Raw genomic sequence first — 144,179 nt, 5'->3', positions numbered from 1 at the left:
ACAACTGTGAAACCTAGGAGGTAGTTAATTTTTTGTCATATTCTACGGAAACAGAGACAGTCAAAATATATTTCTAGTATTGAATTACTTCTCCATTTATCACAAATTAAAAATGCTAATTACTCTCTGTATTTTTACAGCCTCCTCTGATTACATTAACCTAACAAAAGGGCAGCCAAAATTCATGATTAAATTTCAAGATAATGCTATTAAGCTGCAAAGACTAACTCTATCTCTTTTCCCATCTTTTCTGCCTTTTGGCTGATTTTCATTAATTCCTTTATAAGGTTCCTGTTAGCCCATAAATTATTCCAATGCAGTATCTAACTTGTATATGGAAATTTTAGCTTGAAATCATCTTCTTGTTTTAAAAATCTGACTTCAGAGCTGCATATTGCAGAAGAATGCAAATAGTGAACCAAAATTCAAGAAAAGAAATAAAGAAGTAGAATTCTGCTGTGAGAATGTCTTCCGGAAAGGAGAAGTAGAAGGATAGTTTCAAGGAATCACAATTTTTGGGGTTGTAGAGAAGAAATATTTTGGCAGATAGAACCAGTCAGCAACATGCTCAACAAATTTTCCAAAGGACACCTCAGAACAGTGGCCTGTGATACTCTCTGTGCCTGTGGGATACACGGGTTAATATAAAAAGGTAGAAAGTGACTGTAGCATTGTCACTGTTTTCAAAATTCTTATCAGTTTGAGGATTAAGGACTCAGCCTGGAGCTGAATGATATGATCAGGTCAGAAACTCAGCTTACATTAAGACTAGACCAAGTTCCTAGCCTTCTTCGTTCTAGAAGAAAAAAGAAAGTATTTATGTCAAGGCTAGGAGAAGAAGAAAATGATATTTCTAAAAGTCTCATGGAGCTTCAGCCACCATGTTATGTTTTGGGATCCTGGAGTCATGATTTTTAAATACGTAGGACTGGTACTTGGGATTTTACTTTTTCTTTTTTTAATGAAGTTTTGCTTAACTGTAACTATGGAAGGATGCAGCATCACTTGCCAAATGCATTTCAGTCCTTCTCTCCTGGCCATTTGTGTATAGTTAGCCTGGTTCAACATCCTGCAAGATGACTGATGTAAAAAGTGACCCATAGTGCTTCTATTTGAGTGTGAGGTAATTTATGTTGCTACGGGTCAAAGTTTTAGATTGATCTGAGGGTGTACAGTGTGTGTAGTGTCAGGACAGTTATAAGACCTGGGAAAAGTGTAGGGCTCAGCTGTGCCTCCGAGGGCCAGCTTTCCCTGTAGTATAGTGAGAAGCCCCTCATGCTTGGAAAGGGTAGCAAGCAGCCTGCAGCCGGAGCATGCAGCTGCTGCGCTTCTCCTGGGATACTCCCAAGAGGGGGCCTGCCTCTTGCTACAAGGCAGGGGCTGCTAAGCCCCTTTTTGTGACATGGTGACCCCAGTACTTCAGCAGCTCTCTCTTCTGCAGGACAGGTGATATTTCAGCCAGAAGCATGGACAGACAAGTTTTTTGTGCCATCCCCTCCACTCTGTATCCAAAACAAGGGACAGACACAAGTTATTCCCCAGAGGGGAATATGATGCAGGGTTAGTTTGTGTCTTTCATACAAAAGGGAGTTTGAAATTGATGAAATAGGTCTACCTGGAAGGGGTTGAGCTGGAGTATCTTCTCCCAGGTATTTATTTGCTTTGCCACTTAGAACACTCTAGTCCACTCCGAAAGTCAAGGAACAAATAAAAAACCTGAAGGTATTGATGAATCCAAAGGATCATAATTAAACAGGAGTTGGCCCTTCAAAAACAGAAATTATACTTTCCTTGGAGGTGGTGATACCTATTTTGACATGGAGGTTTGAGGCCCGTGGTCAACTCTCTCCATTGTATCACTAGCTCAGTAGAAGACAGAGAATTCAAATTAGGCCCTAAGGGAAGCTTTGAATCAATTTATATCACCTGATGATTGGGTTTTCAACTGACCAGGATTTGCTCCTGCAAGTGGCTTCAAATCCCCAGTGTTCAGAAGCAGACTATGATGCATGCATGTACTTCTTTAATGGAAATGGGTAGGAATTCCTGCAGGGCAAAAGATTCATGGTATTGCCTCAGTGGAGAAACAGCTAAGGGAGAAAATAATAAGGATCTGAGGGCTCCCACCCTCAGTTCTGGGTAAGAGAAATTTGCAGGAAAGGGAGTAGACCCTCCTTAGATTTGTCAGCTCTGTAGTACTTTGCACAGCCGTGTTATTGACTAGTAGGGACTTTGTACCTCTCCAGAAGCACCAATGAGACAAGCAACACCTGTGCGTGCAGAGAGGGCAAGGCACTGTTACATATATTGCCATGTACAAATAATCCCTCTTCAAGAGAGACCGAGTTCTGGCTATTGCACACACTCGAGCAGATGTTTACAAGAAAGATGAAAACATTATTCTTTTGCTACTCAGACACAATGGGAACACCGAATTATATATTATGTCTAATACATATTATATCTCAAGTACTGTATCTCAGCTGCTGTAAACGGAAAAGTGGCTGAGAAAATTAATGTTTCCTATAGAAGAGCTACAACAACTTAAGTACTTGGAAAATCTAAATCCCTTCTAGCGAAGGCTCATTTATTTGGCTTACTGTCCTTAATGAAAAATATGACAAATCCATTCTCACAGGAAAACTCCTAAGCATGGGGTTGTACACAGTTCCCACCTCCTGGTATTCTTCCACCCTTGCCATGGCAGAAAAAGGAGGTTCCTCTGGTCAACAATAGATGAGTGCACTGCAAGTAATAGGTATCATGGGGGTGAGATTCATTTCTCCTAAAATAAGTCAGATGAATTGCACAACACAAGTGCTTATTTCTCCCCATGGATGAGGAGAGTTTGGGGAATGAGCTCAGACATAGATGACGTTTTTTGGAGATGACTGAAGTGGGCTGGATGCAGCCTGCTGACCCCTTGAGACAAAAGGGTGCTCCTCACTATGGTCATACTGTCGACCAAAAGCTTGGCTGCTCTGCTGTTAGGGCTGCCCTCCTACCCTCTTCCTGAGATTCACTGCCTGAACTGCTTGTGTGACTGCCCCCAAACCATTTCAGTCAAACTGAATTAACCCAAAAGTGCAAAAAGTTGCTAGTCCAACTTTTGTTGTCTGAAGTGCGTTTTAAGGACGTGCATGAGCAGGTGTGCACATGCCATGTGGGAGCAAGCTGTGCCCTAGAGAGGTGTTTGGTGACAGCAAGCTAAGGGTGGTCTGGGCTCGCAATGTCCTTGGCCAGCATGGCTGCTGCAGGGAGAGAGCCTGTGCCCGGGGCCAGGGTTACCCCCAGGGCTGCAGCTGCTGCTTGTGGCCTCTCCTTGTACCACTGTCTACCAAAGACATGGGGGAAGAACCCAGGATGATCCATGCTAAGTGTTTTAAATGATTTCTTTATTCAAATGAAAACGAGGTCAGATAGAGGTTTTTGGTGTGGGTTTCACTGGTCTGGCTAGTCAAAAGGATAAATAATTGTTATGGATCTTGAAACAGGAGTAGAGGAATTGGAGGAGGCAGAATCCCCTGAATGAGTGACTACGTGCGCTCGTTTGCTTCCCTGGCAAAAACTGGAAACAATCTGTCCCTCTTTAGACGATCCAAAAACCTACTTAAAAAATCAAACACTGAAGCTCATTTTAGTTCAAAGTATTTGAAGTAGATCCAGTCTATATTTTCAAAAGGATTTGATGCCTATATACATATATATGGCTTTGTATTAAATATTATATAAAATAATAAAAACCCAATGAAAACCCTGCTGAACAGATTACACAGTTCAGTGGTGTACCGACAGTCCTTTTTTTGTTATACTAAAAAGATGAACAATTAGAAATTGGCAACAATCTTTTTATTTAAATAGTTTCTAAAAATATTGATAAGGAAACAGAGAATGAAAAATGTCTATAACATTGTGTATGATTGCTTTCACAAAATAATAATGAAGTATTTTTCACCTGAGCTGCCCACCTGAAAATTAAAGGAGAGGATAAGGTGTGCTTTTGGGTCTCTGACTTTTACAAGGTTCCTTCCCTGATTAGCTAGTTTCATTTTTGTTGTTCTCACCACAGTAGCTGCTGACCTGCATGCTGCTACAAACATCCACAAATCTTGGCGCTGAAATGTCAAGTTATTGTAAATCAAGATCCTCCTTTCGCAGATATATATTCTAGCTGAGCCATATATAAGATTTTTAGCGCTATCATTTTTGGGTTGCATGTGCCCAAATGTTTAGGCATCCTTGACATATGGGCAAGGGGAAATTATATATTTGTGTATGTATTAAGCCAACTGGGGACACATCTGGGATTTGTGCTGAGCACCTACACTTGCAAAACTATGTCTTAAAAGAAAGGAGAACCTGGTACCTCTAGATCATGGTTCCGTTGAACTTGTATGCAATGCTTCTACCGTTCCAGGCAGAAAAACACATTTTTGCTTGCTTTTTAAATAATAAATTGACATAGCAAAACATAGAGTGGGGCATCTCTGACAGACTGCTGCTCATACAACCTTCAAAATGTTCTGGCTGCAGCACCACATGCCATTGGCCTGCCAAGATTTCGTCTAGCATTCGTGTTAGGAGCCAAATCTTTGACTTCACAAGGCACTAGAGGGCAGGCTAACCTAGATTTTCCTCCCCTGCAAAATGGGGAATAAAATAAATCAAGTTCCCAATCCTATTCAGAAGTATAGCTTAAAAGAAAACCTCACACTGCACCCCATGTCTTTAACAGGAATTAGGCCACTTCACAGGAAATACTTCTTGTTTTTGTTGGAGAGCTTTATTTCCAAGCACAAGTGATAAGTGGTTGTGTAGCAAAGCAGACATAAATCATACATAGCTAGGTACAGCCCCGCATTGCTGAGGGGACAGTCTGTACCTGCCGGCCCTTGGGGATCCCACAGAGGCATGCTTTTCCCAGCCCAGCGGCACTCTTCCCAGGCCTACATCTCAGGGTTATGTTCCTGGCTCCTTCCGAGGATGCAGAAAATGCCTGCGTGTCTACCTGCCCATATCTGGCACCGCTCTACAGCCAGCTGAATGGTGGCCTTGCCTCTGTTGTCCAGACGTCCTTTCTGGAGGGTCATGTATATAACTAAAATTCATCCTGGCGGTTAAAAAATGCTTTTTGCGCCACTCCCCCTCTGTACACTTGGATAAATGACAAGCTGCTCATGATTCCCACATTAGTTAGCAACAACTGCAGATGCTTTGTGTTTCAAAGTGGCTGGTAGAACAAGGTGTTGGCTTTAGTGCTATTCATGGCCTGATTCTGCAAGTTTTTCTAATACAGAGTAGTATTTACTCTTAGGTTGTCCATCCATTACACCAGAGCGAGATCAGGGACGGTTCAGCAAGATGGGCTGCAGAGCTAAGCCCTCAGTTACTCTAAAAGAAAGTGCTGCTAGTATTTTATTTCTGCAGAACCCAGAGGCACTAACAGATCTTGATGTCCTCCTTCATGTCTTGATTTGATTACTTTTCATAGCCATTTAATGATTAAGTTTTTCACAGGCTCTGAGCTGATCAGGGTGAAACAGGCTGGCTCAGTGGCACAGAGCCACTGACTGAGATAAAATATTGCTGTGAATAAATTAGCTCTGTAGCAGGTCACATACAAGGCACAGAGTTTTAATGCATACATGTATTTTTTTTTTTTTGGCTCTCTTACATTTCTTCTTCATCCCATATCATTTACCATCTAGATTAACCTACCACCCCAAATTATATGGAACTTTAAGCCTGTTAATGAAATGTTTCAAGTAAACTGTAAAAAGCAACATGCATCAGCTGTCTAGGAGATAGGTCGTTTTGTCTATTCCTTGGTCAAGGCAGATTATTTTCTGTAGTGTGTTTCTCACCACTTTGTCCAGTTTGAAAATGCCTTTCATTTAAGAATCTCTTTCAGGATATTTGACGCCAAGTTTATCCCTGGTATAACTCCAGTGATTTCAATCAGTCTGATCTCTGGTCAGTGTAAATCCCTATAGAAACACTCTGTAATTTGATTATTATTGGTTTCAAGGTATTTTCCCTGATTCTTTAGGATTTTCTTCACAAAATTTGCTAGTGCTACTCAGCATAACTAGGCTGTCAAGTGCTCTTTCACTCTTCCAGTACCAAACTGGGACAGTTTACCTGGAGGGCAAACAAAATTAACAAACAAGTATAAAGCTATTAAGGGCAAATGTTCTAGGAAGTATACTGGCCTATATTGTTTTTTCTGACACAGTAGTCATGGATTGAATGAGATGAAAGGAATTATTAGTCTCTGCTTGTATGGCAGTCTCTAAGATTTTTCTTTCTGAGTAGAACAAATCCTGAGTTCCTACGGTAAACAGAAATTTGGCTGACCATCAGCCAAATAAAACCTCCCTAAACACCTCAGGATTGTGTCCTGTATGAGCAAACAAGCTGGAGGGAGTTTTGTGAAGCAGTCTGCCTTTGGCTGACCTTGTGTCACTGCAACTGATGGTGGTTTGCTATTGATTTCAGGGAAGCTGGATTACACCAGTGCTGACTCCCCTGAATATTGTAACATGGGTTTATAATATAACGCCATGAGCTGGTGGCTGCGCTAATGAGAACCTGAGCTGAGCTGAGTCTCACCTTCATTTACTCCAAACCCAAGTGGTCAAGGTATGATGGGAAATTTCTGTGCTCTCAGGAGTCTCAGAGCTGCTTCAGGGCTGCCCACGGCTGCTTGTTACTCTGATACCATGTTGTTTTATTTGTCAATGAATGCCTGCTGAGAGATAGCTAGGGCATGGGGAAGCTGCTTTCCTTGGTTAATGAGAGATCTAGAGAGGTGAAAGTGTCAGCTAGTTCCCTTTTTCCACCTAAGACATATCAGAGCTGACTCTCATTTCTTTGTACTCCACAAGACATTGATTATAGAAATGAGGAGGTAAAAGAACGTAAAGAATAGGCAGCACATACTCAAGTCCACTAGAGGAGTTGGAAATATTCCCACTGCTTTTGAATCCAGCTTGAAACACATGAAAGCAGTATCACTGGCTCACTCATGAGTTACGTCTGCCCAGACTTACTGTGCTGCACAGCTACAGTTTGGATTAAAGAGTTGAACATGATCAGAATACATTTATTTTCTGTATTGCATACCTCCAGGGAATATTAGAAAGAGGAGTCTTTTGTCAGCCAGCTGCCTTGTGGCTTTTATGGTATACTCGTGGTAGAGTCCTGAAATTTTGTACGAACACAGCTCATCTGTATGATGTCCTTTGTGTACGGAGTGGTATGCACTTTGTTTTTTCTTCAGTCAACAGGGATGCGACTCTTACTGTCATTGTACGTGATTGCAGGGGAACAGGTTGGATCTACAGGCAGAGCACTGTGGTTTACACTTAGAGGGTTTCTGTTGCACTGAATGGGACTGAGAAGTACTTAGTTTAGCCATTTGAGGGCCATAATAATGTGTAGACCTACAGCTGTGTGAATTTTATCCTCAGCTGAGTTTTATCCTCACACCCTGCATTTTAGCTCATCTCAAAACCAACAGATATTCCAGCATGGTTTTCAGTTTCTTCTCCAAGTAGAAAAGCTAGGGCTGGCAGGACTGCTGGAGGCTGGCTACAACTGGTGTACTTGGTTAATATATGGTGATGCTTTATTAAGTTATTTTTAAGTCGTTCTGAAACTTATCTACAGAAGCCCACATGCAAATTTAAAGGGAGCGTGCCTGTTAAAGGCCTAATTTCAACAGAACATTTAGGCATGTGCTTAACTTGACATCTTTAATGAGGTTTAACCACATATTTGTGTTGCTGAATTGAGACCTAAATTGCATTCATTACAACACTGATTTCATGAAGCATTAGAGAGTTTGTGACCCCTATGTTATATTGAACGAGTACAGAATTTTGTGATGTTTTATTGCATCCAGTGTTATACCTATCAGTGGTCGAAGCTGCTGGCATAACCCAAAGCTACAAAAATGTAGGGCTTTGTTTTCGGACACAATTTTTCTTTTTCTTGTAAAGTGTAATGTTATGTTTTTAAAAGATTACAAGCACAAAATAGAACTTGGTTTATACATTTGATAACTTGTGGATTTACAGAGAAGGATGGCGGGCCATTAGCTTCTGTTGCTCGATCCTCTGCCCCGGGGCAAGGAACCTGCGTGCTCCCAGGGCAGCACTGCACTTTGCAGAACCTGGGGAGTAACAGGAGTTCCCTTCTGCCCCTGGCATTTTGAAGCAAAAGTTGAATTCAAACAATGTTTCTGTCCTTTGAAAGCACCAGCAGCAATGTAGTTATAAGAATGTAGCATAAAAGTTGCATGTTTTTATCTGCTGCATTTGACACAGCGATCAGTGTGTCTTCAAATTCATTTTCTGAATTGTGCCCTGTACAGTTAATCAATGTCTTGATTTTTTTTCTTGATCTGAATACAGTCATTCTGGGTGCAGAAACATCTCTCATCCAAGCAATTTAAAATAATGTTCACAAATTATATGTTTTATATACATTTTGATATCTAGACTTTGATTTCACTATTTTTGAAGTCAAAATTTTATTTTTGAAGTCAAAACTATATTCTTGAAGTCAAAACTAGAGGCCTTTAAATTCTATTACTTTTAATTAAGATACTTATTTACATAATATTTATATAAATAGTTTATTTCCATTATATGTGTTCTGTTTCATGAACCTTTCCACATAGGGAAACCAGATAATGTTTTTGGTATTGAATTGTAAGTCCAATCGTTGTTCATAGAAACAATATGAACTATATAAGTGAATGATTTGAAGCATGTTGGGTACATGGAATATAATCTTGAATAAATATTAAAAATGTCATCTATATCTATAAGGACAATTTCCTTCAGGAAACACAGTCTCTCAGGATAGGAGTTAATTCAAAGCTAAAACAGAGCAGGTGACTTCATGTTCGTCCACATTGCTGGAATGTTGATTGATTCAGGAGCAAGTCTGGAAAGTGATGGCCTTGACATTAGAAAAAAAAAATTACTCACACTCAGTAAAATACACAGAAGGAGAAACCCTGCAGTAAGGTCTAGTCCCAACAGAGACTCCATACAGAAGACGAGTGATTGGTGATAAGAAAAGCGTGTTTATTGTTTTACGACAGACTTTTCTCTGTTTGTTCATGCTCTGAAGACATGGAAGCTGGTTAGCCAGTGAGTAAATCCATCGTGGTCTGCTATAAAGGACCAAGCCTGTGGGAAATGAGTTAAAGCCATTCCTGAGGAGGCAGCCACAGGGGCTGCCTGGGGACAGTGCTGCACTTGGGGAGGAACACACTGTAAGGGACCACCTCAAACAGCTAAAGGCCTCAGATCAGCAATTTGATTAACAAGAGCTGCAACTAAATGGCACTTCGCCATTTATAATTTGGGCACTCTAAAGTTTCAAGCATATACTGAGCAAAGCAGTTTGCACGCTTTTTGTTTAATGCTACGGCAGTGCCCCAAACCTCTCTGAGATTACCTTGGAGAGTGTCAAAAATACAATTATCTTGAGGACAATTTAATTTTAATCTCCATGTGCCTCAGCTTCATTGTTAGTTAGAGGTTAATGATAAGATGTTGCTGGAGTGCTGTAAATAGATCTGCTTGCAACATTTGGTCAAAAATGATCTTTAATGAAAAATACTGCTTTCATAGTAAACAAAGGTTTAAAAAAAATTTTTCAGTAAAACTGCATTTACCGTTGTCTCCTGAAAGGAAGAGTTGACATTATGTTATAATAGTTTTTAAGCAAAAATATTTGTAAAACTTTAAAAGAATCAGAATTATGTTTCATTTTTATGTTTCAGTTATGTTTTAAGTCAATTTTTTCAATTTTAATTATTTTGTAAAAGAAAGAATGGAAATATCAAAATTTCCTGAGAAAACAGCAAATACAAGCCTTCTTTCCATACTCTTTCTCTCCCCAGCTCCTGCTGGGGAGTAACATGTTCCTAAGGTTCTGCTCCCTAATGATTTGATATCCTTGGATGGAAAAGTGCACAATTATCATCATTATCATAAGTAAATTGTACCATATTTTAATTCATTTAGCTATTTTACAGTGTTCTAAGAATGGGCTTGAAAGTACCTCTGTTTCTCAAAAGAATATATAAAGAAAGTATTTACCAGAGAGTTTCTTAGAAGAAATCCTGTGTTAATTTTTTTCATGCTTTACTGTTTTCAAAGTGTTTCAAATTTTTATTTCAAGCACTTAAGTTTTGAACATGGGACTCTAGACACTTCTGGTAAAATGTGCTAGTTCAGATTAAATTACTGTCTGAAGGACTTACCTGAGACAGGAACACCACTGTGCTGGGAACTGCAAAAACACTTTGAGCTAAATCCTGGCCCATTAAAGCCAGTGGCAGAAATCCCATTCACTTCAATGGAGCCAAGAGTCAGATTTCGCCCACAGTAAGAGACAGTCCTTGTCTAGAAACTCTAGACCTCGCTACTCTTGTGCTTTGGCAACTGAGTCAGGAAACCTCTCCAGCCGCTCTTGTGCAGAATAACTGCTCCAAGAAGTTCCTATCAATAGGACTTAAAAACAGACAAACAAACACAAAACCAGGATGCAGCTCATGGAACCAAGTTCCTTTGTCTCCTTTTCTGGAACTCTTCACAGGCCCTGCAATCTCTAATTGAATTCTGTAAAATGCCAAATTCATTATCGTCTCTCCATTGTGTTTCTAGGCAGAGGCGAAGACTGTTATATGTCAGTACTCAGTATCAGCAGCTCACAGTTAGGCAGATAGTCGCAGACTCCATTTAGTGTTGGAGAACAATTCTTCCTGGAGTTTATTTTATTTTATTTTATTTTTAATTTTTTGTAGAATCAAACTAGTGCTTCCTGCATCTTTTAGCTCCTATTTTGGAAATACCTTCACTGTAGCAGCCTTCCAAGATCATAACCTCTGTAGTATTCTTGGATTGTAAGGTTTTCAGCATGTCTTATTTTTTAAGCTTGGATAATTCTGCTGAGTGAGAAAAATCAGGGGTGGGCATTTTTTGCTTCACCTTCACATCTTTCTTGCATGGAGGATATAGTGCTTCTAGAAGAGGAGGAAAAAGTTCAAGGCTTGGTCAAAGTAACACAATGTCTGCTTATTTTCTTTCGAAACTGCGTTTTGCTTCTCCTGAACCAATTCATTTCGGGGGAAGCAGACCGACTCTCGTACTTATATGGATATGGAATGACAGTTTTTGTCAGAATAAAATTGTCTGGATAGGAGATACAAGCAAATCACATTACTAATGCAGCTTGGGTCTCTGTTCTTGGGGCAAACGTTTATTTATGGAGGTGAACTTAAATCTGCAACAGGTTTGCAGAGAGGGGTAATATTAAAAGTTGCCGTCAGGAAAATCAGCCAAGGTTTTGGGCTTACAAGTTAACTGGCTATGTTAGTAATCTTAAGAAATGATATTGCTCTTCCCAGCAAAGATTGTCTCATTTATAACCTTAGAGCATCACACCTACTACTTAAAATACCTGTACTGTATTCTGTCTGTCCATGTATACTCTTCCTCATGAATTTCTGTGATGGGCACTGGAGAACTGGTAAGCTTAATGTATGATATGCAAAATGGTTTGATGCATGTTTTAGAGCAGAATGTAAACAAGTAAGGCTGTAATGTATCTAATGTATCTAATCTACTTCCCTTTGCAGGGGACCAAAAGCAATCCACAGGCTTTTTTAGGCTGATACATTTTGCCTGGTCTATGCTGTATCATATTTCAAATTAGGGGTTTGTAAAGTTTTAAAAGAATGGATTATTGAAAGTTTTAAAATTGTTTTTTATCACATCTTGTTCTGTCACCAGATTTCATATTTCATTAGGCTTCTCCCCATTGCAGTTCTGTCATTGTTTCCAGAGTTCAAGGGAAAAAAGCCAGAGAAGACTGAGAAACATAAAAGGAAAATATGAACAAAATAACCATCTTAAGCCAAGTGTTGGTGGGAGGTGCTATGCATAATAGGGTAATCCCATGCTCCTGCAATAAAAGAATCACATGATAGAGGATAAAGAAGCGTCTCAAATAATGGTGGGAAAGTCTTCTATAAAGAGCTTCAAGAACAAATAGAATTACCAAAAGCATTATTAATTGGAGAAAACATTTTGACCAGCCTTTGATATGATTCAGAATGTTTACCAATAGTACATACACAATTCACCAAGCCAGTAAAAAGCAAAGGCTATAAAATGTGAGGAGAGGGAGGGAGGAAACTGTGTGTTGGGCTCAAAGGGCATTCTGGTAGTGCTGAGCAATTTTTATAATTCACCCAAGCATGATTTGCCCTTGTGCCTGGAGTATCATTTGATGTAACTTTGCCAGGCCGCGCTGCCTGCAGTGGCCGTAGCAGACTTTGCCTGTGTCTCAGTGCTACCTGGGATGTCTACAGTGCCATGGCCTAGCCAGAGTGTCCTTCCCGCTCCCAGCATCGCATCCTGTGGGAGGTCCTCACAAGATAAACGTGCATGCTTGCTTTCACGATTTCTGCACAAGATCTCTCATACAAAGAGAGATATCTTGGCTGTGTGCTGGAGCCATGTGTTCCTCAGCTCTCTTGGCATAAGGAGCCAAGGCGAGGTTGGAGCTATCGCCCTGTGCAGAGACCCTTACTTGGAGAACAGAGAGCAGCCGAAGTGGCCAAACTAAACTCCACACATTTGCATGGTGACTGTGCTTTGGCATGTCATTAAAATCTATGAAGAGAGGAAAAAGTGAAAGAGTTTTCTATTGACTGAAGACTAAACTGTCATAACTGACATATATGAAAATTATCTTTCTGTTACTGTTGAGGGAGTCTCTTAAAGATACAGAAGAATAACTGTGTTCAGACTAGTCTTCAGACTACACTGCCTTCAGACTGCTAAAAGGCCAGAGCCAAAACTCTACAGTAGGGATTTTGCCTGTAAAAGCTACAGGACTAATTATGTAGGACCAAGGGGTGGTTTGCAGATCCCTGAAGTGTTCCATCATGTTAAGACCTGTGTTGATATGACAAGGGCTGTGTTAGTTTTTACTAGCGGAATCTGTGTTTTTATTTGTGTCATAGTTGTCACAATGATATATGAAAAACTTTGGAAGTCTAAAAATACATATATAGGAAGATTTCTTTTTTTTTTGAGTGTGACAGTCTAAAATTTTTCCTGTCATAACTAGACAAGTTAGCAAAAAATGAAATGAAGTTACAGGAGAGTTATAAGCAAAATAAAATCGAATCTGAGATAGAAAGAAGATCTAATTGAAGAAATATATAGTAATTGAGCAGCAAAACATTGCCCCTAGTCTAGTGACTAGAAATCTGGCAGCTTTGTCATGTACAGTTCTCCAGCTTCTTTCAAAGCTGATACCCCTTCTTGATTTAAATATGTAAATCCTATTTAATATTAGTATGGATAAGATGAGTACATTTGGGGGGAATTTTCCCAAATAGCCCAGGACCTATTTCTCTGTTAAACTTCATATCCTTTTCCAGTCCTATTAGAGGATTCAATATACAAAAAGTTCATTGTTTGCAAACTACGAAGAGAAGGAAGCCTGCTAGTTCCTAAAACTAAATCATTATTAATTCTGTTGCACACCCTTCAGCAGAAATGTGCTCTCAAAATAGTAATTTATCATTGCAAAATGATAACTGGACCTGGGCACTGACCATAGTGTCTTCAAGAACCCTTATCTGCAAGAGTGGCTGCTTACTGTTTGCTAGAGTAACAACTTATGTGTAAAAAGCCCCTTGTGGTTTCCTTGGAAAAGTCTGTAGAGACTCTGCCCACTAGACTGAAAATCCAGACAGTTGCCAGTATTTATCTCTCTGAGTCTATTATTTTATCTTAGTGTGCAATCAGACAAAGTGAGCGAAACATGCACACACACAACTTTGTTAGCACTGAGCCCACAAGAGGCACATTGGATATTTTGGCAGTAAACTTCCAATTTTCCAGCTGTGCCCAGTCAAGAAACAGGCTAGGAAAAGAAACTTGTGCATAATTAAGTTGTCTTTTTTTTTTTTTTTTTTTTTTGAGATTTCTCGATTGCCTTTAATTATTCTCTATCTCTCTCCCTGCTTGGGAAGTTGTTTTTAATTTTTTTTAAGTTAGCTTTCTCACCAAACAGATTTGTTTAAGTTCTCACAGTTGTTCTGATTATTAGCAAAACAGTTCAGCTTTCAAATACTAAGCCAGAAGAAGAGTTATTTAGTTGGAAAAGGGAAACAGGGATGCAGCACTACTATTTATTTTATTACTATAGATGTGGCATTGTCAGTGCTCTTAAATGTCTCCTGCCGTTTCAGTCCTGGGTCCTCCCACTTTGCCTCCTGCTCCTAGTTATGATTGCTTTTCTTTCCTCTGTCCCTTATGCAAAATTATCCTCCTATCATCTTCTCATGCATCTTCTTTATAACTCTTAATGTTTATGGCTCCTTGCACAGGTGAGTGGAATTGCTGTAGGGAAAGGACAGAGAAGACAGTAATAGCAAGAATTCTTGGTCTGTAAAATGTCTTAATCACTGGAGACATCCTTTCCTGAGAGCACAGCACATCCTTTCTTAAGAGCAGGAGGCAAGGAGGCTTAATCCAGATCAAGGCATTCTGGAATATAATAGTAAAGAAACTTCTAATGCAAGATGACAAAACCCACAGTAACTGGTTCAATATAATTGTAATCTCTAAGATCCTACACAGTCACAGCAGTATATTTATAATATTTTTCTTTCCTATCTGTTGTACTAGGGAATTTTTATCTTTCTATTTATTTCTTAAGGAAAATGCCAGTTTGCGTTACCTGATAGTTGGGACTTCTGGATCTTATATGTATGCCCTTATTTAAAATAGCTATGCAGGTGAGAGCCAGGGAATAGTCCTGGGAACTCACTGTAGCTTGTTGTGGGAATAAAGTTAGTCACAGGTTCCTACCATATTTGTAGAGCTCAAAGGCTGTAATTTCTTTCTGAAGCAAGAAATATGGCTTTCTGCCCTGGAGAGTAGCAGACACTGTGGCTACATCCATATTAGTAAATAAAATGAACCAGAGGCTGTTCTCTATCCCTGAGGCCAAGAGGCAAGACACATCTGGGTCCATACAGCTGCAATCTCCTCCATGCCCTGGCAGAAGACTGCCTCATCCATCCTGGCTCCTGGGAGTTGTCCCAAACTTGCATTACCTGCAAGCCCTGCACGGGCATTGCCTGGGAGAGTACTGATGGCCACAGGCTGGCAGAGCTGCCACGTGTGCTGAGAGCTGAACCACATGGATAATGCTGGGTCCATGCTCAGGCCTGTGCCCCACCTTGTTTTATAGAGTACTGCAGACGTGGGTTCAGAGTGCAAAGGCTGGATTCAGCAGTAGCTTCAGGCCCCATTGAATAGGTATAGGTAGGCTCTGTGGCTGTGGAGTGTGGCTGTGTCCTATGAGAAGATGTCTTATGCTGTGTTTCATGTGTCAATTGGTGCGAATGGCAAACTGAAGCTGTCATAGCCCCCAGGAAAACTACACCTGTGATTTGTTCAAAACCACTGATGTCAGATAGAAAAACTTCCATAGATTTTGTATCTGACGTTTAACAGAGACCAAGGCACAACTAAGCTGTCTACTGCACAGGAATGTTGCAGTCCAGCAGCCGATCTTTCTGCAAAGAAAAGAAATATCCCCCCTTCCGTTGGTCCTGCGCAGAGCAACTCCTCTGTCCCATGTCACTCCACTCTGGCAGGGCTGGTTGCAGGTGGGCCTCCCTCCCTTGGGTCATTATGCACCTTCAGAAAAGGGAGGGAGAAGGCATCGCACTGTCTGAAGAGGAGGCATTCAGCCTGGTTACAGGTGGCCATTTTAAAAGAATGGGAAAGACTTAATGTGTTTCTTTTCTTTGCACTCCTCTTATATCCTCTCTCACAAAAGCACCAGGAAGGCTCTAGATCTAATATATTAATTAATATCACCAGATGTTGCGTTAGTTTAAGGATATATTAGACAGGGAATCTATCGTCCTTCTATTTAGGGGAAAAAATCGTGTAATCACATGTGTGCCAAAATAGATTTTCAGGGAATGAATTTGTAGGCAAATCTAGTGAAGAGTTGTAGCCAAATGAAGTGATTAATTCTGAAATTTCAAAAAATGTCAAAAGACGTTTTTTGAACTGCTGAAACATTTTTTTACCTTTTAAAAGGTACGGGTTTGGTATTTTTGTCTTAAAAATTGATTAGTTTCAGAAAAAAGAGGCAATGACTGGTAACTAACAGCAGTATCTCAATGTAAATTAAATGAAAGATGTGGCTTGCCTCAAAATGGAGTGTTTTGGAACTCTAAAAAATCAACAAAACTTAAAGGATTGTCTCTTCCATCTGAGCATATTTTCTTCCTATTTTTTTTAAATTTGTTCTTTGAGAGAAAAAACCCCCTTTTTTTGGCACAGATCTAATTATGGCCACCTATTTTGTCATTCAGACTGAAAACTCTCTCTCTCCCATGTCTTCCAGAATGCAAAAGATTAAAAAGAATCTGTGCAAGACAAATAATGTCTTTCTTGTACTAACCTATCTAATAACTGGAAAAAAGTAAGAGATATGATACTTAATACAATATTCTGAAAATTGTCAAAGATAACATTGACGTTTCCCTGCTCTACTCAATTTGGTTGTAAATGTTCAACTAGGTGCTCTGTCAGTGCCTTCTGACTCCTGTTCCCATATTCAGATAAGATTTTTCTTGCCATCCAAAGAAGGAAGAATTGCCAAGTGCTCAGATATGATTTTTAAGATTACATTTAAATAAGGGTTGAGATTTGCTGAGATGTTCAAGAGATCTAGACACTTATTTTCCAGAACAATGAGCATTAACTTGAAACCCTTAGCCAAAGTGTTTTCAAGTCCATTTTTTTACATACACAAAGTATTAGGCAAGAGACTGGTGTTGGTAATTATTTTTTTTTCATTTGTTTTATATGTTTTCTACAGGGAACAGAATTCTGAAGCTTGCAACACAAACTGGAAAGACAGCTCAAGTCCTTTCAGACAATGAACAACAGTGGAGAGGACTGTCTCCACAAAATGAGTCAGGAGGGGCAGTTTTGCCACCAGAGAAGAATTCCTCTTCACCAGCTGTGGTATCATTTAACAATGACAGCTCTCCGGTCTGTAAGTGCAGCATGTGTTTTCAGTGCCTTATTTGCAACTGTTTTTTGAGATAATGATTTAGGGTCACATCCTGCTTGCTTGATCTGCTTTTAGTTTCTGTGCCTTTGACAAGACAACTACCAAGAGTAAGGTGAGTAGACTTTTGGCCTCCAAGGGAAAATTCCTAGTGCTTCAGACCTTGGATCCATCCTGAACTCATATGAATTAGGGATAAACTTTCTCTGTGGGTGGCCTGGGTCAGCCACATCTTTCTTTGAAGTGCACCATACTGGCCACAGTTGGTGACAAGGCATTAGATGACACAGCAGTTTCTGTGTTCATAAGCCGTCCCTAATGTTTTGCTCTGAAGGCATCACAAATACCTTGTTTAACAACATTTTACAGGAAGTGCTTTGGGAAGGGAAGGGATTGGAGATATTCCCATGAACTCTGTTACCCCTTCTCCTCCCCATGAAATCTAAGTCTTAAAGCAGCTAGCATATGTCTGATGAAAAACCACTAATGTATATGCTCATCTTGCACTAAGTGAGACGAAGCTGGATATTTACATGGCTTAAGGAATGCTTGGTCTTTCTCAGGGCCAGGAAAAATAAAGTCACCAACCACCCCCCATAATGAAAAATGATGTGCTGCTCCCAGCCATATGTAGCAAGCCTTGCAGCATTGCTTGGTTGTTTGTTTGTTTTATTTTTTTTTATAATGTTCTAAAACTTGGTCCAGATTATTTTGTTTCCAGAGCCTTTGCCTCTAAAGAGGCAAAGAACTTTTTATAAAAAACATATATGGGGACATCTGTGCATAATTTTTTAAAGACCATGGTGCAGGAGAAAGCAGGTTAGTTTGGGACAGGCTGGAACTACATGCTGACAGCAGGAGATGCAAAGAGGGCTATTGTCTTTGTTAAAAATAAATAAATGAAAGCTGGAAGAAATTATTTCATTAAATTGGAAACAGCATTATCCACGGAGTTTGCAGTATTAATTAAATCACATAGCACTAAAATATAGCTTTCGCCATGGTGGCATTTCATTAAGGGCTCAGGCTAGAGATAGCAGCAAATGTATAATCTGATCCTTACTCCGAGCACAGGAAGATGCCGGTGCGTTTGAACAAAGGATTAGCATTTTGTGAAAGTCTTGAACAGGGGGGAGGGGGAGGGAGCTTACTTTGCCAGTGAAAGGGGAAATAGTTATCACTGCAAAACATTGCTTTGCCCTGGGCTCAGCCTATGGAGGAGGGAGACTCCCTGCAGAACATACAGGGATCTGCAAGGGTGAACCCGTTCTAGGAGTAATGATTAGCTGTGTTTCTAGGAAGGTAGATATTTCTGTATGAGATAAGACAGTTGTTCTTTCAGTCTAGTAACTCCTTTCTAATTTTGATAGTACCAGTTGGTTCATGAGTAGGTGCGAAAATCCCCAATGCAGACAGTTAAGAATAACCATAGAATTGAGAGATTCTGATTTTTGTATAGTGCATATTACCTTGTGGTAGAAAAAACTGCTGAAGCAAGTAGCTTCCTTGACCCAAAAGAGGTCATAGTAAACAAAGGTTCTGAAGAAAATAAAAGCTTAAAAAATGTTTACATTTGGAAATGTTAAAGCATTTCACTGCAAGTTTAATCTACCTCTGCCCATGTAGTCATGGTGGCTCAGAGGTGTTTTGGTCCAGATGTGTCTTGCTTTCATGGATTGGACACCAAAGCCTACTGCACATCATATAATTCAAATCTCTGAATCTGCCCTACTATACAATGGGAAGGTAATCTGTTGTTTTGTAGGAAATATAGACCTGCAAGGGAGCCCAGCACATGAGAAAGACCTTCAGATCCTGTGAGGACTCCATGGTTGTTCACACTGACTTTGAAAAAAGCAAAAATGTTGTTGAGAGAACAATCATGCATCTGTAGAAAATTCCTAGCCAGCTCCAGCAATTGGCTGATGCTCTGAAGGGAAGTTTTATTTAATTTCTCAAAAAGTCAGTTTTTTATGCAACTATAGATTTTTTGCTAGGTAAAATTCTAAGGCATAGTTAGAATCCTCCTAAAACATGGCCTGGATAATTTTTGGGTTGTCAAAAGGGAAAAAAGGACACTGAATGCATAACTGACCACTGGTTTAGTTTCCCAAAGGATATGGGGGGTTTGCTATCACATCAAGTATTTCAAGCAAAATTGACTGTTTCCCTAGCAGGGACACTCCTGTCCAGCTACTACTTATTGAGGTTGGTGCAGGAATCACTGCAAGTTAAAAGAAACACATTAAAGGTATTATAATGCTCCATTCTGTCTCAGTGAAAATGTACCTACTAATCTCCTTAGCTTTTCCTATCTGTTGTGTGTTCCTCTCTATAAGCATCCTTCTGAGAAAAGACATTAATTAGAACTAAATTGTTCATTGTAAGTCTTAGGACTGCAATAGGCAGAATGTCATACTGTTAAACTTTTTTCCACAGGCCCCCCACCCCCTATTTTTCTACTGTATTTTGAAGGTTGCACAATGAAAATACATGAGCCAAGAGTTGTGCCTAACAGCTGTATGAGGTGGCTACCCACAGAAGTCCTAGCTCCATATCACAGTTGCATTCACAGCACGTGAGGCAGTTTTAGTGCTTTACCCAACAGTATCTCTTTGGAACATCTCCTATTTGCTCATGATCTTCTCAGAGGTTGCTTTTAGTTGAGTTCGGGATTCTCTGATTTGGGGTCCATCAGATTTTTTTTATTGCTGTTCTTTGGCTGTATGCCTACATCAGCAGGTTTCCACCATCTTATCTGGTTAGACTGTGGCCATGAGTCTGCACTGACAGAGCCTACCCCTTGTCCCATGGGAAAGCTATTATAACATATAATTCCTCATCTAGTTGGATGTTACAGATTTCTCCATATGGATATAGTTTCAAGAGATGCACTCTCAACATCTTGACTTGATATTTAACAAATGTGTGCATCGCATGTATCTAGATTCAAATGCATTCTTGCAAAAGCCTAACAAATGCAGACTTAATTCCTCAGTTCCTCCTCAGTAAAATCTACTAAAGGATATTATCCTTTGGCACAAGGATAATATTCTTTAGTAGATTTTAGAAGGATTTTAATTGTAACATTTCACTTAAAATCTTCCATAATTTACTATAAAACAGTGTTTCTCCCTAATTATTAAATCACATGCAGGTCAGAGATCATATAATTATGCTGTTCTGTCTGCCAAATTAAGTCAGCTATCGATGCACTTGGTTCTAGTATAAGGTAAAATTTGTGGTACAGTGTGAGCATATCAATGGCATAATTAGCAAGTATATTTCACGAATATATTAAATAGACTGCACCATTGTAAAAATGAGGCATGGAAGGTGAAGGTAACAGGGGATCAAACGTAGAGCAGGCGAGCCCTCTCCGTTCTGCTTTGCGCTAGTGTTTCTGTGTGTGGAGCAGAGGAATAAAGGCAGTAGGGAGAACCTGACATTTGCCAATGGCATTAAAATCGTCATGCTGTTTCCTCTCTCAGAAATCTGTTCAATAGTAGTTAACTACTTTTCTGCGTACCAAAGTTGCCATGAAAATGAAAATTATGAAAGCAGAGGAAAATCATAGATACCATGCTTCTGAATTTCCTATTTGCTAAAAGGTGAATTTAAGGGCAATAACGACTCCTGCTGTGAGAAGTAAGCACACAATTTCTGACAGACTGCTTGTTTCAAAAGTTGCTAGCGTAGTTAGGAAGCGGCAAGTCCTCCTTTTCCCTGTGCTGAATTATTCACGTTAGCCTGATGATCTGCTCACTGGACACCTATACACAGCGTGGGAGTGCTTACTCTGATGTTTGGAGGGGTTGGTGTGAAACACAGGAGGTGTGCGCGGGCAGCAGAGCGCTGCGGCCCCATCGCGCGGGCTGGCTGCTAATGCATCTGTCTGCAATACCCAACGTGGTCGTAGCAGCGGCAGCTCAGGGAGGAGCCAGCCACGTTTCGTTAGAGGGTTTAGTCGGAGCATTTTTGTTTGATGATCGCACCTGCGAATCGGCGCGCTTGGACGCGAACGCGTGGGGCAAGGCGAGGGGGCTGTGATGGCTGCCAGCAGCTGAACCGCGGGCCCAGGCATTTCAGGGACTGTGCTCCAGCCAGCAAGGCCTGGGGTTGCCCGCAGGCCCCGGCACAGCGGCACCCATGCGCGGCACCCCGGGCGCGCTAGCTGGTCTGAGCCACAGCAGCAGCCCCACGCCGGCCCCGGCCGCTGCCAGCTCCGCGGAGGAGCCCCTGCTCCCCGCTGCTCCTCGGCCAGCCCGCTCTGCCGTGCCCCGTGTGCCGCCCCGCGATGGGCCCGCTTGCGAGCCGAGGTAAAACGCCGCGTTTCTTTTTCCTTATAGGCTTCTTATAACTTCTTCACCCAGAAATTGGCCACCTCTGCCTGCTCGCCAAATGTAAGTCTTTCGTAATAGCATCTGGTTGAATGAAAAGAGATAAATCACCGGTTGTGTGAAACAAGAACAATAAACGGATGTCACGTTTGCTGTAATAGTTAAGGCTTTAATTGCATTCCCTCTCTGAAAAGTGAGGGGATGTAGTTATGATAACAGCGTGTTTGTCTTTCATTTGTCAGCAATTAGCCTGAGAAGGTGCTTGTCTTGACAATTTTCTGATCGTGAGCCAGGGTGCGAGGGAAAGTCTTTTGTCACCGCGCATTTTCTTACCGCTGTTAATCCGCCCTCTTTGATTGATTATTGCCCATATGGATTGTTACCAAAATGGGATTATGTACAGTACTGATGGGGAAAGGCAGAGGAGATCTGGTTTATTTCTTGCTTGATATAAAGAAGAGAGTAGTGTGAGTTAGGAGAGAGGGAGGAGCGTATGGATGTGTTTCTTCGTGAGTGTCCAGCCTCGAGGAGAGCTGTTCGCTCTGTGATTAATACATCGGAGCTGAGTGCATCCAGCGTTATTCTTCTTGTTTAAACCATATACAACCACAAGAGAAAGGGCCACCACAAAAAGGATGACATCAGTTTTTCTTAAGTGATGCTGTTAACATGATTGAGCAGGGAGCTGACAGATTAGAGAGGGTTTTCAAAAGCAGGGAAAGCTGTAGGGAGGCAGGTGATGTTTTGAAGGTGAAGTATTTTGAGCTCTCTCATGCTATTAAACTATAAGGGCATGGTATTAGGTTTTTATTTCTTCCCTTCCTAAATTTTAGACTGAAAGGACCTTACTGATGCATATTGCACCGCATGTTTTCCACTTGTTCTAATGGTTGCCTGTCTGACATAGTTGAAAATATTTACAAGTGTTGGAACACTGGCTCTTACATCCCCCGGTGACGCGTTCCAGGTGACATCAGCGTAAATACCGCCTGGCCGGGGGGGAAACCCCACCTTTGCGTCGCGTTGTGTGCAACCTTTCATGAAAGCAGGTGAGGCAGCCAAAAGTTTGAAGTGTTTTCATTCTTTCCAAAAGCGACTCTCTGGAAAGAAGTTCATTGGTTCTTAAGATTCAGGTTAACTATTTTCAAGAAAATCAAGAAAAATCTTGATTAATGTTAAGGGAAACATTTATGATAAGCAAATGCATTAAAGAAATGTAGAATCTATTGCTGTGATTCTATGTGATTACATGACAGCCCTTAGTGAATTTGTTTAATATTATTTATTTAAGGTGGGAATAAATGTATGATGTTTTTTCAGGAATTTATGCTATGCATGTGCCAGATGTTTTCTAAAACAACTAGTTTTAAAAGGACGGTGATGGATTAAAGGGTTCAGTTTTAGAAATTAGAATTGGAAAATACTGCGAATCATCCTGTTGACAATGTGTATAGAGATCATAAACATTTAGGCTTAGTATTTCATTTTTAAAATTACTCAGAGGGTGTTTTATGTTAACACATGTTAGACTCCTAAATTATAATTGTTGCTCTGAGAACTTTTAGTGATAATAATAGTCACAGGTCACAGGTGAATGAGTAGCTGAGACACGTACAAAAAGTGGTCATGGGTATGGCTGAGCTTGCTTTTGAATGTTGTGTGGACTGACCAGCTAATGAAAACTCCTAGTTTAGATAGAACTAGTTTAGATAGACTCCTAGTTGCAGCAAGAAATGTAGCAGAGGTGAGTAAACCTATTCTTCCACTCAGATAGCTACATTTATACCAAGAATTTGGTAGGATAGAAATGTTGCAAGCCTCAGAAAATGCTGCTGCCTTAAATAATTCAGTAGCTGGGTTGCAGGGTTGCAAATAATTTCCGAGTGAATTAGAGGGGGCTTTTATGTGATTGCAGACTCCTGAAGTTCTTTTTTTTCAGCTCGATACCACGTGCTCCAGATCCTTACTGCTCCAGATCCTTAGCTCGGTCAGAGTTTCTGCTTTAAGACGTTTTTGTGTTCCCCAATCCCAGTAATCGTACTAGAAGCAATTTGAAAGGTTTCTCCAGAAGGAAAAAAAGTGAGTTGAATATGTGCTATTATGCACGAAGCTGGTAACTGTGCACATGGATTTGAGATGCACGATTAGTGAATAAAAAGTTGCTTAGATAAGGGGATAGGTAGACATAATTGAATGGAATTAAGAAAGAGAGGTTTTAGGATGTGTATCAAGAAGAAAAGCTTCCTAATGGGTAGGATAGACTGTAAATAATCATTCACAAGAGGCATTGCTGAAAGCATTTAACTTAATGCAACAAAGAAGCCAATGAATGAATGAGTGAATCCAACTGAGCTTTTCTGTCTCCTTACATGCATCATAGAAGAGTGCAAAAAGGAAAATGAGTGGCAAACATTTTTGGATAAAGATACTGGAAATTCCCAGGCAGTATGCTACTCATGCTCCCTGGAAGATAAAGATCTAGCTTCAAAAAAGGATTTATATGCAGGCCTAAGGACTGGCCTCCAATGTAGGTGCGAAATGGGAAGTTTGAGATTCTGACCCAGGAACTGTGCATTTTAGATCCCATCATTATCATGTAGACCTTCGCTAGTTGTGGGGGCTAGCACACAGTCTCCTTGGTGAATGTCCTGACCAAAAAGTGGCTTCGTTTTTGCATTCCATCTGGCCCCAGGAATGCTGAATTCCTCGCTGTGCTGCAGCCCGTTTTTGGGGGTGGGGATGGGTGGATGGGGATGCTCTCACCCCAGGACAGAACACTGACTGGGACAGGCTCCTGGCAGGACTGATATGGGAGTTTCTTCATGAACACTGAATCGAGGCCCTTCGCCTCCAGGTCGATGAACACTCTATGTTTTAAATTTGTGCCATCCAATAAGTGACTCAGGCATCATACGTGTTTTAAAAATAAAGAGAATCTGTTCCTGGCTGCATTAGACACCCTTGCTTTATGTAAGAGAAAACCGTAAGAGCTATGGCCAGGTCAGACCGTAAAGTGGATGAGTGGAGGTAGTGTGAAGTTTCAGCTCAGTGTATGCACGGAAATAGGACTGCCAGTGCAGGTGACACCTCAGGCTAAGGCTGGAAAAACAGTTCAGCTGCTGCCAGGGCTAAATGGCAGCTGAGCGGGAGAGTCTTTTTTTTTTTGGTAGTTTTAGATTAACCACCTAAATTTTGCTGGGGAACCCGGGAGTGTTATCATGTCTCCCTAAAGGGGGCACAGGAAATGAGGAAGACATGTCTCACTGAATAAGTCTTCAGAGTTGCCCACATTGAAAAAAAAAAAAAACCCAAAGTTTTGAGTTTCAGATGAAGTTTATCCTAAAGTTTGATTGACTGTGTGAAATGACCCATGTAATGTCTGCTCAGTGTTATTTCTCAGACCAGTAGGGAAGTAAAGCATCTGTGGTCTTACATGTATTACTGTGCAAGTATCTGTCTTTCCTGACTGACACATCTGTAAGAACGTGGCCATTTGATCTGCCTCAGCAGAGAAGTCCCCACGGACCTTAGATAGTGAATCCAACAGGATTCAGCCTTGGGAGCAGCCATGCTAGTACTTCCTTCCTTCATGGGCTTAAAAGAATTTATAAAAGCAAACTGAAAAAATCCTATTATAAACAAATGCCTGAATCATCTCTTCCCTAATATCTTAGATTAAGCTTTTTATTGATTGGCATTGCTGTTCCTTACAAAGACTGCTAAGATTTTTTTTCTCATGTTTGAAACAAATGGGAGTCATGTAGCTGCAACCGCACACAATGTGTTGGAAAGCTGCATGCCTAAATCTTTTGAGCTGAATTACAATGGGTTTATTAGAACAAAGAATTAAAGACACAACTAATGCCTGAACACTGGAGACTTCTGTAGCTGCACCATATCCAATTTTTCTCTTAATCTGTATATAGCATTCTCAGGGCTAAGGATGAAGCACACATACCAATACAACGGATGAACAGTGTGCAGTAGTCTAGGTCTCACCTTTCTGCTCTGTGGGGTGTTTTCAGTCGCTGAAAAGGTGAGAATAGCAATGTGGAACTGTCTTTAAATAGAAAAACAAACAAACCCAAACCCAGCAAGAGAGTTGAAGAAGATCTCTAAGACTATAGCTCAGATGCTTTTTCTACTTCTCCTATAGATTCCTCTAGAAAGAACTCAGTTCTTCTCATTAATTAGCAGTCATAAAAAAAATCAAGGAATCTGGGAGAAAATGTTCTTCTACAAAGTTTTAGGAGAAGCTTAACATTTTATTACAGTGACTGTTAGGAACAAATTACAGTGTCACTAATTAAAAAGGGAAACCTTTATTTCAACCTGTTGTTTTTTTCAGTGCATATATGTATTTCAAGTTTTGGCTGTTTTGTCTCTTTATCTGAACTGGAAAAAAATCTAATGAAAACAGTTTTCAAAATTCTTGTCCCTTCCATTTAGATTACTCAAAACCAAATTATATTCTGTCTTTTTATTATAATCATTCATTTTGTATGGGCCATCCACCTGAGGTCTTTGTTGCATAAGAATGTGTAAGATATGTTTCTCTCTAGCCTGCACGAAAGAAAAGAAAAGAAAGTTCCTTTCTCCATCCTAAACAATCTTCAGAGGCAGCTGTGGGGGAGGTGCTGGGAGAGGAGAAGGTGGCAATGCATATTCTCCTTTGTGTTTGCACAAAGAAGAAAAGATATGAGTGGAAGTCAACCCCTGTTCTAAAAAAGCTCTGCTGGTCAAAGAGGTTACTTGCCCCTTGGTCTTGGCTCATCATCACCTCTCCATCAGAGGTCAGCAGTGAAACCGCTCGTCAGATGTCAGGTCCTTGGAAGAACCTGGGCATCCATCCCTGGGTTATTGTTTTTGATAGGAGATGTCAAAGGTTTAATCAAAACCCTCCTTGGGTAGAACATGCCAGTTTATGGATTTCATTAGAGACACAGAGCATGAGCCAGGCTTTTGAAATTTACAGTCTTCTGACAAATCTGGACTAAACAGAGAGCAGAGACTGATAGAATTTAAAGGTCAGAAAGAACTTTTATGACCTTCCTGAGCTGGGTGAAGAGTTTACAATGAAAAAAATTCAATGGCATTAAATAAGTTAAAATGATAATCTAGAAACAAAGAGAGAAGAAATATGAAAGTCATAATAAAAGAAAAACTACCAACACCATGTTTGACTCTCCTATGAGAGAATCATGTTTTTATTGAACGTGCATGGTTTACCATCTCTTTTTATGTATGAGAAGAGGATATGTTCGAATGGCTGATACCTTTTGTTTCCACAAGCTGTTTCAAACACATTTTCTGATCTGTGCCATGGCAATCTGCAGTATATTGTATTTACTGTCTCAGACCATCCTGAAGAAGGATGAAAAAGTTTGAATGTATCACAAACCAGAAGACAGAGTAACAACTGACTGCATCAATGTCACAACTCATTCAGAAATAAGGCAAAAAATATCTGTCTTAAATATGGATACCGAGTTTCTAAAACTTGCCTTTTTTGCATCTCTAACTTTAGTAAAGATCACACAACAGTCAATCTGTTATCTAAGTTAGAAGAAAGAATCAGTGTGAACCCATCACAGCTCTGTGGTTTTTGGCTAGAAATATCCAGTATGAGATCTGTGCAGCTCCTGTGATGACTGGAGGAGTCCCATCCACAGTGTTTTCGGAATTGGGCTGGAACAGGAAATAAGATAAGCCTTTGGGATACAAAACTAATTCTCTCACTTAGTAGGGGGAAGAACAAACTGCAGGACTATTGTGCCAGCCCAAGAATAATAGTGTTCTTATACCCCTTCCAGAAGAATCTCAGTAAGTTTCCAAATACTTTAGTCACTCTGTAAGAGCTTATAAAATTTTGGAAGAAATAGAGAAAAACACAGGAAGTGCCAGCTTGATGAAACTCTGTTTTGTGCATACTGGTAGGTGGGTACAACCAAAAATAAATGATCTATTTACAAAGCCCATGGCACAACACGTTGCTTTTAGCTACAGTCGTTATTTAGAGCCAGGCTGGAATATAAAGGGAGAATGTTGAGAAGATGATGGCATATTGTTCTAGGAAGGACATCAGGACATACTGGCCCTCTGGTACTCTTCTGAGGCATGATTCCTGTCCAGGTTCCCTGATGGAGGAGAGGAAAATTTATGCTATTCTTTTCAAAGGTGAAATATACTGGAATTTAGGAAGTGTGCTGCTGGTCCTGCAGCTTTCTCTCTGGGGAGCAGCTTCACTGACGCAGAAGGGGTCTTTGTGTGCCCAGGTGCCATGAGTCATGGCGAGGAAGCTTGCCTGCAGCAAAACCAAGACTCCCTGCCCAGTCATGTCCCCACAGTCTAGCGCTTTGAAAAATAATTGTTTTGTTATGTATTTTTCAAAAGTAAAGCTTAGTCAAGTTCTGTCTTTTCCCTTACTGATTTAAACAAGCAAACAAAAACATCACAGATATGGCCTTGGTATATTTTTCTGGGGGGAAAATTGCATGTGGGAATCTATTCCAAATTCATATGTCAGAAAAGCTACACTAGACAGTTTCACTCAGCAAGGCTTTGTATAAGACATTATGCTTGGGTTTAGTTCTAAGGATGGCTTTGAATTTGGATGTAAGCAAATGCAAAGCGAAGCTCATTTGAAATCACTCAGTTTTGTATGTTTTTTTTGCTGACGCCATTTCAAAATGTAAATAATGTGTGAGCTTTTTGCAAGGCTGCAGCTGACCTCAGGTACTCTAACCATTTGTCTCAAGTGCACTCCAAAGCTTTCTGACCTATAACAAACCTTTTAGTGTGCTTGCTCTGAGCTTCAGGTTTGTGACAGAAGTCAAACTGTGGCAGATTCCATTCGGTAACGTTAGAGAATTGCTATAGCCACAGCCAAACAAATGAATCTTGTCTTTGAAGGACAACTATTAATCTAGATCGTATGAATTAAGCATCTATTGGAGAAATAACTGAAGAATTCCCTGTGAGCTACATCTTGAGCTTAGAAGAGCACCTCTTCATCTACTGTATTTGCTATGCTTATGGAGAAGCTAAGATACTGGGTATCTGTTTTCAATTACCAAATTAAAATACAATTAACCAATCTAAGTGAACAAACAGTGATTTCTTTAAAATCTGATTTTAAAAATGTATAAATGTTTGTGGGAATCAAATTTCCATGGTTAGGATGTTTTCACCTAAGGAACCATCGTATGAATTACCACTGAGAACAGGCACTTTTTTCTTTTTTTTTCTTTTTTCTTTCTTTTTACAAAGTTAGCACATTTCCAGCTCTGCAGTGTAAAGAATCATTTGTGTTAAAGAGAAGTAATCTTTGCTTTTACTGAAGTAATTTTTATGGGGCAGATCCTCAGACAATGTAAATGGCCATAGTTCCGCCACAAAATGGAGAAGAATATAATGGCAGCAGTTTCATAAAACAGAAACTGGCCAGCTTATGTGTAAGTCTGAAATGGAAACTATATTTAACACAGTGATAAACTTGCACAATTAAATGCTTAGTGTTTGAGAAGTCTGAATGTAAAGGTTATTTACAGATTAAAAAAAAATGCCTCTAGTTATGGAACAGTCTGCAATAAACTATCTTTAAATAGTAAGAGTTTTCTGCATTGCTACCTATGTTTAGGGTTGGCTCTTATTTGCATTGCACTAGCTTTCCATTGCAATGACTTTTTAAAAGGCCATTAAAATAGGCATAAATTAGTCCTGCATGCTTTTATAGACTTTTCTGTCTTGCCAAAATGGTGTAGTATTGTAGAGAATCAGTCCTGAATGTGTCTGAGATAACATATAATTATGCTGTTACTGGCTTTATCCTAATGCATTTGTGCAGGGAAGCATATATTAACTTATTTGAGTAAATTTCTGTACTCAATGCTTATTTGCACATTTCCCAAACTTTAGACTTTGGAAGAAGGCATATTCTTAAAATATTGGAAAGATTTATTTTTATATGAATCATTGTGGAACATTAGTATTTTTTCATTTGATTGCTAGTTTCTGATCAGATTCCCATCAGTGTTTTTACTAGAAATAGATCTGTTAGCATGTGGCACTTTGTAGAGTTGCCTGAGCTAGTGTGAACACTAGTAACAGGAGAAGGTAAAATGTTGTCCTTAAATGTGCTGCTAAGAAGCAGGGCTGATTAGCCTTGAGAAGAGCATCATGCTGTCTTTTAGATGCATAGGTGTCTATTTTGCCTCTGTTACTGGAGTTATTGTGCTCAGAGGTGATTTTTGTATTTGTACATATGACACTGCACTGCGCTCTGCACATACCAAAACACTTGCTTAGGATTCCTTTGAGGAAAATGTGGCCCTTATGTACAGCGAAAAGCATAGAAAGTTCAATCCTTCCCTTGTATTAGAGAGAGGTGGGGAGTTGTGTCTTAGTTAAGATCTGGTCAAATCAGCACACACACAAGATTTTGGTAGAGCTGGACTGTTTAATGCAGCCAAGCAAGTACACCAAGATTCACTTGCTGAGAGCTGAAACTAAACACATGCTTCCGAGAATGAAAGCAAACATTTCTGTCCAGGAAAGGGATGCATTTCCCTCACACTAATATTTAAACTCAAACTGGATGACTAATATACATGCTCTGAGCTTAGCTCAACTAGAAATTATGGCTTTAGCAGAGGAATTCTTGGGTACTCTTCTGTAGCTGGTGTTACACAGGCAGTCCAACTAAGTTAAAACAAGAAGATAGCAAAAGGGGAGGGAGTAGGGTGTTAGAGACCCCCTTGACTTCCTATGTGTAGTTTCTGCAGCTGAGCTGAGACTCTGATGTGTTTTCCAGTTCCTCCACCTCTCCCTTGCACTGTGTTGTTTTCTATCCCTTCTCCTTCAGCGTTATGTAACTGGGATCCCCTCCTCTGCTCCCTGCCTTGTGATCAGCCTGGGATTTTTCCCTTTCAGATGCCCTTCCCTTTTAAAAAGATCTTGCCTGTGCTGTTCCAATATAAGTCCATGCTCACTTTAACTATATTGTTCCAGTAGGTACAGACACTGCCCTTTATCACCAAAACAATGCCAGTGGTTTACTAATGGCTCATGCCACTACAGGTTGAGCAAACATTTCCATACTGTGTGTGTCCAGCACAGATATTTCCATGCATATTAGTTTGATAGATGTACAAATTAAAAGAAAACCCAATAGTAACATCACTGCCTCTTCCTCCTTCACCATCCCCTTCGCTATACCCTCAAATATGATTTTTTAAAACCATATGCATTTCCAGCTACTTTAAGTTCTTAGAACTGCATGAGCATCTTTAGTTGATCTAAAGCATAGGATGAGCTTTCATAGCTGGGATCATTTTAAGTTGCTCACACATATCTTCCTACTCTTAAGCAGTCAGCCCTTCAGAGTACAACTCAATCAGCACTGAAAATATTCTTGACCTGTCTCATATTCTGGATATTACAGGGTATCAAGAAAAACTAGAAAGCTGTCAAATAGTTGGACTTCAATTTCTGGCTAAATTTCAAGGTAAATAAATAAATAAAAAATTTGCAAATGTAAATGGGATTGGATTACTCAAATTGAGGTTACTGACAGTCATCTCAGTTGTGCTGATTCTGTTGCAAAGGGACAGATTTTGTCACTCTCTGGAAAACATCCAGGACTGCTGCTGATACAGAGAAGGAAGTGAGAATATTATTCTGTCTTTGCTCGTATTTGCTGTGGTCCCCTGGAGTGATACAAACTCATGCTGCACTCAGTGTGAGTGATACCTATACTGACCAACCACAGGAATTTGGCCTATATGAAGGAACTTGGCAGAAGAGCATCTCGTGGCATTTCTTATACACTTTGCTATATTGACACAAAAGCCAGGACAATTTGGTTCTTGAAGAACATGCTTGGGGATGTAGTGTGAATCTCCATGCATTCCCATGCACTCTCACTTGCAATGCTGAAGAAGTGCTGCAGAGTTAGCTGAAGAGGGGCACCCTCATAAAATTGGTTCAGTCAATTTTATTTGAAAAGACAATGATGCTTTACAGACACCCAGGGACACATTTTTAAGCACTTCATGGGGTTTTAGCTGCATGAGTCCCATCAACATCAATGGGAGTCAAGCAGCCAAATACACAGGCACTGTACTGAAAATGTACCCCTGCGGGCCCAGTTCACAGCAGCAGAAACAACACAAGCCAATTCACCCTCAGGACTTTTACTTCCATGATCCATGAAGAGAGCAAAATACACTTTGTGGCTCATTAAACCTTTTCACAGTACACAAGTGAACACACACGGCTGGGTAATGGTTGGTGCTCTCCAATTCCTGTATGAGGAGCCAAGGAAGTAGTGGCACTGCATTCATTGTGCATTTAAATATTGAACTGAGATTTTCCTCAAAAATAAAGACACATTAATTATCTTGAAACCCTGGTGCTTGTAAAATATTTGCACCTTTCTCTAAAGAAATGTGTTTAACGAGCCTTTAAACTTCATGTCTGACTGTTCAATGGATCAGCAAATCCATCGTTTTCTTACCATCTTCTTCAATTTGATCATTATTTGGCGGGCTGTGTAAAAGTCTCAATTCCAATTTCTACTGTCATAGAAAAGCCTCAGTTAAGCATGAAGCTGCCTTGTGAAACATGAGTCTGCTCCTCTTCTCTGATATTTATTGACTTGAATATATTTGTTATCCTGTAGGGAACAGGAATCCTAAACTAGTATATGTGACTGACAAAGAAGTAGGTGAGGTCTCCAAAACCGGTACTGAAAAGTAAAGACCTTTCTCCTCACTTCCAGTTCCTGCTAGCATTTTCCCTGTTTGCTACAGCTCAGAAAAGAGCTTCAACATTCAAATAAGGTGTTAACATTTATTCTTGCTTCATATAGGACCTTTCATACAAAAGAATATCTGTTTCTTTGCCCTCCTATGACAATTTTTATTGTGGTAACTCTGTATCAGGTAATGCTGTAATGTAATAGCTGTGTTTATCTTAAAAAAGAAAGTAGGGCATCAGGCTTAGAAGGTCATTTGTAAGCTACACTGTGTATTCCTGGGTGTCTCTGTCCATTGTGTCTTGACACTGTAGGGGGAAAAATGTTGTCTGGGAAGTTATTCGTAGATTTGGGGGTAGGGTGAATTATCTGAATTTTCTAAACAGCTGGGTTTTATAAAAGAGTTGTAAGCTGTTCTTCTTCTTTGGGAACCTGCTGGTAAGAGGGATATATATTGGGACCTAGAGCTCTGGTTTGGAAAAAGTCCATGATGAAAAAAGGCATTTCCATCTGTATCTGTTTGGTCCTAGTCCAGCTCCTAATGAATAGTGATCCATATAATAAAACACATTGCTGGAATCAGCAGTCCCAGTGGAGCGTCGAAGGACTGAACTGTTTCACAGTGCCTTTGCTTCTGGAAGACAGCACTGAGTCAGCGCCGGGGGGTGCCTTGCTCCTCAAAATTGCATCTGTTCAGAATCGATGCACAGGGTGTCAGTCTTCAGAGTTGTGCCCTGGGACGGTTCACAAGCAGTAGCTTAACTTTGAGCTGCAAAGCGCCTTCTCTGTCCTTTACAGAATTTGAATATGGAGGTTGCTTAGTAATTAATAATGGGAACTCTTGCAGGTTGGAGGCTTGAATTAATGGTTGAGATATTTATTCTTTCTTCTTTACATGTTCATGTGGATGTAGCTTTTGTGAAAGGTTCACTGAGGGAATCTAGCTTTTTGCCTTATTCACAGAGTAGCTACCACACTCTGTACAGCAGTCAGAGTACGCAATTCTCTATGCAGCCAGGCTGGCATGCCACAGTCTTGACCTACAACACAACCTTGAGGGCAAAGGCAGCCAAGGCTTCCTTTGGTATTCAATTCTGGGAGCGGTTCATGCCAGTTCTCATTCCCTGAGGCATAGGTAACAGGTAAGAAGAGGCAAATTCATTACCAGCTGCTACATCACCAGCTCTGAGTGTTACATAGTACTTACTGATTTTACTTCCTGATATACTTTGAGCTCTGCTGGTCATGCCTGCTATGTCTGAGTAATACAATATCTTGTCCCAGCATGTCCTGTACTAGTGAAACAACCTAGAATGAATTATTCGAGAGTGGTCTCCTCTGGATTCTGTAGAGCCTACATCCAGGATGGTAGGCTAGCCACGTGGCAGCAGGATAGAAGCCAGTGGCAGAGGCAAAGGGCTCGGAAACCATCCTGCACTCATCACTTCTCTGTTTTTTCAGTGGCTGTGACACAATTAATACTGCATTTCCCAGCTTTTTGTTGCTTCATTTCAATTGCATGTCTCAGAGGGAAAGCCCCTCGTTTTGCCAAAGCGATTAAAATCACAATAGTGACACTCACTTTGAACTGGGGATTCAGCAAAATGATTTACTGCTGTTGCTGAAGTGGGAGCACTCATGTGTGACTCTGACTGCACTGCATGTGCCATTCTCATCAGTGCATAACGTGTGGTCTGGGTCTGATGGCAGAGCTCCAAGTCTGCCTCCCACATGCAATGCAGTCGAACAATGCCAAGCAGAAAGGCCAAGCTAATCACTCAGAGAAAGAAGAACAGCAACGATAGCTCACTATTGAGCTGATCTTCAGAACTGATCCACTCCAATCTGAAGAATTCCTGGAAAAATCTACTACGCAATAGAAAGAAGTGTGTTAGTGCAAAGCAGAGGGAATCAGCTGAGTCTCACCAGTTCATGTCATTGCACTACTAAGCTCCAAGTTTCCAGTTTGCTCTGCAGCCCAACTGGTGGCTCTTTGGAATGATCATTTGGGAATGTGTGTGTGCTGCTTCGTGTACACCTGGGCTTCATAAGAAAACCAGATTATGCAATGTCTATAGGTGTGTTTTGATTACAGCCTTGATATATATTTTATCCTCTAAAAAGGAGATATTTCTGCAGTCAAAATACTCTAGGATCTCAAAAAAGCCACAGTAAACAGGAGGAAAACATCAGTATTTCATTAGTAGATACTATTGTTTTTTTCCACTGGAAAAAAAACCCTATTCATTTATGTTTATCTCGTTGTTCACTTTGTTTAGTGTTCTGCCTTAGGATTCAAGATTAATGTTTTGATTTGTCTTGGACTTCGTCTTTGTAAGTTGTCTACTCCACCTAATAAGAATGAAAGTCCCACTTTAATTGATTCAAAGAATTGCTACTCTCTCTGGGAAAACTGAAAAATGTTGCTTAGAAATACATTGCTCTGCATGCTAGTTTTTACATTCACCACCTCTTTTTCCTTTAGATGCTCATTATCTGCTGTATGCATGAAAACAGGTATCTCCTTAGGTATGCACTGAAGGCTCTCTGGGGCAGTAAGTTGAAGCAACTGTCCAAAGAGTGTTAAGAGAATTCCTCCTATCAGGCAGAAGTAGAAGAGAAGGTAATCAGACTGTAGAGTTAGAGGAGAGGTATGGCATCTTTCCCTTTTGCTGAGAGACAGAAGAGAAGACTTCTCAGAAAGCTGCTAGCATTTATCATTGGACTTTTTTTCTTGTGTTCATTATTACCTTGTGTTCTTTAAATCTGTAAGTGATGCCTAAAGGCAAGCACCTTCAAAAGACTAGTGCTGAAATTTCCCTATGTAGTCAACATTTTGTGACACTAGTAGTTATAATTTTGCTTCATTTTTGTTGAATTTCTTATTTACTTCTCTGTTTCCTGCAGATAGACTAGGGTGCAGTTTTGATCTGCTCAAATTCTGTGATGCTGTTGTCACCTCTCAGCCATGGGATGCTGCTAATTATGACCACAAGTCTGTGAGTTCTTTCCTAGCAGTACTGATATAACTCTGTTGTGCTTTTGATTCCAAAAGGCATCCTCATTCACCTTGGTCTGCCTATTGATAGCCAAAGTATCTTGATATGCTTGCCTTATGCAGTTTTACCTTTGGTATAAGATACTGAGAATGTTTTTACATTTTCCTAGACAGATAATATTTCCTCAGCTCTAGGCATTGGCATTGTGAGCCCTGTTAGTGATATAGTTAGAGGGTATAGCTCTATGTAAATATTCAACTTAAGTGAGTTATCGATGTCTACCAGGCTGTTTAGCAGTCTAACAGATGCTGTGACTGACAGTGATGACTTGTTTTTCACTTGCTTTCTTGCTCTTTATTATGCATCCTTCTAAGAAAACAAGTGCTTGGTGAAGCTAGATTTGTGTGCCAGTGTATGTGTGGCACATGTGCAAGGCACAGCTGGTTGGGAAAAACGTTAATTGCTGCCTGTGCTCCTGAAGACATGCAACAAATACATGAGTAGTAGGTGCTATAGTAGAGGTTGAGGGGGTGAGTCTCATGCTACACATATGTTTTTATATGACTGTGTCATGTTTTTTCCACACTGTCCGCAACTCTTCCTTTGTATTTGGTTTATGTTTTCTTAGCTAGCAGTGTGGGTGCTGTGCATAGTCACAACCAAGTAACTCTTTTCAGAATTGATCATTGCATGCAACATGCACATGCTGATCTGTTGTTTCCTGAGATTCAACTTCTGCTGACAAGAAACTTTCAAATACGACTTTTCAGGGCTCAGAAATACTTTTTGATTGTTTCTGGCTGTTTGCTTTGAGCTTCCAAGTCATTTGCTGACATTATCAGGTAGAGCATGGAGCTACTTTTGCTCTGTTACAACTCACACTATCTACTCTTTTATTTTTTCATACTTGTATTCAGCCCTGAGCAAAACTGTTCTCTCTCTTGGTATCTAATCAGCTCCCATGTCCACTTTCATAATTATCAGCCTAGGGACTAGAATTTGGTTTGTGTTATACTCTCATTATTATTGTTTTCTTAATCCATACCTTGGGGAAGAATGACTTGAGCTGAAATCCCATATTTGTAGGAGCCAACTTACTTGCAATATCATGTGCTGTGCAATTACCATGTGTTGTGCAAAGGCAGCCAAGACAGTGCAACATTTAAACTTTTTTTCCTCATCCAGATAGACTGGATGAGGAAACCTCTTTCAGTAGGTACCTCTTGAAAGTAAAATAATGCGAATGTCTGAATATTGACTCTGTATCTGTATCAATAGTTTCCAGCATGTAGCTCATGAATGACAACAAACATGAATCCTTCCTGGAAGAACTTAGTGTATTTTTCAATCCTGGGACACAGACTGGAGAACACAAAGACAAGGATTTTAGAAATGTGAACGTGCAGCATGGGGCCAGAGCAGTCTGGTCATATTGGGTGACAGTATAGTGTACCAGTCGAGATTTGTTGGAAGAATAAGAGGGAGGGAGGATATGCAGATTAGAGGTTAGGGCCCTCACCTGTGATAGTTAAATCCCTGTCTCATTTTAGGTTCACCAGAGAACTAAAAACAGTCCCTGAATCTAAGACTCCCTCATGATTTCGCTCAGAGTTGTGCTGTCTCCCCTGCCCTGTGAATTCAGAACTGTTATCTTGGTATCATGAGGAAGGGCAGAGCTTCCACCTAGCCAGACTGGCCTCTGGTCTTGTGCTTAAAGCACTGGGAAATGGGAATTCTGTGTTTAAACACCTTGGAGATGAAGCAAGAATTGAACCCCATTTTCCTTTTTCTCAAATAAGTGCTGTAATTCCCCAACAGTGGTTCTCCCAAGCCTGTTTTTACTGCTCTGTTATTTTCGCCAATAAATAGCAGCTGCAAATACACATTGGGGAGCCCAGTCTCATTCGTGCAACATGGGCATGTTCTGAGATGTTGTACAAGGCAGGAAAATGACTTGTTGCTGGATCCCCAGCTGCTCAGACAGGGTCTTGTCTGGGCAAATACTGAGGTAGAATTCTGATGTGCGGGTGATGGCTGAGTAGGGTCTTCTCTAAATTTCAGTTTTGGGTTCACTGACTTCCCTGTACTTTGCGCTATTTCCTTTAAAAGCAATATAAACAATGTCTTTAGTTTAGGTATTGTCATATTTTACAAAATGAAAGGTAGATTTTCAACTTCATAGGGAATAACATTCGCTGTGGGACAGCTTCTGATGAAAAGAGTGGTAATGTGTGTATTGATTGCCCTGTCAACCATTTCTACATTATGTTCAGCTAATTCTAACAACACCTGTGAAAATCCAAGTGGAAAAGACTTGGACCTGTCTGTACCCTGCCAGCATGACTGATGTGTGTGGCACATGGGAAGCAGAAGCCTGGAATTGATATAGCTTTCCTGTTAAAGAGCTCAAGAGTTTCTTCTTTTTCCAAAACTCAGGCCTGCAGGGAGAGTAGCAGTGACCATTGCAAAGCTGCCTCTTTAGGGTAATGGCAGGCTCTGGAATAAACATTTTCCAGATAGGTGTATCTTTTGTAAGTGTATGAAGAGCTGACAACTCATTTTTCTTTCTTTTTGACAGGGCTGCCTTCCCCACCCCATCCCCGAAATATCCATTCTTTCTCAGAATTCTTGGATGTAAATCCGTAGTGTTTGAAGGGAGTGTTCAGAGATGCGAATGTGCTGCCTAGGGAAGATTGGGCTGATCTGACAAGTGGTGTAAAGCTTGTCCCAAGAATCGGTTTATGTATGTCCCAGAATACATCCATGTATATATGGCCTGGAGCTGGAGGAGCCCACGCAGCCCTGGTGGATTGCGCATTGCAGGCCTCCTAGGGACAGTAACGGTTAAGTATTCTTCTTGCAGTGGAAAGAATTGTTTCATTGACTGTTGAGTTTGATAAGGGAGTACTCATTGCTGCAGCACAGCTCCAGCCTAGGACTATTGACATGGAGCTTTATGTATGGAGCGAGAGGGAGAAGAGGACTGGGAGGCAATTTTCATTTGAAAGCACTCAAATGTAGTATGTTTTAGATTTGTTCCCTAGCAGAGGTAAACTCTCCAAATCAGAAAAGACCTAAAGAGTTTTCAGTTTAAACTGGATTTTCAGAAACCAGAGACAGTTGAAAGCTATTGCTATTAGCACAGCAAAGCAATGTCAGAAGAGGGAAATGATAGAAGAATGGCTCGATCAATAGGAGACTGTGAAAGGAGATGGCTCAATTTTTATTGTTTTTTTTTCTTGGTATTCTAGCTACTGTGTTCATATTGTGAAATTAAGATACATGCAGCTCCTATTTATAATGACTTAGGGACGGTTTTATGCTTTGGATTTACTTGAATCACAGATTTAACCAGGTTAAATAAAAAGAAAAAGGGGAAAATTGCTTTAGCTGATTTTAATCCACTTTGAATTGGTTATGAGACTCTGTGCTTCTTGCACTGTGTCATACAATGATCGCATCTGTGGCTTGAGATGGATCTGCTTACACCTTTCCCTTGTAGTAAGTGCCCTAAAAGGCTTTTAAATACAGAAAGCCAGGATTTATTTGAATTGTGAAAAAACCCAAAATGCATCTTTTAAAACAGGGTAAGCTCAACAGCTAGGGAAGACAGAGGAGAAGCAAAGAGGTTTGTGAACAACTCTGCCATTGCCTTCTCCATTTTTAGTGAGTCCTGGCTTCTAGCCAGCTCAGTGACTTTCTGAGTGGCAGTAAATCCTGCAGCTTTCCCTCTGGTCCATGGGAAGTCCCTTCTCTCCCCCTGAGGCCTGTTTGTCTGCTCCCTCTCCTCTCTGCAGCCTTGTCTTCCTGAGCTGCAGGCCTTCAGCTCCGTGCTGTGCTGCTCTTGCTTGATGCAGCCTCGGGAACCTTTTTTCCACTGGGCTTGCTCAGAAGACCCTCAGGAGACGAGCTGTCTCTCCTCTCACACACACATTTAAGAATGAACCACAAACTCCGAACAAATGAGTAATGTAGATGGCATTCACTGCAGACATTGTTGCTGAAAAGAGACTCGTGAGCATAATGTGAACACTTTTTCATTTGTGTAAGGTTTCAGGCTATCCTGTTCAGTTTTGCCACGGGTTTTCAAAGTTGATGTTTTTTTTCCCTTTGTTGTTCTCCAGCAATACTTACAAAAGGATACTGGAAACTACGCCATACGTGAAGAGAGTTGAAAATTATTACTGTCTGACAAAAATGAGAGCTTGGTGTTTTTCCAGCACAGCTCTTCAGCCCTTCCCAAGTTAGAAGTTATTCAGCCCCATTAGAAATGCAACCTTTCCTGATGTATAATAAAGGAGAGGTTTTATATCAGGGCTCAAACAAAACCTGCCTGACTTACCACAGTTTAATGAGGTTCCATGCCTCAGCTAAGCTGCAGTTAACCAACCGTGAACTGCATGTGCACTCTTTGAATGTTTCAAGCATGAAGAAACATCTTAAATCCCAGTGAAAAAGGTGCAAGCCCAGGTATGTCACATCCGTGATGGACTAAGCGCAGGTAAGTGGTGGGTTACTGTGACTCAGCCGACAGCACATCTTGCTGTGCTGCCATAACTCCAGATGTGTGCTGGGACCCTTGGTAATAATTGCCCAAATGCTCTTTAATAGAGGAAGCTGAAAAGTTGAACATAAAGGATTTTTTTTCCCAGGCGGAAGAGGTCCAGGACAGTTTAATATCCCAACTCCTGTGCGAAGTTACACAAGTTATTTGATAACCATATGTGGTTAAGACCTCAGATTTGTGTACCATGTGAAAGATGAAACTTCCAGTAATATACTTTCCCCCCTACCACTAGGTCTGAGCATTAAAAACAACAATCAGAGCAAAAAATGTACTGCTGCCACCACTCCTCACAGCACCAACATTTTTCTTGGCTATCCTTCTCCTGAATAATGCTCATCTCCAATCCCGTTTATTTTGAGTACTTTAAAGCCACAAGGCGACATAAGCAAATGCCAAATGTACGAATATTAAGTCCCATACAAACTACTTTTACCAAATAGGGTCATTCTTTTTCCTCAGAAAGCTTCCCTCTCTTCTGTCTTCAGATTCATAGTAGATAATCAAACAGTCCAACAGCCAAAAAGTCTTGAAGAGTGAGGTGGACAGTAAGAAAGCAATTAGAGGTAGTACTATGTTTTATAAAACTCCACAGAGCTATTTTTACTAGCTATATTGCCTTTGGTCTTATAAAGTGCCAGGGTTGAGTGCTAGTGAAACCTACCGTGCATCTGTAACTGTGTGAATAATTTATCTGCAGTTTTCACAACAACGTTCACTATCAGCTTCATCTTCATGGATATTATGCCCCCATGGGGAATAAAAAACAACAACAAATCTTTAGATTCTACACTAGTTTTAGTATGTTCAGTGATTTATTTGCAGGCAAGGATATTGGAAGTGATGCTCTAAGATGCTCTTCAAGGTCTCAATTTTTCTGTAGTTCTAAATCTTCCATGTTTTTCCAGCAGCATAGCTTAAAAAAATCATATAATGAACATATATGTATAGATATATATATGTATTTTTTTTGCCATGATGCTATCTTAGGAAGGAGGCTTTCCGAAAACCCAGGGAAAAAAGGCAAATGTCAATAAAACTGTAAGGCTGAAAGAAAGTAGTAAATAAATCTGTCATGATAAAGCAGGCTTCTTTTTCTCACCCCTCTCTGGTACCAAGTATTACAATACCTATAGTTGTAGTCACCTTTTTTTAACTGTCTTAAGAAAATTCTGTAGTATGTGCACACTAATCATAAAACTAGATGCATATTTTCTACAGGATCTAAGTTAATTTTTTATGTTTTTCTTCTTTCCCCTTTTAAGCAGTATGAAACAATTTTATCGTCTGAAAAGAATCCTGGATTCCTTCTGTTACCTGTTGAGCAGATCCAGCAAAGCAGCAGCAAACTATCATAGCATCCTTCTGCTGGAGAGTTCACCAGGGCATCACACACCAGAGACTAGGTGAGTACGAAGTTCTGTGTGTCTCCGCTTCTGGGGAGTTCAGTTCTGTTCTTAGGTCTATAGACCTTCCAGAGTTACCAACAAAACCTCTCCAAAAACAAAGAAAGAATTGATTCAGCTTCAAACCTTCCCAGAATAGGAGAGGGAAACCAGGCAGCCATTACTTGGAAAACTCCGTATTTCTCATGAGCTGACTGAAAACAGCTCCAGCTGTTGTGTTTGAAGCTTTTCCCCCCAATCTGTGGTCTCTCATAGACGTGGTAGAACAGGACATAACAGAGGACGTAACAGAGCATAACAGCTCATTAACTTCATGATGAATACTGGGGATTCTGACTACTGTATCCTTCCTTACCCATTCCTGTGTCTCATTCCTAAAAATACCATTTCTGAAGTGGAGGTGTTTGCAGTGCATTTGTCAGAATATGATCTCAATGAAGCAGGGACTAATTATTGAGTGACCTCAAAGTGTTGACACTTTCCTTCCATTCCCTCATGAGAGGCGCTAGATCTTAAGCGTGCAAAGTGCTGAATGTTTAGATCAGTACAAGATGTAAGAACATGTTAACTTTAAGCGCACAGGTGGTCTAGCTGACTTTGTCTGATGAATGCCAGAAAATGTCAGCCCTTATGGATGTGAGTGAGTAATTCAGAAGCCAGGCACATTTTTGAGTGTTCTCAGTAAAAATATTGCAAAAATACCATTTTGACAAAATTGGCTATTTTTTAATTAGAAAGAAATCTTTCAACCCACAGTCTTTTGGGAGACAAAAGCATGAAAATTGTCCTCTAAAAACTGGAATCTGATTGTCTTGGCAAGAGGGAAAAGACACCTTCTCAGAACTCTTGAGCAAGTCATTCTTGTACTTCTTTTTTGGTCCATAACTGTATGTTATTGTGGATACTAGAGCAGTAGCTAAGGTTTCAGAGACTAGGCAGCGCGGGAAAAAAGCTCTTGAACCAGATGCTTAGTGGGTGCAAAATCAAATGAACTGTTTGAAATCAATTAGAGGTCTGACTTGTCATTTAAAACCTAGACATGCCATGCCAGCTGTGTTCCTGCATTTCCTCTTTTCTCTAATCCAGCAATTGGAAAAGTCTGAAAAAATGTTTTCCTTCAGGAATTCTAACAGGCAGTGGGAAGATCCAGTACAATAGAAAGTTTTATCTAGGATTATCTAGTATCTAGGATTGAGTCCATAATTATAAAACATTGTAGAATTTAAAGTGCAAATTTTTGAGGCACAAACTATATACTTACACAGGTTTGTGCACAACTGATTCAGGGCTAGCAATATGGCAATGTATGTATGTATTTTTTCATTTTTGACAGGACAATATTTAATTTTTGTGTTTCCTGAAGACTAACTTAATCTCTCTGGGTGTTTGGAAAATAAGTTTGGAAATGGAAAAGAAAAATCAGTCTTTTTCTCTGGCTAAGTGGTGAAGTCTGGTGCCTTCTGTGTGATTCATTGCTGTGAACATTATTATTAAAACAAGCTTACTTAGGGATGTTGAAGAATAACAATGTTTTGCTTTAATTAGAGATTATCTCAAATATTGGGCCCAATTCCCTTCTCTTTCCACAGCAGCTACTTTAGGAGATTTATGATCAGAGAAGCCTTGTAAGGATTAACCTTCCAGTATCTTCTCTCCTGCCTGAATCACAGCTGCTTTTACCTTAAAACATCCCTTTTGTTCCTTGGCTATGTCTGTTCCTTTCTCTGCTTTTACTTTTTCTCGCTTGTTATGATGTCTGATACCAGAAGATACTTCTTGCAACAAAGCACAGCTGTCAGTTGTTAGCCTTCTCCAAGGTCACTAGTACCTGCATCTAATACAGTTGAAATAAACCAAGCAGTCTACCTCTGGAGTTATTTTCCCTGTATGACTGAATTTTTTAAAAATCACTTCATTGGGTAGATCTAGACGTCCTTCCCAAGAATGATCAGGTCGGCCATCAGAAGAGGGAGGAGAAGGATGTTGAGGGTATGTGAAAGATAAAGCTACTGCTACGAATTGGTGGCAGATTTCTGAAAGCGCGGCTAGTGTCTCTGCTCAGCAGTGTTCGAGGCCATGTAGAATGAGTTCATTCAGCAATAGCTTGGGAGGTACAGGAATAGCCTTAAGCGTGTGGGACACGTGGTGTTAGGTTAGCAGAGATATTTATGTTCCTGGAGGTTCGGTTAGGCGCTTACAGGGATTCACAAAAATGCCCAAACTGGGGCATTTGTGAATGTCGCGCCATTATGATAACTTGCATAAATCAAATGCTCTGCTTTTAGTGAAATTATGCCTGCTAGTAGCTAATGAGCTAATATTTAATGCTCAAAACCTATTCTGGATTACAGAGTCTTTAAGTGCCTTATAGAAAAGAAGTTTGTGTAGTACAATGTTACAGTATTGAATTATTTAAATAAAATGATTAGTACCATAGCTATGTTTACATCTTGCGCAGAAGAGATTTTGGTTGCAATTGTTATTTTGAAGAATAAAGATTTGCTTCAGACATGCTGTGCTTCAGCCTGTAACATGGATTATGTCTTTGGATGGTGAGATTATTTCTTGACCTAATCTTTAATGTTTACTATAGTTCATTTGGATAAGCCGAGCTTGGGTTTGTATGTAGTTCTTCATGTTGAAATCATTCCTTTCTTTCGCCAGGTATGTTTTTGATTAAAACCCAATTTTATTCTCGGTGTGTATTTCCTGTTTTCCACCTATCTTAATTCCCACATGTCACATAAGGACTCCCCTAATATGATGGATTTACAGAGAGACCTGTTAACATAGCAATAACCGCAGCTTCCCTCTCAGCTACTGCCTGTCAGCGCACACACTGAAGTGGTACAAGATGATTCAGGTCCTGCTACTTCTCTTTCTCCTTGTTACATCACACAGCAAGGCTTTTGCACAGGCACAGTTAAGATTCTGCAGTCTGCTGTGCATAAGCTGAGCTGGGAGCTGATGTCTGCTGTTTGCAGCTGGAAGTTAGTTATATGTGACCAGACAGAAGCAGAGAGACAGATATTTGAGAAGGCTATCGGCAGGAGAATGCAGTTTGAGTGAAGCTTTCTTCTTTCAGCAAGAATTCCTAATAAGGGAATTTACAGCCCTGCAAAAATCACAACAAATAAAGAGTAGTCATCAACAATAATAGTAAGGATAATAAAAATCAATTGTTGGATGGCAGAGGTCTCTGATTACTGTGCTATAGTTAGCATGAAGGAAGCTTTATTTATTATTTAATTCTCTTTCTTACCTTTTTTAATCCACTTGAATCATGTGGATTCAAATGCATGCCTTGTATGCCAATGTCTTTGGGTTCCAAATCCACTTTAGGAGAGAGTGAAAGAGAATTTGAGACAGTAAAAATCAGAATAATTCAGTGTAAAATACAGATAAGAGTGATATGGAAAGAAATACAAAGAGACAACAAGAAATCAATGAAATTCTGTGGTGGAGATCCATTAATTTAAACAAACCCATGCCAGTCTTAGTTTATAGGAATTTTGTCCCATCTCTCCCCTTCTACCACGTATTGAACACAGAGCTGTGATATCAGACTTTGGCATACCTTTCTTGTCATAAAATACCCAAATTCCTGTGTATGTGTTAGGCTACTCTGAGCGAGATTCTTGGGTGGTAGCTGGGATAGGTATCTGGACTTCTCTGCAATACTCTCAGCTGCCATCAGTCGACTCTAGATGACCTGGCTGCATGCTTCTAATATCCAACTGTTACAATAGGAAAAAAGACTTGCAGAAAAAAATGGGTCAGATTTGGAAATGATATGTATGAGCTCCCACAGTCCACCTTCTTTTGCACATTCAGCCCCAGAAAGTGTCATGCCTCTTGAGAGCAAATGTGACTGTGCTCTGAGGTGGAACCCAGCAGAAGCTGGGTCCTTAGTAATTCCATGGCAAAAGTATTGTTAGAAAAGATATGATGCCTATGTCACTTTGTTATTTTTTCCATTGGTTTTGACTTGGATAAATAGTTGAGTAGTCCATCTGAGTGGTGTCTGATTTTACCTAACACATAGCAAGCAGCATTTATTCATGTCTTGGAGAATGTATAATCGTGGACTACACCAAAGGAGAGGTGTTACTTGAAAATCTGTCATCCTCATCACTGCCATTCCCTCCTTTATACTTCTATCATTAATTATTAGATCATTGCTGGAGGAAAGCTGTTACAGATGCAGGTATCCTTAGCTAAGAGGATAAATCAGTCTTGTCACGAGGTAGAAGCAGTGAGTTGTTTCAGAATTCTTTTCTGCTCTGAGCCCGCGATGGCTGTGGGTTTCAGAAATGGCTGCTGTGAAAATAGCCTCTGTGCTATGGCTGAATGGAGCAATTTAGGCTGACCTAAGAAAACCGGATGTGGGGCAGTGTAACTTGTGTTTGAGCAGCTAAGCGGCAGGAACCAGATGGAAGAAGATTTCATCACCGCATTACTCTAGAGATAGCCTGAACGCATTCATCTGCAAAGGAAACAAAGTGAACAAACAACTTGATAATACCTCGTAGTTTAAAGATTGATTCTAGATGAATGACTTACTTGTTTGCAAGTATAAGTATGAGGCTGCTTCTCTTGCCTATGGTAAAAGTACAGAACGTATTTCTGCAAAGGGACTCTTCACTTGGTGTTATCCAGTATGTGCTTAGAGTTTAGAAAAATATTCTCCTCTGCAGCTTTGTTTCACTGTTATTAATTAGAACTAAATCCAAAGACATAATTTACAGTCAGCACATTGAATTTGGTTCTTTATCTTATTTCACAAGCAAACTTTGATTTTTCTGTTTGAATATATTTATTATTATATTTAAAGTAATTCAGTGAATGATTAATGCGAGCATGTACTAGCCCGTGGCCCCTCAGCTTGTTTGTTAGGGTGATTCATTTGCTGTTCATAATTTGCTGATGGTGCTCTGTAATTACCGCTAGCTCACCTGTTGTTCTTTTATATTCCATGTCTATATACTCCCCAGACACTCCCCAGACCGTAGCTGGTAAGTACAAGCTGGCCACGCAAACCTTTCTTTGATGGCTCTCTAACCCTATGACTAAACATGTACTCATACAGACATTCATGCAAGTCAGTTGAAGGGAGCTGCTCTGCTCAGAAAGTTCTGCATCACAAAGTTTTCTGTGAAAATGTTAATTGTTGTCAAGAGTTTGCTGGTTGACAGGCCAGGAAAGAGCTTTCAACTAAAGGTCATTTGCTGAACTCTCTGTCTTGGCTTGCTTGTAGGAAAGTAAAGCTGTCAGATACAGGAGGAATCCATTTGCTTTCTTTCAGAGGCGTAGTTTACACCCAATAGTGCTCATAATACCTTATTATCAGGTTTACCTTCTACCACGCTGATTGTGCTGGCTGGCGGCTCCTTTGCTTGAGAGTTTGCCTTTCTGCTAGCAGGGGTCAGTGCCCCAGCTGAGGCTACTGAGCCCATGCAAGACCTTGAGTTAAGAGCCCCTGCAAGAGAAATAATGGCCTCTGCTCTCTGAAAGTGGTCTGCCGCCTCAGTTCTCCAGAGGCTGGATTTTCTGCGATGGAGGACTTATAGCAAAGTCACTGTTTCCTCAGGTCTGCCTTTGGCAGTACGGGGGGGGGGGTCAGCTGATGAGGAGGTTTAAGCAAGGTCCTGCTTTTTGTTTGTCTCGCAGTTCTGTTGATGATGCTTTTTTGTATGTATTTTTTCTGTTTTATTTTGTAGAATAATATTTAAAATAAGCACATATGAAAGCTCCCTAAATCAATTGCGCACCCACTGATAAAATTTTTATCATATTAACACAAATATCTCTGCTGTTAGCGAAGCTGGTGGTGGTTTAAAAATATTAGGCACACTGACCAACCTGCCCTCAGACCAACCGCCTCGGTAGCTCTGCTTGCATTGGTGAGCTTTCCTGTAAACCTTAACAGCTAATTAGAATGCATTAAAAATGACAGTGCCTGTTGATTGTAGGGCCGAGAACCAGAGATTATAGTGTCATACAACACCAAGCAATATGTGAGTCAGTCGGCCCCTTTGAACGTTCTTCACATCTGGCTGGCAGTGAATGGAGCCACTGTCAAAGTAGTTGCTGTTGTAGTACCTGGTTCCTTATATACTAATTACAAGCTCTGAAGGCAGGAGTTAGGAGAGTCTGGGGACTTGTGGCTGGAGTTCACATGGGCTGGCTAAACAAAGGATGCCCTGTTCCTCATTATGCTCCTACACTTAATTAGGAAGTGAGTTTGTTGATCACTGGCTGCGTTAAGAATCACTCTTTTATAGCAGAGTACTTCATGATTTTTGTGAAAGTTTATTTAAATGACATCTTACACTTTGGCCATAAGGGACATGCCTTTATTTTATCTGAGTTTAAATACGGCTCTTGTAGTCACTCGGTCTGACAGAAAGGGAAACAGGAGCGTTTTGTTTCATAGGGCAAGCAGGGAGGAGAGGGGGAGGCACCAGGGGAAACATTTCATTGCAGGGCTCAGTTAATTGTTTTGGGATTGACACATTGCTGTGTGAGTCCTGGTAAATGATTTAGAGATTTGTGCCTTGAATTTAGAGGAGAAGGCTGCTGGTGATGGTGGTGCCATTCTGCTACCTTCCGGTGAGGAGTTCCAGGTCAGAACATTTTATTGGTCTGACAGCTTATCACGCTGAGCCTGGATGTGGAGATCTGCCAGGGCCGTGAGCTGGTGCGACGCTTTCCCTGCTGGCGCTGCCAGCTGTCTTGTCTGGAAGGTGGTACATGAGGTCCATGAGGCAGAGGTGGAGGCTGCCCGTGATCTGTTGGTACTCAGAGATGTTTTATCCTGTAAGAAGTAACTGTTGCAGCAGTCCTTTGAATGCATTTTGTGTTGGGAGTCGATTGCTTCTTCTCTATTACAAGGATGCCATTAAAATCCAGCACCACTGCAGGAGCTAGCAATTCTTCACTGCCAGTGGAGGTGAATGATAGATTGTTTTCCTTCCTCAGAAACAGAGTTCCTGGGTTCTGACGCGCAGTAGCAAGGGAATCACAAGAAAGCAGAATAGAGAAAAGCTTTAAGGAGAGAAGCTGAGACTGAGATGTAATGGAAAGAACAGAGCCCCATTTGATTTTTCCGGGGTAGCTCTAACTGGGATTAACCAGTCATTTCTAGAAATAAATTCACTGTGATCTTTGCTCAGATTCCATGCAATCATTATTACTTAATTATGGAGATTTACCCAGGCACGGCTGGTGCTATCCACCCTGATTCCCCAAGCATAAGATGCCTCTAATCTCAAAGCTATTATGTAAATTCTCCTAGCTGCGTGTCTGCGGGAAAATCAGCTAGCAGTTATGCAGGGAAGCCTATAGAATTTTGTCGGAAGTGTTGTTGTAAGGCAGCTTAGGTTTAGTGTATGTTAAATCGGTTCACTAGACTCAACAAGAAGGTTCAGGGACTGAAAGAAGGGAAAAATCCTATATTGGTAAAAGGAACTAATCTATCCCTCTCTTCTTCCTAAATTAAATTAAGTTAAATTAGATTTCTGTAGTGTTTTGTAAATTCCTTCTGACTTTTTACAGTCACCTGATGGCAAAGACTGTTTTAATCTCTTCTTTGAAATGTTTATATTGCTTCCCTCCTCCACCCAAAATAATAAAAAAGAACTGATAACAGCTTCAGACTCAGCTGAAGGCAGCTAATGGCTGATCCTGAGCTGCTGCTCACATAATATTTTCCAGATGAGAGAATGAAAGTTTGCCTTGCTTAGAGGAAAACATTCATTTCATCCGTAAGAAGTGCCCAGCCACTACCCAGAAATGCGAGTGGATTTCTTGTTGTTGCTGTTGTTCTTTTCAAAATGGTATCTAATTTTATATTGAGGTGAATGGAGGAAAAATGAGATTAAAAATGAAACCAATAATGTTAGTGCAGATGGTTAGCATAAAGGCTATTTTCAGGAATAAAACACTATGGTACTCATGCAAGGGTAGGTAGGTGATATGGTGTTTCATCTCATTCAAATGCACGAAGCATTTGCAGATTATCACAAGGAATTATGCATAACTAACAATCCACTAGGAAAAAAATAGTGGAGTGTATGATTATTTTGCAAATGTCTTGCTTCCAGAAAAATTAAGTTCAGCCTGGAGTCTATAAACATTTACACATGCATTTAACTTTATTAAATGGCAAACAGCTGTAACTTCCTCTACAGTTATCCACTGTTCTTCCTTTTGAAAGAGCTCTTTTGATCTCTAGGATGCATGGAGTTTAGATCTTCCTCAGGTCTGGTGCTGACCGGCTGAAGAGAGGAAATTCTCCCCTTTGATGAAAACAGTGCCAGAGGAGGGCTTGGTGCTCCAAACACACTTTGTGTGCTTCATTTAATAAAATGTCCCATTACTTCTACAGGACGTGTCCCCAGTAATAAGCAAACATGAAATATATAAAGCAATTAAAGAAAAAGAAGAGTCAAATAAAATCATGGAGGGATGTCAAGGCAAATCTTCTGTAGAATTTTACAGTCTTTATGAAGTAGATGTGTAGACATAGCAGAGGGCTTTTTTATGATGAATATTGACTCCCTTCAATTACTACAGTGTGCAATGTGCCACTGATTTCTGAGCTGATGCTCTCTCTCCTGAGATTCCCTACCTTCAGGATGTTTTAAATATTGGCCCACTTTAGCATGAACCCCTCCATAATTTTGCATTACCTCTCTACTGAATCAGGTGTGAGCTCAGCTACCAGTCAAACCAAGAGCCATTAAACTGTTAAGTAATCTAAAAGGCTCCTTAATAAGACTGGTCAAGTGCTGTTATTTATGAACTGATATTTATCTCTTCCTTAAAAATATGTTCCCCATGATCTATCAGAGGAGACAGAGTGTTGACTGACCTCTGAATAACTATCCAGTTCAAATCCTTACAGCTGTTCCCACAGTTCCCATATCTCTGTAATGTTTACTTAACTCAGTCGTCAGCTGAAACGTGGGACTACTGTGACTTGGCTTGAGTCTTCAGTCAACTCTGAATGCCATTGAGAACACCAGCTGCCTGCATTATTGGCTTCTTCTGACAAATGACTTTTCTTTCTTGCTCTTCCTAGTTCTGGGCTGATTCGTAGATAGTCCATTTAAAGCATCTCTTTACATATACAGTGTTGAAGATGCTCTTAAATTGGCACTACTGCCAAGAAAAGTACACCTGGAACCAAGGTCTCAATCACAAATGCATTTGTGTTTCAATTCTTTCGGTATTTAATTTAAAAATAGCTTTTTTATACAATTCCTTTTTAACTGGAAGACTATATTCCTTGGCTTCCCATAATATAGTTCAGTCTCTTCTATCTGTCTCTAGATAGGACCTTGAAGCAGTCCTAGGTGAGTTTTACCTCTCTGTCTCGGTGGAAATGACTTGCTTGCATTCTACTATGAAACAAAATCCAATGTCTAAAGCTTTATTTTTCCATGATATTCCTGTTCTTCAGGTACTGCCTAGTTACCAAAGACAGTTTAATACTGCTGTGATAGTTCTCTACATGTTTTTTGATCAATGGTTCTATGACTCTCATTTCTGAGAACAAAAGCTATAGCATGCAAGACCAGGCAGCACCATTACTCACGTTTCTCTTACTTACCCTTTAAACATGTATGTTATGTTTGGGCCCACCTTGATTGTTGTTCTTCATTTCTAATTCTGGATTTGGCAGAAGGCTCTGCAAAAAAAGTTGGAGTTAAAATCCTATGTCACAACAGCAGAGTTTCTATCATTTGAGGACCTTCACTGTTTTCTTCCTCACATTTTTGGACAATGGTCTTATGCATTCTTATTGCACATGTGCTTCGGTTAATTCTTCCTGACATACTTAATGTGGATGTTGTCTCCACAGAGCAAATCTCAACATCATCCATGGAATACAGCCTTCCTTCTGCTGGAGAATGATCTAAAATTGTGTTTCCCTGCAAACAGGATAGAAAACAGCAAGATTTCTGAAATGGTTCAGAATATAAACTAAGGGTGACTTCTAATGGATGAACCTGGGACTTGAGCCTTCAGTGAAAAGTAGTTTCACCAGAGAAGCTTTGCCTTTCCGTCTGTTCCTTGGATTTAGATTTCTAATGTTTCATTGTGTTAGTATCAACATACAGCGCTACGTCTGGTGTAGGCATTAAAATGTCTGGGTGTGCAGGTTCCATAATCCTACAGTTGGCTTCATCTTTCATAGGCTGACTGTAATACTTGGTTTGCTATATTTTTATTGTTACCACTGTAATTGTATTGCAAAGGCTCTTACTCCAGTTCTGGCTTGTTAAATAAATAGAACATATCCTTGCGTCTGATGCCTCTGTGTCTGGAAGGGATTTAAACTTCTCCCTTTGTCTGAACGTTTTGGCCGGGCTAAAATTTTCTCTTGAAAGGTTCTGCAAGTTTTAGGGTATGTGTGTATTGTAAGGAGTTTGTTTAGTTAAGTTGTGAGTTATTACAGTTTTGTGATTGGGGTGTAGGGAGTCATGGAGGCCAGATGCATTTTAGACACTCAAGAGTACAAATAGCCCAGGAATATGTGTCTCGATTGATGTAGCTGCTGCTACAGCTCTCATGTGGTCTAACTATCCATTGTTTTATGTTCTGGAGCGTGGTGTGGGTTTTATAGACTGTATCATCCCACTGTGGCACCTAGTAAAAGCTCAAGAAGCAGTAAAAAGAAAGAGAGCTGTTTGAACACTGCAAAATAATACTAAAGAATATTAATCTAAATACTCACTTGCTGTATCATTCAGCCATGCTCTGGCCTGCTTATTTTTCACCATTAGCCAGAATTCATCTGGAAAGACTTTTTATATATATGAATATATGGGAAGGGTTCATTCTTCATATAAATGCTAATATTCATACATATACAAGGCAGTTTTTCTGTGAAACTTGCTTTTGGTAAATGCCTTAAAACTATTCTAACTTGCCACTCTCACCTCTCAGTCAGAGGAAGCAGAAAAGTGAACTCAGTCATGAAGTCTGATTGGGAAAATATCAGCAAGCCCACCTCCTGTCTAAACAATATTTAAACTCTTCCCACTGATTTTAGTCTAAACTGATTTTAACACCCTCATGAGATGGAGTTGATACAGCATCCTTAGGCAAACTATGTTAGTGATTAACAAACTATATATTAGAAAGCACTTCCTAGTGTCTAGCCTGCGTTTTTCTTGCTGGGGTATAGCTTCTTTTCCTGTGTGTAAGGGACAGGGATAAGGGTCAGAGGTAACAATTAATTGCCTTTTTATGGTAAGCTTGTACATTATTGAAGACTTTTATCCTGTTTTCTGTGGTCTTCTCTAAGCAGCGTTAGTTCTCCCAGCCTTTTCAATAGGCTGTGCTCTATATATACCACAGCATTCTTGTTGCTGTGCTCTGCATTCTTGCTGGTTAGTTGACACCCTTCTCAAAGTGTTGTGCATAAAAATGGACACAATGCTTCATCTGAATCCTTATCAAGGCAGAGCGGGTTTGGGGAATTACTTCATGTGTCTCGTCTTTAGCAATCTGTTTATACATCCCTTGGTGGTGTTCTTTACCCAGCAGCGTGGCACTGTTGACTCATGTTCAGCTGGGGTCGGGGATAATCCCAGTTCCTGTCTGCATAACTGATCTCCAGCCAGTCATGCCCTATCTTCTGTTTATACAGTTGATTATTTTTTATCAAACTGTGATACTTGATTGTTTCTTTACATTATCTTCTACTTATTTCAGACAGTTGTCCAGGTTGCAGAGATCTTCTAAAATTTAAGCGCTGTCCTACAAACTGGTCCATTTACAGTCTGATGTAATCTGCAAATGTGACTGAGATAACCTTTCCCACTGTTTAGCACACAGATGATGACATCAAATACTGCCAAATCCCACACAGACTGTTGGCCCCTTTATAGATGATTGTGCGCAGGTTTGTTCATGAGCTGTAAAGCATTTGTAATATTTGAAATGAAAAATACATACAGCAGATATGTACGCCATATATGTATATATGTTCAGCTTATCAGTAAAATTTGTTTATCAGACTGCTCCTTCTCCAAAACATCTACATATGTTTTACTTCCCTTTCATCTGTTCCTGTTTTGCTGCCTCAATGTGGAGTAGCATTTTTTTCCTCTGCATGTTTGGTAGTACTGTAAAGAGAACAGGGCACTTTTTTCCTTAGCTTTTTGGGCTGAATGGACTGTAAATTGTTACTATAGAGAGGGTGAAGAAAGTTTCAAACTTCCTAAAATAAGAGGGAACTGCACAGACTGCAGATAGGTCATTCTTCAACAGAGGAGATATTGTATGTTATAGTAAATGATTATTTACTGAGTTTCAGTTCTTTCTGAGCTCCCAGTTAAGACTGAAAACTCAGTAGCTCCATTTGCCTTCCAGCCTGCTTTTTCCTGGTGGGAGCCTGATGAACTAGAACTTTACAGGATCCATCTCACAGAATGTGTGCTCAGGAAAAGGGAAACACCAGAGGTTTCTAGAGGACAGCTGCACTAATAATCTAATCTGTGTATAAATACACGCTGAGCCAGTTCAAGGAGTCTCAGCACCACATGCAAAACTGAACTTTTCTGACCTAAGGCTGTGAAGCTGGGGGCTAGCAAAGGCCACAGGGAGAGCAGGGGAACGGACCACGCTGGAGCGGGAACAGAGTACTACGCTCCGCAGAGGCAAGCTTGCTACTTTTGCAGCTGCAGCGAGTGGGCTGGCTGCTGCTAACTGAGCTCCCCTGTTGTCCACCAGAGCACTTTGTCCACATGGTCAGCCCTTCCCTTGGTGGCAGGAGCCAGCATGTGGCTCAGGTCCTGGAAGCAGCAGGAACATGAGCATTTTGCAACAGGCTGCCCTAGGCTTGCTTCACTTAAACTTCAGAGTTAGCCTTGAGCACACACTGAGGACATGGTGTGAAATGAAGTGTTCTTTAATCCAAAGTTAAGATGAAATTGCATGAAAGTTCGTAATATTTTGACTGGTTACAGTTTAGAGGCTGGTCTGTGTTATTAAGAGTACTTCTATTATTATCTGAGGTTCATACTTCCACATTTGTGTTGTTTCCTTTATTATATCTCCTGTCATAGTGATGTGAGCTGTGAAAAGAGTGTTCACTTTGTTTGAGTTTCCCTAGGTTTTGTTGGCTTGGCTGAAATGAGCTTGTCTGGACTTGGCCAAGCTCTCTTGCACATAGATATTTTTAATGTGATTAGCCCTGTGGGTAACTGTTGTGAAAACAAACACATGGAATATTCAAGACACAACTGAAGACATTTGCTATCCTCAGAGGGTTGTGGGAATGCAAAGACTTAGTGAAGAAAACTGTTAATTCTTCATTCAAAATACCGGGTCCCTTTCAAATAGAAAGGGCTCAGATGATCAGTATAGGTATTACCTTTCTATATGTTCTGCAAAGTTTTAATAGATGCCTGACTTTCAGTAAGTGTACCAGTAATTTCTGGATATGCCCTATTTGATTCTTACTATGAGAAAATGGCCAGGCTATAATCATGCCCATATTACCTAAAAAATTATAGTAATAATATGCTTTCTTAGATTAAATCTGGGTTTGGAATGATGAGGAGGATATGAAGCCATTACCTTCTATTACATAAAGAACCGGCCTAAGAAAGGAAGGATACTTTGAGGCGTTATGAAAAAGCTGCTACCTTACAAGAAATCATGCATCATCTTAATATAGCTACTGGGCAGACACATAGTAAGGTGTATGCTTTTTGGAGACCTTATTTAATAGCTTTCAGTGATTTCCTTCTCAGGCAGAACTTGCCATAATGATGAGGGCTACTCAGTTACTGGAATTACTCCAGATTTGACATGTGTGAGAGAGAATAATTTTGAACCAGTCTGTAAGCCAATGGACAACTTCATTCCTTGTGAAGATTGTGTGGCCTTATCATCAAACTTGTAATTGAAAACACTCTAATGAGATAAGTGAAATGCACTTTAATATAGATCTGCAATCATTTAGCAAGTTCTCAAGGACTAGCAGTGATCAGCAGACAACAGTTTGGAAATGACTGTCTTAATTTGTTTACTGGATTGCATACTTGTTTCATTGCTTTGGTTTTTTTTGTCCTCTGTATTCTTGATGGATGTCTTTTTATCCCCAGTATCTTAAAATGTCCAGTTGCTTGAGCGCTAGAGAGATGTCGCTTCAGACCACAGCTCTGCACCTTTTTCATCTAGCAAAAGTGACTAATATAGACACTAAATGGACAAGTGGAAGATCAATTTGAAATTTCCAAAGATTGATCATTTTGGCCAAGGTATTTTTGCCTGTCAGTGAAAAAAATCCAAGATTTCTTTTTTTAATAGATTTAACCTAATTGAGAGAAAAATACTTTCTTCATTTTAACTTTAGCTCATTCACTGAAGTCTCTTGATGAAATAGGACCACAATGGTATAAGACTGTAAAATCTCTTTTGGAATAATAAGACAGGAAAAAAGAGGAGGAATAAATAGTCAGTTCTCACAGTGGAGGGGAGTCTCTTAGAGTCTGTGCTGGGATTCAAGCTCTTCACTGTATTCATAAATGATCTGAAAATGAAGCAAGAAGTGACATAATTAAGTGTGCTGATGTTGCAAATGCTTTAGGACAGCTGAGTCTAAAGCTCATTGCAAGGAGTTTTAGATAGATTTTGTGACATTGAGTGACTGGTTGGTAAACTGACAGATGAAATTCAAGTCATGGAACAACCATCCCTCACTATCCATACAATAATTAAGGACCCTAATTTAGTCATTATCACTCAAAAAAAAAAAAAAAAAAAGCTTTTGAAATCATTCTGGGTATTTCTCTAAAAGTTAAACTCATTGCTTCAGGATGTTACAGAAGACAGATGTAAAACTGAATTTTCTAAGGACTGAGGTAAATTTACGGGGTATACCTTTGAAGGCTATTTAAACTACTATCCCGGGGCCACTGATATGTCAGTCCCTAAAATGCTGATTCTTGGAGACAAGAGAGGATACACCAGGAAAAATAATACTGAGCCCTTGCTTTGTTTTTTTTGTATGTTGTTCTTCACATTTGTGGTATGCGTATGTTCCCAAAATGTACACAACTGACTAGCCTAACAAGATGAGTCATCTAGATGGAGAACGGCCATTTGCTGCTTTTATGGGCATCTTCTGGCATATTCTTTTGCCACGTGTTGCCAAAGTGCAGTGTCCTTGCTACACAGTCGCAGGCACAGCTGGAAGAGGTCTAGTGGGCAGAACGTTGTGCAATCTTACAGAAGTTTCAGCTTGTTTCTGCCTCAGGAAATGGGGCCCAAAATGGAAGTTTGTGAAGTTTCAAACCCACTTGAATGAAGATCATCACTAAACAGACAAATGCTAAAATGACTTTGAATGCTCTCTGAGATAAAGTATAAATATCCTGCTTTGTCTTCCTTTCCAGCTGAGTTATGTAGTTGCACTCTGGGGGAAGAGAAGCTGGTGTAAACTCAAGGCCTAGTAATTTTGGGCTGTTTCTTTTTTCTATTATTGGTGGTCAAGAAAATTCTGGATTTATTTGCTTTATACACACTATACCCTTTCCTCTGAACAGCTTCTGTTTGCAGTGTGTTGGAAACTTTGAGTTGGATTAGCTGCAGCATATAAATGTGAACAAAAAGGTATTCCTTCCAACCTAAAAATTAATGATATATTTAACCACAAAAATGCTAAGTTACTTAAAATGGAAGCAACATTTCTTCAGCTATGGTTAATCAAACATATTTACCTGCCAAATATAATAAGATGTATTATAACATGACTATTACTAGGAAAATGGTACATAATGTTTCCAAAAAAAAAACCTGTTTAGAAAGTCTGGATTTTTTTTCTCACATTATTCTCCACTTTTTTTCTTTTCCTTTTTCCCCTGTTAGTGGCACTTGCGAAAAGTGACGGAAAGGGAAAATAATAATGCAGAAGCTTAGAAAACCTAAACATTGGCAACATTTTCCAGTTCCTTAAAAAAAAGGGGGGGGGGAGCTACAAAATACTGGCACAGTTATTGGTTCTTATTAATGGCTGTTTTGTTGGGAAACTATTGTTCACCTCTAAAAAGGAAATAGTTGAACAAACTGCAGATGGTTCGGTCTTAACATCCTCACTTAGTTCCAACTGTGCCTAGGAGAACTGCAAATGAGGCGACTGTTTACACAGACTTTCCCTTCCTGCAAAGAAATAGAATAAGCAGAGTCATGGTAGCATTTCCCTGTTTATTCTTACTTGGGACTTCTTAGACTGTAGTTTTAGAAAACTTGTGAACCTCAAACTGAAAAAGGACACAGTAAGCAGACTGAGAGAGAGGCTATGAAGGCATACTTCATTTCACTTTGCCCTACCAAGCTCCAATTACTGGAAGACCAACTTGGTGTGTGGTCACTGTAGATGATCCTGGGTCCTAGTTTCTTCTGGGAGATCTTCCGATTTTGGAAGACAACCTGGTGGCATAGTTAAATCATGTGGTAGGTCTTCCACTGAGAAAAAAATCTCAGTGAAAAGAAATTTTCCTCACTTTGATGAAGGGGGCATAAAATGGTCCCTTGAGTTTTATCAAGACTTAGTCAAGAAAATGTTCTATGAGCAAAACATGAAGGAGAACATTAGAGGTATGAAATTCTTGCCTACCTGAATAATTAAGTACACACTGTGTTGTATTTGAAGAATACATATGCCTTTGCAGAAATATATTTGTAGAGATGTGTATTTGTATGCACATATACACCTGTGTGTATAGAGGGGGATGAATGGGTAGGAAGGAAAGAGCACACACACACACACACACGTTTATAGCTTTTTGAGTGAGAGTGGTTTAACATGAGGCTCATTCATTTTTCCTGATTCGCAGGAGCTGCTTGGCAAAGGCTCTTCAGGCAGTAAGGGCAGTATCAGTTGGTCAGACTAAATTTGTCCTTTTGCAATCCTTTTCATTTCAAGAGGTGCTTGCATGATGCAAGGCTGTGTGAAATAAAGCAAAGGCTGGGTCACTGACGGGAAGGAAGCAGTGGCAGTGCAGGAGGACTAAGGTAAGGAGCAAGAGGGGGCAGACCAGTCCCAGAGGAAGCGCTGAAGGCTTGCGTGGAAGGCTGAAGAGCGGGTCACAGCATGGGTGCCTGTGTGTGGATCCAGTGACCCTGGGCACCCCTGGCACAAAGGGGACAGTTCTCCTACTCTGGGACAGAAGTGGCTGCTGGAGAGGCCTTACAGGACTGCTCCCTGGCAAGAGGTGCAGGGGAGAGGCTGGAAAGTGTTAGTTCCTCCCCTCCAATACCTTTGTGGTGACCCAATATGAAACCCCATGTATTTTAACCTCTCCTGTGAAATGGCAGCCAGGAAATTTTCCAGATGGACTTCTGCACTGGGTTAAAGTTTTGTCTTTATAGCAGTTTAAAATAATGGACTCTTTTAAAAGTAATTTCTTAATAAACTCTTATAAAAGCTTTTTTTTTCTTTTTTTCTTTTTCTTTTTTTTTTTTTAGCTTCAGTATATAGCTGTAGACCTTTCAGGTAAGATGAAATGCAGGTTTTTTTATTTTGGGGACTGTGTTCTGAAATTAATTCCCACTAGTGTATGTAAGAATGACCTTTTGGTTTTCATCCAATAGTTTGTAAGATACAGCTGCTTTCGGTCATCTTTATGAGTAAAAATCTAAATAATGTTTTACATCTATTAGACTAAATAGAAGAGAAATTTGGAAATGATTCAGTGATGCCAAAAAATAAGAGGATATATGCAGGAATGTAAATTATATGCAGAGATGCTGTGGTTATAAGAATAAGTAACAGCAGCTGTTAAAGTACTAGGAAACTAGCACAGCAGTTTGTTTGGCATTCATGAGTTAGGCCAGCTTTCTCTGGGCATGCCTGTACCACTTGGAGGGAATCTGAGCTGGTGGAGTCCATGCATGGCAACACAGAGTTGTGTGGTCTTGCTAACTGGTCTGGAGTAGCACAGCCACACGTGCAGAGTGTGCTACTCCTGGACAACCAACTAGCAGGGCTTGTTGGCTCAGGGGAAGGACCTTGTGAATGCAGTTGTCCTGCTTCCTGGATCAGGCTGGTGCCCTTCCACTATATGTTGTTACTTCCTCTCAGACACCTGTGGATCCCACAGTCACGTCAGTATGCAAGGGAATGAGAAACTTTCTTTCCTTGATCCATGTAGGAACATTGAGCACAACTGGGTCTTTGTGATCTTCTTGGCATAAAATCCTCAGGGGCCAAATTGTCAGCTTTGCCCAACTTCTCCTACTGGGCACAGTGGAGAAGGGTGCCTTTCTGCCCATGGCTGGGGACTATTCACGCTGATTATAGTCTGTAACGAACCACACGTTGATGCTGCATAAGCAGATTGCAGTATTGTTTGGCCTCTCCCCTTCCTGAACCAGAGTGTGTACACTATAGTTGGAGCTGTGGTGGTCCTCGGTAAGGCAGTATCTTGTGCATGTTAGATGATAGATACTCGTGGGTGTGAATACAGGAACTTGGAACAGGAGTGAGGAAAAGTCAAGGCAGTTGCTTTAGCCTTAAATGTCAAGGGTAGTTTAGTAATTTGATGTGGCTTTCAGGGAGTTGGGAACATAGCTCAAAAAGTAGTTCATCTCCTACTGTGAAGACTAGTAGCAGGGAAAAATTAGCAAATTTGACCTCTGTATTTACATACTCAGGTCCATTGATCAGTTAGCCACACCCCCTACCTGGAACCCTGCTTTGGTCCCTATAATGCTATGTTTCAGGGAAATTCAGGAGCCTTGAACAGAATTAGGCAATCCTGAAGCCTCTCAGAAAGGCAAATGCCAAACAGAGTAGCCGAAAACCTTCTTAAGTCTAGCTTCTGTTCTGTAATAGCAAGAACATTTTCTGGGAGGTATTATGTGGTTTTAACTGATTTATCCGATTTTTAGTCTTTAGTAGAATTATTTTCAAAGGATGGGAGTAAGGAGGCTCATTTATTAATTCGCAGTTCATTGGATTAACTTTTTTTATTTTAATTGACAAAAAACTCTTACTTGAAGACCACAAGTCAGAAACATATACTGCTTCTGCCAAAAATCTGTCTTAACTGCTTTGCCTATGGCAAACTATGAAGTATAGAATACTTTACAATGAATTGAGACTTTCAAGAGGATAGTAAAGAAGGGTCCTGTTTTTTCATTTACACTGTTGCATGCTTGATCTTTCACTTTTGCTATTGCAAAATAGCAGTAACTCCACTGTCAGCAGGAGAGGGTGGAAGGGGTCAGAATGTCTGGCTCTGTTTGTCTGAAATGATCGTTAAATTAAATATATTGTTTATGACTTGTTTATTGCTGATGCTGATTAACCATCAATACTTGGGAGGAAATAAACAGAATTCTCACCACTCATTTAATTAGACAAGAGCACATCAGCTGAAATGGTTCCAGCATTGCAATCCCATATCTGATATATGAAGGAATGCTAAGCTAAAGGTCTATTTCCTCCTTTTCAGGCACATGCACTATTCCCAGTAACCCAATTATACGGCTTTCTTCACACTTTATCCATAAAATGCTACTAACACATCAAAAACAAGTGAATCCTTACATCCTGCCGTTTTATAGTTCATAAAGCCAACTTCACCCATTTTACCCAAAGGAGTATGCAGCCAAAAAGAGGACAAAGCCAATGAAAAAAGAAGTGTGTGTGTGTCTGGCTCTGTATATGAATTATGACTATTCAAGGGAAAAAAATTCGAATGATTGCCAAAAAGCCAAGTGTGTAAAGGGACAGCTGGAGTTTTATGCTGGAGTTCACAATGCATCACTGTTCAATAAAAAAAGGAGTCCTTTACAACAGCAGCTCATGCATCACATGATACATAAGCTACCTCTGAATACAGAGCACCTTCTTCAAAGGAAATGTCATTTTCTTTTGAATTTGCTATTAAAGGAACAGTAGGTGATCTAGCTAGAAATGTGTCACGTTGTGGAAAAGATCTGATTCCAGTGCTTAGAATGGTTTCGCAGTGGACCTACTAGCTGCAGTGATCCTTTCCTTTCCATCATACTGCTGATGTCTCAGCACTTAGCCTTTTTCTCTTTTCCAGGGTAACAGGCCTTAAAACCCAGGCCAAAGTTTTCAAATTTGGCAAGAGCAAATAGCTATTTGGGTGTTCACAACGAGGGAGGGGGAGAGAGGCAGGAAGAAAAAGAGAGAGGCAAGTTGAATCTTTGTCCATTAGGAAAGCTGGCACTGGTCATGTTCAAATTGTGTAAGAGCCCTGAATTTTCAGAGAAGGTTTGATGCCTGACCAGTTTTTTTCATTGAGGCCAATTGAGCTCTGTTGAATGCTGAAAGGGTATCCCTCCTTTGCTGTTCTGTACTCTGTCTGCCCGCAGCAATGGTAGTTATGGGTATAAAGTCTCCATGCTCCTTCCCTGTGACTGTCCAAACCTGGGGACAACAAGAGATATCCTGGGATAGGAGGAGGAAGAGTGGGAGACTGGAAGGCAAGACAATAACATAGTTTAAAACAAGAAAGTGTAAGAAACGGAGAGAGTCAGAACAAAAAATGTTGGGGGATGATGAAGACTACTGGGAGTACATGTACTGGATGTTCACAAAAGTCTGAGGTTTTAGGGGAGAGCAGCAAAGACAGGTATTTGTTTGGTGTGGTCATCATGGTTTAATCATGGGAAGACACTTCTGCCTCTCAGTATGGGGAGATCAAATGAGCCTTGTAGAAGCCCCGTAAATCTTCTGTTGCCATCCCATCCCAAGCTGCTCACTCTCTCTGTTGCTGCCTGATTTCATTCGGGTATGCCTCCCTTCAGGAGGCGGAGATGAATGTTGACTAAGGAAGCTCTGCTGGGGTTCAACACAAGGCAAAACTACAGACCTAGCATATAGCCTGTGTACTGTAACCTGTGTACTGGTTCTAGAGGCAACAGAATTTATGTTGTCACTTGATGCACAGAGGGTTAAAGCTTGCAGTATTTCAAGCATTCATGAATTTCTTGTTTTCTTCATATTTCATTTTCTTCCAATAGATACATTGCTCCTTGAAGAATGTGAATATAAATACAGATTCGGTACTTGCAAAAAATGGAAATAATCAGACCTCATGGTTGTGGGCAAAAGCAGAACACGTAGTCTGTAGATTCTGACATTAGGAATGTGAAATCTCCTACATGATAAACATCACAGCAAGGTGTGATAGAGGACCTTAGATGCAATAAGTTACAATTTCCTGAAATCAGTCAGAGAACTGAAGAGAACCAATATTGTTTTATTTCATATTGCTGTTGTACAGCCGTGTTTAATGGTGATCACAGCATACTCAAATTCAGTGTTTTTTTAATCAAGGAAAAACACAGTCATGTTTAGCTGCAAGAAAAGAGGCTGCATAAAAATGAGGAAGCTTCTTAAAAGGAGATGAAAAGGAACAGGCAAAATAGTAAAATACTTGCAGGTGGCCTGGAGATTTTTAAAAGAGGCTCAGTGTAATGTATACTGCCTTTGGACAAATAAAACAGCCAACTTTGAAAGGAAACTCCAAGGAAAATACAGTTAAACTATGGTGTAAAGGAGGCTGTTAGGTAAGTGAGGCTATCAGAAGTTTAAAAAAAAAAAATCCTCAAAGAGTGGAGGCTGTGCCCAAATGGTGAAATAGAAAGGTTCATAGACAAAGGAGGTTAACTGGAAACCTCCAGCAAAACAGGCCAAAAAGGTTTTAAGGAACAACTTTTCAAGGCAAAAAAGTTAATAAATCCTTTTCCAAACACATCTGTCTTCCAAATAGTCTGTAAGGCCAACGGAAGATAAAAGGATAATGGAAGTGCTTGGGTAAGATAAGGACCAGCACAAAGCTAAATTAATTTTTTTTTATCAATGCTCACAGAGGAAGAGCTTAGGGAGGTTCTCACAGCAGATGAGTCACAGCAGCTCCCTCCAGTTGTGGTTTCGTGATAGGCTTAAGTGGAACTTAATCCATGTTGTTCGAAAAGGGGCAGTCGTCCTCTCACTAACCCTGGCCATGCAGTTCCCCTCTCTCCCTTGTGCCAGTATTAGCGTCCTTGCAGCCATATGGGCAGCCAGATCAAGAAGCTAATCCCATTAATTATCAGGCATCAGGTTTAAGACAAAAGCAATCAAGTAATTTTTTATGTAATGCCTAGTTGAACTGTGCCATGCGATGCTATGGGAATCTGAAGTATAGAGATTCCAAAAGCAGCTTGTGAACTTCATGGAGGAAAAGGCCCATCCAGGGAAGGTAAAATTTCTAAACCAGGAACTCCCAAGTGATAAATTACAGTATGGTGGGAAAGTATACAGGCAGAAGCACTGTTTAGTGCTTGCTCTTATCTTATGCTTTTCCTTAAATATCTGCTATTGGCCACTGTTTGGGCAGCTGGCTAAATGGGCTTTTGGCCTGAAGATGTGCCATTGTATTCTTGACACCAGAAGGTAACTAGCAGAAGCCAAAGGGTATCTCTTTTAAAATTTCATGATTTTAGGCCAGTTGCAAGAGAGCTGGAGATGTAGCACTACTTTCCCTGATACCATGTGGCTGAAAGCATCTTATATGCAGAGTAAATATGGTGGTGATTACAGAGATCAGTCAGTTTTTCCAGTATAAATAGTTAACAATAAAATGTTTTGATAGCATATTCATGAAATAAAGGAGAAAAAACCAATGTTTTATTTTAAAACTCACTCTTTGTTCCAATGTAGAAAGAAATTAGAAAGCATGTACCTTTTACTCAGTGCAAGAAGACAGGAGAGTATCACTGCACTCTTCCAGTGACTACAATTAACAAAACCTGTCTTCTTTCACTGCAAAATAAATCTTTTGATCCACACTGAGACTAAACAAAGATATCTCTGTTTACTTTTGGAAGCACTAAGCATCAAGACACTAACACTAGGGGATAATATTTTAAAAGAAGCTTTCTTTGTGTTGAAGTCCAGCCTTTGTAGAAGACTTTGTCAACAAATCTTACTGAAATATTGCTACATTACCTTAGTTTCCTGATGGCAAAAGTGCATTTACAAATGTTCAGCAGAGCTTAATTGTATTTCTAACAAAAGAGAAAGAAAGGAGTAAAAAGCATGCATCTGGAAGCATTTTGTTTTTATCAGCAGTCCCCCCGCAGTTAAGGACATTGGATTTCTGCATCTCTTGTGCTTGGTTATTTCATGTTGCAACACCTTTATTACACGGTAGAAACACCCTAAGTTTAGGTAATTTCTTCATGACTCACAGTTTCCATGACCAACGAAAATTTACTGCTAAACTCAAAAACTAAGCCTGCTACGCACTTCCAGTCCTGAGACTGCAGAAAGTATCAGCTGCATCCACCACACTAAATAGTTGCATGGAAAGGAGAACATAACTGATTTTAAGTACTGGATCTCCACAAGACACTGTGACTTATTAGAGGGCAGAAGAATGAAAGCAGATGGGAGATTTAAACTGCATCAAGTGATTTAAAGATGCATGGATGAGCCTTTTATTACATGGGATGATTGATGATACACCAGCAACTAATGCTGACCACAGTTGTAAGAATTAATTTGAAGGCCCAGTTAGAGCTAAGCTGTTGTTTAGTCCAAAGCTGAAAAAAAGATCTAGCCGTTTGTCCAGGGGCATCTGAAGGTTTCAGATAGTCGTCCAAAAAAGGAAACATGGTTATCCCTGGCTTTTCTGTGTTGTTTTTAGTGTGTCTGCCTCTCATTTGGTCTTACATGTTTACTTTTGTTCCCCTTTAATGTAAACTGCACCACCTGCCTCAGAACGTGAGTCAGTGTGTGTGGCTCGGTAGTAGACTGCAATTCTAACACTTGAACAATTTTATGATTATTATCTGCCTGGAGTGTAATCTGCATCTAGACTGATGGGGTAGCAGTACATCGGTGCTGTGTGCTCTAGCTGTGGTGTTCATTTGCAACAGTCTTGATAAATATTTTATTCCCCTTCAAGCCTGTACCAACAAGCCAGAAGGTGCTAGAATTGTCTACACTGAGGCCTTTCACTCTTACCTGCATCAAGTCCTGGGGGTGAAGAGAGGAATTTACTGCATGTAAATGAGTTTCAGCTTGTTTTGATTAAACATGTTGTGGAAAATCCAAATTCAACAGCTATGCAGCCACAGGCAAATGGCAACAGTATTTCCACCATGAATAATATAATTTTTAAAGACTTTTAGTAAACATACAGGTGCATATTGTGGACTGGGTGAAAATAAAGTATAAAATTAGGACAGTCACTAAAGAGAGTACCAAGACTTGTTTTCTTTTGTACCATCTGCCCATGTGAAAGATCTAGCAACCTGCTAACTAGAGTACTGGATTTTTTTCTCCTGTTACTAAGGCAGTATGTTGAGCTGGGGTTTTTAAATCCCATGAAATGGTGGTTAGAACTGTCATCCAGAGAATCTGACATTGATGACTTCAAAGATTGTTTCAACTATTTTGGTCTGAATTTTCCTTCTGGTTTGCCTCTGAGAACTCATAAATGTTTACCACAGCAAGTGTATTATGCCTAAGGATACATTTTTGGACATCAAGTCCTGACCAAACCGCTCCAGCAAAGCGCTCTCCAGCTTTTGTGAGGCATTGACTGCGCAGAAATCAGCTCCTCCTTCTCTCATAATGACAGTTTGCAGTTTTGACAGTGTTGATCTGCCTCAGGATGCTCCCAGCTGAGGCTGTGTTAGTTCATGATTCAGTCTCAAATTTATTCCAAATGCATGACAGCCAAATAATGGTGACTTTTAATTAATTTGTTGTTGTTGTTGTTGTTCTAAGGGCTGTGGCCTGAGAGGCAGCCCTGTACATATGTTTCTGCAGTATTTGAGAGCCTCCGAGTCACCCACAAAAACATAAGGTTCCTGCCATCTCTGGAAACTTATGTTCAAAATCATCCTCTAAAGCAAGTTTGGAGATGGGTAGACTGTCTCTGAGAGCCAAGATACCAAGCACATGATGGATGTAGAGCACAACATCATGGGGATTAACTTCTCTGAACACCTATTTGCACAGACCATTATCAGCATTGCTCCATCTATGTCAGTCAGACAGATTTACATCAGGGTCTTCCATGTTGATCCCTTGTCCTGACTTGTGCTCTGGATTGATACTATTGGTAGCAGATAGGCCAGATTGTTTAGGGCAGTGCTAAGGTCCGCTCTCCATGCTTGCAGAAGAGTAGGGCTTATGCGGAAAGAGGACAAGACAGAGATGAGCTTTGCTGTGCCAGCTCTTCACTGATTTCTTAAAGATGCTATAGGGCTGTCACAGTTCACAGGTACCTGGAATCAGCTCTAAGCACCATTTGGGCTGCCTGCTATAACCATCTTCATGGTGCTTCCCCCAGTTCCACTTTATCTGTACTGAGCTCTTGGACAAAAGAGATTCTACCCAGCCAAGGCGACTTTGTGAACAGACCGAGACCAAGTTTCTTAAGTAGGCTGGCTCTTGTTTGGTGTTGTGTTTTTTACTGGAAGAATGATAAATTAGGATTTACTTCCTCTTTTGTGGTTTTTTTTCTTTTTCCAGAGAGACTGCCCAATGAGACTTTGGAAATGACTCTGTAAAGTCTTTTGTTGCAGGAGAGTTAATATACTTAGAACTAGGATGAAGGCATTTGAACTCGTAAATTGTAAGAGTGTGCTGTAATCTCTAAAAACCCTAATTATGTTTAGGGACTATGTAATCAGTGTTAAACAAAGAGGTAAACTTTCAGGTGCCTCTCAGTTGCACTGTACTGCTAAATCTAATAATAGCAGAGGTTTCTTGTGACATGCATTCTGCTTCTATAAAGTTTGTTTTCAGAGCAGCACAACCAGTGCCAGGGCTCTGGGGCACTACCAGCCCTCCCTGTCCCTGCCCAGCTTCCCCTGGGACCTTCCCAACCCGGCCCAGGCCCAGGCCCCCATTTCAGTCCAGCCTGGGGCCATCAGTCCCTGCCCCATGATGCTGTAGTGGTGCCAGGCTCCAGACCCACCATGGCCCTGCCTGTCCATGGGCCCCTCCAGCCCTGCCTCTGATGCATGGGCTGACTGCCCGGCCCAGCCTCAACCCAGCCCCATCACCACAAACTTGCCTGGTGATCTCGACTCTTGGTTAAACCCAGCCACAATCTCTGGGTCTTCTCTATTCACCATGGTATTTTCCTAGCCTGCTTCATTGACCTCCCAGCCCAAAGAAAGGAAATTAGTTTCATTTACAGTTTTAACATTTGAGAATGCTAACACTGATGTTCTGACATGGAGAGCAAAGCTATATGAATATTATGTACCTGATTTCATTTAATTGTTCTTATGAATGTTTCATTTATACTAGCAGTAGAGGGATAGAACCCATTGAATCTATGGGCTACTTTGTAACTGAAAGTTGTAACAGTTTGCTAATCTTTTTTTTAAATCAGGAGAGCTAAGTCTATGCAATGGTGCTTGCCAGCTCAATTATATTCCTGTTTTCCCTTCACTTCCACAATGAATTCCATGGAAGAAGTCAAATGAGCAAGTTTTGTGCTTGCATTGTTATCTGATTATTTGCTAGTTCAGGCAGGAGACACTGAGCACTACTTTTGCTGTCTTTGGAGGAAGTTCAGACTGTTGCATTTGTCATGCTGCTCAGATGAACTTACTGCCACACACAATCCCAGTAGAGCACATGCTGAATAGCGTTCACAGTTCCCTAAGAAGCTAGTTATGTACTGGAATCAGCATGAACCTGAAAGTGGATATGGAGGTTTATTTATTCTTCTTTCTTTTCTTGGATGGCAGGGGAGAAGAGATTTCTTTCTTTTCCTCTTTTTTTGAACAGTAAACAAAACAAGATATTCACGTTCACCTTAGTAAATGGACGGATGTTCCCCTTGTTGTAAAAATAAGCAGCAGTCAATGGCTGAATGTGTGGCCGTAACAAGATACATCTATACATCAGATGTGCTCTCAGACAAAAGAAGAAAGAAAGAATAAAGGCCTGACTCTAATTCAGAAGCAACTTTATGGAAGCCAGAAGAGCCAGCTCTAGTAGGTTATTTATGCTGCTGTTTCCAGCTCGTGTATGGTTGCAACATGGTTCAAATCACAACAATCTGGATTATGCTTTTCTAAAGTCCTCAGGAATGTCTATATGCTTTCTGCCGTGCACATCTCTCGCTTATAAGGTGTTCCCCATCCATAGCCAGAGAATCAGTACCTTCTTTTCCTGGGACATGCCAAAACCTAAACAATAATTACACTCTTCTGGGCTGTGCCTTTTATTTGTTGTGCCAGTCATTGTCTCATTGTTTCCTTTCTGCTTTTGCTTTCTCTATTGTGTCTCATGCATGCACTGGAAGCTCTTTTGGGCAGAAGTTGTTTGCTTTATGGGCATAAAACATGCAGTGTGCTGAGCTTGTGTTCCTAGATGCTATAGTAATGGTAATTGTCATGATAAGAATTCTCTCATGCAAGTCTCATGTCAGATCAGGATCCCAGGTCTGTATTGCCAACACTTGTAGGAAAACACATAGGCAGGGAAGAGAGGTGAAATTTTTTCTCCTGTGGAGTTTTCTTTATGGAAGGAAAGTTTGATTATGTGCACATGCTCACAGAAGCATAACCAGCTGCATTTTCACTCCAGATATACTAATCCTGAGGAAGATACCTGGGGCCAGGATCATCATTTGATGGGTTTAGTGGGACTGATCTCCCTGAACCTCAGCTGTCCAAAAGAGAGGTATCTAATGTAAGCTAAAATTCCTGGGCTCTCTCTGTTGGTGGAGAAAGTGTTTCATCTCCCATATCTCCCATATCACATGTAAAAAGGGATGTATTTCCCAGTTCTTCCTCTGACTACTGACTCTTGAATCTAGACCAGTACTGTAGACTAGAAGTAGAACTTTTAAATAGCAAATATTAGGCTAAATAAATTCCACCCCAAATCCCTGGTAGTTGGATTCTATCTGCTAGAATCCTTAACAAATTCATAAGGATTTTCCAGCCAAGAAGAGTTTTGAAAGGGCCCTCATGATTCTGAGTCCAGGGACACAGAAATTAAATCTAAAATGGGAACTTCTGGCAAACATGGCGGGAAAATGCAGGACAGATTGTCTTGTGATTATTTTTCTTTGATTAGGTGCAGAAAAAAGCTGGAGTCAGGACCTGTCAAACAACATTTATAACTTGCAAAAAATATATGTAAAATTAAAGTTGCTTTTTCTGTCGTAAGAATTGATATTGATAAAGAAACCAGAAAGATAGCAAGTCAAGCAACACTTTTTGTAAGCTGGCAAAAATAACTTATTCTTTTATGTCCAGCACCATTGCTCTGCCTTTTTCTGGCAAGTGGTCTGGTATCTGAGAACTGTAATTCATGGTCTGAGATTTATGGAAATGTTGCCCCAATGCATGCAAGAATGTTAGCTTCACTTCTGATAACTCACTCTTCCTTTGTGTATCATGCCTAGGTAGAGATGTGAATTCCTTTATCCCACCCCTGTTTTCCATATGCAGGCACAAAACATGTACAGTTTTCAGAGTATGTTGGAGAATCTCTGCATGGATGGGCAAGGCGTTTGATCTGCATGCACTCCATGCCAGCTGGCTAAGAGCTACAGTGCTTCCAGACCAGACTTGCTCTCCAACAGGACAGCTAGAAGTGTTTCTACACAGGTGGAGCAGATGCACAGCAGTCTGCACCTGGCTGTCTAGACACGGTATTTTTATGAGTTATCATCTGTGTTGATAGTATCCATTGCCCTTCAAATAGTCCCTTTGAAGAGCATAGCCTTCTTATATTTTTGCTCTATTTATTTATAGGATGGCCTCAAAGGATAAAAAAGATAACAAATTTATTTTTCAGGACACAATCTAGCTTGCAACAATGCAGTGAAATGGAAAGGCTTTGCTTAATGTTTGGGTTTCTCTCTCACTGGAATACAAGACCTGCATGGTTATGGGTTTGAAGCCACAGAACTAAACAAACCAGCTTTACTTCACCGTTACATCCCCTCACTTGCCTGGAGTTCATGTAATTCGGATCTTAAATTCTTTAGGAAGACAGGTCAGACTTGGTTCCAGTCCCATTGGATTTGGTTTAATCTGATTCTTTTGTACGAGGTTCTCAGCAATATCAGTCTCTGCTGGCTTCAGTAAGAATATCTGTGACTAGCACTACTGTAAGTGTCCTCAGAATCAGGCCATGCATATTCTGTCCTTAACTGTCACAGGCACACCTTCCATTTTTAAAACTATTCACCCTTTTGAGCCCCACTCTCTAAGCCATTAATTTCTAAGGTTTGTTCAGGTGCTTTGATCCATCCACAGAACAACCTCAACTCAAATTCTGTTTTGAATTCCAGGATGCAAATGTCCATTACCCATGTCAGTTCATTCCTTATATTCTCACAACATTCTTCCTGATGTAGATAATACTCTTTTCCGTAAGAAATAATATTAGGCAATTTTTTATCAGCTCAGATGCCTAATTATGTTTATTGATCTAATTTTTTATTAATGTCTTTAGGATCTTGGCCTCATCCAAGGTCATACTTACTGAGTTTTCCGTTAGCTGTTCCATATTCCTTTGTTACAGTGTGTGACAATTTTTTATATTCCTATGGTACCTGATGTCCTAAGCATATTTTATTTACTAGAGAAGTAGTTAAGGAGACTAAGCAGATAATTAATTGCTTGGGGAAAAGTCTTGGGGAGAGAAATTGAGTTTGAGAAAAGGAAAGATACATGGGAAAGGAGTTATTCATCTCTCATGTATTTTGCACTAGGAAAGCTTTTATGAAGACACTCCACAGATGGTACCTGTCTCCAGCTAAGACACAGTGTATTTTCTAATCACAAAATTTTGTTAGTCCAAGTCCTTAGTGTAACTGAATTTGAATATGAATATTATTGAGTTTTAACATATTTAAATCAATATAAAGGTAGTAGATTGATTTTTTCTTTGTAAGATATGCAATGTAGATGTCCTTTCTAGGCTCCAACTACATGAGATATTCCTTCGTATTTCTCTTGGTGTCTGGGGCTTTTTTGGAGGAGAGAAGAGAAGCTGTATATAATTGATGCCTGAGCAAGAAACAGTGGTTGTTTTTGGTGGGGTTTTTGTTTTTGTTTTATTTTGTTTTGTTTTGTTTTTTTTTTTTCAAGTAAACAGTAAGGTCATGAGCAATACATTTCCAGGACTTCAGACTGCTGAACATCTGACCTTAGGGTTGTTGGTATATTTTGGTCTATATGGAATTTGTCATGATGTGATGCTATCACAATGATTTTTTACTGTATGCTCTGAGAAAACAGTTATCTTTTTCTGCCATTTGCTATCTTTCCTCTTTTGTGAACATGGAGGAAAGTACGCTTCTGAAACTGTCTGTGGGTCACTGAGTTCAAGTGCTGCTCTTGATGGACAAAATAACGAGAAATTCCTCATCGACCACCAACATTTTTATGTATGTTTTTCAAGATTTAAAGTCAATGTTTTGTTTCTGATGAGTTCTAGCTCATTTATGCCTGGGTCCTTGCTTGTTCCAGGTGATATGACTTCACAGATAACTTTTCCTGAAGTGGAATCCTGGTGTGGTATTCACAGGTTCCATCTTCTACTTGTTAAAGCTAAGCAGTTGCATCTTAGAGTTCTCCCTTTTCAGGAAACCATTCCCTGGGGGGAACTCTACAGGTTTTGTGGACATGCTTCTGTAAAGATCCTTTGCAGCACATCCTGGAGTAGCTTAAGCTTCCTGTGTGCACTCCTGTCTGTATAGCAAAGACAGACCCTTCCTCTACCTGGCCATGCCAGTAAACCTTGTAAAAGAATTAGTTGAGTAGAATATAAAATTATAAATATCAACTGACATTTATTCTTAACATCTGTGCAGAGGCCCAGCATAAAGGCTGGTGTCCTTACAAGTTCTGCTTTGAGGACTTAATTGAATCTTAAATGATGCCTTAGAACAGGCTGCTCTGAACAAGGGTGGAACTGGTGGGTTTGGCTTGTGCCTAATCCTCCAAAATATGGAGGATCAAGTCAAAGACACTGCACAAACAATAACTGTATTCTCCAAGAAAAAAAATGCTGTTACAAATAGTTCTGTTGTATGGTTTGTATTACTCAGCCGTAACATGGATCATCCCAAAGGTTTGGCTCCTGTAGCGCTTTCAGAGTTCAGTGGATATAATTTTCTGTGCAATAACTTTATTGGCTTTTCAAATGGAAATTAAGAGCAGCCATTTGCTTTAATTTGAGGATGATTCTGCTTTCTTAGTAATTTCCACTTTAAAAAAAAAAACAGTGCAATTCCTACATTTGATTGTAATAATTGTTCTTGCATGCTGTTGAACCTCACCAAGGCCCAGGGCTGTGAAAGATGAAGGAGAAGCTTTAATAGCTGCAGGTTTGAAACAGCAGAGAGCGATAAAAACCACTTTAATTCCACCTAAGAGTGCAAAATAGTAAGGCAGAAGATTTCTGAATAGAGTGTGGCAGAAATACACATTTCTGTACTACAGTTCCAGTTTAATCTGAACACCATACCCCTAAGCAGGTACTGTATACAGAGATATAGACAGACAGCCATCTCAAATGCAAATGAGAAAGTCAAGGTCCCAGGAGCAAAGGTCAAGGCATGAGGAGCAGGATCCTCATGTTATCACAGCATATCTCATTGTTCCTCGTACCTGCTCTGGACCCAGATGCAGTGTGGGAAGCCCTGTCTCCTCAGAGACAGGGAAGAACTATGTAGGGCATTTCCAAGAGTGGGTTTTTTTGAGCAACCATAAAAGAAGCAGCACATATTTTGAAGCTGGATGAATTGTCTCTCTTGCTTCCTGATGTCAGGACAGACCATATCGCATGAAGTGGTATTTTGAAGTAAGAGTGACTGTGTGCAAAAAACCCCTGAATAATGATGAGGTGCAACTGTATGGATGTGGAGAGTGGGCTGAACAGAGAGTAGTGGAGAAAAAAGACTTTGATCAGGAGAATCATGAAGAAAGACTCATGAGTAATATACACCAGTATACTAGTGAGATATATGACCTTCATGATTTTGCAGACCTTGTCCAGCAGGCTGCTTTCTTACACCCTTTGTCTTTTGCCTTTTCAGAATATGGGCTTGTCAAGGCCCTAGTGCCTGGACAGCACCTTGTCAGTTTGGGAGGCTACTGTAATTTAAATTCCTCTGATGAAAAGGGCAGAAACTGGGCCAGAAGTTAGGAAATTGCATTTCGTAGTCTAGCTCTAAATCATGTCAGACATGATAGCTGAGTATTCCCTGGTCTGGGCCCAGCATAATGAGTGCAGTCCTGAAAAAAAAGAAAGCTGATATTTAACCATATTTTTCTTTAAAACGTTAATCTAATAAAAGGTATCATTTTCATTGTTTTGTGTTGTTTAATGGATAACTACTACCATATCAGGCTGAAGGTATTAAATCTTTTCTGTTCTTCCTGCTACCCCTGTGACTGCATCCAAATGCCCAGGAAAATTTATCAAGCTGGAGGCATTTTGCTGTCAGTTCCACATCCTAAAATGAGCTGAGAGCAGGCTTAATCCAGCTGTTTTCTGGGTATTTAACTATGTAGTCTGATGGTGGTAGAACAGTTGCAGATGCGCAGTGTAATTATGTCTGTATGATCCTAATTATTTTACCAGCTGCCATTACTTTAGATTTTTCCAAGAATGACTAGTTTGAGAGCAAGTTGTGGAATTAGCTGTTTTGCCTTTGTAAGATCGTGAATGTATAACTGCACTGGGGACTGCTTTGGATCCTTATCAATTCTTTCAAGATTTATAACGTATTATTTCCTCTGCAAATGGATTTTTAACATACAATTTGTTTATATTGTAATCCCACCAATTTTTGTGGAAGAAACCTTTAAAATGAAAAACTGTCTTTGAAGTAGAAATTGAAAGCAGCCAGTTCATATTTAAGGAGTTGGAACTGATGAAAGAGTTTCTATAATTTATTCTTAGAGCAGCACCACTATATTTGTATCTATGTCAGTCAGTTCACCTAATAAAGCTCACAGGGGAGGAAGGATGCAATCCTACAGCACCCATGGCAGAGCTATTCTAGATCTGGACAGAGACGTTCTGAAATGGAGATTCTGTGCAGGACGAAGCAGCCACAACTGATCTGGGAAGATGTACTCAGGGCCTTAAAAAGTCACAAATGCTGGTTGATAACTGTAGCCGGGGAACAGACTAGTACACTGCACCATCTCGGAAACATCTGTCAGCAAAGCTTTTGTGGAGAATTAAGATCAAGGTCTTGGCTATGCACTGGCTGATATGCCACAGGAGTGCATGTTCATCTGGCTACTAACTCTCCGTGCTGTGATTGCTAGTCTAGTCACTGCTCATTATCACTGCTCACACTGCTGTCTGCTCATTAAAAGTAGGGAGAAGCATGTGGCTTGTAATCTCAGGGAAGCAGTACAGGGACAAATATTTATGAGGTATAAGTTAGTGTACTCTTGTGATTTCAATTAAGTTAAACCATTTACTTACACCATGTCCTATTTCAGGAAAGCCCTTAGGCTGGTGCTTAAATCTGCCCCTATTCAAAAGAGTATCTATATCCAGGAAGTATAGATTTCCAGAAATGAAACTCACTTGCAAATCCTGTAATCTTTTTCTTGATTGTAAATGTGAAAAAATGGATAATAGAAGTTCACCAGACACAACATTTCAGGACCATTCATCAAAACCCTAATAATCATGAGATGGGATAAAAGCAAATCCACACACACAAAACCAGTGAGGATCAGACTGTTTTTTTCCCCTCTGGTGCATGAATCTGTCTTTCTTTCTTAGTCTCCATGGTTGCAGAGCAAAGTTAGAAAATGTGACCAAAATACATCCAAAATAGGACATCCAAAAAGCTCAGAAGGCAAACTAAAGGAAGGCACTTATTTTTTTATAGTCCAATGTCATGTCAGTAGTCTTACTCCTGATTTATCGATTTTGAATGGACAGGGAAGACAATGTTCACTTTGCTTCTATAACAGGAGTTTTCAAACAGTGCTCCCTAGGCCATCTGTGACCTGAACAATTCCCCTGGCCCATGGCCTCATTGTAGTAGCCCTGCCTCTCAATAGCCTCTTGGGATTACGCTGTAGCTGAGATGAAGTGTTGCGGTGCTGGCAGCCCACTCTCAGCTGCCATCTTTCTCACAGCAGCACTCCCAAGAGAACTATTTCAGTTTCCAGCTAAAGTCTTTCCTGGGGAGAGTCCATCTTATGGCAATCAATCGATCCATGTTTTCGGATAAGTATGTTGTTTGTATGGATAATATTCTTTAGTCAAAGCCCCAGTTTTCTGCTGAAAAAACAATATTGTTTGAATAACTTTCACCAGACCAGTTTGGAAGAAGATGGAGAAATGTCAGAAGACCATCCAAAGCAGGCTCTAGAAGTTTCAGTTGAGTCTGAAATGTAACACAGTGGAAAGTCACTGAAGTTGCTCAAAGTTATGTATTTCAGGCAATTGGCAAGAATGATCTGTTAGCAGTAGTTCAGGTGGGAAATTAACATTCGTAACAAAAGTGTCCAAGTAGAAGAAATGACAATCGTGAAAATGAGAGAGAGAGATTTTGTGCTACAAAGGAAGATGTTAGAGATATGGAGAAAGAAACCAACAGGGTTAGTTTATGTTCTTCTTCTATGAGGTTTTCCAATCATTTCACACAAAAATGCTCTCAGAAAATGCTCTGCAATGGGAAACAGTGTTGTACTTTGGAACTGCCTGCAGTACACAGAGAACTTTCTCTTCGGTTTTCTGAGAAAGCAAATCAGTAAAATATCACTAACAGTCTGCAGTTGGGGAGCTCTTGCAAGTGCTTTGCTTGAACACCAATGAGCAGTTAAACCAACTTACTACTAGAAAGTTGACATTATACTTTCACAAGTTCAGTTACAGCACTGATAGCTTCAGCTACAAAATGTCAAAACCCTGATTCCAAAAAATGTAAGATACTGCTTGCACTGTCCTTTTATTGTGTGCTCTGATTTGTTGAATAATGAACGTGGCAAAAAGAAATCTGGAGGTATACAGTACATATGACTAAGAAGTAGTTGGATGCAGGGGGGTACTTCTAGTTTTTGACATATGTCATGTTAAAATAGTTTCTCAGAACATTGCTTATTTCTGTTCCTAAAGATGCTGTTTACTGAGGGGAAAATTCAAATCCCAAAGTTCAGGAAATAAAAACCTGAATTGTTTCTGTCTGCTTTAGCTGCCTCTGTTCCTCATTTTCATTTCCCCTCCCTTCTCTCCATTGCTCCTGTTGTTTCAGCTGTTGCTCCATTTTCCTTTCATCTCATCGATTCCTCTGTCGTCAGTAAGGGTCTGAATTCCCTTCCCCCTCGGGCTGGCGACAGCGTTTCTGTGCTTTGCCTGCACTGCTGGGCTGAAAAGATTGTAGCATTGCTTATCTCATAAGATGCTGCTTTCTTTTTGGTACTAGGAACCCTTTTTCCTAATACCACAAATAATTGCACCTGTTTTATCAGATTTATAATAATAAAATACATCAAGAGGAGAATCAGAGACAATATTTTCCAATACTTGTAAATACTACACAATCATATACACATACACACATACGTATCTTTTTTTATATACCCTATGTTCCCAGGAGGCTTTTCTCTTGACAGTCCCGGAGCTATTTGTATCCAGAGAGAAAAGATGCCCTCCGTTATTAGTAGGGATGCTATTGCGGAGCAAGTTGTCTCTGGTCAACTCTGCAGGCAGAGGTCAGGGTGCCTCAATTGCATGATGATAGCCCAGCTCAAACCTGGTCTCTTTAGGCAGAGGCTCATTCTCTGCCTCCCTTTCTCCCTGCCATCTCTTAAAGCAGATGAATGAGCAAACTGCTTGAGTTCACAATTCAGGTATGTTCTTCTAGCGGTGAGCTCTCTATGCTCTCCACCCTTTTCAGCTGACAGCAGTTGCAGCAAATAACGTTAGCAGCTCCATACTAGCAATGCACTTAGCTCTGCCTTGGAGGACCCTCAGAATAGCTGGGAGCTGTTTTCTCTGCTTTATCAAATCAGATAGAGGGATTAAGTATTAAGCCAGTTTGCCCAAGGACAGTATATAAGAATGCCAGTCACACAGATGATTTTCACACATTAGATATGAAAAAGGATACATATGTCCAGATGATTGTATATGATTGTGCAGTATTTACAAGTATTAGAAAGTATTGTCTCTGATTCTCCCCCTCATGTGTTTTATTATTATAGAACTGATAAAACTGCCAGGTTTCTGTGGAGTTAGGATAAAGGGTTCCTCTGCTTCTCTCCTTCTCTCTCTCTTTTTTTAAACCACCAATACAAACATCAGTACATTTTGATTATATAAGCAAGCAAGTAAATATAGAAATATGAGCTGATGAATTCTGAGTATTCTGATGAAAACTGGAAACTATGGGTTCAGACACAGGAAAATTTTCAATGGTAAACAGAGATACACATACCCTGTAACTATTATCACAGGCAGTCTCTATAGGTAGAAACATATATTTCTCTAGTATTATATACTAGAGAAATTGTGTGAGTGCTATGGTAAAAAATGACACAATTAAATGGCAAGGCTGGAGTATTTTCTTCTAAAACCAAGTCGTGTTCATTGCTATATTCATTAAAAAGGTAAAAATAAAATAACACCTACAAGATATTGATGTATTCACAATGTAGTGAATGCATTCATGGAAAATGTGACACTGAAAAATAAACTCAAAATCAAAACCATAAATTCCCTCTTTCCTCAAGGTAGCTAGCAAATACATGCACAACTGCGGGCCTTGCTTAGTGTTCTTTTAATGTAAATGGATAAAACATTTCTGTTAGGCTTTCTGGCAGAGGTATGGGAGACTTCTGTGTGGGAAACCAAATAAAGAAATTGACCAAATTAAAAGTAAGGAGAAATAAATATTAGCAAAATGAAAGGCCAAGTAAAAGCTGGCTGTGAATGTGAAATAGCACCTTGAATGAAGTTCCAATTTGTTCTAGTCTGTGATTTATTGATATAGTCTCTGGGCACTTGTGGTTTATTTAAACAGGAAAAGTAGTTGCTATGTACAACTACCATTGCTACTCAGCAACCTGTGGAGTTACTGAGAGCTGTGCTGAACTTCTGAAAACAGCATTTACCACTATGCAATTAGTGGCTTCTGGCTGTGGCAATATCTACTGTTGACAATTCTTACCTCTGATTCCTCTCCTGATATGCTTCATTGCTGTAAATCAGATCATGTTATTTGCTGAAGGACCTGGAAGAATGATTTGTGGTATGAGGGTGAAAGGTTTCTTTGCTGTTTTCTCTCAGGAATCAGATGTGCACTTCTTGAGTAGCAGAGTAACCTGAGCTGAGATTTTAAAGGATATTGTGGAGGAAATTCTGCACTCTTAAAATCAACAGCTATTATTCAATCAAGATAATGAACCATTGGAATTAATTCAGTAGTTGTCAACTGGAAAGTCTAAGTACAGAACAGTAGATATTTAGAGCCCTTCCTATAGCAAATTAGAGAATGCTTATATTCTTGAGAGTGTAACACTGAGCCTCAGGGTCTTAGCTTTGCATATACACTTGTAAGGGCTTATCAGCCATATAACATTAAGGAAAGTTAGGATAAATTACAGATGTTAAATGGGTGTGCTTTTCTGCAAACTAAAATTCTACAAGAAAAAAGAAGAGTGGGTGAACTGAGGCCTTTTTACTCCAGGATTGCAGAATCCACAAGGAGCAGAGGAGGGAGAGCACTTATATGGATGTGTGGCAGGAAGAAGATGTGAACTGCTTCAAAGGTGTTCTCACTTCAGTCTGTTGGTAAAATCACCTTATCTTTCTTGAGCATCCTCATCTAGACATGACTTAGGTATTGCATGAGCTTTTTAAAATCCTTAAATCATAAATCATTTTTGATGACTTCAGCCAAAGAGCTATTTATTGTGCTGTTCTCTGTGCTATGGAGTATTGTCTTTGCCTTGAACGAGACCAAGAGGAAGATAACCTAGAATACTGCCTTCTTTTTCTGTAGTCAGTGGCAGCATTTCTTTTTCTCTTTCCTGAAGTCCAAGGAGACAGGACATCCTTGTACTATTCCCACAGCAAACTCTGAGGCTTCTTTGGGCTTCATAGCTCTTCTGAGAGGGATGTGTCCTGTACCAGGTATAGTTCTTCTGACAGTGCTGCACTTAGGCAGAAGAGCAAAGGGATGATGAGTGAAATGCTGGTCTGTGGACTCCCTACTCCAGCTTGCCTATGTTGGGGAAAGGGTGCCCTGTGGAGACTGTTCTCCTCCTTGTGATTTGCTATTTGCAATTGCAAATATTTGCTATTTTCAATTCCTCTATAACCTGTGGTAGATGATACAACCACCTACTAAACAGTAAAACATCTGTTGAAGCCCTGGTAAAAAGAGTAGACCAACAGGAGCGTGACTAAATTCGGTGGGGGCACGACGTAGATGTAATGCTGAGAAGGGAAGAGCCTTTTGTCCGTTGAGGAATACTTGCTTCAAGTTAAAGCCGCTTGCTGACAGTTGCCAGTATGTATGTGAGCAAAGCAGAGAGCTTTGTGGGAGGCTGTGGTTCAGAAACTTTGTATGTGTTTATGTGGCTTAGTGGTCTGTGCCGTACAGAGGTATTTGCACTAGCTGTGAATGTGCTAGCTCAAGAGCAGGGGCAGCAAATAGAGCTGAAAGCAAGAAGCAGGGCATAAGCCTGGGCAGAGCAGTATGATAAGGCAGCTATACAGCTTTCTGCACCTGAAATAGTTATTTAGAGCTGGCTTGCATATCTTTACACAGCCTTGTCTTGTGCCATGCAGATGTGGCAGTCTGGAAGGATATGAGCAGTTGGTGAAATGCCCCTCTTGAATGATGGTTACTTTCATGAGAAGTGTGAAGTGTGTTTTTGGTCTGTGCTATTATGGTGACTTTATTACAAATTACACTGTATATAACTGAGACTTTGTGAAATTATCATGGATTTGCTTTCAATAGGAGGTGTGAATAAAAATTATGAGACTTAAGTGAAATTCTTTTTTTACTAAAAATGTACGCCAAGCACATGAAATATGAGATACTGGGAGTGATTCAGGTGCCTAATCCTAGCTCTCCGATACTGTTTTAGATACCTCTGAGAGTCTGAGACATTTCCTTGAGGCTGTCAAACATATCAAAGGACCTGTGGGAGACCTACCCTCTTGGAACGTAGCTGGAAGCCAGGTAGGGTATTTGTGGCTATATGTATACTTTCAAATATCTTTAAAATGGTGTCAGATGCCTACATTTAAACACCTGAATCTACCCATTGTGTCACAGAAATGCAAAGGTTGGAAATACAAAAATGAAACCAATTTATTGCAGCCCATGTAATGAGAAATTGCCAGAACGTGTTGAGATGAGTGTTTAAAGCTCATAGTGTCTGTTGGTACAGGTCTTCTTGCTCATTAATCACCTGGAATCTTGCAGACCAACTGCCTGTGCTTGGGTTTGACCTACCAAAATGAAGCTCCGAATGTGATGTACCAGAGGGGAGAATATGCAAAGGAAGAAAGAGTGTAAGTTCCATAGCAAAATGCTAAGAAGATATGAGGGGAAAAAAATAGGGGTGTGTGTGTGTGTGTGTGTGTGTGTGTGTGTGTGTGTGTGTGTGTGTATTTATATACATATGTGTATACACACATCATATATGTTTTTTCCAATTAATTTCATAATATAGAATTATGAGAATCTACTAGTGTTCATTCATTAATAAATACAAACATTCATATTATACATTTTGTAATATGAAATGATTGCTATAATAATTACAAGACTACAACATTGCATATGCATATTTTGTAATATGAAATAATGAACTATAAATTATACAGTTACTAGGATGTAATATTATGCATATTTCGTATATATGTGTATATTCAACTCAGAAAAAAAATGTGTTCGTAGAAGACAATGAGAATTAGAAAGATCCTTTGAGAACAAATACTGTGGTTTTATCTTATAGTGAAAGGGGTTTTTTGAGATGTAGTTATAAATACAGTCACATGCACACATACATATATATTTATATAAATACATATAAATATGAGAAGTTCCATAGAGGAAGACCAAGAAGTGAATGGTAGGAAAAAGAAAGGTGGGGGAATCATTCACTAGTTGTGTGTACATAAGAGTGATTCTGAACAGATCTTGCCTGGCACACAAGTCAGCATGGTAGGCATGTGATGAAGTGCAGAACCCAGAAAAGCTACTACTTACTACCTAAAAGGCAAGCATCCCCTACATATCTGCAACAAAAAAAAAATTGAGGTCAGAGGTGACTACAGTCCGTGTGTGTGTGTGTGTATGTGTGTGTGTGTGTGTGTGTGTGTGTGTGGTAATGAGTTCTATGAAGTGCTTGGTGTAGGAGTGGGAAGCTGGCTGTCTATGTCTGTTTTGGGACATTCATAGCTTGGCAGTCTATAGGGCTTTCAGCAGTGTCTTGCATGGCAAGAAATAGCTTTCAGCTAGCTCTTCATGTGTCCCAGTACCATACTTGGCTATGACCAATTATTCTGTAAGGCCCTCCCATCGTAAAAGACTGTTCAGTTTACAACTTCTTCTGCAGACCATGTTTTAGGCTTCTGCCTTTTTTTGCAAAGGAATCTAATTTTTCATTCAGATGTATCATTGCATGGAAATTGTGATCTTGATCATTAACTTTTTCAGTGATGGGCAGTGATGGGTTTTATTGTTTCATCTCCAGGCCTTCCTGAGTCTTGGACCTTCCCAATAAATTATTTCAAAGAAATTCTGCAGAAAGTATTTCAGTTGTTCCTTCTAAGTTATGTTTTCTAGACCTTTAATTGTTCTTTTTACTCTCCTCACTTCTCTTTCCAGTTGAGTCACTTCTTGAAGGTCTGTGCCAAAAAATGGACACAAACGTCCAGCTGAAGCTGTACCATAGAGGAACAGAATTATTTCATTTGTTTTTCAGGCTGTAAGTCTTTTTCTGGTGTCCTAGGATAGCATTAACCCTGTTTGTTACAAACATGCTAAACTTGTTAGCCACCATCCATTTTCAAACTCTTTTCTTTCTAACCAGTTACTCCCTATATATATTTATTCAGCTGATTATTCCTACCTGACGAAAGTATAGCTCTTGGCCCTATATTTTTTTTCAATATATCAAGTTCATTTTAAACATAATCCTTTTCAGCAGCAAGTACTTGCAGATTATTGTCTGCAAATTTAATATGCATTCAACAGTCCTTCATGGAGTTTGTTAAATAAAATACTGGCAATCAGATTAGTGAAGTATTGACGCATGCTTATAAAATCTTGCCTGAGACATTCTTCCAGTTTAATAGGAGGAATTGACAACTACCTTCTGAGATCAGTGTCTCAGCCAGTTTTCAAGCAGTCCATAGTATTTTCTTTTAGAGTTTGCTTATAAGAATGTTGTATGAAGCAGTGTCAAAAGTCATAATTAAGTCACGATATCATTTTGCTTTTCCTAAGAATGACAAGCTTGGTAGAATCATCATGAAGGATAATTTATTTAATTTGACTTGATTTTTTCTAGACAAATCTATGTTGCCTGTTCATTAATTTTTTTCTTGCCTCCATGTGTTACAAATAGTGACTGTTTGTTCCAGTTTATTTCCAGAAACTGTAGTTAAGCTGATCAGCATCTCTTTCCCTAGCTCATCCTCTTTACTTTGTAGAGTTACATTTGCTCTTTTCAGCTCTTCTTGTGCTTCACCCACAAACTGTGAGTTTTCTGAGAGCTGAAGACTCTGCAAGTTCCTCAGCCGATTCCCTAAATTGCACATAAAGATCATCAGACCCAGCCTACTTGAAATGATCAAATTACCTATATACCTTCTTACCTCTTTTCTTCTTACTGGGAGGTAATGTCTTGCCTTGCTGTCATATGTGTTAATTATGATAGCCATTATGATAGCCATCTGATCACAGAGTACATATCTATTGAAGACTGTTACAGAAAAAGCATTAAATTCACACTGTTTAATGTGTCCATAACTGTATTCATATCCATAGCTGAGTCATGAGAAAGCAGATCATTTCAGTGTGCAGTGCCAGAACACGGTAGAAAGGAACCTGCCTTTTGAAAATCACCTATTGGAACAATCCTATTAAAAACAAATTTTGTTATCTTTATTGATTTCCTGGGTCCTGATTAGATGTAGATGTAATTAATGCTTTCCTATTAGCCTGTCAGGACACTGATTGGTCCTCTATTTAGCTATTTAAGCTACATATAAGTGAGACTAGTTTAATGTTAACAATGAATCCACTTTGTACTGGAGCACAAATAGTGTAGCACAAATAAGCCTGTTTGTATGAGAAAAACTTAGTCCCTTGGTAGGACTTTCTTCTTTAAAGAAGGTTGTAAGAAGAACTTAAAAGACATTTACATCTTAGGTTAATATTAAATTGGTTCTTTGATCAACACACCACAGAGGAAAGAGGAAAATCAAAAGAGAAAAGTTCAAGCTAAAGTTTTAGGTGCTCATTGCCAGCTCAGCTATTGGGAAGACAATCTTGACAGTACGCATATAAAAACCATGACACAGGAAGATAAACTGAAGCACATAGGGTTTCAGGTTTTGGTGATAAAGCCTAAGTTTTTACCTGCAGATGAATAAATTGGTGGCCTCCATGACAGAACATCACACACATGTTTGCTTGCCACATTCAAACCCAAGATGAAATGGGAGGATAGCAGAAGCTAGAGATGTGGGACAGCACTCTGCTGAAATCTCTTATACATGGGTCTTTCAAAACAGAGATTTTTCCAACCTCGGTATGTTGCAGAAGGGGATGAATTTGCATGGTTCTGAAACTCCTGCAAGGGGAATGGAGAAAGAACACTGTAAAAAGAATACCATATCTCACCAACAGTAAATGACATAATTCGTACACTGAATGGTACCATTGTATTTCTGAAGCTTGATCTCATCAAAGGGTATCACCAGCTGCAACAAGCTTCTGCGTTCTATCTGCCAAGTGTTTCAACACACATTGGTCTAAGATGGTATGAAAGCCAAACATCTGGAGTGTGTTCAGCTACAGAAGTTTTTCAAGATATGCTTTGAGGTATTATTGTGGTACGCTTCCAATATCTTCAATGGTATTGATGACATCATAGAACATGATGTAATCCATAAAGTTATTTTTCACTGTTTTATTGTACCTAAATTCCCCTCAGATATGCTGCTAAATTAATGTCATCCTTTAATTTTTGTTCATATTTTGTCACCCGAATGAATGCTGTTTAACCTGAAGAAGGTAACAACAATAGACAAAAAAATGGCTACCATAGATGCTAGGGAAGATCATTTTTTTCTTGTGGATGATCCACAGATGCTCAAGACTTTTCAACATTAAGGGTTTTTTTGGAGGGGAACTTGCTATTCATGCATCTCTCTGTTATTTGTCCCGCTCAATTTTTTTGAACATCCCCAGCTCATAAACAAGGTTGTGATAACAAGAAGTACACTGAAAGAGAGGCACTTGAAAAAAAATTTAAATTTTGTATGATAGTATTTCTTGTTAAGGATTTGCCTGCGTTTCACTCGGAGGCATATCCAAGTGAGCTTGAATTAATTTGCTTACCCTTTGCAGTGCCACAGTGTAGCTATATAAGCACTAGCTAATAGCTGGAGCATTTATCCTGTGTCTCAAGTCCATTTTGCTACCTGTGCTAACTAAGAACTGTGTTAATATGCTAAGAACAAAGGCTACATAGTTATGCTGTTAGCTAATACAAAGCTGAAAATAAGGCAGTGCAGATTTGTCCATTGTGTTGAATCCGGACAGACAACAATGCTTTTTGATCCAAATTTGTCCATGAAACTAGCCATTGTCAATGCCGCAAAGAAGTTTCACTCAGTAACAGCAAGGAACTGATACACTAAGTTTGGTGGTATATGCAGACCATGTACAATATAAATAGAATAAAAAGATTTTTTTTAAACTGGGACTGTTTACAAAAGTGAGAGCAGCAATAAAAAGGCATAATCATAGGAATAATTTTAGGTCTATAAAACAAATCTTACAATGAGAAATTTAAGGAGCTTCATCCATTTATCTCATCAAAGAGAAATTTAAAAGGCAATTTGCCTGTGGCCTATAATTAAGGTTTTTAAGCCCTTTTGTAAGCATTCAAGTGCATAACAATGTCCCATAGTTAAGAGAAGAAAATAGAAAATTTTAAAATGAAAAGAATATCTAGACTTTAAGCAGAGACAGGATTTTTTGTGATGACTGATTTTCACCATTAGAATCGCTTATCATGGTTTTGGGAAGATTCTCTGTCACTTGGGATGTTAAGCTTAGAGTGGATATTTTCCAAAAGATGTTTGTTTAGTCTAACCACATGTCACGTGTTTGTGACTTAATCTCGGGGTTAGGCTTCAGTCACAAAAGCTTTGTGCATGTCCCCATGTGTATTGTGGATTGCATGAGAGAGAAAGAATGCTAGTGAAGTATTCAACTGCTGAACAGTTTTTGCACTCAAAACTTAAAAATATGTAGGATGGCATTATGACTTTGAAAGCTGGGACAAATAATTGAGCATCCACCCCTATCTGCAGTAATGCATGAGCTACATAGAAGATATGCAGAAATCTTTTGTTTTGAGGGCTACAACTGACATACAGACACATAGGATTGCCAGGGGCTATTATCAAGAGTACTTATCTTGTCACTTAATGTTCTTTTGTTCATTTCATTGTATTGAAGCTACAGACATCTGTGGTTCTTGCACAAGCATCAAAAGGTATCCAAGGACCAAGAACAGTCTGTTACCAAAGGTTTAGAATTATTAGAATCAGTTGCCTGTTGAAGACTGAAATTCTGTGAGGCTATTTAATTAAGAGGAGGATTTTCCAGCAATTGTACTGTTTTACCTGTATTATCATACATGGCTGCAGTAAAAACATTCCCCTAGACTTATGTGCATTGTCTGCATTAATGTGGCTGTCTGATCTTCATGTTACATCTTTTCAGCTCGAAAGTGCTGATTTATGGTACTGCCGACTTTCTGCAATTCACTCTCTTCTTCACATTCTTGCCAAACTAGGAATTACATGAAGATGTCATTGTTAGAGCTGCCCGAAACATCTGTGATGTTCAAGATCATATGTGTTTGCCAGACTGTGTTAGGATGGGGTCTGACTCAATACCGTCTGACAGTATAAGGTGGATAAAGTAGAAGTTCAAAAATACTACTTCCAGGTACGTTTTCTTTTTTTGATCCACATCAAGAGTAAACATTCTTTTTTCAACAAATGCCTGCCTGTTTCTTCTATTCCTGCACTTGGTGTTTGGGGCTTTTGAGGGGGCATTCCAGAACCACAGGAAACATGGACAGAAGGAATCCAGGCAGCTCCTCCAGGGTTGTTCTCTGTTACTAATTTAATGAGGATTCCAGCAAATAGGATTGGTGAGGTAACCTTGAGAAGGAGGGCTGTAAAGACACCTGATATCTGTTCTGAACACTCACAGCAGGCTTTTAGCTTATTCCCAGAGTAATCCAAGCTGAGAAGTCATTCCATTCACTAAGCTGCTCTTTGTGTTGACCTTGTAAACAGGCTCTTTTCTTTTCTGTAGCACTTGTGGTTTTTGTGGTCGTCTTCTTTTTATTTGAAAGTGTTAGAACACATTAAAGTCCAACTCTGTCTTGATATCTAATTCCCACTGGAAACAGGATCTAGTAAACTATTACTGACCTGTTCTGTAAGGGGGATTGCAAAGACAATGTAATATACCAAGGAAAGATCATTTGGCAAATAGGCCATAGTGGGAGAAATATAGACCCAGAAGTTACTGAATACAAGTAGAGAATGAAGTTATTCTGTATGATCTGGTTTGTGACATTGCTCATTTCTTCAGATTGAGCAGAGACTGCAGAAAGTGACCATATAACCACATTAGTCAATGACCTCTCTCTGTTCTTCCAAGTATGTTGTTCCGGGAACTGAACGGGGAATGCTTTTGAGCCCAAGAGCCAAAAATTAAAACTTGAGACTTTTTCCTGAATGTGCACCAAGACCCTTTTCTTTTGGTGTGTTTCTCTGTTTCCCATAAATAGGCAGGAGACAAACCTGAATATTCTTAAGGTTGTATTTTTCCAGTGGTATCCTTCCTATTAAAAATGATTCTTAAGTAATGGTTGGCTGTCTGGTAGGCCCTTGCCATAATGTTTTATTATTTTATTTTTACCTTTTCAGTTTAATCAACTCACATTGACCCTCAGAGTTTAGGTAGACTTTTCACTACCTACCTACAGATCAGAAAGCACTTCCTTGCCTGATTCCTGTGAGAGGAGTTCTCAGGCAAGCTAACACAGCTTTGATAGGGATATTTTCTTTTGTACTTCTGAATCTCTGGAGAATACGTTCCCTGTGTCCAGGTGACTTGCTGGACATGCTTTTTGAACAGACTCCTTGACAGGGAAGCTGGTTTTTGTGTACTTTCATCTCGGGTTGCATTCATTAACAAGAATTTTTCAAATGCGATTTGGTGTAAGTAGCTTAAGCATGCTTTTTCCTCTGTTTCTTACCTGTTTTTCTATGGACTTTCATAAGGACACTGTTTATTTTATATGCTGTAAATAATTATATTTATATTGTGTGACATACAATGCATAGATTACTGTGTTTTTTGTATTATCCTGGCTTAAATTAATGATTACTTCAAGGCAACTGGTTAACAAGAAGTTAACCTCACCCAAAGATGCTGTAAATCATGGAATGGGGATATTGGGGTATCTTAACAATTATCCTGGGTCCCCAGAGAATTCTCCAGAGTATTCAAAGACCAGCAGACTATAGTCAGGGATCAGAAGTACCTCTCCATGAGGCAAGGTTGCATGGAGAACACCTGAATGCTGAGGGGCTCAAGAGGTCTGTCATGTCAGGAAAAAAAATCTCCCCTGGTGTGAAGGTTTTTACTTGGTGTTGCAATTTTGTGTCCTGAGTTCGGATGAGCTCCATGTCTGTGGCTGTAATGCCTGTTCTTTCTTCCAGTGGGGAGGAGTGAAAAATAGTGGACTCTTGTTCAGCAAGTTCTAGACACTCTTATAGGACTGGGGTAATTTTGGCTCTTTGGATCAAGCTTGTTACCTGTTCATTTCCTTTAATAAAGACTCTGAGGATCTAACCACTCTTCCTATCCTGGATGGTGTGAAAAGTCAACTCCTGGCACTACAAAAATATTACAAGTGACATTCTTCATTTTCAGTCATCTTTTGTGTGTTTGCTTTTACTGCTGCCTCCAAACCTCCTTAGCACTTACCTCCTTCTTTGATATGTCTGTGACCCTGGAACTCATTTGAAGTCTTAGGAATAAATCTGAACACCAAAGCTGTATGAGAGGAAGAGGCAGCAGTTGAAAATACATCCTGTGATCTCTAGCATCCTCTTCTACCTTCTTTTATAATAAAAGGCATATTTTGCGAGTGAAATGTATTCTTATTGGCAACTGTGAATCTCAGCAGAGCAGAAAGGAAACGTTCTTGGTTTTGCATGTGTAACTTTTTGCTCATCTCAAACCCCAACCTGGAAAGGTACTGATAGGATATGCTGGCTATTTATAAAATGAAAAGTCTTACTTCCTTAAAAAAGTTTCATGAATATACAGTTCCAGGAAGAGAAATATAGTGATATGATTTACTTTGAAGTTATACTATAATACAAGTGGTATATGATTTTTAATTTTTCAGTAATAAAACAGTAGTCTAAGCAGGATGGTAATATACAATTGAAAGGACAGTGAGAAAAGATATGCTCAGTTTTATTAGCCCTATAAATGTAAGTGAAGTTGTTAAGATTTCTGTATAGACAAATGAAATGGATTGTTACTCAGTACCTTTGCCCAAGCACACTACAGGAGATTTAAAGGACTCTATGGGTAGCATTTGTGTGTATGTGCCAATTCTTAAATTGAATGATACTGTCCAAGATAATTCATCGTGCTGGGGTGAAATGCACTGGAGATTTAATTGATAGTCATTCAAATTATATTTTGTACAGTATAAATTCCATGCTAATGTTGCCTCACTGGGGACAGGATTTTAATGAAGATACCACCCAGAAAGACCATATATTCTAATTAGACTATATGTAAATAAGAGATGAGAAAATTGAAGTAATAAGAGCCCATAGGATTAAACATGGTTTATTAGGTTTGTGATTTTTGTTTCTATAATTGGATTTTCAGCTGTAGGAACTATCACTGTCATCTGTGCTGACGAGCAGGGCGATGTGGTGGTGAGCGCCTTGAAGAGCTCTGTGTCGAGCTGACAGTTCTAACTGAACCAGTGACCGGCTGAACTGGATGATTGCTTCCTTCTTTTTTCTGGTGCTCATCCTACTGATCTCTGCACAACTGCTACTCCAGCATCTGTGTGGATCTGGTATTCCTCCATTGATCCTGAATCAAACTATTTCAGTTTTTTACCACCTGCAGCTGAGAGTGACTATGGTTCACCATACTGATGGGCTTTCAGGTATGTTTTGCAAGTGGTCCCTCAGCAGAAATTATCCTGCTGACTTAAATAATTGTCTTACTATTTTGATTGTGCTTAGCTGATCTAAAAGATAATCTCTTCAATTCTGACTAAGCAGAAATCAGACATGTTTCTACGGTGTGGAGCCCACAGAAGGTCACAGATTTGCCTGCTCTGATCAGCTGAGCTAACAGGAAGCTGTGCTGAGCTGTAGAAACACTTGTGCTAATTTCTAGTCTGTAAAGGAGCAAAGATATATTTATTGCCATGCCCTCCTTCACTTACTTCCCACTTTCCTCATACTGAGAGAAATTCACCTAGTATTGAGTTCAAAGTTACTCTGGTCAGGCTTCAGCTTAGAGGAGCATATGACTTTTTATAGCTTCTGGGTGAAAGTTTATCCATTAATACACATCTTAGATGTGTGCTCTAGCAGACCAATCCGTTAAAGTGATATTGCATCTGCTAAGAGGCCAGTTGCAAGAAAGTAGCCATGCTACTTCCATTAGACTTCCTGCTATTACATGTCTGCATAGTATTACTTAGGTCACACCATGGAGAATCTGAAGGGCTTCATCTCCAGAACCTGTTTGGGAAGTTATACTATGTGTCTATTTATATGAATATTTTATTTATTTATATGCTTCTTTGTGGATAAAACAGTATGTTATCCCAAATGGTGAAAGTGGAGCAGAAAAATCCTGTTTTCCTGTGGAGACACTTTGGTCAAAAATTGCAGTTGAGCCCTGAGTAGCAGTATCTTATACTTGTTATCTATGGAAGGCTCCCTGATAGTTTGTGTGAAGTGATTGCAGTACATGGCATACGTCATGACAAAGAATCACCAGCAGCCATCTCACTGCCTGCATCAGCACATACGTCAAAAACTGAAGAAACTGAAGGTCCAGGAGGTTGAAATGCCATCAGCCCTGTGACGACCCTTGCTAATGATTTGCACACTGCTGATGGGAAAAAGTACTGCCTTCTGCATCACAGCTATCAGTTCAAAATTAGAAAACTAGAAAACTTCCTGTAGCTCTGAAAAAACTCAAATTCATACCTAAGATTGGGTAAGGCATTGGCACCTACAAGCACATCACAGTCTCTGTTTTAACTGTTTGTTATTGTTTCATCTATGATTGAGTTAGATAAAGGCCAAGGATAAGAAGCAATGGTTTAATAGAACATGTGGTGGCAGATGGAACTGATTACAGGTGTGTGCTGGATAGGCCAGGACATGAGTCACTGCTGTGTTTACATGAGTGAAACTGGAGTATCAAGAGCAACATTTACAGAAATATCAAATAGGTAAATCAGTGACTCTAGAGGATACTAAATAGACATTTACAGGCTACACAATTGTTCCATTGTTAAAAACTTGAGTAAAAGGTATTTTAAGACTAAATGACGAGTACACAGTTATTGCACCATAAATGGCCATGTTAGATAAGGATTCCTGTAGTTCCTATTGAAGGAATGTGAAATCTAATGTGCATTTTATTTTGGGATTAAAAGGTCAGTTCTGCATCAAAACTGAGTAATTGGTTCAGGCAGACCAGACATTCGCCTTTCCATCTAGAACTGCCAAAGAGACCCTCCCCGTCTGAAGGACACAGCTTCAGTCTTTGAGGTAAAGTAGTGGCAGCAGTGGAAATCAAGTGTGAAATTAAGTTGCAAAAGGTCAAACAGAATTCTCATTTCAATCATAACAGACAAGTTTTATGGTCCAAGAAACAGGACCTTAAAGGCCTTTAGCTAAATTTTTAAGAGACAGACAAACTCTCCAAGTGTGTTTCTTCCACCAAATCCCAAACAGTGTAATGAAAACAGTCCTTATTAAAATAAAGCACTTGAAGTCTATTGTCAAAAACTACATGAATCAAAGTGTAAGATTTCATGGAAGAGCTTGGAATATATATGTTATATATATATCTTAAATTCCCCTCAGCTGAAGTAGAGTAAGAATGTATACAAAATAAAATCATGAATGGAGAAATTTTAAGTGTTATTACATTACCGGCCAAGTGGAAGCTAACTGGAGGTGATGTCCAATATGGGAAATGATGTCTTTTTACAAATAATACCTTGGAGGTTGTTGAATTAATGTGTTTTTTTTTGCCAAAGGGTGCTTTGTGGATTGTTACAAGAAACACATTTTTTTTGGTTACTATACCTCTCAAAGGGACCATTACTTATCACACATACATAAAGCATCTGCCTACACATATTGAATATACTCGTTAGCATAAAATCCTTCATCATGTGGAAGAATACCTATCTTAGAAGATTTGTGACAAGAAAGCAGGCAATGTATCTGTCTGAAGAAAAATGAAAACTGGGTAGCAGGTTTGGATACTATTATTTATAGTGCTACTTTGGTGAGTAGAAGGTGATTTTTAGGTTGTGCTGGATCAGACTGAAGATGTATCTTGCCCAGGATCCTGTCTCCAACAGTGGCCAAAAATCTAGACAGAGCACCATGGGCAAAGTCCACTGGCTCCTTGGATGCCTTTCAGGGAATAGTGAGCTCTGCCAGGGATGTTTTGCATTGATTCCTCTGCTGGTTCCCTGGTTTTTAACTGTTTGCTCCTCATCCCTAGTATATTTTCATTTCTTGTTCTCTGTAGCCATGATTAACCTCTGTTCTCACAGAGAGGTCCTAAGTTTTGAGAGGGAGTGGTGTCCACAGAGGGAACCGGGGCCAATAGCAGATGTCCAGGGGAAAAAAAACCGCATACTGATATCCCTCCCAAATGCTATCCCAGCCTTTTTGAGTCAGCATGGCCTCTCTTCACAGCCCAGATGTAGCACAGATTTCGCCTCTCTCTACTGCACCCCAGCTGCTGTCCTGGCTCTGTTCTGCCTAGCTCACCTTGTACTGCAGCATTTTGGCCTCCTGCCAGTCTCTCCCAGGACTGCAGAAATGCCATTGGCAATAATCCATTCCCTTTTGCAGCACCTGAGCTTGCCCAGTACCGCCTTCTGCTCTGGCACCCTGCCCAGGGACACCAAGACAAATATCTATTGTTTCCTCCTCCAGCTATTTTATTGCCTTCTTGAAATAATTTCTGCCTTTGCATTCTTCCTAGCTCTTGCAGTGAAAAACATCTGATGGGTGTTTACTCATGGAAATAGGGCTTCTGCTCATTTGTAAAGCAAATACAGGAATTAACTCCATCCCAAACTTCTCCCATGTGTCACCTGACATCTTCTCAGATTTCTGTTCATGAAAAAGGGCTCCTAAGCCAGTACCCTTTCACATCCTTCTTTTAATAATTAGTCACCATAATCCTTCCAATAGGACTTCCTTTTTTACTGGAGCTAGCTGGCTGTTAAGTGTTAGCACAGTGCTAATTGCTTTCTGCCCCCAGTTAATTTTCTTTATTAAATAGGGTCTGTCATACATAGATATTTGGAGTCAGTTCAAATGATTTCCCCATCCACATTTGAATTACTCCCTGATCTATGCCGGTGTGAAAAAGAAGAAGCCACTGAAAATAGGGCAAATGATTGAGCAAGTGGCCAGCATGTCTGTCTGTAGAAAGCACGCCACCTTTGTTTAATTGATTTATCTGTGCTATTGAAGTGTTGACATTAACTAATAGTAGTTGACATTAACTAATGGGGGATAACCAAGATAATGATGCATCTTTTTGTTCCAAAAGCTATGGAAAGCAAAGGACCTGATATATCCATGTGGCAATAGCTTACCTTTTCATACTAGTTACTAAATTCCCAATGTATGGATAACTTCTCTCAGTTAAGTGTAAATATTCAGCTAGAAGAGACAGAGGGTGTCTAAGGGACACAAGATCTGAATGATTATTTGGCATGATGAAGAAAATAAAATATTTACAATTTCAAATACATATGTCCTCAACATTTTGAATTTTGATAAAATAGTGAAACGAAAAAATGAAAGCTTTTATCCTGTGTTTCGATCTGCTCTAGAATTAATGAAATAAAGAAATAAAGAAGGAGACTTGAAAAAAAAAAAGCTCACAATACAGTAAAATTTGGCTGAACTCACCATCTAAGAAAGCCTAAGAAATACTAACTTGTGCAAAGTAGTATTAGTGATCGGTAAAGCGCTGCACTGCAGGAAGAACAGAGCTGGTAAAAGTTTCGTGAGAATTTGACTGGATTCACTTGTAATTCCCACACTCTGATTCAAGCTAGAATGTGGTCTTTGACAACTAAAACAATCCCAGAGAATAAATAGAATCTCTCACTGGAAGAGATGGACTTGACCATGGATATTTTAATGAGGGGTCACGCTTTTATACCAGAGATAATAATCCCCTTTCATGGGTGAGATATCTTTTATTTCATCATGAAAGCTATACTTGAGTATTACATTTGTTCACATTTAGTTATGGGATCTGAGTGTGCAATACTGCTTTGTCGTCCTCTGTGCTGTGCTTGGACTCATAATGTGAATGTCACACTAGGGATGGGTGACTTGACATTGACAAGTGATTTCTTGGCTTTTAGATAAAACCTTCTCAACATGACAGGTCCATCACACTATGAGGCAATTGTGCTCTTTAACTGTATGCCTTACATAGCAAGACACACCACAGATAAAATACTGTGTAGGGCAAGGACTGAAAGAATGATGCTTTCCCTGAAACACTAATAATCTTTTAATTTCTCCACTGTGAATTTATTTAATTTAATCACTCATAAATTAACAGATTTATGAATCACTTAGGGCAATTTACTTGTTATACATCACCATATATACTGATAATGCCATGAGAATAAAAAATGTAATGATTCATAATGTTATGCTGTGCAAGCTTTTTCAAGCAATTAGATCCCATTGAAATCAGAATAATATACTTTGACTTTCATGAGCTTTGGATCAGGCCTGATTTACAGTACTTCAGGTATTCCAGTCCTGGTCTTTGCTTCTTTGGTAGTTATAGGTGCTCCAGATGAAAATCTGCATTGTGAGAAGTAATTTCACCCAAGAGGTTAACCCAGATGCGAGCACCATAGTCATAAGTCCTCAGTGTGCGTTTATGGGTCCACAGAACTCATGAATCTTAATCCAGTCGGAGCATATCAGAATTCAAAGTCCACTATGCAATGTGCTGGTCTATAAACTGCAAAGCATGAACAGAGAGGAATGTGTACTGATGCTAGTATTTTTAACTGAAACAACGAAGTCAGAGATGAATACGTTTGTTTATCAGCTCTGGTTCTTTTTCCATTTCAAACAAAATGACTGCATACAGTGGTCGGAAAGGCCTGCAGCTATGATCTGGTCCCAAATTGTTCTTACATTTGTTGGCTCCATGGATACCAGGGAATTTATTATTGATTTAACCTGGTGAATCAGATCTAAATCACACCCTCTGCTTCTGATCTCAAACCCACCTGAATACGATGTACCAAAGGTGTAAAGCAAATTCTCTGGAATTTTTCTAGTTTCATAAATGTGGAAGTGAGAGAACATCTTAATATAGTTTATTAGTATGAATTCAGAACTTAGAGAGTTAGGGGATCCAAATATGAGATGGCAGAGATTAGGTGACAGAGGGATGAGAAGCAAGAGAAATTCAAATGCTAAAGAAATACTCATTTTAGAATTTGCCTCCTTTTTAATTTGTCTTTACAGTATGTAATTCTAATAATATCATTATTCCAGGATCACATCACTACAATGGCAGGCAAATCTAGTTTAAAATTACTACTACTACAGGCCGTTCATCCATGCTACCAGTTCTGGAGAGTTTTCTGGCTTTTGAAAGTGCACTTACTTCCTTTCGATTAGGAATGTCATAATTGAATTTTGAGGACAAAAAGATTTGAATTAGTAACAGCAAAGTAATTAGAACACTAGTTAAAAGACATATTCTTCACAATATCCCTGCGTGTTATATCTAGGACGTTTCTTGTAAAATCCATTTCATGAGACTTAAAACTCCTTCCGCTGAATAATTAATCAAGTGTTAAATGTACCTCTATGCAATTATCTTAAAAAGAATTAGAGGAATCAGTGAAATATGGTTATCTCCTATTCATAAAGAGTAGAATGAGTTATTCCTCTTTGTTACATATATTTCATTGCTGATCAGCTCTACTATAAAAATCCTAGTGTTATCTACTGCTGAAATCTATAGACACTTCTCTTTTAAACAGAGCTCTTAGGTGAAAATACCTGCACTGGAGTGATGATGGGTATGAACAGCATATTTTGGACAAGATGCTGATCTGCATATAATTGATATATTTCAGGAAAAATTTCATTACTTTATAGTACTCCAATGAAACTGCAGGCATAGTTATTTGAAAATGAATATTTTAAGGATTTGGAAATGTGCATAATGAATTGATTAAGAACTAAACAACGAGAGTCCTTTGTGGGGGATTCTAACCCTCACGTTCTGGGGCTTTGCTTTTGTCTACAGTGTCCGGTAATGGCCATTACTGAAGCCAATCTCCTGGCCCAGAGGGAGGCCTTGTTCTTGGTTCCTACATGTGAAAAGAAGTTACACTGTGCTAATTTTTTCCAAAGCCTTCCTTTTCTTTTATGTTACTACTCTATTCTGAATCCCAAAGCAATTTGAAATTTTCTCATAATTTTCTTTACCATAATCTTCATAACGTTCTGACAACAAAAAAATGGTGTAATGTTCTAGACTGAATGACAGCTGCCTGCTAGGCTGTAAGCCTAAATTGCCGTTGTTATCTGATCCATAGCAAACCCTGATCCCTGGGCCGACCGCTGTAGGGCCTGTGGAACCATCCTATGGTGTACCTTGAAGTTTTCCTGCAGTGGGATTGAATTGGTTAACTGCAGACTGGACCTCAGAAGTGAACTGATATGTATCTGCTGTGGACAACCAGGGGACCGGGGCTGAAGTGATACAGTTTAGAGACCTTTGTGGCGTGCAGGGAGACTGCTAACATAATGCTTTGGCATCCCAATCATACCTGTACAGAACATCAGTTTAATAACATGCAGCGCCAGGCTCCTGCTTGCTTAATCAATTTATTTCTAAATGAGAATACATAGTGCAAAGGAGATGAATACAGCCCCAGATCTATACTGCTTTAATTTCATAGGTTTTGCTATAGATGAAGATTTACATATTCCCTGCTAAGAATTAAGCACATTCTGAAATAATCTTGCCTAGATGTGTGAAGTTTATTAGCATTCAAAATACCTGTTAGTATGCTTGCAATACTTGTATACAATATGAACACACACTTGTAAAATGTACCGGCAGCCAAACCATGCATTATCGCGTTTGAAAACAAAAATGTCTCTGCTATGTATGACACGTTATTTCAGGCAGTGGGAAAATATGGGACAATTCTTTCCTTGTTAGCACAAAATGGCTTCTTTCCAGATAAAAAGGTATTGTAATAGCGTGTTTTCTTCACAGTGTTGTCACGGGTGACCTTTGGCACCTCCTAAATATGAGAAACTTTCTCATAATCCTGGAACTGTGTTTAAAATGCATAGGCACATTGACTGTTCATTCTAGATGAGGGTAAAAAAAAGCATTAAATAGAAGCTCTGTGCAACATATGGATGATTTTGTATGAACTACGGCTGCTGCACAGTCGTAAGTAAATTGTGCAGTCTGTCTCCTGTGCGCTTGCCAGCACCCAGAGCATTATTATCTGCCCTAAGGTCTGGCCATTGCCGAGTTACTAATCAATTTCTTTTATTAGATTTATTACTAATGTATGAGGGCCTTTAATCTGAAAGCACAGGTCTTCTTGTTTTCAATTAGGGCTGGAAGGGGTCCCTGGGAAGGCATATTCTGCTTAAAACAATGGTATCGTGTAACAGTGTTTCACACATTGGGGAGCGGGGAGTACTGCTGGCTCAATCCTAGCTACGCAGTGAGGTCTCAAGGCCAGAAGGGACCAGCAGGTCAGATCATGTGGTCTGACCTCACAGGTTTTAAATTGCAATCAGAATCTCCTAAATAGAGCGCACTAACTTGGGCTGGGCTAGAATGTTTTAGCCTGGTTACTAACGCAAAGTCCTAAACTATTGTGTATTATGGGGAACAGGAGTCAACTAAGATATCCCCAGATCCCCAAAGCCTTTCCAAAGGAAGGAACTGATGGGTCAAATGGTCCCTCATACCGCCGGGGGCTATAAAAAGCATCAAACGTCGCTGCCACTCCGACTTTGGGGGAAATTCCTTTTGGCCCCCAAATCTAGCAACCCGTGCAACTCCGTGCATGGGTCCCCCGGCAGCAAAGGTGGGTACAGCCTGGGAGTGAGGCGAAGTGGCCTTTTTCAGATTTTCAGCACACCTAGGGACCCTCACCTTTTCCAAGACTGTACACCCTCCCTGAGGCTTACTAATGTTAATGCCTAGCTCTAAGACCTCATCTGGCCGTTTTCAGGGTAAATGAGCTTCGCCCCGGGTATCAGGTAGCTTTTCACCAGGTATCGATCCACGCTGAGTAGATACTGCATAGGATTAATTCTGATAAGCTAAATGGTCTGATATCCTTAAGCTTCACATGGAAAGGTGTGTTTCCCTGCCCGTAGCCCTTTTTTGAAATTTGTTTCATGTTTCCTTTTTTGAAATATGGACAAGAAAACTGGGTGCCACATTTTAGCAGAGTTTTCATGAACACTGTATTAGGGATGGGATCTTTACAATTGTCTTTTGCTAGAGATGGCAAAAAAAAATATACAGTACTTGAGAAATGGACTCTCAGTCAATTTTTTGGAAAAAGGCTAGAGGAAAATTTAATTTTTCTTTAATTTTCTCTGAGACATTATTAAATGAAACTCTGAGTTTGAAAATGGTATTTTCATTCAAAATTGACTGCAAAATAAAGCATATTAAATAATTCTCAGAAAGCCCCAAATATTTCATTTCATTAGATTCTTCATTTTGCCATTAAAAATGTTCCATTTATTCTGAGATTATTTTTAATTTATGTTTTGGGGGCTTGGTTTTGATTAAATCAAAAAATATTTAGTGGTAGCTCAGTACTAAATCTTACTCCCTTTGTGCTTTGGAAGCTGTCATGAAAAGCCCCAGATAGCAGCTAGGTGGCATTACTATTGTTCTTAATGCTTTTACTTTTGTTATCCAAGGATTGCCTTAGCTCTATTTGTATAGATTGATGCTTAGAGCTCATTTTGAGGCAGTTATTTATGATGGTTCCTAATTTTTTCTCTGAATCGCTGCTTTCTAAGAAAATCTTCTGTTTCGTAGGAATAGCCTTTATTTTTTGTTCCCAGATGCCCCTTTTATTTTTATTTGCAGTGTTTACAAACATGATCATCAGAACTGTTAATGAAAAGTTTTTACTAAGATTTTTCTAGCTTTCTTTTTTATTGTCATCTCAACAGTAAAACCTAGATACAAGATATTTTAATTAGCTATTTTTTCTGCAAACCTGAGGATTATACATAATGCTTAATAATAAATAATCCCTATTTTTATTTTGCACATGAACTCAATGCCTTCATACTTTTTAAATTAATTATATCCTCTGCCAAGGGGGAGTGATGATATGCAGTCAAATGGCTTCATGTTTCTAGCTTTATTTAAAGATATACACAGCAGTCCTGGAACTGAAATGATCAAAATGCATGTATACTCCTTCCTTTCTTTCAGGCACCAATTTCCCCTTGCTAAGAGTTACTTGCCCTAAGAGCTGATTCTAACTGCAGAGACAGTGACTTCCCTTGCTGCCAACTACTGCTCCCCCAGAAGAAACACTACTGAAAACCAGCATGGCCCTTTCCCCAGAGGCAAAAGTGTTCCTTGGACACAATAAAAAATAAATTGTAAAACTGTGTATGAGTACCATCTGGCAATCTCTGGTGTAAAAATGTCACGTCTTTTAGTAAGGGTCCAGGGAAGTAGTAAGCCCAGAGCGTGTCCCCAGAATAAATCCCTTTGATAAGAAGGTGATAAAAAGGTGATTCAGTTTTAGGCTAACAGAAACTTTTGTCAAACCTGAAAAGGTGGCCTTGTCTCCAAGCAGGAGCAAGGATAGATAGAAAAGATGACTGGGAAACTCCTGTGCCACTCTGCATTGTAACAAACCTGCTGCCTTTCTGCATTAATAAATAGTAAAAGGATTGGTGGGGTGTGGGTGTGGGTGTGGGTAGCTGGGTGTTTTGTAGGTGTCTTCATGCACACTGAATGGGCAAAAGCCTTACTGAACTAAAAGTTGTGTGGTTGAGATGGGTCCAAGAGCTACAGTAATTCAGTCCGTCCTCAGATGGCATCGAGTTTGCAGAGTGAGCATGGTTCATGTGTGAAATGAGGTTACAGCAAGAAGATCCATCACCCAAAAGCATGAGACAAAGTGAGGAGGAGGAGTTCATGTACTGTGTAGCTCTCAGATCTCTTTTCTGTGTCCCCTCCTAGCTCGCAACAGCCCTGACTTGGCCCATTTGCTGAAGACAACATGGAGACGATTCTCCCTCTTGGGACACCAACACTGACAGGCAAATGCCTGGCAGAGGCGAATGACGAGAGAGAAATATTGCATGTCACCCCTGACGCGGATGCTAGCAGGAGGAAGCTCGGAGGGGCCAAGGTAAGCTTGTTATGGCAACAGCCATGCTGCCGGCCCACCTCCTCCGCACTCCCTCCTGCCTGTCAGGGCATTAGGCAAGAGGGGGAGAGACGGCAGGTCCTTGCTGGGCTGCTTTTGAACCTTTTCTGGTCTTTGATCACTATGATGTATCACTGCAGAATTTTCCTCAAGCCTTCTGAGAAAGGGACACTTAGTCTCTGCTGAATTCCCCTATCCTCCTCTCCCGCCTTGCTCCCAGCTGTGCCTTTGCCTTGCCTCTCGCTCTGCGCCGGAGAGCGCTCACGCCGCCCTCCCAGGACACCACTGCTGCACAGCTTTGTGCAGCATACTTGACACAGCGCTCTTACCAAACCACATGTTTGTAAATTGTGCTCTTGTGAGAGCTTTTTCAGAAATTACCAGTGGCCAGTTAAATACAGCCCAGCACAAACTGCTGCTTCATGGGTCACTCCCTTTCCCCCCTGCAGCTTGCACAAACAGTGAGGAATTGTTTGCAGGAAACAGCAGGAAAGTAAAAAGCTATTATCACAATAAACACAGAATTGTGGGCTGTTCTTATGAAACACTCATTTGGGTTCTTAGCAGTGTTGTATCCACTTAAGAGCTAATCATTTCTGTTAGTAGAAATACCTCTCTACCTTCAGCACAAACCTCAGAATATTTCAACATAAACATGATTTGCCCCTCAGAGAAGTAATTAGAGTCATGGGATCCCTGAATTGCCCGTGTGCCGTGTTATAGGCATCCTCTGGGTGTCAGACCGATGCCTAGGAGAGCATCTCCCCGGGGCCCAGGGCAGCCCTGGCAAAACAGCAGAGAAACTCTTGCTAACGCTCCCTATGGCCGCTGCCAACATCTTCCAGATCCATAGGGCATGGGAAGACTCTCCTTTCACTGTGCTCTAGGAAAGTTGTTAAGCTCAGGATTTTGCCTTGTACTAACCATATCTGCCAATATTAGTCAATTTGTTAAAAATAACTTGCAATTATCCGGTATAATTTGCAACTAACAATCAATTATGCAGATTATGAGTAACGAAACACAGATACTGAAATGTACACATGCACTCCTGCCCCTTGCTGGTATAGAAGCCATGCTGGGAATTAGTCGTAGGCCAGCCAGCCAGAACAGACTATGGCAAGCAGCTCTTTCAAATCTAAAGATGGGCTTGGGTGTGCAAAAGCTTCTCTGTCCTTTCCAGCTATATCCTTTGGTCAAATAAAACCCATGCACCCTTTGCAACCCTCAGAGCAATCCTGAATCGGGGGGGCTCTTATTGTGGCATGCCATTTGGTGTAAGATAAAGCAGCCGTAAAGCTCCTCTAACTTCCATCTGAGCAAAATCACCTCCAGGATTCCCCTGCTAGAAAGAAGGTTTGCAGAAGTCGCTCATAAATCTGCCTTCCTTATCTCTTTTGTCCATAAAATGACAAATGCACCAATTCTACAAACTTGCTTTATGCCTCAGAACAGATTATGATATTTTGGTGTTGGTTTAGTATTTTGTTCTCCTTTACATCAGCGTGACTCAGTAAAATCAATGAATATCTTTACTAACTCTGTGTCACTGAATGCAGAATTTAGATATGCATAGCGGATATAATTTATGTTATTAAAGAAAAAGTATTAATGCTACAGAGAACATTTAGGGCAAAGAGGTCATTATTTTACTTTATTTTAGAAGAGGAATGAAAGAAATTGAATTTGGGTCCTGCAACACCAGCACCAACTAGGATTCAGCTCTTCTGCACTGTCCGAGCAAAAAGATAACTGATTGACTGAAAGATATTGACTTTGATATTGACTTTGATATTGACTGAAAAGAATTCTCACATCCAACATGACTGCAAGGTGAGAAACAAAAATGACAACTCTTGTATCCTCTGAAAAGAATCTTTTAAAAATCCTTTTTTTAACACTTTTTATGTCTGTTATAGCTTACAGTTTTACCATTTTCTTCTACCAGTAGAATATTTTTGGCACTCAGTATGAGACTGTCTTTCAGAAATTTATTGTGTGCATGTCCTCTGAAAAATAAGTCTCGTGTCATTTTCAAAGATATTATCCTTATTAAACCAGTTCCAATTTGTCGTCTAAGTTCTGTTTAGCAAAACTAGTCTCCTGCAATATAAATAGGACCATTTTTATTGAATGTTTTTCAGCATTTTGATAAAATTATGATTTTTGGCTTGCATTTAAATTAAATACAGAAAAAAGTTTTTGGTTTTGTTCCCTTTCTTTCAGGCAAAATGTACTGAAAATATTTTATTTTTCAGCCCAAATCTCAAATCATAAAAATGTCTGCAAATTTAATTGACAGGCCAAAGTAAGTCATATTATAGACTAAATGTTATAGAACCACAGTCTATAGTTATGACATCTGTGAATTTTTTATGCTCTCTCTTTTTCATAGATAAGGTAGGATTATTTAAGGGTATGGCTTTCAGAAACAGCTGAATAATTCAGGAGAGCAAGTCCCATTGAAAGGAAGTGGTTCTCAAGTAAAGACTCTGAAAACCCGTAAGAAAGAATTCATAAAGGTTAAGCTTCTTCTTGGCTGTTACTAGGTTTTGAATTCGAGTTTGACGTACTTTGAAATAAAGAAGACAAATGAGCAATCTGAGGGAATACCTTCTCCTGATGGTGCACTTGGGAGTGTGTATTCTGATGAAATACAGTCTTGGCTTGGCTGCTTGCCTGCCTTTGATAGCTGCACTGATAACACTGAGTAGTAACACTTGGGAATGCTCTGATTTAATGTAATCAAAGTATCTTCCAGGACTACAATTTCAGAGTAGTAGCAAAGGAAAAGTGTTCTTAAAGAGGAGGAACAGGACTAATATGAAGGAGAGGAACCATGGAAAAGAGGAGAAAAATGAGAAGGTAGAAAATGACAGAAAAAGGACATAGACAAGTGTAGAAAAGAAGGATCACAGCAAGAGTGGAAAAGGGAAAAATATAAAAGGTCTCAGGGAGAAGAAAAAGGAGAGAAGTAGAGATGATGCAAATACTACATGAGAGCAAGGTAATGGAAGAAGACAAGAGAAGCTTTCCCCCCTTGAAGATATTGAGAGTTATTTGATGAGACTGGGTGGGATGGCAGTTAAGTGAATAAAGACAGGATATGAGGTTAGGTAGCAACAGAGGATGCAGCTGAGAGGCAACCAAGGAGAAATGATTGTTCACCTAGAAGAACTGAGTGTTAATTCGTCAGGTGGTCGAAGATGAAATGTGCTCTGAATGTCAACCTTTCAACTGATACTGGCTTCCCAGCAGTGTAAAAATTGATCTGAATGGCTATGTTCAAGCTGCAGAGGAGGAATCTTTATCAGTGACCTGGTGGAGATGACTTCTGTCTCCTCAGGTTGGAAGATGATGCTGAGCTGGGGTGACCAGCTGGTACACTCAAGGGCCGGACGGCATCCAGAGGGACCTAGACAGGCTGGGGGAATGGGCTGACAGGAACCGTATGAAAGCCAGCAGGGACAAATACAAAGACCCCTGTGATGGGACAGGCTGGGTCTGAGGGATGGAGAGCAGCTGTGCAGAAAAGGCCCTGGAGGTCCTGCTGGGCAGTGAGCTGAAGATGAGCCTGCAGGGTGCTCCAGCAAAGGCTAATAGCATCCTCGGCTGTATCGGCAGGAGCATAGCCAACAGATTGGGGAAGGGACAGTCTCCCTCAAGCTGGCCCTGATTAGACCTCCCCTAGATGCTGCATCCAGTTTTGGGTCCCTCAGTACAGGAAAGACATCAATAAACTGCAGCGAGTTCAGCGGGGCACTTCACAGTGTGTATGGCAGGAGGATGAGAGACATCAGGCTCAAGTTGAAACAAGAGATGTTCAGCCTGGAAATAAGGAGGAACTTCGTCCCCATGAAGACAGCCAAGAAGGGAGGCAGGCTGCTCAGAGAAGCTGTGCCATCTCTGTGCTTGAAGGTGTCCAAGACCTGACTGGAAAAAGCCGAGCAAGCTGGTCTGATCTCAGAGATGGGCCTGCTTTGAGCGGGAGGTTGGGCTAGAGACATCCTGAGGTCCTTTGCAACTTGAAAAAATATCCTATGATCTTATGAATACTCCATACCCTGACCTGATTGCACCATATTGCAGCTCCCACCCTACCTGTGTGCCCAGTTTTCCTTCCAAGGCATGCTATGTAGGTGTTAGTCTAAGTTTTTATTTCATTTACATATGTTTTAGTGAAAATAGCCCAGAACTGCCTGGGCAACAACAAAGTCTATATGAAATAATTTGGATCAGGACACTGAATCAAGTCACAACTTAAAATGCATTGTGGGAAATTTTTATCTGAGTAACTGGGATTTTAAGAGTTCAATAACTGAGTGAGAGATCATTATCTCCACACCTTGAGGAATAAAAATTTTCCCATGCCAGCGTCATTTGTATTAAACACTAACTTACACAGCTTGAAACTCTCATGAAAGTTACACAAGCACATTGACAGAAGATTAGTCTGTACCTTCCTTACATCAAATATAATTGCTGGTGGTTATAATTTGACTAGAGTGTGCTGTGCCTGTAATTTCATCAGATACTTAAAAATACATTATAGCAATTAGTTCTGTGCTTGTCCATGAATTTCCAGGACATTTGGAACAGGATTTCCAGCTGTATGGCTAGCAGACAAAAAGATTGCACGTCCAAAGAGCTGCCATGTACGTTTCTCAGTACAAGCTAGGCAGCAGTAAACAACAGCATGTGGAAATCCTGCCTTTTATTATTTTCCTGGACATGTCATTAAAAGAAAAAGAAAAAAAGATTTTGTAAGCCACTCTGGTAAGTAAAGCAACACTGTGTACATGATATATGGCAGGAGAGACAGGCAGCCCTTTATTTGTACGTTGCACAGCATTTGCTGGGAACACTACTATTTTCTGTTAGTATCAGGATTTCTACCTCTGTGCTGATTCACTTCACTAAAACTAACAGAAGGAGAAGGATGGAGGAGTGACCTGCCTTACTTTTAATGGTAGATTATGCATTTTCACAAAGAGCCTAATGCAAGTCCCTTTGTCTAAAGTGAATTGAAAGCCTTTTACCCTCTTTGATGGCAGTTGTATTGGTCCTAAGAAGAATAAAAGTCTTGTGAAAAGCTGCTGCTGCTGCTTTATTTAGAGAAGTAATTAATAGCAAGGTTAGAGGGAGATCAAAGGGTTATGGTGGGTAATTAGAAAAGTTGGGGAAATTGCTTTTTGTAAAACAAAACCAGTACAAAAAGAAAAAATAAAGCTGCATGTTGCTGTCTTCCCAAATGAAAAATATGTTTCTTATTTCTTTTGCAAAATAGGCTAAAAAAAAAGATTGTAATTTGGCCAGTCGTGGTAAAATTCAGTTATGCCAATAAGAAGCAATAAGTGCGACCTAGACAGATGACTGACTACTTGCTTTTTCATTAGGAGAGCAGTAGTGAGAGCCCATTTCACTGCAGGCAGAGAATTAGAGGATTAGGTTCATTTGCTGCACTTTTACTTTGGCCTCCATGTGGTCCCCATCTGGAGCAGGAGGCAGAGGAGAGCTTGACAACACATGGTCTCCAGCTAGTTTCCACTAGTGCTGTGCTTTGTTTTCATCGACGTGCCGCTCGGGCCCGAAGCGGCGACAGTACCCGTGCCAGGGCTGCCCCAGGCCCAGGCTCTGGCCAGCCCAGCCCCGCAGTGGGTTGGTGCCTGCAGCCCGCCTGGGAGCCCCTCCACACACAGGCGCCCTTCTCACTGCAGGCATTCTTTCCCTCCTCAGACTTCCTGTTTTTCCTTCACGAGCTTTCTTCTTCAAGTTGAAGTCGAAAGGAGAAGTATTTGCCAGCAGGACGGATCCTTTCCTTTGCAAAATGTTCTTTCATTCTGGATTCTGCACGGCAGGTAATTTCTGGGGGGAGGTCTGCAATGGCAACAAGACTGCCAGAGGGGACCACAGCAAGAAGCAGTCACAGCATCCCTTCCCCAGGCGCCCACGTGCTGTGCAGAAGCCCCGCGCTGCTCGGGTGCAGGGGGGAGGGCTGGGTGCCACCGCTCTATTCCCACGGCTACCTCCCTGGGCAGAGACCCCAGGAACGGAAATTACAGCTGCCCTGCAATGGCAGAAACTCCACATGGGGATTAACGGCCGAAACACCAGCTGCCATTGAGCGAGGGCCTCACTACGAAAGGAAGGACTATTGTCCTGCAGCAGGAAGGGGGATGAATGCAGTACAGTGTATGAAGATATTGTGAAGTCTAGCTAATAGGCAAGTTCTGGGGATGAGGCACAGTCAATCACATGGGATTAGGCACATGGGATGTAGGAAAGACAACAGATGGCATGAAAAAAAGCACTCTTCTTTCTTTCTTTCCAAAGGAGATCACACTGATGGGAAACATGCCAAAATTTTCCAGAATCTCAAAGCCCAAGTGGAGTAAAGAGATATTACATTTCCATGATTCAGAAAGCAAGTATTTTCATGGAATAAGGATCAATCTGTTTCAATCACAGTGGATCACCCAGCTGCAGAGGACCCCCCACACTTGCTTTGTAAGGTAACTTTGAAGCACAGAGAGACGTAGCATCTACAGGCCAGAGTGCCATTTCCCTGCTCCTACAACCGAGACAGTGGAAGTGCTGATGCCGGGGTGGTTTCGCTTGTCTGCTTCCTATTTCCCAGCACTACCAGCTAGCCCACCCAGCAGGGCAGGCGAAATCTAGTCAGGCTTCCAGTCGCTTCAGCCACTTGCTTGTTCTCCCTTTTTAAAAAATTTTTCGTTTTTCTCTGTTTATGAAATTTACACTTGCTGCTGTGGTCTCACCTGGTCTCGCTGTCTATCTAGGCAGGTTCAGACTTGAGAACCAGCCGAGAAAAACCCAAGCTCTGGACAAAAAGGTGTTGCTAATGCTGTAGGTGGCACTCATCTGACTCGGCCAGAGACCAAGGGCCAGCCCCTGTCAGCGACCACAGTGCAGTTGGAGGTGCTGTCTTTCTGCAGAGACATGAAACAGAGGTTCAGGCAAATTGCCATATTAAAAATGTCACAGTACTTTCTCTGCAACAGTAGGACCGTTAGCTCCCATGATCAAGCCAAATTTTAATTTGAGTAATTTACATGCTACTTACCTAGAATTCTCCCTATGGCTTCAACTGGATAAGGCAATTTATGTTCCTGGCCACTGCCATGTTCTACGATGCTGCTCTGTGGTGTTACACAGCTGTTGCATTTCACCTCGAGGTGGCTGTACAGCAGCTGCTGACAAAGTGATTCTACATTTATAACGTGTGTAAGTGTGTTGGTAAGTTTGTAAACCATGTTAAGCTCTTTCTGGATTAAAAGCAAGACATGCGTGCAAATGTATCACAATTACCATTTTGCACATCTCCTTCTAAATATGCATTTGTAGAACAATTAGCCTTAATGGAAGCTGCAAACATGGATCCAGAAAAGACTCTTAATTCTTTAAAGACATAATAGCTGCATCAGTTAAAGATATGTTAATAGCAAATGGTTTTATTCATTTGATCTTATCAAAGAAAAGCTTCAACTACATTGTTCATACAGCAACTTCAAAGACTTCTTCATTCATTCATGTAGTACCGACTCACCCTCACTAAAGATGAACTGTGAGTAAACACTAAAAGAGAGAAAATAAGATAAGGCGCATGGGAGTTTTTACAAAGAGAGAACACATTTCCCTCTTCTCACTGCCCTACATGGGTTTAAGTGTCTGACCGTAAGCCTCCAATTAAGTTATTGTTGAAGTGCCTTTGAAGCACTATGCTAGCTCTTATACTCCAAGGAGTCACAGGAAAGGATGTTGTCGTCGTTTTTATGCAGTTCACCAGTTCTTAATGGACTTCATATGGTCTCTGCTTTTCCAAAGCAGCCTTCCTTATCACAGCTACAGCATGGTGCTCTCATCTTTTGTGCAAATTTTTAATAAAAGATTTATCATTTCTCCCTCTCCAAACCTATACACACATAAATCTCTCACTCCTGCAAAGGAATGTGAAGCAGCATCCTTAGTTAATTCAAGCAGCAAAAGTATAAGCATAAGAATTAGCTTCAGATCAAGTGCATTAATGCCTGTCCTGGTGTATTGGGTCAGGACCAAACAGAATCCAAGACTTTTACTAGGGGAAGTGGGAACATCTTCAAGGACTTCATGGAAATATCAGTAGCTGACTGCAATATGGCCATAATAATGCTTACTGGTGAAGACTATTCATACTGACTCTGTGAGGCAGTAAGAGAAAGTGTCAGTAGCAGAGCTTGCACCTGACCATTGGAGTACCTGATTTTTGATGATCCCAGAGGAGCACAGAGGCTGAAAGTAGAACAGAGATGTTAAGCAATATAGTCTGGTCTCTTGGTAGTGTAATTTGTTCTCTACAGTCTTTTTTTTATGTTCTGTACATGACTTAAGGGATGAATTAACTACTAACTTTGACTCCAGTGTGACTTGAAAAAAAAAGTCATGAATAGTCCCTGATGATTTCAGAGTATTTTATTGTTCATCTAGTCCTGTTGTGAAAGTGACAAAGCGACAGTCTTTCCTGCAGCTGTGTGTGTGACATGAGCCAATGACTCTCTTGGCTTCTTGCTGCTAGGCTTAAAAAAAAGAGAAAAATAATGGCTTTATTTTCTTGTTATCAGGCTCTTCCTCTAGAAGTAGCTACTCACTTTGTTTGAGCCAGATCAGCTTCCGCAATTCAAAATCTGAAACCTTCATCTGAACCTGATGCTACCGCTGGGAAGGTTTCACACCTGTGCATGCCGATGGCATTGTGCACAGAAGGAAGTAAAGCTTGTTTGACCAAGCACTGGTCCGACTTGGGGGTGAATATGCTTAGGAAGAAAATGAGAGTGTTATGCCCAAGTAACTCATATACAAGGAACAAATGTATTAAAACAAGGATTCTTTTCTTGGGTGTTTTTTGTTGCTGTTTCACAAAGCAGAGTGTCTGGTAGTTGGAGGTTGTAGCCAACACAATGTTGTCATAATAGTTTTACATACCATTTAAATATAAAATAATGCAATTAGTAAATACAAGCACTTAATGTCTCATTAAGGAGAACAATGCAAAAGTTATAAGACAAGTGCAAACTTGGCTTAAGAAGGTGAAAGCTGAGTTAGTCATAGTCACGTTCACCAAATCTAAATGTCTCTGGCTTTGTTTTGCACTGATCCATTTAGAACTAATTAAGTTGTGCATCATCAAACACTGGGCTTTTACAGTTCCAAACTACCTTCATTCTGACACCTGTCCCCAAAATAATGAGCAAACAGGTTTATCACAAAGACCATATGTTCACGTCAGGATTTTGGGTCAAAGCAGTGGTGTAGTTTTGAAGGAAATTGCCCAGCTGTCTCCACTAACCACACACAGCTTTGTTCACCAGGCAGTGCTGGTGCAAGGGAACCAAGTCACTTTTGAAGGCACCCAAATCAGCAGCTCTGTTGCAGGTGTGTTCCCAATGGGTGCCAGCCCCCGTCAGACCAGTGACTGGTCCTTCAGGCATCTTTCAGCCATGGGCTCGATGTTGACATTCAGCCTGGGAAACCAGGCTAAACTTTGACTCAATCAAAAGCCCAAATGCATAGCATGTGGATATGCTTTTGGCCTAAGGACCAGCTGCTTTGAGCTCCTGATCTGCTTTTATGGAGCCAAATAACTTGTTAAGATAGACAGAGAGCCTGTATAGATATTGAAAAACAGGTCCTGGCTCTGTCTTCCCTGGGAGCGTAAAAGGAGGGCAAAGAAATCCTGAAGGACTTGGAGCAGTTTTTCAGGTCTTAGCAGACCTTAAAGGTCTGCTAAGGAGGGTCCCAGCTGCAGGGAGCCCAGCATGTAATTCTTCAATGCCACCCTGAGAAAATACGAAAGGGATCTGCCTAAGGGGCTAAGATCCCCTGAGAAACCGAAACATTTCCCAAGACGTTCCCTAGGCAGAACCCTTTACTGCTTATCCTTGAAACCCAGGCAAGGTGTGTCCCTGCAGGAGCATCGCGTGCTGGCTGCCGGCCCTGCCACCTTCCCTGGCGTTCTTCACCCAGGCAGCGTGCTGGGTGTCCCAAACACCTGAAAGGTACTTTATTTTTTCAGTCTGTTCAAGCAGATTTTGTTTCAGCCTGTGTTCTTCCACATGTAAAAGTGCTATCTCACTGAGGAAGCCTGATATATACAGGATATTATAGGTATTTTATCTTATTTAAGTCTTTTGTTTCACTGTTTGATTTCTCAAAACTTGTTAAAGGGGTCCTATCTGGAGCTGTCTGTGTAGAGAAACACTGCTTTCTTGGTTTGAAGCCAGCTTGGCTGCCTGCCTATTTCTAAGCAGGGAGACTAAAGCGGATCTTTCAAACTTAAATTTAAATTTAAATACTACTTTAGTTGTGTAGGAATGAGATCACTTCCTTAGTTAATAACTACCAGGGATGCTGGTTTACATTGCTCAGTGGAAACGAGAATAAAAATTGTAGACCTTACTGGATGCACAGATTTCTGAGAATTTTCAATTTTATTCTGATGTGATTTAAAAAAAAAGAAAAAATGTTCCATGGCAAGCATGCTGTTTTTTCAGGTGGATAGAAGGTATATGGATAACTTACATTCTAAGGAGAAAGAAGTGTAAATGGCACTGCATGTCTTGTTAGTCGCTGACTGATCTCTTTTCTTTATGTTATTTTATTTGCCCAATGGTGCATCCGTATCTTATTCTTCCAGGACTTACAGATTAAGATTCACTTAAGCAACTGAAACTGGAATATAGGAAGATAAATGTTATTATGAAGTTGTGGGCTTTTTAAGATGAACTGTTACAGGAGAGCACCCCACAAACAGAAATTTATTTTCTCTTACAGCACTAGTTAGTGGCTTAGAGGAAACCTTAGTATGTCCACCTTAAAAATAAAGAACTTAAGCACTGTCTCTGACCAGCAAGAGCCCTTTAATTGATTTCACGCTCTCAGGCCTTGTAGGTAGGATCCATTTCACTTTCATAATCTAAACATTAGGCATCTAATCAAGGGAATTGCACAGCTTTTCCCCTAGTCAGCAGAGGGGACCGGCACCTCCGCTGGGCCTGTCCCACACACCCAGAGCAAGCACCCAGGAGCGGGGAAGGGATCGCGCTGAAGGACCTGCTCGTTGTGCGATGCCCAGAGCGGGTGAGCAGCATGGATGCGGCCGGTGCCCTGCCGGCCACTGCGGCAGGGGAGTGCGATCCCACGTCCCGCTCGTACGGTGGGACTGCGAGACAGGGAGAGGGCAGACGGCACCTGCCGGCGTACTACCCCTCTGTGTCGTCTGGAGATAGCCCGCAAGCAATAAGGAAAGTCACTCGGGTCCTGCACGTGGTTTTGCTCAATTCGTGTGGCCATCTATTCCGGTTAGCAGAATTAAGGAGCAAGGTACGGGGGTCCAAGCAGAGCATCCTGTCAATGATTACTTTAAATGAATTGACTTGGACACCTCCACGCAGTGTTGTGGTGTACTTCAACATGCTGTTTCTTGTACTGTACTTATGCCTACCTGCTATTTTGCATCATTTGAAAGCTAGGTCAGAAACCTTTGATTTTGCAGCCATCATGTTGTTTTAAAAGTTTGCATTTTGTGTGTGTGTGTGTGTGTGTGTGTGTGTGTGTGTGTGTGTGTGTTTTTAAATAAGGAATGCTCACAGAGTCGCCTGCTAGTTTCATCCACATAAATAATACACAAAGCACTCTTGTACGGCAGGGTTTCAATCAATGTTAGACTCTTCTTCCCTGTCTTTGCAGTCAGATATAATACAAAAAAAGCCTGCTTACATAGAAGGGGAGAGTCGATACATAGGATGAACAAAAAACGACAGAATTCAAAAAGAAAAAAAGAAAATTTCTCTAATATGGATTTTACCTATTGGTAAAGCTGTCCTCATTGATCACTTATTAAACATCAACCTATCTCTTCCCTTTTCTTTTTTGCTGCCTATCTCTATCTCTGCAGGATAGTTTATTTTATTTGCAATTTGCAGAAAAGATGTAATAGCAGCCAAGAAAGGAAGGCTGGTCTCTTACTAGCATTTCACTGTGTCTCGCCTTCCTTACAGTATAATTTACTCCTGGCTGGGCAGGCCTGTGAAGCTTAGTTTTTGCCTTTAGAGGGAACTTTGAAGCTAACATCCTTGCAAATTGGATAAGCATTGTATTACAGTGGCTTGTAGGCCTCGATAGAGTCCTTATCTACTTTGAACTTCAATAACAAGCTCAGAAAAATTAAAATGCTCTTAGAGGCAAGAATTCACTTTCTGCACACAGATTCAGATTTCCAAAGCATAAAAAAGCCTCTTCTTAGTTGTTGTTGCTGAAAGCAGGGCTAACACAACCATAGCAAAATAAGAGCTCCATCCTTCCAGCGTCGGCTCTCATGAGGAGACCTCGCTAACACGGATACTCTACTGATAGAGAAGAGCTCGCTTGTGCGAGGATGGATTGCTCACTGGCGTAGCCGTTGTACAATTAGGCCCTCAAGCATTGTTTCACTCAGGCAGGAACAGCTGAAACCTTTTGAAATTGTTTGGACTGTGCATGCCAGCAACTTAAATCAAAAAGGGTTTCTTTTACACAAAGTTGCAGTTTTTTTCCTCTTCCCAGAGTGATAATTACAAACGTAGTTAATCCAGCTCAGACTGTATTGGGAGATAGCTATAACTCATTCTGGCAATGCAGCTTTGCCAGCCATTTATAAACACTGTGAGAAAGAGCTCTGCTCTGCTCTGCTTGTGTCCTCTGAGAAACGTTGTCTAGTTTGCTAGCCAGAATAGTATAAACGTATCAATATTATACATGCTGTTTGCAGCTTAAAGGAAACAACTCCTTCCAAAACTTTAGCAAACCAGTCCTTAGCACAGAGATATGCTGGGTTGCTTCATTCACCGTAAAATACTATTTCTTATCTTAACTCTGATTTGTTCATAGTTAGACTTCTACCCAGTGTTATATCCCTGTGGAGTGCTGGGCTCTTTGAAGTTTGATGCAAGTCTTTTGAATCAGGGAGAGGGAATCTGGGCAAGTTTCTGCCTTGGTAAAACTATATCTCTTATGTCAGTAAAATGTCCTAAACAATGGTTCATAATATTGGTTTAGACCTACTTGTAAGGGTCTTCTAAGTACTATTGCTGTAAATGGTCCCATAGAAGTAAGTAGGAGCTCCCTGAAAAAAAAAATTGTGAGGTTCAGTCCTTGGATGAAATCTTCGGTCTGACAAAGTCAAGAGAACTCTGCCGTTGACTTCCTAGGGGAAAGGCCATCTATCTGTTGTTTAGCACTGGCTTTATCTGACGTCGGCATGTATCCGGTGAGTCCAAATGGATTTTTGCTGCCTGCATTTCCAGTAATTGCCTATTTAGTTTTGTTTGGAGGATGCAATAGCTGCATTAGGTTATTACTTTCTCTAACCAACACTACACATCATACAGACCTTTATGAACCTGTCTGCCTCTGCTGTGGTATAGACATTTCATATAGTTACACTAGTCAAAAGGTCCTTGAAAGTTCAGAAGTTCTATTTTTATTAGCTGTTAAAGTCCCAGTAAGTGAGAAATGTGTCCGTTCTGAGATAACACAAATATAGCACACTAGTGAGTGGTTAACAGGATTTTTACATTACTTGAAAACTGTCACAGCAGAACCTTTTGCAGTGCTTACTAAATCTCAAATAATTTTTCCCTCAGAGAAATGGGGACTGATCCTGCAAACACTAACCAGTGGCCCAGCGGGACTCTGGAGTATTTGGTTAGTTCAAGCCTAAGGAGACTACTGAATGCAGAAGTATTATTCCCAGGCTTAAAAGTTAACCAGCAGCCTGAGTGCTTTGCTGGAGAAGGGCCAGAGCAACCAGTGTCTTGGAGAATTAAGCTCCCAAGCTCAGTAGTAAGAATTTGAAGGGACAGACCTATAATTTGTAAAACTAAACCCTGAAAGCAGTCTAAACAAGTCTTCTATGGCCACTTTTTGTGCGTTTTAAATAAATTCCTGAATAAATGAGTGGACAGCACAATTTGATAGGGTGAAACTAAGCAGCCATTATGATCACAGATGAGTAACTTATTCACATAAGTACCTTCACTGAAGCTGAAGAGTCTGTTTGAGTGAGTAGAGATTTATTAGACTGACTAAAGACCTCCTGCATCTTCTCTTTAGTGAAAGGTAAACAGTTAACAGCTTAGGGCTGAGAAGGTCTTCTTGAATCAGTGGGTACATCTATACCAGCGTGTGAGCTGAGATCAGGAGTGCACTTTTGAAGAGAATTTCCCAGTTGTCTCCAATTCCTGTGCCTTGGTGCAAGGAGTGATCTTGGTGTGTGTGAACTGGATTACTTTGGGATGAAATTAAACTGAAGGGTGTGTTCAAGGAGCATATCTAATGCAGCCCAGCCACAAATGGGCTAGTTCAAAACAAGATAATTAAAATGCCTGAAATGTATAGAGTGGAGAAATCAGGTCTTCAGCATCACCTGTTTTGCCCCATGGATATACTTACATCACTCCTCACTGCTTGTTAATGTAAGCACAGCCAAGGAGTCCAGCCCCCTGCTACTGAAGGCAATTAGGGCACGTAAGCCCTTTCGCAGGAGTCTATGTGTCGCAGCTCTTAGGAAGGGCATTACACTACTTGAGATCTCACAGCTTGCCTCATTCTCAGAGATCCTATAGGAGTTTGGCATATTTTTATCAAACTTATTTCAGTTCTTTCAGCTCCTCTTAGTCATAATCTTCTAGTGTTCTTAGTCTCACCTTACCTCACCATTAATTTTAAATTAAAATATTTTCATGAAGTATTACTTCAGGGCCTTTGCTATTTCCTGAAGTTAATCCTTTTACCTGAATTTGTTGTTATTATATGGCGTAAGCATTTCCCTTTGTTAGTATAGGTTCTTGCAAAGAGTACCTATTACTGTGGAATGCAAGAGTGACTAACCCTGCTACTCCATGCAAAAACATATTGTATTGATTTTTGCCCTCTAATTCCAAGCGACAGAAACACAATGCTTAAGGTAGATCCTTTTGGACTTTGGCACTCATACCTTCTCTATCAATGTTCAGTTGAATCTACTCTCACCAGCCATGCCTCCATTGTAGTAGGCCTTCATCTTTCACACTGTCTTTCACCAAAATTCACCCTAAAGTGGACTCAAACTCATTTGGACTCAGGCCAAAATCAGACTAACTTAGAGACAGCTTGGCCTTTAAATTCTGGTAGTTTCCTTTTTCTAGAAAGGAAAGAGCCATATATTTATATCTGTAGCTGAATATTCTTCAGGGTACAAGCAGACAGCACCAGAAAAAGACTATGATGTTGCCTAAGATGAATGTTATGGCCTTATGTACAAAAGATGGTCAGAAAAAATTTAAGCTAGCATATTTTAGCTGAAAAAGTGAATTTGGAACTGGACCTCCTGAACCAGAAGTGCTATTTTACAAACTCTAGGCTTTGAGGGGAAAAGACCAAATTGTGCCTTCTGTCTGTAGTGGCACCATCTGGTGGCTCCCGTGTGAGGCTACAAGGGGTTGCTGAAGTCCTCTGCACGTCTGGAGGCAGAAACGCTGCTGAGCAACGTGTCCTTCAACTCACCCTTGAAACCCAACGTCTTTGTGCAGCATGTGTGACTCTCCTGCGTGCCCCTGTAGCTGTGTGCTCAGTCTGCCTCTGTTACGGAGAAGGAGGGACAGACTAACAGTATGACTGTGCAGTCAGATAAGTGCTGTCTTTGTCCCGAGCGAGGACCTTTGAGGCAAGTGGCAAACGGGTCGCTCTCCCAGGCCTCCGTGTGGAATGGAGCTGAAAAGCACCATCTAAATAGTTAAACAAAAATAAAGGCTGTAAGTACAGCTTGTGGCAATTTATAATTGCCATTTCCACATGGCACTAAATGCTAATGTAAAAAATACTGAGGACTCCTTTCTAATACATTTTAAAGCAAAATTGGAAACATATTTCTGTGTAACAAGTCACTAGGCATAACTTCTTGGGGAATAATGGTCAGTGTTTTATGGGATTGCTTGTTAAAGTTGTTTCTAAATGGGAAGGACCCCAGGGAAGTTGGCATGAACAGTAAACATTCAGAGGAATAATTTGTGGTGACAAGCAATTCCTTCAGTATTTATTTAACATTTAAAATTCGTCTGAATGAAAAAGGAGGCCAAAGACTGCCTAGGTGTCTCATTTGTTCCCGACTGTCTGCCTCTGTTCATCACGGGTTTCTCCAGGTTAAGGGAACCCCTGGGATGCTGGCAGGAGATAGCTCAGCTGATTCCTGGAAGCCATAGGAATGATATGATTTGCTTATTGTCCTATGCGGTTAGCTGTGCTCATAACACACACCACATTTTGGGTTGTTTCCCTTCCCCTAGTGAAATACATAGGAACCAAGTTTGTTTCTTAAACACTTCATGAACTACATTTTCTAAGCGCAACAATACCGTAAAGATGCAGGATGGCGTGTTGCCCTTGGGAGGGTGTTTCTGCACCGAACGAAGCGCAAGGAAAAGAGGCTGCGATGCGGCCTGCCCCGTGCTGCCGCCGTGGCTGCATCGCCGCTCGCTGCCCCGCGCGGCTCCGGCGCTGCGGCGTCAGCAGGGGCAGCACCCTTGCAGATCGGCTTGGACCAGGGTAGGAAGCTTGTAGCAAAACAAACTGTTAATCAAAGACGAGAACTAGTTTAACCGCAGATTTTTATACTCAACTCATCAATAAATTTTATCATGAGAGCTTTCAGCATGTTTATGAATTTCACGTTCTCCCTTCCTTCTAAAATCTACACCATTCCCTCCGTCTCTCGTAAAACAGCTTAGCATCCCTGATTCTGTAACTGCACCACTGTACAAAGAGGGAAGACTTTAGTACAGTCTTTCAAATATAAGATATTTCTTCTGCCAGTGCCAAACAGGATTTGACAGAAAGAGAAAATATATATAACAAATATTATTTCTTCCCTGAATATACCCCCAGACTGATTAATGGTGACAGTCCTTACAGAAACTCAGAGCTTTGAATGGGTAAATTTTAATCAAATTAAGGTAAATAAAAACCAGACGTAGAATGGAAAGCAAATACAAAAAAGCTTCTGCAAGGCCAAACAAGATCCATTTTGAATTTATAATTATTAGTTAGAGAAGAGATTTTTTCAGCATTCCCCAGGATATATAAACTCAGGAAAATAAACCCAAATAAATTGCTGTGTTCTAAAGCACTGGCAGATCTAGGAGTTTAACTAGCACAGTTTTTGGGTTTTTTTTTTTCTTTTTTCACATGGCCAGTACTTGCCAAAACTTTTCTGGTTCCAGATACTTTAAATGAGATTTGTTTGGTGTTGACTTTCAAGTTTATTTGGCTACCTTTCCATCCCTCCTCCTGAGTACTTGCCTATTTTCTCACTATTTAGTCTTCATAAACACAACTAGTGTTAGCGTTTGTAAGGGTTTGGGATTTTTTGGGAGGAGGGCTTTTTTTTTTAAGAATAAAAGTATCACAGTGAGTCTTTTTGCAATTAATGCCTTCTCCCACCCAGGGAATAGGAAGAAAATTGGTATTTGCATCTTATTTCTGTTCTAATTGTTATACCTGCTGAACTAAACCTTCAGGTTACTCACATGTTAACTTCTGAGCATCTCATTGCATGTCTTCCTTGCTTAGGAAAAAAAAAGAAAAAAAAAAGTCAAGATGTAAAGATGTCTTTTCCTGTTGCAGCAACAGACGTTTTACCCTCATTCCCATTGTTTGCCAATTGTTCTTGATTTCTGAGCAAAAAACTCAGTATTGGTTGAAAGGTGTGTTCGTATAGGCTGTCCTCTGAGTGGGGCCCACATGTCTGCCCCATTGCTAAGGCACTTGTGGGAGAAAGTTTGAACCACTTCTTTACTGAAGTATGCCAACATATGGCCGGTGTTACGCAGGCAGGCTGGTGCAAGTTCCTCCCTGAATGTTTTCCAATCTGTGGAGGTATAACATACTCTGAACTCTCAATATGACTACTAGTAACGGGGATATTTCTACTCACAACTCAATGTTCTTTTTCCCTTGCTTGAAATGGACTGCATTAATCTCATGTTTAAATTGAGAGTTATGAGGCTGGAATTTATTAAAGATCCAGGTAAAAATCTCACTCTACTGATCTCAAAATTCTTCTTGGTTTTCATGAGACAAAATTTCTTTCTCAGGTAGCTTGACTTTGTCAGTAGAGGAAATACTGTGAAAATGTGATATGAATGTATTTGGGTTGCATGGATACTGTGTGTATACAGAGACACACTGAAGTCCCATTATAATTACAATTAGAGGATATTTATAGTTTTGTTCATAATGTCAAAGAAATGGTAAAGATAATCTCAGCTCTTGGCTAGACAGAGAAAATGGACAAAGGAGAAAACATAGAGGGAAATGTTCAGGAGTGCAGCATTATCTATGTTATTGTTATACTGTTATTGCGTGGGCGCTGTAGGAAGTCTCTAGCAGGGATCTGGATAAGCAGAGGGCAGGCTGGCAAACCGGAAGGCTATCCTTGGGCTCTCGAATCCGGCCCTTTTCAGGTCACTGAAGATACTAATCATTCACATCACTGTGCAAGCCGTGCAGGTATCCATTATAACCACACACATTGTCATATGGTTTTGCTTCCTCTCAGCACAGAACTCATGGCAGCTCTCCAATATCCTCTTTGTGTGTTGTTGTACTGCTGTATCCCCCATAGCCGAGTGTGAGGTTCTTTCTCCTTTGAAATGATTTCCCATGCCATTCGTAGACCTTGGTCATGTTCCAAGTCTTCCCTAATCAATCTAGCATTGTAAGATGTCAGCTCTCATTTTCTTTCCTATGAGCTTATGTGACTATACATTTTATATTTGTGGCATAACAGTCTTCTTTCTGTTCCTGACTCTTGTTCATTAGTTCCTTTCTTCCCCAAGAGATTTTCTTCTCTTACTCTTTGGCCTCTTACTGAATCATCACCACCTCCTTCTTCCTCTGTATCGTGTAGCTGTGAGAATATTTTCAAGTAAAGGCAAATCAGCAAAATGTGTCTTTCCTGCTGTTATTGCACTTATCTCTGAGGTTCTGTGTTCTGTCTTGGGAAAAGGCACGTAACAAAAGGAGCAGTCTACAATTTTCCTTTAGGCCTATTGGGCTGAAGCCAAAACAGACATAAATCTAGAATAACACAGAACTTGTTAGGATTCCTCTGGTGAAAAGGCTGACACTGACTGCAGGGCCAGGCTATACCCTAGGTATGTTAGCTCCATGAAAGCTTAAGAAAAGGCCTTGGTTTGGATTTCTTTCTTTCTTTCTTTCTTCTTGTTTCTTTTCCTTTGGAAAGGTGTTTGTCCTTACGCAAGACTGGTTTGGGGTTTTATCACGGAGAGGGCAACAGCGCACTGAGGTCCTCTCTTCCGGATCCCTGCACCAGCACTAGTGGCCAGCTCCGCCGGGATGCTCCTGCGCACCGAGGAGCGCGAGAGGGTCGCCGCTGCCGCCGCCAGCTCCTGCGTGCTGTGCTCCTCCCCAGCCAGCGGCCGTTCGCTGGCCCGCTGCACCGTGCTTACTGCGGGGAGCAGCCACCCTGTGCCGCGCTGGGCGCGGGGGGCAGTACGCAGTGCTCGGCTAAGCAGGGGTTAAACAAAGAAAAAGAAGAAAAGACAAAGCAGAACTGAGAAAGACATATTGTTCTCCCCTCTCAGACTTGCAGTGATTGTACACACAGCGTAGTGATCGTTTGCTTCGACGTGTCTTGCTATGCTGTTGAGTGATGGAGTTAATTGGCTTTATATTGGGAGCGTCTCTGTTTCCCAGCTGATGTTGTAGGCTGAGGTAGAGCATTAGGTCAGATGGGTTAATTTTATAAAAGGGAATCATCATCCAGCAAGAGCTGGGTACAGCATGTTCTGGCTGTGATCCTTTCTTGCTTCTTTCTTGGCTGAGTAAGACTGGCAAAAACAAATATTTTCATTATTTTGTTTGTGTCTCCCCCCCCCCCCCATGTGTGTAAATAGTGGTTCTCGGGATGACTGTCTCAGATCCAAAAGTTGATTTTTGCAAGGGGGAAAAAAAGACGAATTTGTTAGGATTCAAACAGCATAATGGAATAATGCTCTGTTTTTCTGGAACAAATTTTATTAGCAAACGTTTTCAGTTATCACAGGAGAGAAATAATTGCACCATCAGCATATATGGAATAATACATTCATCCTAGAGCATAGGATTTTTTTTTAACTATTGCATTTCTTTTGATTTTGAGCCAACGTATACTTGCAGGGAATTAAGGGGAGGAAATGAGTACAAAGCAGGATGACTGGTCAATAAACACCATGGCGATAAGGTTTCATGTTCTTCCTTGCCTGGAATACTGCATCACTGAAGCCTGTGTGATATATTGTACCAAGGAGGACACAGCGCTCATTGTAGTCACAAGAGGACGTGTATTCTAAGCAAAGCTGACATTTTGGCAGAAGGGGAGATGAAGGGAGACATACGCCAATACATGATGGTGTTTTGCATTAGACAGGAGTTTCCTGCTGTAATCCAAAAATAATAGTCATGAATTTTCTCCAAGAGAAAGGTAAGTCTCAAGAAAAGCTAAAAGGAAACAATGCAGGGGCTTTTGCACCCAGATTCAGATTGCATACATCTTTCATGAGCAAATGTTGTAGCAGTGAGAGCCATGGCAACAGCGAGCACTGTTTGCTGGCGTTGCTAGTGGGAGTGTGGCGCGCTCCCAGGGTGACTCACTCTCCTCCGTGCACAGACTGAACGAAAGCATCGTTCGGGCACGGCCATGTGTACCTGTGTGAGAGGCAGCGGCCCCGTCCAGCAGCGGGTTGTATCACCCCGGCAGGTTTCCGTGCCGTGTACAGCCAGTGCGGGCTCTCTGTGGGCTGGTAAAACTCACCAAAGGCCTGTGCAGCAGCTGAACGTTGCTGCTACGTGACGTGGCGTGAGGTGGCTGTGGCTTCCCTCTGCCTGCCTGCTCCCCCTCGCTCACGTGGCCCCTGTGCTTGGGCCAAGGCCATTACGATAGGCTGCCATGCCAAAAAGAATTGATTATTTTGCTCTTATTTTCTAGCACAGAGAGTCAAAATGATTTTTCTTGTATAAAATAATTTCTTTGTTTCTCCCTCTAAATAGTTCCTCTTATTTTTCCCCACTTTCAGCTGCCAGTTTACTCCCTTTACTGTCACTCTGTTTTTTAACATCAGTAGCAATGGAGAGAGGAAAAGAGCTCTGTGCTTGTGTAAAACAATGTACTAGATCCTGTCATCAAAGCAAGAGGTGGATTTTTTCTAGGAGAACCAGGTTCCAATGCTTTTTAACAGGAGATCTGAATATCTTATGGTATTTCAGGTAGCGGGAAAGCAATACCACCACCAGGCTATACATCTGTTTGGGCCCCTTGTAGCTGGGGATGTAGAACAGCCCAACAAACTTATATGGAAGAATAAATGCCAGTTCCTTGAAATCACCAAAAAAAAAATCCAGAAATCTAACCCTTTCATAGCAGATCCAGTGTTCATGCTATTAGCATTTTTGTTAAAAAATAAACTCATTCTTTATAAATAGTTGAGCATATGCATCACTGTCTGGAAATCTGTTTGAAAGCATTACATGATCTCTTCAAGTGAATCCATTCTTTTTTCTTTTTTCTTTTTTTTTCAGTTGCTGCCCTCCCATCTGCTTCCTTAAGTAAGACTGACAGATTTATCATTTTTGTTCACGAGTAAAGTCACAGTTCCTTGCAGACTCACATGTCTGACAGCAGTCTCTGGGAATGTCCCGTTTTTATAGCGTGTGCCCTTTTTTTCCTGGGGAAACAAGTTAGAAGTCTTAGTCTAAAAAGGATGATAAATCCCCAAATGACATAGGGTGTTGTATGAAAAAGCGAGTTTATAAAGTAAAGGCCTGATGAAGTGAATGTTTCTATGCATCTGAATGAGATCAGTCCTTCATTTGCATGTGATGGCATATCATTTGTTCTAGAAACTTTGCTCCTAATGATAACCTTTTAGATCCTTTTTTTTGGCTGAGTAGCTCTTGATTGCAGACTTAGGGATCTTGCTATCTATCATCAGGAATTTATTCTGTCTGTTGGTTCAGTTTCTTGGCAGGGGGAGGGGGTGTCCACCTTTAATGAACTGCAAGATCCTGCTGCATCTGTATCACTGTGTCTCAGCTTGTTGCAGAACTGGAGTCTATCTGATTCACTTGAGACGGCACGATGCACTCTGGAGAGGTCCTGCAGCTGCAGTCCATTTATTTTGTCATGACAAATGCACATCTAATATGTTAAGCATTAGATTTCACAAGGTTAAATAGCCCTTCAAAATAATAACTAGTTAAGTAAATCAAAAATATATCAATGTTGTGTAATGGCAAGGATGCAAATGCAAGCCCCTATTTCTCACTTGTTTTCTAATCCATGTGGAATAATGTATTAATAGGTGTTGTAGTGTGAAGATATCTGGTTCAGCAGATTTTGATCACAAGACCTTGAATTTCAGTTAGCATGTAATGCCTCAATGAGCAGCAGGTCTGAGGCATTCAGAATATTAAAATCCAATTCCCAAATATTCTATAGGAAAAGCTCCACATTTATCAGAATAAAAATGAGAAATGTATTAAGCAAAAACAATTTAAGTGAACCCTAGTTTTATCTGTAATTTATTCCTCTTTCATGAGGTGACAATTATCCAAGAAATGTGTCTGTAGGCCTGAAGTTATTGCTATGAATAGCAGTATTTTAATAAAAACTTTCAACTGACCCCAGTCTTTCCCTTATGGCACATTTATAATCCTGATGGTAAGTAAATAGGCTAGACTTTCAACACTATCTGTAGCATCGTGCATACTGGAAATATCACAGACACTGTATATGTAGGAGTGATCTAGTTTTAATAACATTTTTATTTATGTTCAGTATGACCTGAGTGGTAGTTGTCTGTATTCCCAAACTAAATGGAATATAACTCCCATCTTCCTTTGCTGGGCTTTTCAAAACAACTCTGTTGCTTGCAGCCAAAATCTCCTAGAAACAAGGGCCTTTGTTCCTGCTCTTACTTGCATTCTTCTTTTCTTGACTAGTAAGTACTAACATGTGTGATGAAGGAAGGACATTTATGAAGTAATATACCATAAGTGTGCATGCTAGTACACTGAAGAGATGTTCACAAAGATAGCTGCAGCTTAAAATATACACAAGCTTTTCCTTTGTGATGAGCTCTCAAGAAAAGTGAGAAGAATCTTAAATACTGTCTTTCTTTTGTATTCTTAGCAAGAACATTTTCAGAGGAAATGTGGTAGTATCAGCGCTTTCTTTTCATCTCATTTTCAGAGTAGTAACATTTATATTTGTGGGTCCCTTGATTTAAATGTCACAGCAGGGACTCCTGAAATATCACAGAGCTGGAGCTGGGCATTTCAGCGGTGTTTCTTCAGGAGCTAGAGTGAATTAGGAGGGAATGTTGCACTTTGTCAGTTCTCACAGCAATGCCACGTTCCTTCTTTTCCAAAGCCTATTATTAAAATCATCCAAGGTGGTTGTGGGGAATACTTGAGATACATATATGTGTGTGTGTGTATGTATATAGAGATAAATATATATATATAAAATATGTGTATAAATATATATATATTTATATGACAAAAAGCAAGACAGGAAAATAGGGGGAAAAAATGAACAACCCTTTATGACATCTTATGAGAGCAGTGTTTTAAAGGAAGGTAAATCTAAGCTTTTATTATACTTACCATAAGGACTCACTTGAAGGACCACAACTGAGTCTCTTTATCACAGGGATTTGCTTTGGTTTGACAAAAAAGGGTGGCTGTTGCTAACCCATATGCCTTACTATAAGCGGACCTCTCTGGGATGAGAAGCAATGAACTATATGCCTTGGATTTAACTGATCAGGTTTGCTGATAGTGGAAATGCACTTTTCTACTGGCTGATGTATATGCAGAGGGTAGAGGGATTCATGTATAAAGGAAGGCTATGTTTCTATAGCCTTAGTAATTGCCAAGAATTTCAGCATAGAAATAGGTTAGTGGCTATTAGATCATTATTTCAACAGACCTTAGTACTGTGCTCTTTGATGTCTGTAGGCTTTCAGTGGTGTCTCCAGAAAATAAGCTAAAGTGTGTTACCAAGAATAAAGAAAAGAATATTTCATATACACTTTATTCAAAAGACTACACACTAACTAGTGGGAGTGGTCAGGAAAAAAGGCACAGTGTAGTCCATTTGTCACCTGGGCACACCACTGTTAGGAATCTGGATGGCTTAGCTCATTACAAGCTGTGTACTGTGGCAGAGATTTTGGATTTTGAAAACTGAAAGTGAGACTGAGATCTGTACAGCTTCTTCCTGTATGTGTAGCCACAGAGCAGCTGTGTACTTCAGAAGACTCATGCTGCAATGAGCAGCAGAATTTGAGGCATGGTGAAAATTGATGTAACTCTTATTTTCTGTTTCATTTGAGATTTTGGGCTATTGCTTTCCCAAGACTTTTAAAACAGTAAAATATTTTTTTTTAATAGTATCTGAGTTACAAAAATTAGGATTTCAGCTAGGGCACAGCACGGATCAGACTGAATGACACTAGATTCTCGACCAAAAGGTTGAAAATAAGGATAATCAGGGCTGAAGTTTGTCTCTTAGCAAGGCTTTCTCCCTAGGCAACCCCTGTTTCTAACTGGAACTAAGCCAGCTAACTGGGATTCTCTCTTTGAACCATCAGCTAATTTCCAGATAGTCTAATAAACATTAAAAGCATCACAGGCTGGAATAAATTGTTATTAAAATCATGGTGATTCTTAACGAGAAGAACATTGAAAATATAAGGCAAAGATTAACAATTCATATCTTAAAAAGTGTTGTTATTCAGAATGAGAAACATAGTAATTGCCATTTGACTTTAAGCCCAGCCAAAGTACTATGTTAGCTATCACATCTTCGCAGAGGCTATACCCTGTCTCAGCAAATATTTCACTCATTTTTGTTCTAGAGATTGTACCTTCATACAGAACCCCTGCCAGCTCTTCCTGACTCATCCTATGAGATTTATTTTATTAATGCTTAAATATTGCCTCCAAATCATATTATAATAACAGAGCAGTATTTCAAAGGAAAATGGAATTACCTTCTTAAGTTGCAAACAGAATACGATGTCATTTATTTTTATGTAGAGCCAATTCAGGTTGAGTTTGGTTGTGGGAGGCTTCATACTACACAATGCAGTAGAAAAAGGAAAAGGCTGAAACAACAGGAGATAAGAAAAGTGTTTGAAGATTGCTAGAAAGAGAGAATGATTCCTGAAAGTTATAACCGTGTAACAGTCTAACAGTGGTAGTGAAGAGCATGAATACATTGGGGGAATATAAGCTATTTAAGAACTTCTTGTTCAGTGCATTTGTTTGCTGCTTAATATGGTGGGATGGTTTTGTTGAAAGATGTTCAGCTGCTGTATACACTGATGGTTACATGTGCTACTCCCTTGGAAATAAGCTGTGTTAAAAAAAACCAGTGCCTATAATAACTGTGAATCTTTGATATGTTGAAGGCAGTGTATCAGTCATGTATGGGAGCTGTGTTTTTCTCCATGTCTGTCAGAGGACCCCCTATCTCATCCTACTCCCAACCAAGCTCATAAAAACCAAGACAGCGGCAATGCAGCTACCATCCCATGCTGGCTTCAGCGGTGATGCTGAGACTGACTCCAGTGCTAGCGTGGATTTTATTTTGGCAATCTTTGGACTAATTTGTCTGTTCAATAGCTAGCTAGAAAATACACTCCTGTCCATCAGGAGAAATTCAGCTGGTTTCTTCTGGGGCTGATATAATTTGTGTTTACAGAGTATTCACTAAATTAGAGTGTTTACTCCAAATATGAGACTCTGCCAGGCAGAAGTTGGAAATAGTTCAGCCCAGGATGAGTAAGATGTGCCCTAACAGAGCCTGAGGGAAAGGTTTCAGTCTCTCTGCTGCTGGATCAATCCATGCACTCAAAACAGGAGAATGGATATGATTCCAAAGTTTATCAGAAATATTTGAAACATTTTAACCCGGGTTAGCAAGTAACATGCTCTTTGCCACCTGGCTTGCAGCCTGCTGCCAATGGTTGAAAGAAAGAACTGGTTTATGGCAATGTAAAGCGTATAATGGATTCATGATCCAAGTGGATTTTTGTTGTCAAGAAAAATCAACTCGTATGTGCATCAGTTACATTAATACCTATGGTGGGATGAGAGAAAAACCTGTTACAATTTAGTGCATAGCTCTTTTCAGACTTGAATTTTGCATTCCTCATTCTCTCTGCTTCACTGATACAACAGAGGTGGACACTGTCCTTGAATGTGTGGGGCAGCTCCAGGATGAGGGCTGTTAGGGAGAATTCGGCTTCCTTGGTGTCGGGGAACTGTCTCCTGGAGATAGAAAGCTCACCTGTATGGGGATGGGCTGCAGGTCCCTTCGAGAATGATGCTAGTCACGTCTCCTAACCCAGTTCTGGAGGGATATTTGAATTGATGGGTGACCTTCAACAGAGTAAAAGGATAATCTAGTGTCTCTGATTGTTCCATGCTGTGCCCTGTCTGAAATCCTAATTTTTGTAACTAAGATACAATACAAAGTTTGATATATTAAGAATTTAGGAAAAGCAAAAGTGCAAAACCTTAAATAACACAGAAAATAAGTTACAGCTATTGTAAAGTTTCCACCACCCTTCGAATATTGCTTTCTTGGCTGACAGCAACATGAACTACCTCACCTGAATCTTCTTTGGAAGTATAGAAATACAGTACAGCATGAGGTGGAGTACTAAGCTGTACTCTAGGATGTGCTACACTTTCTGCTTAAGTACCAGCCCTGACTTCCCAATAGGCAACACAGCATGCCTTTCCTGGGCCATACTCAGACTTCTCAGATATGATGGGTGTGTTTGAATTAGTTTTTCTGAATAATTTATTAAAGTTAGATACACTGTTGATAAACATCACTGATAAAATTCCCCAGAGATGGAGAGTATTAATTGTATAATATTCTAGTTCTAATTGGAGGAAAAAACAGGCATCAAAACAGCTACCATAATTCCAGCATTTTTTTTTCCATGCAAAGTGGGTAAATAGCTGGAGCTATCAGCCCTGTGAAGGAATGAAAAATAGTTCCTCAATTCTTGGTCTTCAAATGCTATGACAAAAATAAATTCCAGATCTCCAGCTTGAATAGAAACAGTGTGGAGACCAGCTATGGTTCCACAGAAGACTCCATCCACTGTGTTCTGGGGTCAGCAAAACTCTGTGTCAAAAGCAAATAATTCTGTGCTAAAAATCTGAGTTCATATGCAGACCTACTAGCATCCTGAATCCGCCAGAAAAGGGAGATAGCAGGCATATTTTCTTTAGATATTAATTTCTCCAATTCAGGTTTTTTCCATCCACAAAATTATTATAATAGCCTGTTTACAACAATAGTGTGAAATTCTGTCTGCATTTCTAAGATGATACTATTAAGTTACAAGCTCATTGTAAAAAGTCACAGTTTTTCTGTGCTGGTTACGATGCTGCAATAGCCAGATGGTGTCATGGTTAAGCTACAAGGAGGCCGCAAATAAGTAGGGATCAGACACAAAGACTGATTCCTTCATATGCTTGTTGCCCATGCTGGTACCCTTATCCTACAGGATACATTACTCCAAGGAGAGAGGAAAGAGCCTTACTCCAGCGAAAGGCAGGGTCTAACCCCACATTTTCAAGCCTCTCTGACTATTCTCTAGGTTTATTACTGGTTTTTCTGTGTTCCAACTCCACACTCTCTTCTCCAATTTATTCCATATGTCTTAAATTGAAATATGTCATGGTATGGAGGAAATCTATAATCCCTCTCAGGTTTCTGTTCAATACTGCTTGACTCTGCTGTCGGTTGCTTTATGCTACCCCCTGATAAAAGCTGTACTAAAATGGCCTAAAAGACCAGCTGCTTCCTTCTTTTCAACCCTAGCTTTACCTTTTGATAGTCTACCTTTTAATATTAAAAGTCATAAATCCACCTTCAGGCTTATACTGTAATGTTCAAGAGAGACAAGAAATGTCACCAAGTCTTTGTAGCTAAAGCTGTATTTAGCGTAGTGCTAGTATCAGTGTTGCAATTATCTAACTGTGGTATTAGCTGCAAATGCGAAACTGTGCATTGATTGCTACCCTGCTCTGTGCCACACCAGAACACTGCTCCTGGGACGGCAGTGGCAGAAAGGCCATGAGGCATCACACACTAGGTAGCCGGAGACGAAATACTGATGTTGCAGTTTGCAATCCTGCTGTTTGGCTGCTGGGAATACAGACATATATACTGTTTCTGGGCTGTATATCTTTATTTTTAGCCTGGTAGAAAAATAATCCTTTCTACCCTCTGTCATTTGGAACAGAAAATATCCACAGTTGCTCCCTACATTCCTGTAAAGCCAAATCCATAGAGCTATTTTTAAAACTATTTAAGAAATGGTCTTGATAATATATAGATTACTATGTGTTAATTGGCTACATAACAAGGTACTTTTCCATCCTGGATATAATCTGGAGGGAATGTTAGGGTTGCCATAGCTTTGAATGTCCTGAAATGGTTTGTAAAGGTTTCTTTTTTTTAAAAAAAAAAAGAAGAAGAAGAAGGCCTATGGCTCTCGCATAAAAATGCTTGCAGGGCTGCATCCCTCTATTTGCATTCTCATTTATTCAGGCTGTATGTCCAGACTGACAGCTGGCAAGGGCAAAATGCAGGATACAGCTTTTTCTCAGGGACTAGCCCAAGAATGTGGAATGAATCAGGGACCTCTATAAACCTCAGCACTTTCTGCTCTAAGTGTCAGAGCCATACCTTTGGCTTTCCCTTTTCTAATAGGAACACTCCACCACACACATTCTTCCCTGGGGACAAAATGAGGAAAAATTAGAACAGGACAGATGCTACTGCTGTTTAAAGCATAACCAGGCTTGCTCCAGGTGCTTCAGTAATGAGAATAGTAAGGTAATCTATTTAAAATAGAATTGGCTAGAATAGAAACCACAAATATATCTGTTCAAACTGCCCAGCATTAGGAAAAACAACCCTCTTATTTAAACACAATTAAAAGCAGGTGATAACAATTCTCATCATTCAATCATTTTATTGAAACCTACACTAAAGTAGGCTTTACTGTAGCAGGTTTCTGAATTTGCCTAAATAGATAGTTAGTATAGACCCTCATATTATATATGAATATTCTGTATCTCTTTTTGGAAACAAATTCTTCTGATTTCTTCCTTTGTCTCTTTTTAGGATTTATAGATTTTGTTTTTCTTTTTTTGGGTTGGTTTCTAGACTATTTATACCTATTATCATCATACTTTTTTTACTTTTTCTCCTGAAATCCTTAAGAAGCATATAAATAATAAAGATGACAATCAAAGTCACAAGTTGATGGGAAAGGTCTTTTAATCTGGCATTGAATTTCAGATGGTCATGACACTTCTCTTAGCGCTCCATATTACATCTATTTTAAATGCAGCGCACATGCAGAAGCAATGAATGAAAGACTGTTTTAAATGGATTCATGAAAAACAAATGACTTTGGGGGAAAGCAAGAAAACCCTCAGTAACAGCGTACATCATAAGAAATAAATCCAGACAAAATCTTCCACCTATGGTTATTATATTTTTTCTTTCGTATTTTTTTATTTCAATAAATCATAAATGATGATCCGTTTATAAACATTTAGGAGTAGGTCAAACAAATGAAAAATGCGAGTTACAGACTGATGCATACAAGTGAGTTCTGGTATTTTGCTTAAGGGCCCATAACCCATATATCAAACCTGGTTAATTTACACATCCTAAAATCCATCTTTACTTTCTGCAATTTATTCTCAGCATGTGTGAACTGAACAGAAATCCACATGCAACTACACTTACACCCAAGCTTGATGCTCTACGTTATTGAACTGGATGTGGAGAGCAATTTGTTAGAAAAGGTGAAATTACAATAATTTTCAGCTATTGTTTTGTTCATCAAAGAGGGAAAATTTGGGATTTGGGAGTCTTTTTCACTGCAAGAAAAGAAGAAATTAGGACCTCAATTTTATATAAGAAGAGAAAAAATGGCTCTACTAGGTTATATGAAAAGTCCATCTGCTTTAGGAGTCTTTTTTTAGTCTCTGCGTGTAGCTAGTAAGTGGAGAGAAGTTTTAAAAAAGCATATGAGACATTTCTAAGTACTCAATAACCTCATGATGACTCTCGCTTTGATTCTCTATTTCTATGAATTCCTGCCATTCTATTTGCCTTTTGACTGCTGTTAGACACTGAATTGATGTCTTGAAAGAAGCATCCTCAGTGACTCCACAATCAGTTTTTACTCCTGTTAGTAATGTGCGTTATTTTGTTTGCACCAAATTCCTCAGCTTTTTTTATCACCCAGTTTCTTAGTATCTTCAGAATTTCCTGTAACTCCTTTAAGATGAGGCTTAGTTTCAACTCTCTTGATAAATTTTGTATCAGCTGACAACCGTTTTCTTCAATGCTCACCTCTTTTCCAAATTATTTATAAATATTGATAGTAAAACCACTAAATATTTCCATCTATTTTAACATCATTTTATGCTATAATTCATAAATAATCATTATTTATCAAAGGACAAATATTAATAGAAAAGGTTGAATTCTATATATCAAACACCAGAATTCTCTGAGGATTTCTTCCTGAAGTATTTGTATAGCACACAGTATTCTTTTCTTATGCATTGTTAACACTAGGGATAGGATCTTTCTACTTGGTTTTATCAAAGTGTTATGTACCATTTTAAGATATACCAGAGGTGGTGGTTAGAGGATATTTTTATCATTTAGGGTTTTACCACTGACTGGTTTTATGTGAATTAGTTATTCAGAATTCCTCAACGTATGTGATAGCTGACACATCGTTCATCAAAGTTCTCCTCCTCCTTGCAAGAATATACAAAGACTGTGTAGCTCCTAGAGAAAATTGCATTTGATGTTGTGACAAAGCAAGGAAATAAAGGGGACCTAATATGTCCCTTCATTTGTAGGGCAGCATCACCAAATTGCATGCATGTGAGCTACTGAAAGACTCTCCAATTCTTTATATTTATAAATTGCTGCCTGAGAGGTTGGCTGTAGATGGCCCTTGAAATGATGGCCCTTGTATGGTTCAGCTGTGAAGGATTAATAAAACCTGTTGTGTGCTGCAAGAGCCTTCCTCTCTGCTGCTTCTAAAATCAGCTTTTAATATCTAGGAGAGGAGACTCCGTTGCTCATGAGAAAAAGGAAAAGGGATTTATTTCCCCTCTTATCCTGCAGAATTCTAGCTATTTATGAAAGAAGGAAGGTGAACATTTCCATTAATTATTACTACTACTATTACTTACAGTGTGCAGTGACAGTTTATCTTCTCCATAAAACAAGGAAAGAACCAAGGAAGTACTCACAACCCTGACAACTACAGTTTTTCTCTTGAGTGGTGCCATTTTCCTTTGGTTTGGAATAACCTTATTCTTAGCCACCACCTTGATTTTCAGTGGAACTTCTAGTAAGGTTATGTGCATCTCGCTGTGTGAAAGAATTTCACAGTCTGGCTTTTGCTTTGCCTGATACTCTTGGACAGTATCATAGACTTAACAGTCAAGACATTCTTGAACATTTTTCTGGTGCAGTTGAGACATTCTTGTACCTTTTTCTCAGATATTAATAGTAAGTATTATTTAGTGCTATAACATTCAATAAATCTCTAGAGTATGCTTAAAGCAGTAGCACCTACTCTAAGAAACTAGTCCAATTCCAAAGCAGGCAAATGTAGGATATGGAAACAGATAGAAATCGGTAAGAGAGAACACGAGATAAACATTAAGATAAGATTAAGTCAAATAAAATCACCATTGTTTAAGAAGTAAATCATAAGGCACACTTTAGATTTTTCAATGTTTTGAGTTAAACAGGCTAGAAAAATGGAGTTTGTTACAGTCTTTTGTCCACAGACTCGTGCATAGGGAACAGCCATGCTGTTAAATGAAACTAATTAGCTTAAAATCGTTAAGTAGAAAGAGCTTCCCAGTACACCATGGAAAGGCATAACACAGCAGCATTAGCATTGCCAAGTCCCAGCACACTGCTGCTCAGTAGTACTGATGAGTTTTATTAGTTTACAGTATCTAGCTGTGTTTTTATGGTTTGTGAAATGAATGAATAGTATTTAAACTGCACTGTAACATAACAAGATACCACTGTTCTTCCAGCTTGCTTTCCAGGAATAATTTCTCAGATGTTCCCTAGTAAGAAGTTTTGTTTGTTTCTGTGGGCTACATCCCAGCTTCTTGGACAGTCCTTCTTATCACTGCCTTAGAAGAAGCGTAATAAATGGGGTCACTCACACTACTGTTAGTGATAGACAATGGTCCAAACCTCCAGAGGTTTGGATCAACTTGGTCAAGCTCTGATAAATTTGGACTTTCTAAACTCAGGGAGGCTCCTCTGACCACCTCTTTAACGCTCCCTTTTATTGTAGACTTCTAGCAAGGGGCTCTCAAACTCTGTTTGTTTTTCTACTGTTTGCCTCACTGGCTTCAACTTGTTTTCACTGTATGGCAGATATTTGGCTTTCAATTGTTAGGCACTGGTATAAGGCACTTCTGTTTCAGATTCATGAATCTCACTATTTAAGCAGTTATGCGACCTTTACTCAGCATTAAGGCTCCACCACATGCCGATGGAAAGGATAACTACGCAAGAGTGACGAAAACATAGGTTTGCTCATCTAAAACAGAACAGCATGGGAAAAGTTGACATGTTGTCCTCAAAGTACCAAGAAAGTACTGTACAGTAAGTTACACTTTGCACATGCAAAAAATGCTTTAAAAAAAAGTCTTATTTTCAGTTCAGTGGCAAAGTGCTATATGTAGCACACAGGGAAGCAGAAATATTTCCCATTGTATTTTGTTAATGTATTGGTAACTAACCTTAAGACAGTTGTTATTCTGGCTACATTTAACCTCTCTTATGCATGTTAAAGAACTTTTAAGATGCTAAATCCCTTTTTGCTCAGAGTTGTGTTGAACACTTGCTTCTATTTTAGTCAACTTTGTATAACTTAGAGAAGGAACAGAAAACTATTCTTCCTGATTTAATCTTTCTGACTTAAAAATCATTAAACATATCCTAAAGATTATGTTTTTTTTTTTATTTTGTTTTGTTTAAGCTCCTCCTGAGATTAAAAAAAAATCAAGCTGGAGACAACCTCCTCAACAACCTCCTCTCTTGCCATATACTTCCATTAACTGTAAAATCTCTGCTTGTCTATGCATTCAGCAGATTTCAGCAGAGAGATCCATCTCCCTGATTTAGGAACAAATTACTTGTGGATGTCAGAAATTTAACTCACATCATTTCTTCATTTGGAAGGCATAACAAACTATAGCTATCACTTGGAATCCTGACTATATATTTATCGCTGGACCTAGAAATAGCAGCACACTCACATGCACACACACTAAGCTCCCAAAGAAAATGTTTTCGGAAGAAAACAGTATCAGTGAAATCTGATGTGCCAATTTGTTGAGTTTAGATGATGAAGTGAATGACTAGAAGCCTTCTACTGAATATTCTACTTCGTGGAATTTCAAAATCATTGGCATTGTTAAAATTTTCCTCCCTTTTTTTTAATGTCACAGTTGAGAATCTAAGATTCTAACACAAATAAAAGTTATTATTTCATCAAAATTACCTGCATTTCCTCTACTCCCCCTACTTGTTTGCGAAATCCTTCATCAGTAGAAAATTGTTTACATTCCAGATACATATTCTAAGTGAAATACCTGGTAAATTTTCCTTTCCTACAAAAAAGACTACTATTTAAAATATGTCTGGAAAACAAAACTCATCAAAATATTTCTGGTATCAGCCATGGATTAACATCTGATTAACATCCAAAATCATCTATATTTTCAGGAAAATAAAAATGAATTGTTTTCAGTATACACTTTCCCCTATAATGCATTCTTCCTTTTCTTCTTGCAAAAATTCTGACATTTACTGGGGCTAATAAGGCACAGAGTGGATACACTGATTTATTCAGCATTGTCCTTGGAGACATATACTTTCAAATTACTAGTTAAAAGGAAAACAAAGAGAATGTAAATTCTCTGTAAATTCTCTGTTCCAGCATAGTGTAATAGCTTTGCAAACCACCTGTATATAATTTTAGGTTTGTACTTAACCTAAGAACCAGGTAGTCTTAAGGAACATATGGTCTATTAACAATCTACTGCCACCTTTTGGAAAACATTTAAACAAGTATGTTTAGTGATAGGTCTATTGGTGCATAGCACGGCATCTGTTTGAAAGCAAGTCTTTTGCCATTGAGAACTAATCTGCCCTGCCCACTTATTGCTCAGCGGGGAGATGGCTCCTGCAAATCCTTGCAGTGCTTACCATGGGAAGCATGAGTCTACTGACTCCCTCTGTAAGGGCTATACATTTGTATCAAAACATACAGTGTCAATGGGCTTCAGCTAACTTGAGCTCAGGCCTCAGGTGAACTTACAGTCACATATGAAAATGATGAAAAGATAAAATACAGAAGTGACGTTCTGCATAGAGAAGAGAGAAGCACAAGGCACTCTGCATCATCTTTATCACTTCATCACATGAAGCACTTGGTCATTCTGAAAGTGTGAAAGAAAAAGCCAGGGTGCTTAGACTACAACGTGAGGCTGGAGAAACATGAGCTGAGGCTAGTTTGTCATCAGGCTAATGAGCCTGCAGCTCTACCCTGAGCCTTCCTCATCCCCTGGGGCAGGCAGCTGGCTGGCCAGGGGACAGCACTCTCCTGCGTGCCTGTGCCACGCTCCACACCTGCACTTCCCCGTTCTTGATTCTCTCAGCACCTAATCATCGCCCCAGCAACCGACGGCAATGTTACAAACACTGCATAACGATGAGTCCCTCATGGGGGCTGAGCAGCTGGAAGAGATGAAATCTTAACAAAATCATCTCAAATAGCCATAAAAATGCAGGATGAGAAAGAGAGAACACCTAAGATCAGTGTGTGTGATGTATTCCTCACCAGGGCAATCTCTCAAGCTGTCACATCCTATTTTCATGATGCATTGGGGAGAAGCAACAAATTAGGCATAGGCTGGATTTTGCTTATTAGACACAGGTTTATATAAAACTTCTGGGGAGGCAGCTGCTCACTGTTTCAGGGTGCTCTCACTCAGCTCTGCTGGCTGATTTCTGTGGGAAAAGAACGAGATGGAGGGCAGACACTCATCTTCTTGTTTTTCTGGGATCGCTTTAATTGCAAGCACTTCTCGGTTCAGAAGCAGAGACTAGAGACAGGAAACTGTAGCTGCACTGGCAGAAAGAGACACAGCCACATTCTGGCACCTTGTCTACACACATGTGCTGGAGAAACGCATACCTTTGAGGATGAACTCCATGAGCTATTTTAGAATGTTTATATATGAAAAAAAAGCAGTTTCAACACCAGCTTTGGTACCTCTCAAATAAATGAGACAAGAACGTAAAGCACTACTGTTTCACAAACTAACTAATCTGATCCTGATTCTAGGCACTGCAATGTATTTATAATACTTCACAACATATGGTGTCTAGAGGAAACGCTACCTTCTTTCAACAGTCTGGCAAATGTGTTTTAAGATAGTCTAATGACAGGAATGATTGAAGGGTTTTCACTGGTTTGCTCTGGCACATGGGTAATCTGGACAGAAGTGATCTTTGGCTTTTTCAAAACTTTCCATGGTACTTCTTACAGGATTTACTTGAAAGCAAAATAGACATATCTTTTTATCTCAATCAACATTTATATGTCCAAAGATGCCACACCTTTGATTAAGACACTGTATTCTTTACTGTGGGCTCCATGCATCTGAGCCAGGCTGTATAATTCATCTTTCTAATTAAACAAATTGCAAATAAAAATCTATTCTGGAAAGTGGTGCTGCCCCCTTCAGAAATGTAAAGGTTTTGAACAAATGTGCAACACTTCTATCTAAACAGATGCAATATTTCTTTTTACTGATACCACATGTGTTGGCTGCCGTGGGAAGTGATAATGTATGAGAACAAGAGAACAATCATCAGACATAGCTGGGTTAAATGTTATTGTCGTCTAACTTAAGTGAACTCACATAAAGGCATTATAGCCTGTAGCTCCTAACAGCTGGCCCCATTATAATCAGAATTTGTTAGCACAGTTGGTGGTGTACTGTCTATTTTTATGCCTCTGGTTTTCTTACTGGAATGTCTAAAAGGTGTTAGCATGTTGTACTGCTCCGTCACTGCCTTGTGAAGGTGAGGCGTTGATGGATCATAAGCTGGGTGCCAGTCTTATAATAGGAATCATATTGTTTGGGAGGCCTAAGACCACTGCTGGGAAAAATAGATGGAGATGAGATGAGCATGGACTGTTTAGGATAGGAAAAGTAAAGAAAGAATCATTTATGGGAAATACTTTAAGCCTGCTAATTGCTTGGTGATCTGCAGCAGACTTCTATTTGATTACACATTTGGACTGCTTCAAGGCACATATTGTTTCAGTATCTCTGGCTCCCAGCAGAACCCCATTGACGTTCTAATGTGTAAAGTGTTGGTTTATTAATGCACATGCCTTACACTTTCACTGAAAACGAAATAAGCTGGGAATGGAGGGGGTGGGATTTGGGCCCCTGTGCGGCTGAGCTAATCCGTACAGGCAACAGAGATGCACAGCGTTAGCCAAGATGGCCAGATACACTGCACTTTTGAAAAGCACTCTAGGTGCCAGCGACAACAGGCTTGGAACAGTAGGTTCTCTAACAGTAGGTTGCTTAAAAGCAGTATAACATCTAGATTTCTTTCACTCAGATTTACAGCAAAAGCTGACTGAGTTGGTGACAAAAACCGTAGATGAATTCAGGTTTATCTGTAATTTGTTAAATGACCTTTCGGAAGTCTCTTATGAGTTGCTCAGTTTGAGTTTCTGATTTGGTGCTGCTGTAGCATAAAGAATACGTAGCTATGGGGCGCAGTTACTAAAGAACACAGATGGTGGAGATTCTCCTGGTTACTGAATGCCCGGCTGTCACAGCAGTCATGCCATAGCATGCCTTTCACAAACTTGGGATTAGTTGGAGCTTTGGCCTTCAATATTCCAACACTAAACTTGCCCTAGAAATTCACTCCTCTGAAAGAGAGCGTTCTCAAATCACTATGTATTATACACAATCTTCCACAGACAAAACCACACAGAGCCTTGCTCAAATTAGCTATCAAAGATTTGAAATAATTCTATAGAACAAGTATTACTGAACTATGAAGGGCTAGGAAAGGGCCAACTAACAAATCAGTAAAATTAAGTACATTTGGTAAATCAGAAAGCTATCCTGAAGCTCAGATACTAAATCTTTGTCAAATGTCATTAGTAAAGCCATAACAATTCATGCATAAAATCTTTTGGAGGAAATATTTTTAAAGGTTTGAAGTTCTGTTTCCTAAAAGAATCAGCCCACCTCACTTCACTAAATAATTATGAAGGATAATACTGCAGCATTATGAAGTGACATTCTTTAAGATGTCAATGTATAATTCAGTATGCAGTCTCTATATTTCTATGTTATGTATTACTTTGTCAAGATATTTGCCTGCTACTGTTCACTTCAGATCAGTTCTTAAATATGTTGAATATTTTTTTTTGAAGATAAAGTTCATTTGTTATGAATTAAATATCGCTTTGAAACTTAGATGAGGTAAGGAGCAAAAAATTGGTTGCTGAGAGACAGAATGTATTATTTTTCCCTTTAGACTTATTCAAGAAGTATATTATTTGCTCTCCTATTTCTAATAAAGCAAACAAATTCATCAAATCCAAAATAAAACTAATTAATTTGCAGAGGACAAATTAACTGAAAGACATCGACCACTTAGGCTTTTTTTGGGAGGGGGCACTAATATAGCATGTGGTAGATCCTTGATCATCATAGTTAATTGTTTATACTAGAAAGTCAACTGAAGCATTTCCTTGCTGGCATGGATAATCTTGCCAAGTGGAATTATTAGGTCTGGTCTCCTGCCAGACTTTACTCCCAGACTTCATTATTTAACCGTTTCTTTGTATAGAGCTAGGTTGTCATTGAGGCTGGCACAAATTACTATGCTACTTTTGTGCATACATTCACCAGAGCTGTGGGAACAAAATGAAGGATCTTGCATACACACAGAGATATTACAATAAGAGGCCTCATTTCCTTTTGCAATAAGTTAACAGCATGTGGAAGGGAAAGCATGGAAAACCATGTGTGAAGAGCATAAAGAACTCAGAACTTATTTTAAGAAAATGTGGATTTTACATTCATTTTCTTAATTGCCAGCAAATACTTCCTGACACGGTAGCTCTCTGTCACTTGAGACCTTGCTGCCTGACTGGTCCCCATTCCCTACACAGTATGATGTATATAGACAGACAAAACAATTTCTTGCTGTCTCGATTGCTTAAAACAAGTTGCCTTTTGAAGGACCCAGAGGTCTACAGTACACAGTCAAAACATAATTCTGGTAATGTTGATGCACTGCAGAAATCTCACAAAACTGCCATGTTGACCATGCTCTGTTTTGTGGTCTTCACTGTAAAGGTTATACAAGTGCTGGAGGGCACATGGCTTATCACAATATTGAGTAAATGAAAGCTGCTATAATCTCAGAGGAATCCTTTATAGTTTTAAATTGACAGAAAGGATGAAAACTCTGACAGAAGGAACATATCAGTCATCAGATGAATTTGACAAACCATTGCTCATTAAAAACACAAAGACCTACTGGTGGATATACAGAGTACAGTGGCAGCATGATTTCGCCGTCCTTTCCTGAACACCATTGACCTTTCAGAAACTCAGAGCGCAAACGTCCACCTGGAAAACACAAAGACAAGACTGCTTGCTCCCCCCCGCCCCCATCCCTGAATCCTTAGGTCATCATCATCATTTTTTAATCTTCTTCTCTCTCTTCTTATTTAAATGACCTGCATAAAACAGAATCTTCCACTGCTCAAATGAAAGCCAAATAAGGATTCAGCTACTTAGGTTGGAAGGAGAATCCCCACAGACAATGTAAAAAGAAGGCCCTGCTGACCACCACTTTAACTGTGTCCCTCCTCTCCCGCTGCCCTCTAAGGTAGGCTGAGCTCAGAGGAGAACAGGTTGGACACTTTGGAAATGCAGTTTGGTAAAAGCAGCCCTGTGAGCTCAGAATGTGTCCCTCTGCCACCATTGAGGCTGAGCTCCTCTTCTTGGGCTTTCAAAACCTCATTATGATCTTTGCATTTCTGGAGGTGCTATTTCAGTGACAGGAAGAAAATAGCATCTTTAAATTTAGTTCTGTCTTGCAAAGAAATAAGGGAGCCACTTTAAGCAATTTCTTTTACTGGAGCTTCTAAATATAAAAGGAATATTTTTATTTTTTGTAGAAACAAGAGGGAATGGCTGAGAAAGAAACACAGGGACTGAATGCAGTGATGGGAGCCAGGAATTCCTGCATTCTCAGCCTGTTTCTGAATCCCTGGAGTCTTTAACACATGAGTTGGTTCCTGCCCCTCAGTATCCCTCTCTTTAAAATAGTGATTTTCAAGTTAACGAAAAGCTGTGCAAGGCAACTTGTTAGCTGATGAGGAATGATTCATTAGCAGGTACTTTGAAAGTGGCATTATAATCACAGAGTAGGATGAATGATTTACCCCACCACAAGAAAGGCTATTACAGAATGGCACTTGAACTTTTTGCTTGCTGCATTGCAAGTCTCCAGGTCTGAGAAGAGCTATGTAGTGATCTGAAGGCTGGTAACAGAGGCCCTCAAATTCATGCAAACGTCAGTGCTCTGTAAGTATGACAGGAGGCTGAAGGAACAAGTTGCTACTGCTGAATTCCCTCTTGTGAATCACTAAAGCTTCTCAGAAGAGGAATAACTGGCAGCTGAAGACGTCCTCAGACATGGTTGTTTGGGGGCTGTCACAGTGGGGAAAGGGTCAGACCCTTGTGAATGTTGACTCCGTTGAAATCTACTAGTTCCTTTGAAGGAAATAATTAATTGTAAACAAGGATTTTGAACAACAAACTATACAAATGCATGCTAAATTGTGACTGACTGTGTTTTTCTGCGTCATAATGTCACACTGTAGTTAAACAACTGGCCCTGCCACAAGTTTTCATAGCCTTGCTTCACAGCTGTCTGCCCTCATCACCCTTCCAGTGAGTCAGAAACATGATTACATGCTGCTGTTCTTTCTTCTACAGAAAGGTCCTTCTGAGAAAGAGTTGAATTTAGAAAGAAAGACCTAAAATATTTCTTATCCTTGTTTCATCTATTCTTCCCATCTTATACCACCTCTTCTCCTTTCTTCCTTCACCTCTTTCCCTTTCTAATTGTCATCATTTTCCAGCAACTCAGACAACTCAGTTTCCCAGTATCTGTTTTCTGACCTCTTTCTTCTTTTCCTTCCATTTTTCCTCCCCTTCTCATGTCTTATATCAATACAGATAGGATATAAAAGATCTTCCTAAGTATTCAGGACCAGACAAGAACCACAGAGCACAGGATCATGCCTTGTACCCAGTCCTCAGCTCACCCCCAAATAGGGAGGGAGTGTGTAATCACAGCTCCATGCCTTTCCCAGAAAGGCTTGGCATGTCCCAAAACAAAATGAATCTGAGAGGTGGCAAGGCAGCCACAGTCTTTGCGAGTCTTCCTTCCTTCCTGGTCCTTACGGAGGGTGCCAGGAGTCTAAAGGCACTTTCTGGACCTCACGTCTTGCCACCAGATGGCAGCCACCATTGGTGGAGGAGAGAATGATTTCCTCCTCTCTCCCTTGCCATTAATCTCTTCTGGAAGTTGTGGTTAGGGCTTGCTGCTGTTGCTGCTGCTATCTCACTTGTGATCTTTGGTATCATCATCTTTCATATCATCAAAGGAGCCTGGGAATCTGTTCCCAATTGTGGACTGGAAGAGGCTGCGCTCAACAACTTCACCACTCCCAGGTTTTTTTTTTTTTTTTTTCCTCCCTTTTAGAAGAGGGAGGTATCAAATAACTTTCCATTTTAAACCATCAGGAAAATTACATGCCCTCTGCTTCAAGCAAATAAGCTTGAAAATCATAGGGCATGAGGCTTCAGGAACTGCTCTTGTGGCTGTCTAAACATGATTACTCCTGGCCTTATCCAAGGGTATTTTCACAATTTTGGGGCTTGTGTATGTGGCATGAAGCATCACAGCGCCCCAACCATCCTGCACCCAAAGACCTTCCACGAAAAGCCTAAAAGGTTCTAACTCCAGCTTGGGCAAAGTCCTCCTGGCGTGCAGCTAGGCAAACGCAGGCACACACTAAATAAATTAAACTTGAATTTGGACCTTTTCAGTGTTTTTTGTGTGTCCGCATTTAGACAAGTCAGGGCATTTCTTTGATGCTGGCTCCCCAGAAAACTCCTGCTAACTTCAGCTTAGCTCCTACCACTGAGTCTGACATTGTTTTTGGAAATTTGAGCTTGTCAAGCACTTTGTCACTTCAGTTGTGGAAATAATTGACTGTTACATGCATCACTTTCTCTTATTTGCCCATGCTAAGGGACAGTTTCCAGGTTTTTTGTTTGTTTGTTTGTTTGTTTCCTTTCTGTATATTGCCTCATTACTGTGCATTCACTGAGCCAGGGAAGCAGACAAAGACATTTGGGAAATCTCTCTTCATTGGGAACAAAAGGAACAACTCTATTCCATAGTTATAGCAGGTATGACAATGGTTCTACCCCAAAGGTTTCCATTATTTTTGGAGTAAGATTTCTTGAACTACTGTATTCACACAGTTCTACACAAGCCAAATATATGAATGCAATTTGTGTATTGCATTCAGTAATAGCATAATGTTATAATGTCACTAAAGCAATCAAATGTTCCTGTAAAGGTTCAGGGCCTGATCCTTGAGCTGTTTAATTTGCAGTCACACTTTTGATCCTTCCAGATGGCTCCAGTTCTCTACAGAAGCGGACATGATTTTTTTCCTAAGAATAATGAGTCGAAGTTTTTCTCTTGTATTTAGGAAATCAGAGCTAAAAAACAAAACTTGTTTAGGCAAGCTTTAGAAAAATGAGGTTTGAACTACAAAGAGAATAAATAGAATAAAAGCAACATGACAGAAAATCTGTTTCAGTGGGTTTCCCATAGTATTTGTTTACTTTTTTTTCAGTTATATGCTGTTGGTGATTTCAATATTCATGGAAGTAGAGTGAAGCACTTACAGATGAGGCCTAAGTCAAATATATTGTGTGATGCTGAGGGCTTGAGGCTGTAAAGTGAGATTTGACTCCATGGTTATTTTTGACAATATAACAGGCTATTTGGTCAGTTAGCTTTAGAATTGGGGTTAAAGAAATTTAATTGTTCATCTTTCTTTTTGTATTGCCTTTTGGAAGATGTTTCTCTTTGGATTTCTTAAGAAGATATTGAGAGAGGTCTCAAATGTTCTTGCGTTCGTCAGGACAAGCCATCATTTCCTTCCTAGTCCATACATTAAAGAAAGGCTGATTTGAAAGAGGTTTATCTTTTATGTTTTTCCTTTACATTTCTTGTCAGGGGCTGGATGTAGCATTTTCTATGTGTTTGCAAGCCAATACCTAAGCCTGGTGATACTGAAACAGAGGTCCAAGATCTAGTAAACCTAACAAACATATTTGAAGTAAAACTAAGTTTAATCTGGCTTAAACAGAAAAACTAACTCAAGGAAATTTCACAATTTAGAAAGTCTGGGAGACTGACTGTTTTTAGTGGAATTACTGAACTTTTACTAATGCTGACCTTGAATTCCACTTTTGCTAAACATGGATCTTTTTCCAGAATAGCCTCCTTGCCATTTTGGAACTGCAGATGGGTTTGTTAAATGAACACATGTTAATGTTATGTGGGTGAAGGAGCATGTTTGTGCTCGTTCTCCCTTCTCTTTGGAGCAACTCAGAATTTCTGAAAGATTATTTTATTTTTCCTGCTTGTTCTTTTGATTCTTTTTAATATAAATTCATGTTACACCTACAGCAAAGGTATGGTGAATGAAGGGTACATGGCATCTAAAACTGTTACAGTGTTAGGAAATTAGATTGAATGAAAAACTAAGATAGAATTTGTATTCAGATTTTTTTTAATTCCTCAGGGTGTTTTGCTCCCTTCTGTTAGTGCTTATTGACACAGATTTCTCTCTAATCACAGCTCTTCAGGCAGCATCCTGTTACTAAAATTTACTTCAGCCATTCACCCTGAAAACCAGTTTAGCTGCAACATCTTTACACAGCACAGCTTTTGTACCTCCTTATTCAATAGAGGTTATTTCTGTGATTTTTTTTGCCCTATGAGAAGATATTGTGGTCTGCACAGAAAGCAGGGATCCAGGGCATAAATACATGGTCATAATCTTCCTGGTTGTGCTATTTGTGTGGTGCAGTATGTATATATATTTAGAGGCTGATATTTTTAATGATGTTTTCTATACCATGGCAGTTAAAATGCTTGCTTGCTTGCTTGCTTTCTCTCTCCCTCTCTCTCTCCTTCTTTCTCTCTCTTCTTTTTTTTCTTTCCTCATCCCCCAACTCTCCTCCTCTTTCTCCCTTTCCATCTGTCCCACTTTCTTTCACTCTCTCTCTCTTTCACCTATCCATTAGAATGTATAAAAGGACACTGAAAAAACAAAAAGCAAAATTCAAAGCACACTTTTTGAAAAAAAAGGGTTACAGCACAACATGGTTGAAGTTTGAAACATGAATCTGGTAAGGAGAATATATAAACTTTGCAAGTCAAATCAGAAACAGATTTTGGGAACTTTGTATTTAACAATTAGTAGGGAATTGAAT

At 40.0% G+C, this 144,179-nt stretch overlaps 1 long non-coding RNA gene across 1 annotated transcript; it reads left to right on the top strand.

Moving 5' to 3' along the window:
- The first annotated feature begins 35,152 nt into the window (after positions 1 to 35,152).
- On the top strand, positions 35,153 to 109,278 carry LOC112983653 (uncharacterized). Its single transcript, XR_010385776.1, has 11 exons — positions 35,153 to 40,370; positions 41,070 to 41,210; positions 80,331 to 80,425; positions 80,672 to 80,760; positions 86,292 to 86,446; positions 89,432 to 89,720; positions 91,236 to 91,350; positions 100,097 to 100,268; positions 101,950 to 102,119; positions 106,023 to 106,144; positions 106,620 to 109,278. It is a non-coding gene; the product is annotated as an uncharacterized LOC112983653 (long non-coding RNA).
- Positions 109,279 to 144,179: the final 34,901 nt, after the last annotated feature.

Source organism: Dromaius novaehollandiae, chromosome W (assembly GCF_036370855.1).
Source record: "Dromaius novaehollandiae isolate bDroNov1 chromosome W, bDroNov1.hap1, whole genome shotgun sequence".
Taxonomy (NCBI): Eukaryota; Metazoa; Chordata; class Aves; order Casuariiformes; family Dromaiidae; genus Dromaius; species Dromaius novaehollandiae.
Note: the sequence above shows the minus strand (reverse complement) of the source record. Positions and strands in the feature narration are given on the sequence as shown.